At 41.4% G+C, this 103,347-nt stretch overlaps 1 protein-coding gene across 3 annotated transcripts; it reads right to left on the bottom strand.

The window, feature by feature from the left end:
* Positions 1-20,708: 20,708 nt before the first annotated feature.
* Positions 20,709-78,073, bottom strand: LOC139406941 (C-1-tetrahydrofolate synthase, cytoplasmic-like). 3 transcript variants are annotated; one of them, XM_071150120.1, is made up of 29 exons: positions 77,932-78,073; positions 76,452-77,583; positions 75,664-75,803; positions 74,969-75,053; positions 72,295-72,354; positions 72,144-72,197; positions 69,709-69,845; positions 66,943-67,043; positions 66,462-66,598; positions 59,839-59,950; positions 59,401-59,528; positions 57,130-57,227; positions 56,563-56,736; positions 56,197-56,333; positions 55,702-55,748; positions 55,507-55,614; positions 42,113-42,187; positions 41,680-41,766; positions 39,718-39,852; positions 39,420-39,488; positions 36,703-36,814; positions 35,612-35,751; positions 33,542-33,583; positions 32,637-32,737; positions 32,000-32,177; positions 29,602-29,709; positions 26,204-26,356; positions 22,033-22,121; positions 20,709-21,528 (listed from the first exon to the last, which is right to left on the bottom strand). In XM_071150120.1, the coding sequence occupies exons 3-28, from the start codon at positions 75,762-75,764 to the stop codon at positions 22,050-22,052; spliced, it is 2,751 nt and encodes a 916-aa protein (XP_071006221.1). In that variant the 5' UTR covers positions 75,765-75,803; positions 76,452-77,583; positions 77,932-78,073; the 3' UTR covers positions 20,709-21,528; positions 22,033-22,049. The 3 variants fall into 3 exon arrangements, with proteins under 3 accessions (XP_071006221.1, XP_071006223.1, XP_071006222.1); XM_071150122.1 differs by lacking the exon at positions 29,602-29,709 and having other exon boundaries at positions 20,709-21,158; positions 77,932-78,066; XM_071150121.1 differs by lacking the exon at positions 29,602-29,709 and having other exon boundaries at positions 20,799-21,158; positions 76,452-78,073.
* Between the last annotated feature and the right edge of the window lie 25,274 nt (positions 78,074-103,347).

Here is a 103,347-nt window from a genome sequence, read left to right as displayed (position 1 = left end):
TTTGCCAAGAAGCCTGTCCACGTGGGAGCCACATTTAAGCTCGTTCCCGTCTTCTCCTTCAACGGATTGGAGCATTGAGGTCAGGGATTGGACAGCCAGGGAGAATTCTTGGAAGGCAGCATGGTCTCCCATTTCAATTGGAGACGTGTTCAGGATGTTGTTTAGTTCATTCTGGACTAGCTGACGTGGCTCACCATATCTCTCCTTCAGGGCCTGGAGAGCTGCAGTGTATGGTGTTGCGGAGTGCATAAAGGATTGGGCCAGCCTGTATGCACTGGGAAACCGCAAATGATCCATTAGTACTTGGTATTTGTAGCGTTCTGACAGATGACTGTGAATACCCAGTAGGCTCTCCAATGCCATTTCCAAAAGGACAAATTCACTCTCCTTTCCGTTTTCAAAGTATGGCAGTTTAGGTCTGGGAATTCCATAGGCTGAGGCTACTAGAAGTTGCATAATGTTGGCTCCCTCTTCTGGTTGCGTGAAGGATAAACCCGGGACTTCTGATGAGCCCACTGTGTCTTCATTGGGCCGGTCCCCTACGGTCCCAGACCCTCCATTTGTGGCAGCCGGAATTGGGCGAGAGCCCTCCGACCTGTTGTTTGAGGACTGGCCTGGCCCTGAACGAAAGGAACGATTTGCCTTGGTTGGTAATTGGCGGAAAGGCGAAGGAGTGATGCTTTGTCCAGATGGAGGAATGCTAACTTGTGTCACTGGCATAGAGATGGTTGGCGGAGCGGCCTGTCTCCCGTGCTCCGTGTTGGCTGTTGACCCCGGAGCCTCCGGGGACTGTGTGCCATGCTGTACCAGAGGGGCAGATTGGGAAAGAAAGGCAGACAGTTCAGGTCCATGTGGAGGTGTGGTCAGGTCAACTCCCTGTTCGTTCCTCTCCAGGAAGGATGAGACCATCCGTGCCTCCTCCAATTCCCTTCTGGCTTGACGATGCCTTCGCTGCTGTGCCAGGTCCTTGGCAATGAATTCCCGTTCCTGTAGAGCTCTACGGGCCTGCACATCCAATTGGTGACATCGTTCATCAGCCTGTCGTTCCTCCTCAATCTGACGCTCAATTTCTTCCAAAGCTAATAGTTTCATCCTCCCTTGTAGGACAGCGGTCTGTGAATCGCTGAGGGCTAGTGAATGGCGGCTGCCATGGCCACTCCCAAAGGGGTATCCACTGGTCGAACTCCCACTCCGTCTAGAGTGCTTCGATGATTTCCCATTAGTTAAGGAGTGAGTGGAGCCTGCCTCAGGAAGCTGGTCGACCTGTGCGGTGGGAGTTACCTCCTCCATAGGTTCTTCATGTAGACCACTTTCCTGCTCCAAAGCAGTTTCCAGTCCTTGGCTCAGAGGGGATGGTTGATGGCTGAAACATATAGTTGATCCATCAACACTTTGAGCTCTGGTGGGCTTGCCCTTTGATGTCGGAAACTTGACCACATAATCCGAAAGATAACCAGGTGCTTGCCTGGTTCTTCTGGTGCTGCTGGTGATTGAGGATGAAGCCTTTGTTACTTTAGGCTTAGCTCCTGGATATTTCCTTTGTTCCAAGACCTTTCCCTCAGCTGCTCTCTCCTCCTCTCTTCTTCCTTCCAGTGGAGACAATTCTTCCCTCTCCGCCTCCATTTCCTTTTCACCTGTCTTTGGTTCAGTCATCATCCTGCTCGAAGGACCATTGAAAGATTAGTGGAATCTGTGTGAGTAGCTGGACAGGTAGGATGACTGACAGTGAAGGTGAACAGGTGGTCACGTGTCAGGTGACAGAGGAATGGATGAGACTGAGGCAGGAATTCCTTTAACCATAAAGTGGTATATTTACTGAGTAGTGTGGATTCATGGACGCACAGAACTTCTGGATCAGATGGAGTTAAGGAAGAGAAAGCAGCGAGATCAGGCGATGGCAATTTCCTCCTTTTATGGAGTTGAGATCTGTCGGACATTTCCACCTGACCTAATTAGAGCGCCCCTGGTCCAGCTGAGTAAATGGCAATGAATTAAAGGAGTATTCCACCAACTCCATGGGCCTTTTCTACAGGTACACTTCAACTATGACAGACAAAATGAGAAAACAAAATCCAGAAAATCACATTGTAGGATTTTTAATGAATTTATTTTCAAATGATGGTGGAAAATAAGTATTTGGTCAACAACAAAAGTTTATCTCAATACTTTGTTATATACCCTTTGTTGGCAATGACAGAGGTCAAACATTTTCTGTAAGTCTTCACAAGGTTTTCACACACTGTTGCTGGTATTTTGGCCCATTGTTTTGAGGCTGTTGCTGGGCAACACAGACTTTCAATTCCCTCCAAAGATTTTCTATGGGGTTGAGATCTGGAGACTGGCTAGGCCACTCCAGGACCTTGAAATACTTCTTACGAAGCCACTCCTTCGTTGCCCGGGCGGTGTGTTTGGGATCATTGTCATGCTGAAAGACCCAGCCACGTTTCATCTTCAATGCCCTTGCTGATGGTAGGCTTTGTTACTTTGGTCCCAGCTCTCTGCAGGTCATTCACTAGGTCCCCCCGTGTGGTTCTGGGATTTTTGCTCACCGTTCTTGTGATCATTTTGACCCCACGGGGTGAGATCTTGCATGGAGCCCCAGATCGAGGGAGATTATCAGTGGTCTTGTATGTCTTCCATTTCCTAATAATTGCTCCCACAGTTGATTTCTTCAAACCAAGCTGCTTACCTATTGCAGATTCAGTCTTCCCAGCCTGGTGCAGGTCTACAATTTTGTTTCTGGTGTCCTTTGACACCTCTTTGGTCTTGGCCATAGTGGAGTTTGGAGTGTGACTGTTTGAGGTTGTGGACAGGTGTCTTTTATACTGATAACAAGTTCAAACAGGTGCCATTAATACAGGTAATGAGTGGAGGACAGAGGAGCCTCTTAAAGAAGAAGTTACAGGTCTGTGATAGCCAGAAATCTTCTTGTTTGTAGGTGACCAAATACTTATTTTCCACCATAATTTGCAAATAAATTAATTAAAATCCTACAATGTGATTATCTGGATTTTTTTCTCTCTCATTTTGTCTGTCATAGTTGAAGTGTACCTCTGATGAAAATTACAGGTGGTTGGTGGCTGACTAAATACCTTTTTGCCCCACTGTATCTACCAGCACTTTATATACATTTAATAATACTGAAGCTGTTTTTATTGAACACAAACAACAATGGTGTGTAGATACTTTGTAGAAAAGACATGTATGCAATTCTTATATAAACATAAAGGAGCAGACATACAAAAACACCCAGAGTTTTAGGTACAAAATAAACAATACAAAACAGACATACAGAACAAGGACAGGTAAATAGAAAGAAGGCAGATGTCATCGCCCATATCCATCCCGCCATCAACCCCCCCTCCCCCCAAATTCTTTCTAAGTGTAGAGTGTTTGCCAAATCGCTGAGCCATAACTTCCTTCTGTTGCAAAAACAAGATTCATTTTTTTTTGCTGAAATGAGACTGTAAGAGATGAGTTGTTTTAGGGGTTAATCTGTTTAGCGTTTCTGACACTTACAGGATGATCAGAAGTGGGTCTGGGTCAATTGAAGTCTTCAGAAGATCCTAAAAATTCCACACCAATAACCATACAAGTTAGAGCATAAGGCAAAGCAGTGGAGTAATGTACCCTGCACATTATGACATTTATCATATGTAAACAGACATTATGTTAACAGTTTTAGAAACGTCAGAGTGTTTTTTATCCAATGCTACCAATCATATGCATATCCTAGCTTCTGGGCCTCAGTAACAGGCAGTTTACTTTGGGCACGTCGTTCATCCGAACTTCCGAACAGTCTTAAGAGCCTTAAGAGGCTTATAGATAGGACCACTCAACTTGGTCAAAGGCCTTTTCGTTGTCAAGGGATAGTGTAACAAGAAAGTTCACTTTGGGTAACCTCTGAAAAAACATAATGTTAAAGAGGTGCCTTAGATTGAAGAATGAGTTTCTGTTAGGGATAAAGCCGGTCTGGTCTGAATGGACCAATTTGCCCACCATTTTGCCTGTTATCCAGAGTTTTTGCTAAAATCTTTTGGTCTGTATTAAGGAGAGATATTGGTCTGTATGACCCTACCTCTTCCTGATCATTACCCTTCTTATGTATAACTGTAATTAACCCCTAATCCAAAGTACGTTGGGAGAGCTCCATCCTCATTGGCCTGAACCAACAGTTTGTGCAGGTAGGGAGAGAGAATGTTGCTGAGTGTTTTATAGAATTCACCAGGGAATTCATCAGGCCCAGTGTTTTGCCACTCTTTAGAGATTGAATTGATATATTTCCTTATTCAGGAAGTTAGAATCTTCCTGGTTCAGGGCAGGGAGATTACAGTCCTCCAAAACGTTTTGCAACGTTTTAGAAGTTGTCTGGCAAGTAATTTGTGCGGTTTATCACCAAACTCAAAATATTTTTGCTTGGTATAGAGAAAAGATTTAGCAATTTTAGCTGAGAGAATCCGATTATATTCCAATTTAAAGTGGTTCTTTTTTTAATGTTTGATTTATGTCTGTGTTGTCATTGATATCAAAGAAAAATGTAATTTGGTCTTTAAGATGTTCACAGAATGTTGGTTCTGTGAGGAGCTGAGGATTCAACTTCCAGACCCTCTCGTTTTATACGATGTCACCCAACCTCAGGGAAAAGGTGAGTGGACTGTGGTCCGAGATTATAATATCATGATATCTCACATTACAGGTAAAAGGGAGTAATTGAGCATCAACCAAAAAGTAGTCAATTTCAGTATAAACATTGTGAACATGAGAGTAAAAGGAGTATTCTTTACCCGTAGGGTTAGAGATCCTCCATATATCAATTAAGTTAGAATTGTTTATGTAGGTAGACAATAATTCACTTGAATAGGAGGTATGCCAGGTAGAGGATCTATCCAAATATTGGTCTAGCACACAGTGGGGTTATCAATGTTAGGCCCATAGATATTAAGAGGTACAGAAGTATAATGGATCTCTCCTATTACGATAACATAGCAACCCTCTTTATAGTGACCCACAGAATCTGACCGACCACTCCCCCAAAGCAAGCACCCTTACTCCCCACCCTGTCCCCCAATGCTCGCCAACATTTACCCTCCCTCTCAACCAACCTTCAACAAGCATATACAAATAGGAAAACATTATTACAAATAAAAAACACACTGTTTGGCCGATGCCAGAAATGCTGGCATCGGCGCGACCTCGACGAGAGGTAAAACAAAAATAAAATCCCAAATACATGTTCACCTCTCACTATCCTAGAACTTCTACTAACATATTAACTGAGGAGGCTCCTGCAAATTAAGTGCACATTTAGCATCTAATAAACCAAAACAGAATAAATTGCAAAATAAACATATGACTCATTCAAGCACCTTCCTGGATTGACCCATGAGATAAGGAAGATATAACAGCTCAAGTTTATATTGCTGAGGAATGCAGGTCTAAACATAAACCATCAGCAACTGATATAGACAGTAGTACATTTACATATTGTGGGTTGGGAGATTGGAACAAGGATCTTGCTAAATTAAACGTACCCCCCAATCCCCCCCAAAAATGTGTAATTTTGGGGGGGAAATATAACCAAATATATACGAATAAATATAAATATTCATACCAAAAATTACAATTAAAATATACACATACATAATTGTAAAATGATAAGAAAAAAAAATAAAGTACAAATAATAATTATATGTACACACACACACAGCAAGAATGAAAGTGAAATGAAAGCTCAGATCGCCCTCCAGTGGCTGGATCAGCATCTTACATGTCCGCGTGGAACAATAAAACTTCATTCGGCAGCCATTGCTGAAATAGTTTAAGATTTCTCCCGCTATTGCACAGAATGGATTCAAGTCCATGAGCAGACCCTAACAAGCAATGACAAGGCACTCCCACCCGTACTGGGGACTGATGTATATTCCCGGATGAACTTCTCTGCGTCCAAAACCGAGTAGAGACAAATCTTCTCACCGGGAGGGGTAATTCTGAGTCTGGCAGGGAAGAGCAAGGCTGGGCGAAGATGGAGTTTGTAGAGTTTGGTCATGACATCCCTGTAGCCGGGATGCTGCTTTGCCACATTGGGCGCGTAATCATCATAGACATGGAAAGGATGTCCTTCCATGTCTACAGGGGGACAAGAGGGTGATGTGCACGGTCCAGCTTCGGTTCTGAAGCCAAAACTTCCAATCCCATTGTATCCCTCAGTAGCTTAGCAAAGAAGTTGGTGGGCTCGATTTTGTCGTCCAGTTCAGCAATAGTAGTCCTGAAATCCTCAGCTATAGCAACATGTAGTTCTCCCAGAGCCAGGGTAAGTTCTGAAAGTGTCACATTATTACCTGTGCCTTCCGCCATTGGCTGTCTCGTTGTTTGGTGAGGAGGAGGCCTCCGATGAGGATTTATTGTCCTTTAGTCGCCTATTATTTGACATGTTGGCATAAAAAGCTACACTATTTTATTAAAAAGAAATTTATGGTGTAAAAAGTGCTGGAAAGTAGGTTAAGTTAGATTGTTTCATAAAAAGTTGAGGGTGCCTTTTTCAAACACAGCCGTTCACTCCAACATGCTAGCTCCGCCCCATGAATGAATTCGCACCCAATACATTATCTTTTTGGAATCTAAAAAGCCTGTCAACACCCTTCACTCCTGTGATGTGATCACAAGGCCCCCGTCCGACGTCTCAAATCCAGTATGGCAAGAACAGAGAATGCCGGGGCCTCCTCGATGTCCAGAGGGGGCGGAGGAACCACCCGCACCTCAGACTCCTGGAATGGGCCAGCCACCACCGGCCTGAGCAAAGACACATGGAACGAGGGGTTAATGCAGTAATCGGGGGGAAACTGTATCCTATAACATACCTCGTTCACTCTCCTCAGGACTTTAAATGGCCCCACAAACCGCGGACCCAGCTTCCGACAAGGCAGGCAAAGGGGCAGGTTTCGGGTCGAGAGCCAGATCCGGTCCCCCGCGGTGACGGTCTGCGCCAATTTTCTGGCGCAGCATGGTGTGCTAAAGGTGGACATGGGCGGCGTCCCATGTCTCCTCCACGCGCCTGAACCAGTCATCCAGGAGCCTCGGTCTGACTCTGATGCCAAGGAGCCAGAACCGGCCGATACCCCAAAACACACTGGAAGGGAGAGAGGTTAGTTGAGGAGTGGCGGAGCGAGTTCTGGGCCATCTCTGCCCAGGGCACGAATGCTGCCCACTCTCTCGGCCGGTCCTGGCAATAAAACCTCAGAAATCTACCCACTTCCTGGTTTACTCTCTCCACCTGCCCGTTACTCTCGGGGTGAAAACCTGGGGTAAGGCTGACAGAGACCCCCAGACATTCCATGAACGCCCTCCAGACCCTCGACATGAACTGGAGTCCCAGATATGACACTATGTCCTCAGGCACCCCGTAGTGCCGGAAGACGTGAGTGAACAGGGCCTCCGCAGTCTGTAGGGCCGTAGGGAGACCAGGCAAAGGGAGGAGACGATGGGACCGACAGGTGCGACCACGGCCGTTGTGGAACGGGTAAGGGTTGTAGCTTACCTCAAGGCAGGTGCCTAGGAGCCTTACACTGGGCGCACACCGAGCAGGAGAAAACATAAACCCTCACATCCTTAGCCAAAATGGGCCACCAGTACTCCCCAAAGACAGCGCACCGTCCGGCCGATCCCAGGATGACCAGAGGATTTTGATTTGATTTTGATTTTATTTTTTAAATGCTGCACTGAAATCTAAAAATACTACATTCACAAACCTGCCATTATCTCTTTTAGTCCCCATTTGGACTAATCTTCCAAGAGTCCTTACATTAAAATACAATTTATAATACAAACACACTTTCACATATAACACACTGTTACAAACATACATAATAGACTAGCATAATGACCCAATAAATACTCAATCTAAAAAATATTTTTTTTAAATAAAGTAAAAAATATTGATTCTTCATCTACTATTTAAACTTATATATTGAAAGGTTTCTAGTTTGCTCAGTTAATTTATTCAATTTCTTTATTGCTCTAAATCGAAATGTTCTTTTGCCCATTTCTTTTTTCTGTCTGGATAACGCATAGATGGTGGACAATCTATTCCTAGTATTTACGGAATGTCTGTCTCTTACCAACTGAATACCATTGCGAATAGAACTTGGCCGTTTTAAATGATGTGTATTATAAAATAAGATTTGCATGTTTTTTTTCAATTATCTTGTCGATTGATGACCAACCAAGAACACTGTGCATGACTGCAACAGAAGAACCATATCTCCGCCTTAAAACAATCTTTGTTGCTTTATTCTGTGCATTCTGCAGCCTCCTAACTTCACTAGATGATGCATTTCCCCAGACCATTGAACAATAGTTCACTTGACTCTCAACCAATGCCTGTGTGGATTTTCCCTGGTAAATATTTAGCTATCCTTCTGATTATGCATGCTGTTTTAATATTTTTTTTTACATAGATTAGTTATTTGAGACGACCATGATAAGCAGTTGTCTAGCTGCACTCCCAGTAGTTTGGTTTCTGCCACTTCTTCAATTTGTACTCCTCCCATACTTAATTGTATCCCATGCTGTTTTGGCCTTTTCCTAGTTGAACAGACCAACATAACTTTGGTTTTCTTGGTGTTTAAAGCAAGTTTGTTTTGGCAAATCCATTTCCTGATAATCTCCAAATCTCCTTGCAAAGCTTGCTGTAGCTGTTGAACCGATTGTCTTGCTGCATAAATTGTAGTATCATCTGCAAATATAGTAGCTTGAGTTTCAACCAAGGCAAAGGGAAGGTCGTTGGTGTATATTAAGTAGAGAAGTGGCCCAAGGCAGCTGCCCTGCGGTATTCCACAGTTTAACCTTTAGCGTCGAGCAAACCCGTATCCGGGAGCGTAATCATAGCCTCAAGCTCATTACCATAACGCAACGTTAACTATTCATGAAAATCGCAAATGAAATGAAAGAAATATATTCACTCACAAGCTTAGCCTTTTGTTAACAACACTGTCATCTCAGATTTTCAAAAAATGATTTTCAACCATAGCTACACAAGCATTTGATAGCCTAGCATAGCATTAAGCCTAGCATTCAGCCTAGCATTCAGCAGGCAACATTTTCACAAAAACAAGAAAAGCATTCAAATAAAATAATTTATCTTTGTAGAACTTCGGAGGTTTTCAATGAGGAGACTCTCAGTTAGATAGCAAATGATTATTTGTGTAGGAGAAATCGCTCCGTTTTTTTCATCACGTTTGGCTAAGAAAAAAATCTGAAAATGCAGTCTCTACAATGCCAAACTTTTTACCAAATTAACTCCATAATATCGACAGAAACATGGCAAACGTTGTTTAGAATCAACCCTCAAGGTGTTTTTCACATATCTATTCGATGATAAATCATTCGTGGCAGTTGTGTTTCTCCTCGGAAGCAAATGGAAAAATACACGAAGCTGGAGATTACGCAATAATTGCGACGGAGGACACCAAGCGACCACCTGGTATATGTAGTGTAAAATGGTCAATCTTCCAATGATATGCCTACAAATACGTCACAATGCTGTCGACACTATGGGGAAACGGCAGAAAGTCTAAGCTCATTCGTGACCCATTCACAGCCATATAAGAACTCATTGGAACACAGCGCCTTCAAAATCTGGGGCACTTCCTGTTTGAAATTTCATCTTTGTTTCGCCTGTAGCATCAGTTCTGTGGCACTCACAGACAATATCTTTGCAGTTTTGGAAACGTCAGAGTGTTTTCTTTCCAAAGCTGTCAATTATATGCATAGTCGAGCATCTTTTCGTGACAAAATATCGCGCTTAAAACGGGAACGTTTTTTTATCCAATAATGAAATACCGCCCCCAGAGTTCCAAGAAGCACATTAGGGGAAGAAAATGAACCATTGATATAGGTGGACTGTTTCCTGTCAGTTAGATATGACTGTATCCAATTCAATGCTACCTCCTTAAAACCATAATGTATTAATTTTGTCAAAATAATTTAATGATCCACTAAATCAAATGCTGCACTGAAATCTAAAAATAGTACACCTACAAACCTGCCATTATCCATAGCATTGAGCCACTGGTCAGTCATGTCAACCAATGCAGTTGGTAACGTGTGGGCCCAATAGATCAGCCAGTCGCGGACAGCAGTTGGAACGTACAGACGCACGGCCGGGGGAGCGGGCTCTGCACGTGACGCCCGCTCAATGTCCTTGTCCAGATCCCACACTACCGGCACCACCAAGCAAGAGGCGGGGAGTATGGGAGTGGGATCCATGGGCCCGCTCCTCTGTGTCATACAGCCCGGACAATGCGTCTGCCTTAATAAAGTTTTAATTAAGGATTCTATTTATAAGGTTCTATGCATGTGGCCGCTTTTTCTAAATTCTACACGCTTGGGGATTCACAAGATTGTCAACATCAGAAAAATGTCACTAAAAACTGATTGTGAATGTGTTCTAACGGCTTCTTAGTTTAGAGAATGACTGCATATTGGACTAATTCATTAGGTATATTGATTGGCAATTATAAAAGGCTAAATTATTACATTTAAGGATGTTGATACATGAGTAAATTAGTACAGGTGGGATTAGCCACATGAAAAAAATACTACAGTTTATGATATATAGAATATTAATATAGAATTCTGTAGTAAACTGTAGAATACTATACTGCACACTGTAGTATTCCTCAATCATATGTAGTACTTATTATAGAAGTTTGTGGTATACTGTAATATACTATAGTAAATACTACAGTATACTACAGAGCGCAAAACCACTACAGTAAATACAAAATTATATACTACAGTATTTAATTAGCATATATCCTGCCCATTCCCCTCCCCCATATAAAAAGTTGTGCCTCCCATAAGTGAGAAACCTACATGTCAAGTATAGATTATATATTGTGTTCCCTACAGCTTATGGAAAAGAGCAGAGGCCCTGAGCCCATCTGCTCAGATTTCAGTCCCACCTATCTATTGATTATGGAAAATGAGCTATTTTAATATATGCCATTAAGTTTTCAACCAGGAGAATGGTTCCACTTCTATGTCAAATATAATAACACAGTAGTAAATATTACAGTAATGTCTGCATAAACACTACAGTAAATATTATAGTTTACTACAGTCTGCAAAAACACTACAGTAAATACTACATTATAAACTGGGTGGTTTGAGCCCAGAATGCTGATTGACTGAAAGCCGTGGTATATCAGACCGTATACTACAGGTATGACAAAACATTTATTTTTACTGTTCTAATTAAGTTGGTAATCAATTTATAATAGCAACATGGCACCTTGGGGGTTTGCGTCGTGCATAAGAACAGCCCTTAGCCATGGTATTTTGGCCATATACTGTACCACACCCCCTCATGCCTTAATGTTTAACTATACTACAGTCACCAAATATACTACATTAATTACTACAGTATACTACAGTCCACAAGCACAGTAATTATTTTTACTACAGTATTTATTACGGTATACTAAAGTCATGTCCATAACACAGTAAACACTGCAACATCACTGTACAGTGAATACTACAGTAAGGTTTGTAAAAACACTACAGTGAATACTATAGTATTTATACCACAGTGTACTATAGTATTTTGTCATGTGGGTACTGTCACTAAAGTGACCATTTTATCATCATGCAGTTTCAGCTCTTGACTCAGTTAATTTACGTAGTGTACAGACTTTATATGTTGTAGGTTGAATTGAATACAATAGTCCTGTGTGGCTCGGTTGGAAAGAACGTGTGGCCTGCAATATCAAGGTCAAGTCCCACAGGGATCACATAAGCGTCATTGTACATATGCAAAACATTTATGCACTCACTGTGTGGACATATGGAGCCTCATTTGGCATTTTCAAAAACTATTATCAGAGGATAAAGAGCCCATGAAATATGTCTTAATTGTATATCCTAAAAAGACAGCATATAACTACAGTACAAAAAGACAACAACCAAGATAGATTTTATTCACTCCTTCAATTATGCATTCACATTTCTGTAATACTTTTGTGGCCAAATGACATTTCCAAATGAAAAGTCAGTAATGAAAGCCTGCAGGAATAAGAAAAGGCCTAAAGCGCTGTGGTGATATCAAAGTATTAAAATATCAACATCACATTGGCAAAAGTGCTGTTCTTCTTAAAAGTCTTAATATGATCATATTAAACAGCATATGATTGGTCCTGTGGTATCTCAAATTGTGCCAACAAAACAGCATATGAGACTTTACGCAAGTAGGTGCGTGCACAGACACACACACTTCCCTTTCAGTCCATGTGGCTAGCTAGCTAGGTTCTTCACAATTCCCTTTCACACTAAGTGCTGATGGACAGGCTGGCTAATTCTCCACAGCAGCAGTAGCACTACCTGGGGTCTATTCCTGGAGATGCTACCTATGTCTGTGTCCCAAATGGAACCCTACTCCCTTTATAGTGCACAACTTCTGGCCAGAGACCATTTAGAGTTAGATAAACTTGGAATTTTGGGCAAGGACATATACAGGATACTACCCTCCACAAGATAACCTTCACTCCAAATCAAATCTCCAAACCTACAACCTGATTTTGGACAAAATAACCTGGGAAGATGCCTACTGCCTGTCACGGATCCCTCCGGAACTTTCCTTACGCACACCTGGCCCCTATTCCAATTGATTAGTAATTGTATAAGTGTGCCCTTTGTTCACCATTGTCCTGTCGATTATTGTTACAATGTCCATTGGTTTGTGTGAGTACCTGTGCTGTGTGTTTTGGCTTTCCTGCCATTGTGGATTGCTCAGATGATTACTGGTCTGTCCATCGCCGCTGCAACTTCTGCAGTTGCAACCTGGGCCGTCCGATGTTGCCACAAGGTGTCCGTCTAATGATGCAACTTCGCAGTTACAACCCGGGCCGCCCGATGTCGCCGCAAGGTGTCCGTCCAACGATGCAACGGTGAAACAAATCAGGGTGTGTCTGTACATTACTTTACTACTTATATTTTTGACAACTTTTACTTTAACTTCACTACATTCCTAACGAAAATAATGTACTTTTTACTCATTACATTCCCTGATAACCAAAAGTGCTATTGACATTTTGAATGCTTAGCAGGACAGGGATATTATCTAATTCACACACTTATCAACAGAACATCCCTGGTCTTCCCTACAGCCTCTGATCTGGCAGACTCACTAAACACAAATGCTTAGTTTGTAAATGGTGTCTGAGTGTTGAAGTGGGCCCCTGGCTTTCCATAAATACATTTTAAAAACTAGAAAATCGTATGGTTTGCTTAATATAAGGAATTTTGAATCATTTATACTTGTACTTTTAATTTGGTTACTTAAGTATATTTTCCAGATTACATTTACTTTTGATACTTAGTATCAAGTAGTATTTGACTGGGTAACTAACTTTTACATAAGACATTTTCTATTAAGTTATCTTTACTTTATGACAATTGGGTACTTTTTCCACCACTGCTCATCAGACCAAAGGACATATTTCCACCGGTCTAATGTCCATTGCTTGTGTTTCTTCGCACAAACAAGTCTCTTCTTTAGTAGTGGATTCACGCAGTCTCCTCTGAACAGTTGATATGGAGACGTGTCTGTTACTTGAACTCCGTGAAGCATTTATTTGGGCTGCAATTTCTGAAAATGGTAACTCCAATGAACTTACAGTGGCTTGCAAAAGTATTCACCCCCTTGGCATTTGTCCTATTTTTTTGTCTTACAACCTGGAATTAAAATGGATTTTTGGGGTATCATTGATTTTCGTTTGTATCATTTGAAGACGCAAACAAGAAATAAGACAAAAAAATTGAAAACTTGAGCGTGCATAACTGTTCCCCCCCCCAAAGTCAATACTTTGTAGAGCCACCTTTAGCAGCAATTACAGCTGCAAGTCTCTTGGGGTATGTCTCTATAAGCTTGGATTTTTTCCCATTCTTCAAGGCAAAACTGCCTTCAAGTTGGGTGGCTTCCGCTGGTGTACAGCAATCTTTAGTCATACCACAGATGCTCAATTTAATTGAGGTCTGGGCTTTGACTAGGCCCTTCCAAGACCTGTAAATGTTTCCCCTTAAACCACTCGAGAGTTGCTTTAGCAGTATACTTAGGGTTATTGTCCTGCTGGAAGGTGAACCTCCGTCTCAGTCTCAAATCTCTGGAAGACTGAAACAGGTTTCGCTCAAGAATTTCCCTGTATTTAGCGCCATCCATAATTCTGACTAGTTTCCCAGTTCCTGCCGATGAAAATCCCCACAGCATGATACTGCCAGCATCATGCTTCATTGTGGGGATGTTGGTCTCGGGGTGATGCGAGATGTTGGGTTTGCGCCTGACATAGCACTTTCCTTGATGGCCAAAAAGCAATTTTTTTTGTGTCTCATCTGACCAGAGTACCTTCTTCCATATATTTGGGGAGTCTCCCACATGCCTTCTGGTGAAGACCAAACGTGTTTGCTCATTTTTTTCTTTAAGCAATGGCTTTTGTATGGCCACTCTTCCATAAAGCTCTGCTTTTTGGAGTGTATGTTTTAACCTCTCTTGGGTAGGGGGCAGTATTTTGAATTTTGGATGAATGAGGTGCCCAATATAAACTGCCTGTTACTCAGGTCCAGAAGCTAGGATATGCATATGCATGGTAGTATTGGATGGAAAACACTCTAAAGTTTCCAAAACTGTTGAAATAATGTCTGAGTAAAACAGAACTGTAATGGCAGGTGAAAACCTGAGGAAAATACATACAGGAAGTGGGATCCTTTTGATGTGGGTTCTTTTCTATTGAATGCCTATACAGTATGTAATAGGATATAACTCAGATTCAGTTCCTATGGCTTCCACTAGATGTCAACAGTCTTTAGACATTGTTTCAGGCTTGTATTCTGAAATATGATGAAGAATGAGACCATTTTCTAAGTGGACTGTAGAATGAACCAGAGCTGTTTTGCCGGCATGACCGATTGCGCGCCGTTCATTGTTTTTCCTTTCTATTGAAGACGCTGTTGTCCGGTTGAAATATTATAAATTATTTAGACAATAGACAACCTGAGGATTGATTATAAACATCGTTTGACATGTTTCAACAAACTTTACCTGTACTATTAGGATGTATTTGTCTGCATGTCGTGACCGCCTTTGAGCCAGTGGGTTACTGAACAAAAGGCTCCAACAAAATTGAGTTTTGGGGACATAAAGAGGGACTTTATCGAACAAAACAAACACATATTGTATAACAGGGACTCTTGTGAGTGCAACCAGATGAAGATCATCAAAGGTAAGTGATTAATTGTATCGCTATTTCTGACTTTTTTAAATTCCTTTACTTGGATGCAAAATGTTTGTTTGATTTGTAAGCGGGGCGCTGTCCTCAGATAATCGTTTGGTATCCTTTCGCTGTAAAGCCTTTTTGAAATCTGACACAGCGGCTGGAATAACAGGAAGTTAATCTTTAAGCGATGTATAAGACATATTTTTATGAACGTTAAATTGGACTATTTCTGTATTTTGAATTTGGCGCTCTGCAATTTCACCAGATGTTGGCCAGGTGGGACACTAGCACTAGCATAAGAAGTTAAAGCTGTCCTATGGACAGATACTCCAATCTTCGATGTGGAGCATTGCAGCACTTTGTTGCCTCTTTGATTAATGCCCACCTTGCCTGGTGCATGAGTTTTGGTGGGAGGCCCTCTCTTGGCAGGTTTGTTGTGGTGCCACTTCTCCACTACTTTGTCTCTGACCCGTTTGGAGAGCTCCCTGATCTTCATGGTGCCGCTTGCTTGGTGGTGCCCCTTGCTTAGTGGTGTTGCAGACTCTGGGGCCTTTCAGAACAGGTGTATATATTCTGAGATCATGTGACACTTAAATAAAGTCCACCTGTGTGCAATCTAACTAATTATGTTACATCTGAAGGTAATTGGTTGCACCAGATCTTATTTAGGTGCTTAATAGCAAAGGGGGTGAATACACATGCAAACACCACTTGTCCGTTTTTTATTTTATATAATGTTTTGATTATTTTTTTGCCATTTCACTTAACTAATTTGGACTATTTTGTGTATTTCCATTACATGAAATCCAAATAAAAATCTATTTAATTTACAGGTTGTAATGCAAAAAATAAAGTGAAGACAAATTTGACCCCAATAACTACCAATAACGTCAACAGCAACCTTGGGAAAATCCTCGGCATTATCATTAACAGCACACTCGTACATTTCTTCAGTGAAAACAATGTACGGATAAAATGTCAAATTGGCTTTTTAGCAAATTACCGTACGACAGACCACATATTCATGCTTTGTTGATATCAACAAAGTTTATGACTCAATTTGGCATGAGAGTCTGCTATACAAATTGATAGAAAGTGGTGTTTGGAGAAAAACATACGACATTATAAAATCCATGTACACAAACAACATGTGTGCGGTTAAAATTGGCAAAAACTCACACACGTTTCTTTCCACAGTGCCGTGGGTTGAGACAGGGATGCAGCTTAAGCCCCACCCTCTTCAACATATATATCAACGAATTGGCGAGGGCACTAGAACAGTCTGCAGCACCCGGCCTCACCCTACTAGAATCTGAAGTCAAATGTCTACTGTTTGGTGATGATCTGGTGCTTCTGTCCACAACCAAGGAGGGCCAACAGCAGCACCTGGATATTCTGCACAGATTCTGTCAGACATGGGCCCTGACAGTAAATCTCAGTAAGATAAAATAACGGTGTCCCAAAAAAGGTCCAGTTGCCAGGACCACAAATACAAATTAAATCTAGAACTGTTGGCATAGAGCACACAAAAAACTATACATACCTCAGCCTAAACATTAGCGCCACAGGTATCTTCCAAAGGTGTGATCTACCTGAGAGACAAGAAGGGCCTTCCATGCCATCAAAAGGAACATCAATTTCGACATACCAATTAGGATCTGGCTAAAAATACTTGAATCAGTTATAGAACCCATTGCCCTTTATGGTTGAGAGGACTGGGGTCCACTCACCAACCAATAATTCACAAACTGGGAAAAACATTAAATACAAACTCTTCATGCAGAATTAAGCAAAAAACATCCTCTGTGTACAACGTAAAACACAGAATAATACACGGTGAGCAGAATTAGGCCGATACCCGCCAATGATCAAAATCCAGAAGAGAGCCGTTAACTTAGGGCTAGGCCCCTTTTTTCTCAATTTCCGCCTGAATGATGAGCCCAAAGTAAACTGCCTGTAACTCAGGCCCTGAAGCCAGGATATGCATCTAATTGATAACATTGGAAAGAAAACACATTATTTTAACATTTCAATGTAGGAGAATATAACACAATTGATATGGTAGGAGAAAATCCAAAGAAAAAAAACGTTTTTTTTTTGTTGAGAGAGACCATCCTCTTAGAAATGCAAGAGAAAGGTCATATTGTAAATTAGCTCCCTTTATGCAATTCCTATGGCTTCCATATGGTGTTAGCAGTCTATTTTCAAGGTTTCATGCTTGAAACTTCAAAGACGAATAAGACATAACAGTTTTAGTAGAAGGACACAGTCTTGGAAATCCGTGTTTGCAAGCGCCATGAAGAAAATACGCAAAGTAAATTTCCTAACTATTTTCCAAAATAAATATTATAGTTTTATTACATTTTAAGGTATCTGAGGAGTAAATAGAAATGTATTTTGACTTGTTGAAACAAAGTTTAGGGGTAGTTTTTCGGATTCCTTTCTCTGCAAGTTGAACGAGTGGATTACTCAAATCGATGGCGCCAACTAAACTGACTTTTTGGGATATAAAGAAGGATTTTATCTAACAAAACGACAGTACATGTTATAGCTGGGACCCTTTGGATGACAAATCAGAGTAAGATTTTCAAACTAATTCAATATTTAATCTTTATATGTAAATGTATGAAACCTGTGTCGGTGGAAAAATATTTTGATGTGGGGCGCCATCCTCAAACAATGTTTTCGCTGTAATAGCTACTGTAAATCGAACAGTGCAGTTGGATTAAGAAGCATTTAAGCTTTCAGCCGATATAAGACACATATGTACCTAAATGTTAAAATCCATAATATTTATTAGAATTCATTTGAATTATGCGCCCTCCAGTCCCCGATCCTTAAGGAGTTTTACATTCTACAACCACCTAAAAGGAAGCAATTCCCAACCCTTCAATAACAAAGCCATCACCTCCAGAGAGATTAACCTGGAGAAGAGACCCTTATTAAGCAAGCTGGTCCTGGGGTTCTGTCCACAAACACAAACAGACTCCTATGGTGGGAGAATCAGAATTAGTTTGGTAACGTAATAATTAAGATGTCTTATCTGCTTAAAACTTCTTACGGATCATTGGGATGCTAGCGTCCCACTTTGACAACATCCTGTGAAATTGTAGAGCGCCAAATTCAAATGACAGAAATCGTAATATTAAACATTCATGAAAATACAAGTGTCATACATCATTTAAAAACTTCTAGTTAATCCAGCCACTTTGTCAGATTTCAAAAAGGCTTTACGGTGAAAGCACACCATGCGATTATCTGAGGACAGCGCCCCTGCACACAAAAGCATTACATACATTTTCCAACCAAGCAGAGGCGTCACGAAAGTCAGAAATAGCAATAAAATAAATCCCCTACCTTTGAAGATCTTCCTCTGTTTGCAATCCCAAGGGTCCCAGCTACATTACAAATGGTCATTTTGTTTGATAAAGTCCTTCTTTAAACCTCAAAAAGTCAGTTTGGTTGGTGCGTTTGGCTCAGTAATCCACTGGTTTCCCTCGTTCAAAATGCATACAAATGAATCCCGCAAGTTACCAATAAACTTCTTCCAAACATATCAAACAACATTCCTAATCCATCCTCAGGTACCCTAATATATAAATAAACGATACAATTGAAGACAGAGAATACCGGAGACCATTACCAGAGATAAATAACAAAGTGCACGCCCTCACCGGAACACACAAAACACTACAGCCAAAATGGGAGCCACATAGAAAAACTACAAATTCAAGCTAATTTTTCAAAAAACAAACCTGAAACTCTTTCCAAAGACGGTTGACATCTAGTGGAAGCCCTAGGAACTGCAATCTGGGAGGTCTTCCTTTTATATTCACATTCCCAGCCATTGTAATCAGTGGTGAGCTGAAAAAAACAATCTGTATGGATTGTCCTCAGTTTTTTGCCTGCCATATCAGTTCTGTTATACTCACAGACATTATTTTAACAGTTTTTAAACTTTACAGTGTTTTCTATCCAATACTAGCATGCATATGCAAATCCTAGCTTCTGGGTCTGAGTAACAGGTAGTTTAAATTGGGCACCTCATTCATTAAAATTCAAAATACTGCTCCCTAGCACGAAGAAGTTAACATGCTTATATGATTAAAACTGTTGAACTCTTGTTGTTAGATTATATCCCTTCAGACTCTGGTGTTGGCAGTCACACTTACTCCCCATATGGGCCTCAGTCACCTGGGGCCCAGAGAGGGGAGAAGTCAGGCTTGTCTTTCACATGTCCCTGGTGCTATGCAGAATATCAGAAAAAGAAGAGAACAGGAGGGAACATTGTCTTCAATGTTGTCTTCAATGTTGTGATTGTGTCTTTACCTATTTTAAACCATGTGACGAGATGGCGTGATTTATCGGAAACCATTTACTATTCTCCACAATGTCTGTGCGCCAGTCACTCCCTCTATTGGCCTTAGGGGAGATAAGGTCTGAGACAAGATGTGTGGGGTAGTGTTTGGAACCATTCTATGTCATCTCTGATGTTGCACCTATCCTTGGATAGTGATTGACCTAGAGGCTCACTCTCCTCAGTGAGCTTGTCTAGGCGCGTGGTTAAGGAGGGGATTTACTTGAGAAGGGGGTTTCTGGAGTTGACAAATTACTTATGCCATAGAATGTTTTGGGGGACAAATTTTGTACAATAAGGACAGTCTTCATAGCAGATGCTGGCTCGGTGATATTCCTTTCTCATTTATCAAGTCTCACCTTGTGACCCATTCCACAGGTCTGTTGTTTGTCATGTAGACTAAAGGGGTGTATCTTAGCTATGAAATATATTTGTATCCTTTGTCTCGGGGCTCTCAACAAGGTTGTTTTGTCGACCAGCCATACAGAGCTCTCACTAATAAAGATTCAGTTTAAATATAACTCTGATTTGTGTGATAAGTTTTTCTCTCCTCATTTGATAATACAGAAATTAACCCCCATACCCCAAAGAGCCCCAGAACAGCAACACAATTAGACCCATCCAAATCATGAGAAAACAAAAATATAATTATTTGACACATTGGAAAGAATTAACAAAAAAACAGAGCAAACTAGAATACTTTTTGGCCCTAGACAGAGAGCACGCTGTGGCAAAATACCTGACCATTGTGACTGACCCAAACGGAAAGCTTTGACTATGTATAGATTCAGTTAGCATAGCCTTGCTATTGAGAAAGGCAGCTGTAGGCAGACCTGGCTCTCAAGAGAAGACAGGCTGTGTGCCCACAAAATAAGGTGGCTACTGAGCTGCACTTCCTAACATCCTGCCAAATGCATGACCAAATTAGAGACACATATTTCCCTCAGATTACACAGATCCACAAAGAATTAGAAAACAAATCCAATTTTGATAATCTATTGGGTGAAATATCACAGTGTGCCATCACAGCAGCAAGATCTGTGACCTGTTGCCACAAGAAAAGGTCAACCAGTTAAGAACAAACACCATTGTAAAACAACCTATGTTTATTTACTTTCCCTTTTGTACTTTGACTATTTGCACATCATTACAACACATGATATGACATTTGACATGTCTTTATTCTTTTGGAACTTCTGTGAGTGTAATGTTTACTGTTCATTTGTGTTAAATTCACTTTTGTTTATTATCTACTTCACTTGCTTCGGCAATGTTAACATATGGTTCCCATGCCAATAAAGCCCTTAAGTTGAATTGGATTAAGGGAAAGAGAAACGTCCAATGAACATGGTCCATTAGGGAGTGGACAGCAGGAGAACAGGTGTGAGATGAAGCATATTGCCTTGAACATTGGTTTGGTTCTATTGTAGTTCTCAATGGTTTGATCACTGGGTTTCCTGTTGCACTGTGGTTGACTGTTGCTGACAGTTGGAGGGGACAGGGGTATTCACTCCTCTTGAGATTAATGATGTCCAACTCTTTTAGAAAAGCACAACGAAAGAAAAGGATTAAGGAGGGTGGGAGAATGACAGATGACAAAGAGGAGATGGAGGAGAGAGAGAAAAGAGAGGCTAAAGAGACAGGCAAGAGAGGAAGGGATGGGAGAGAAACGCAGGGGAGGGAGAGAAGTGAAGTGGAAAAAAGGAATGGGGGTACACTCTTAGAAAAAAAGGTGTTTTCTAGAACCTAAAAGGGTTATTTGGCTGTCACCATAGGATAACCTTTGGAATCATTATTTTTAGTTGCAGGTTAAACCCCTTTCGGTTCATGGATCCCGAAGGTTGTACATAGAACAAAACATGGTTATCCTATGGGGATAGCAAGATAATCCTTTTGGAACCCTTTTTCCTAAGAGTGTAGAGTGGGGAAGAGAGACAGAGGGTAGAGAGAGAAAAATAGTGTGGGTGAGAGAAAGAGTGGAAGAGGGAGAGAGAGAGAGAATGAGTTACACACTGACAATACAGGTGCAGCAGGGAACCAACACAGTCATTTTCAAAGCCTTACACAGACCTTGTCTACGGCCCAAATGTCACCATATTCCCTGTTTAGTGCACTACTTTTGATCATAGGGCCCTGGTCAAACGTAGTGTACTAAATAAGGAATTGGGTGCCATTTGGGATATAAGCATATTTTACCATTGGCTTTCAAACTGAATTGGATTCCAGACGAGAAACATTACTATTCAAATGAGAAACGAGATCAAATTACTCACAAGAGCAGAGGCACAACACAACCTCTTTCATGATTGTAAGTGAATTCATGTTTTTGATTCCATTTAATTATAAATCGATTATGTCAAACAAAGTAAAGGTGGTGATTTAGTCATTCAGCCCGTTGCCCTGTGAACTCACCTGAGAGGAGGCAGGGACTATTTGCTCTCAGTGCTGAAGTCGTTGTCATGGAAACAGGAGAAGGCTGGAGATTGGGGTGCTACACTTGTCTAGTATAGGGCAGATAGAGGAAGATAAGAAATGTGTAAGAACAATAATACAGTATCTGGAGAGCAGCAGGTTGCAATATGCTACCTTTTTTTGTTACTACACTCAATAACAAAAAAAAGGTGCTAGTTATTACCAAAAAATGGTACTTCATTTTTTCCCTGCAGGGAAAATTCTGCCATTTTGAGTTCCATTTAGAATCATCATAAACAACCCTCTGGTTCCAGGTAGAACCAATGGCAGGTTCTACAGTTATACCCATAGGATACTTCAGATGTGCTAATGGCACACACACACTGTTAGGTACTCACATGGTACTTACTGGTCAGTACCTTTAAGGGTAGTGACCAGTACTGACCAGCCCCCCAAAATAATTTTTTACATTTTTTAAACCTTGTACATGTGGGCTACATAGATGAGGTAGTCATATTGCACACAGAGTCCATGCAACTTATTATGTGACTTTTAAGCACATTTTTACTCCTGAACTTATTTAGACTTGCCATAACAAAGGGGTTGAATACTTATTGACTCAAGACATTTCAGCTTTTCATTTTGTATTAATTTGTAAAAATGTCAAAAAACATAATTCTACTTTGACAAATCTAATTGTATTCTATTTTAAATTCAGGCCGTAACAACAGAATGTGGAAAAAGTCAAGGGGCATGAATACTTTCTGAAGGCACTGTATGTAAAAACACAAAATCACAAAAATCACCTAAATCTAAGTGTTAAATACATGTTATTCATGGGGTGCCTTTGATACAACTATGAAACAGAAAGCATGTGTTGTCACAGCGTAACAGATTTTATTATTACGACAAAATAAAACAAAATACCCCAACCATCGCAGTCAGAAAGACGCATGGTCAAATGATGAAAACATCAGTAGCCTAAACATCATTATAAGTGCCAAGTGTGCTTGATAAATAGTGAAAATCAGCACAAAAACAATAATGGCATTATAATGAATATATATAGTTAATTGTCAGCCCGCAGTGGCATCAGTTGGAGGTTGTCCATATCACATAAATAATGAATGATGGTGAGTGCGTTGCTGAAGTTGTTTTTTGCTTGAGATGTAGGGTCTGCTCTTTTTTGCTTGAGATGTAGGGTCTGCTCGCTCAGTTAATCGGCCCATAGCATTGTCACCAGCTTGTTCTACCCAAACAGTGCCGTCCCTTCCTCTCTCCTCTCTCACTGTTTCATTTGGTGGTGGTGTAGACACCTGTCATGCTTACTCCCTCTCCCCCTCTCCAGCGCAAGATGTTGCCAGGCTACTAACCACCGGCCCTGGCAACCATTACAACACACACCTGCATCCCATCATTACGCACACCTGGAATTCATCATCATCAGCCTCAGTCATCAGGTAGTATTGGTTTGTTTTGATTCACGGTCTCATGTTTTGTTCATCTGCATTTATCATTGTAAAACTCACCTTCTGTACTTGCTTCCTGAATCCCGGCATATACGTGACAGCACCTGTTTAGTGCGCACCATCCTGGCTTTTTTGCTATTAGGCCTCAGAGATGTATGTTCAGGCTGAGGCTCAGAATCAGAAGAACAATCAGAGATGTCATGATTCATTTCTTCCCCACCATCTGAGTTGTTTTCGTTAAATTTTGTATCAATGCTAATGCAGCATGTGCATCCATTCGCCTTGGTATTCTTGCCATTATAAATTACGCACGGTTTCACTGTGTACTCCAAGTAGGCTAGAGTAGACTGACAAGTCTGCTTGGATTCGGTGGCACTCCTTGGGATAGAGAAGTGACAGCAGTTTCCTTCTGTACACGTCCATATTCAGAACCCCGGTGCAACCTAGCAAATATCTTTAAAAATATCCTCTGAGTAATTTTGGGCAACAGTGTCTTGGCTTCGTCAGCACCACAACGCTGTTCAGACAGCTCACCCGCATAGATGAAACTCAATCTCAATTAATTTGTCTACTCAGTTGAATTGTGTGTGTGTGTGTGTATGTGTGTGTGTGTGTGTGCGTGCGTGCATGCGTGCGCACGTACAGTTGAAGTCGGAAGTTTACATACACTTAGGTTGGAGTCATTAAAACTTGTTTTTCAACCACTCCACACATTTCTTGCCAAAATTATAGTTTTGGCAAGTCGGTTAGGAGATCTACTTTCTGAATGACAAAAGTAATTTTTCCAACAATTTTACTTAGAATTCACTGAAGGTACCATGTTCATCTGTACAAACAATAGTACTCAAGTATAAACACTATGGGACCACACAGCCATCAGACCGCTCAGGAAGGAGACGTGTTCTGTCTCCTAGAGATGAACGTACTTTGGTGTGAAAAGTGCAAATCAATCCCAGAACAACAGCAAAGAACCTTGTGAAAATTCTGGAGGAAATAGGTACAAAAGTACCTATATCCACAGTAAAACGAGTCCTATATCCACATAACCTGAAAGGCCGATCCGCAAGGAAGAAGCCACTGCTCCAAAACCACCATAAAACAGCCAGACTACGGTTTGCAACTGCACATGGGGACAAAGATTGTACTTTTTGGAGAAATATCCTCTGGTCTGTTGAAACAAAAATAGAACTGTTTGTCCATAATGACCATCATTATGTTTGGAGGAAAAAGGGGGAGGATTGCAAGCCGAAGAACACCCTCCCAACCGTGAAGCACGGGGGTGGCAGCATCATGTTGTGGGGTTGCTTTGCTGCAGGAGGGACTGGTGCACTTCACAAAATAGATGGCTTCATGAGGGAGGAAATTATGTGGATATATTGAAGCAACATCTCAAGACAACAGTCAGGAAGTCTCAAAAGGGTATTCCAAATGAACATTGACCTCAAGCAGTCTTCCAAAGTTGTGGCAAAACGGCATAAGGACAACAAAGTCAAGGTATTGGAGTGGCCATCACAAAGCCCTGACCTCAATCCTATAGAAGATTTGTGGGCAGAACTGAAAAAGCGTGTGCGAGCAAGGAGGCCTACAAACCTGACTCAGTTACACCAGCTCTGTCAGGAGGAATGGACCAAAATTCACCCAACTTATTGTGGAGAGCTTGTGGAAGGCTACACAAAACATTTGACCCTAGTTAAATCATTTTAAAGGCAATGCTACCAAATACGAATTGTGTATATAATCTTCTGACCCACTGGGAATTCGATGAAAGAAATAAAAGCTGAAATAATTCTCTCTACTATTATTCTGACATTTCACATTCTTAAAATAAAGTGGTAATCATAACTGACCTAAGACAGAATTTTGACACAATTTTTTTAAATGAAAATTTCAGGAATTGCGAAAAACTGAGTTTAAATGTATTTGGCTAAGGTATTTGTAATCTTCCGACATCAACTGTGCGTGTGCGTTTATGTTGAAGGAGGGGTTTTCTGAGTCCTTGTGAAATACTTGAATATGTCTTCTGATTTTATTGACATGTGACTTCATCCAAAGAAAAGTGACTGTCTAGTGACCTGTGCTTCATTGGGTTTCTGTTTTGTATTTGTCTCTTGAGGGCTTTTTGCACTAAACCAAGGCAAGCCAAACCATGCATTACTGAGCTGGCCTGGTTACCCATCCAACATAGTTGCTAAAAAAGCACAATGTCAGCATGGTAGTGTGAAAATGTTATTAGATTCTTTCTTGCCTTTCAAATTGTGCTTGTAGCAAAATGTGCACATTTTGTGAAGAGGAGACAAAATAATCCTCAAAACAATCACCTGAGCATGCAACTGATCTTGGAGAAGAGGCTTTTGGTCAAAATTAGAGATATGTTATGTGGCAGGTGTCATCTATCTGTTAGTCAGAGATGGAATATGAGAGACGTGTGTGGTCTTAGTGAAAATCTCTGTGTGAATCTTATTTTTAGCTGAATGCTCGTCGATATTACAGGGGAGTTTCAAAAGTGTCTGCAGTGTCTGAATCTCTCTTGCAATGATTCTAAAAAGCTCAAGTCGTCACTCGTTTCAGCATTTCAGCTAACTGGCATTCCTCACTATACCCATGTGTCTCATGCCCATGTATTCCATGTCATGTTCCAGTTCCGCATTCATATGAGTAACACTGAGTAACTCATATGAATGAGTGACAGCCCCAGTACTCACCGTGCCAACCAAGGGGTAGAGAAAACCAGCACCCAAATTGGCATGGATGTCCCTGATAGGCAAGGTAAAGCCGGTGGGCACCCCTTTCCTCTCTGGGTCGTGGGACAGGGACAGGTGGGTCTTTGCCATGCATATGGGCAGGTTGCCCAAGCCCTGGGGGAGAGATGGAGAGACGATGTGGTTAAGTTTCATTCACCCTGGTATGAGTTTATATGCATCACATTGAGAAGCTTTCATTGGCGTACAATGGCCAGTCCAGTGAAGTGTTAGCTAGGAATTCACCATTTGTTGTAGATGGCATTCATACAGAATCACAGCCTTTTTTGTAGGGCAGTATATTTTTTGTTTATTTTACAGTACCAGTCAAAAGTTTGGACACAGCAACAAATGTTCTTTATTTTTACTCTTTTCTTCATTGTAGAATAACTACGAAATAACACATATGGAAACATGTAGTAACCCAAAAAGTGTTAAACAAATAGTAGCCACCCTTTGCCATGTCAGCTTTGCACACTCTTGGCATTCTCTCAACCAGCTTCATGAGGTAATCACCTGGAAAGCATTTCAATTAACAAGTGTACGTTAAAAGTTAATTTGTGGAATTCCTTTCCTTCTTAAATGCAATTGAGCAGATCAGTTGGGTTAGGGGTGGTATACAGAAGATAGCCCCATTTTGTAAAAGACCAAGATCAAGTGTCTTCAAGTGCAGTCACAAAAACCATCAAACGCTGTGATGAAACTGGCTCTCATGACGACCGTCACAGGAAAGGAAGACCCAGAGTTAACTCTGCTGCAGAGCATAAGTTCATTAGAGTTAACTACACCTCAGAATGCAGCCCAAATACAGTGGCAAGAAAAAGTATGTAAACCCTTTGGAATCACCTGGATTTCTAAGTCACAACAATAGACAAATTCAGTGTGCTTAAAATAAAACACAATTGATTGTATTTTTCCTGTTTATATTGAACACATAATTTAAACATTCACACTGTAGGTTGGAAAAAGCATGTGCACCCCTAGGCTAATGACTTCTCCAAAAGCTAATTGGAGTCAGGAGTCAACAAACCTGGAGTCGAATCAGTGAGACGAGATTGGAGATATTGGTTAGAGCTGCCCTGCCCCCAAAAAAACACAACATTTGAGCTTGCTATTCACAAGAAGCATTTCCTGATGTGAACCATGCCTCGAACAAAAATATATCTCAGAAGACCTAAGATTAAGAATTGTTGCCTTGCATAAAGCTGGAAAGGGCTACAAAAGTATCTCTAAAAGAAAGTCTGCGGTAAGACAGCATCTCTGTTTGTTGACAAGTCTACAATACATAAAACACTAAACAAGAATGTGTTCATGGGGGGACACCACGAAAGAAGCCACTGCTGTCCAAAAAAACATTGCTGCTCGTCTGAAGTTCGCAAAAGAGCGCCTGGATGTTCCACAGCGCTTCTGGCAAAATATTCTGTGGACAGATTAAACTAAAGTTGAGTTGTTTCAAGGAACACACAGCACTATGTGTGGAGAGAAAAAGGCACAGCACACCAACATCAAAACCTCATCACAATTGTAAAGTATGTTGGAGGGAGCATCATGGTTTGGGGCTGCTTTGCTTCCTCAGGGCCGGGACAGCTTGCTATCAACGGAAAAATGTATTCCCAAGTTTATCAAGACATTTTGCAGGAGAATGTCAGGCTATCTGTCCGCCAATTGAAGCTCAACAGAAGTTGGGTGATGCAATAGGACAATGACCCAAAACACAGAAGTAAATCAACAACAAAATAGCTTCAACAGAAGAAAATAGACCTTCTGGAGTGGCCCAGTCAGTCCTGACCTCAACCCGATTGAGATGCTGTGGCATGACCTCAAGAGAGCGGTTCACACCAGACATCCCAAGAATATTGCTGAACTGAAACAGTTTTGTAAAGAGGAATGACCCGAAATTCCTCCTGACTGTTGTGCAGGTCTGATCCGCAACTACAGAACACGTTTGGTTGAGGTTATTGTTGCCAAAGAAGGGTCAACCTATTATTAAATCCAAGGGTTCACATACTTTTTCCAACCTGCACTGTGAATGTTTACACGGTGTGTTCAATAAAGACATGAACAATTATAATTGTTGTTTGTTATTAGTTCAAGCAGACTGTGTGCGTCTATTATTTTGACTTAAATGAAGATCAGATCAAATTTTATGACCAATTTATGAAGAAATCCAGGTAAGTATAAAGGGTTCACATACTTTTTCTTCCCAGTGTAAATTATTCACAGAGTTCAAGTAACAGACAGCTCAACATAAACTGTTCAGAGAAGACTGCGTGAATCAGGCCTTCCCATGGTCGAATTTCCATAAAGAAACAACTACTAAAGGACACCAAAAAGAAGAAGAGACTTGCTTGGGCCAAGAAACACTAGCAACATTAGACCGGTGGAAATCTGTCCTTTGAGACCAAATTTGAGATTTTTGGTTCCAACTGCCGTGTCCTTGTGAGACACAGAGTAAGTGAACGGATGATCTCCGCATGTGTGGTTCCCACCGTGAAGCATGGAGGAGGAGGTGTGATGGCGTGGGGGTACTTTGCTGGTGACAACGTCACTGATTTAATTATAATTCAAGGCACATTTAATCAGCATGGCTACCACAGCATTCTGCAGCAATTCCCCAAAACACACCTCCAGGCTGTGCCATTTGAACAAGGAAAGTCATGGTGCTGCATCAAATGACCTGGCCTCCATGATCACCCAACCTCAACCCAATTAAGATTGTTTGGGATGAGTAGGACAGGAGAGGGAGTAGGCAACGAGTGCTCAGCATATGTGGGAACTTCTTCATGACTGTTGGAAAATCATTCCTCATGAAGCTGGTTGAGAGAATGCCAAGAGTGTGCAAAGCTGTCTTCAAGGAAAAGGGTGGCTATTTGAGGAATCTAAAATCAAAAATATATTTAGATTTGTTTAACACTGTTTTGGTTACTACATGATTCTATGTGTTATTTCATAGTTTGATATCTTCACTATTATTCTGCAATTTAAAAAAATAGTAAAAATAAAGAAAAACCCTTGAATGAATAGGTGTGTCCAAACTTTTGACTGGTACTGTTGTTATTTTTAGGAAGGAATAAAGCACAAATGGAAGTAAAGGTTATGATGAAAATAGTTGGTGAAAAGAATTCTGGATATTGAGTTTAATTTTCAGATTTTGTGGAATGAGTGTTTGTCTGGTTCAAGATATTGACGAAGTTTCCCCTTTCCACGGATCTAGGATAAGATTTCCTCAGACCAAGACCCTTAACCAATTGGGGTTTGCCTTACAATATCTGACCCTGGACCAGCGGTTAGAGGCAAATTCTTCCAACTCTGTTGAGCTGTCTAACATAAAGTTTGTCCTGTTGCATTGTGTGTGGACTCACTTGTTTTGAGAACAGCGCCACCTTCTGTTGGGCCTGAGGAAGGAGCTCCACATCATCTGCTCCATACATTGACTTTGCTATTACTCTGATTTTGTCGTCAATGGGAATCTGAAAAATATGCAGATTTTCTCAGTGAGTGTTGTCAACACATAGCTTGTAGCATGACGACACCAACAAGACACTGACTTCATTTGCAATGGGGTAACCAGCAGTACTGAACAATTAACACCTGAAGTAGAAAGTTTGTGACACATTCATTTTACAGTTTAAATTTAGTCAGTTCGAATACGTTTTTATCCAGAAAGACAGTTGTAGTTAATGCCAATGCTATGTTATTTTCAACAAGGTCATCGTGTTCATCAGGGCATGCAACAAAAACTGTTTTAAAACATGTTGGAATACAATGGCAAGAAAAAGTATGTGAACCCTTTGGAATTACCTGAATTTGTACATAAATTGGTCATAAAATGTTATCTGATCTTCATCTAAGTTTGAGTTCATTTTATTTTTACAGGGACAGTACACATTAATCAACGTTGCAGTAAAAGTGCCGGTTTTAGCAAGCCGGCTAATTTTCAACCGCAGGTCCCTGGGCAGGTTATAAGTCACGACAATAGACAAACACAATCTGCTTAAACTAATAACAGAAAAACAAACGTTTTCATGTCTTATTGAACACACCGTGTAAACATTCAGGGTGAAAAATCCAAGAATCCATTCTTGAAAATCCAAGAATGCGAACCCTTGGATTTACAGTTGGGATGAGGTTTTGATGTTGGTGTGCTGTGGAACCTCCGGGTGCCCTTTTGTGAACTTATCGTAGACTCATCAACAGAGATGTTAGCATGTTCCAGATATTTTTGTAAGTATTTAGCTGACACTAGGATTCTTCTTAACCTCATTGAGCATTCTGCACTGGGCTCTTGCAGTCATATTTGCAGGATGGCCACTCCTAGGGAGAGTAGCAACAGCGCTGAACTTTCTCCATTTATAGACAATTTGTCTTACCCTGTACTGATGAACATCAAGGCTTTTAGAAATACTTTTGTAACCCTTTCCAGCTTCATGCAGGTCAACAATTATTTATCTTATGTCTTCTGAGATCTCATTTGTTTGAGGCATGGTTCACACCAGGCAATGCTTCTTGTGAATAGCAAACTCACATTTTGTGAGTGTTTGTTATAGGGCAGGGCAGCTCTAACTCCTTCTAACTCCCTTATCTTACCTCATTTGCACTCACTGTACACAGACTTTTCTTTTGTTCTGCTGTATTATTGACTATGTTTTGTTTATTCCATGTGTAACTGTGTTGTTGTATGTGTCGAAATGTTATGCTTTACCTTGGCCAGGTTGCAGTTGCAAATGAGAACTTGTTCTCAACTAGCCTACCTGGTTAAATAAAAGGTGAAATATATCAAAAATAACCAGCATCTCCAATCATTGATTGTACTACAGGTTAGCTGACTCCAATTAGCTTTTGGGGTTGTAAGAACATGTTATATGAGATTGAATTTAAGAAATTTTGCCTAATAAAATTAGATACATTTTATGGTGTTTCTATTCCAAGAAAAATAAAAAATTAAAACCTCAGGAAAATATGGCACTGTGCAACGTGACTGTCGGGAGACTAGCTCCTGAGTGGCGCAGTGGTCTAAGGCACTGCAGCTCAGTGCAAGAGGCATCATCACTACAGTCCCTGGTTCGGATCCAGGCTGTATCAAATCTGACCATGATTGGGAGTCCCATAGTGCCTTAGGCCACTGTGCCACTCAGGAGCCATAACCAATATGACCAATATATATTGTCCTGCTAATAGCCCATCCTAGAAACGTTGTTTGTAGAATCCAGAAATTGTTTTTCTAATTTTGTCGGTCATAGTTGAAGTGTACCTATGATGAAAATTACAGGCCTCTCTCATGTTTTTAAGTGGGAGAACTTGCACAATTGGTGGCTGACTAAATACTTTTTTGCCCCACTGTACATAGCTGAATTTGTCCAATAGAAACTCTTTTGCAAGTGTTGGAATAATGATTACACCCTAGATCAGCTAGATGCAGGCAAGAGTGTGCCTCATAGGCTAGGTTGTAGAAACCTCATGATGAGTATAAGGAATATTCAAGTATAATGTGAAGCAGCCTAAACCTATCGATGTTACATTGAGCTGGGTGAATGGAAGATGAATGACAGTCATCCAATATGCTGTAATAGAAATGCTCATAAAAAAATATTAAAATATATATAATATTAACTGCCACCAACCGCCACTGCTTACCACCTTATTACTTTCACCAATCCAACCAACTCAGATCCACCATCAAATGCTAAAACTGACCCAAGATCAACATCTAGGGGCAACTTACCCCTCCCTACACCATAGCTGATAGTGGGAGCTTTTTACCTCCAGGTCATACAGGAAGTTCATCTGGTGTGGTGTCTCAGCTGCCCTCTGTACCGCCTGACCCAACGCCACCGCTCCGGCACCCCCTTCAGACCAGTGTGAGCATGGCACCGCCTCCAAGGCCCCCGCCAGTTTAGCCTGCTCACAGACTAGGCCCAACTCTGCATCAGTGTCGGTGCTGTTGTAATCAAAGGACAAATACACCAATGAGTCTTATGCAAGGCTGGGCAGTAAGAAATGTTTTGCCTGTGACAGCAGGAATGAAAGTGTGCAGCTTCTCTTGAGTTGTGGTAAATTCCATTTCAATTCCGCTGAGGACCATTGAACTCTGAACTGACTGAATTGAAATGGAAATAATCAGATCCCAATCTTGTAAATGACCCCAATGGAAATGACCTCAGGGCTTCTGGATCAGACGAGGAAATACAGTTCTATTGAAAAGGTCTGTAAAGAGACACCAGCTCTTGAATATGGTAAAGTCAACTTTTTAATTGGACTGAAAATCCACACCAGACCAATACCCTGAGACCATTCAAGACAGTGACACACACTGTGTGTGTTTAGTGCTGTTTTTAAAATCCGCTGACAGACACCCAAACATCAGTCTGGAATAGGAACACTGGAGACAATGGCCTACCTGAAGGTGTTGATGGCTACAACGACAGGTAAGCCAAAAGCCCGGGCATTCTCCAGCTGCCTCTTCAAGTGGTTGCAGCCATTTTCCAGTAACGTCAGGTTCTGCAAACAAAAATTTGAGAGACAGACCAACTAAAAGTGATTCTGACACAACTTCAATTGATGTGGGACTGTCCTAATATGGACATTGTACATTACGCTTTTTCCTCTTGATGGCTTGAAGCACATCTCAACCACAGGAAACAACGTCAACAGCAATAACAACAAAAAGTAATTGGACATCTCATTTCTATCTGTGTCTCCAATCCGACCACAACAACCTCTCTCCTCTACAATTCTCATTGAGGTTTAGCTCTGACAGAAAATCTCTAAACCTCCACTATATAAATAAGTTGAAATGTGTCAATGAAGGTTGTTTTAAAAATCTCCACAGAGTGAAAATAAATCCTGTATCATTTCGAAGGGGGACAGCCTGTGTCACGACTTCCACCGAAGTCTCCTCTCCTTATTCGGACGGTGTTTGGCAATCGGTGTCACCGGCTTTCTAGCCATTGCCGCTCCATTTTTCATACAGTATATCCATTTGTTTTGTCTTGTTTTCATACACACCTGGTTTTCATTTCACCAATCAATCTACTTGTATTTAACCCTCTGTTTCTCATCATGTTTTGTGTGTAATTGTTTTCATGTCAAGTGATGTTCTTTAGCGCTTTACTTTATTGTTCCGTTTTATGAGCGCGTTTGTTTTGTTGTGCTCCCGGGTTTGGAACTATAATAAAGTGACCTTTATTTAATCATACTCTGCTGCACCTGACTTCGCCTTCATACACATCTTGACAGCCTGATACATATTTCAGCAGCTTGTGAGTGAGTGTATGGCTGGCTGGGAAGCCATGGGGAAATTACCTCCGCTGAGTACTCCTTCGGCATGGCTGAACCTGCCATGACCTGTGGAAAAGAAGAGGAAAACCAACAAGGACATTACATTTAGTGTGCACGGCCACTTTTTTATTTTTTTATTTTACCTTTATTTAACCAGGCAAGTCAGTTAAGAACAAATTCTTATTTTCAATGACGGCCTGGGAACAGTGGGTTAACTGCCTGTTCAGGGGCAGAACGACAGATTTGTACCTTGTCAGCTCGGGGGTTTGAACTCGCAACCTTCCGGTTACTAGTCCAACGCTCTAACCACTAGGCTACCCTGCCGCCCCCACTACACTGTTAGATGTCTGTCTCTCCCACTCTCTTTTTTGCCTTTCTCCTCACTTTGATGTATTGGGTTGTTGGGTTGGGAAATGGTCTCGGTCGCTCTCTTTCTCACTCTCCTTCTTTCTGCTTCATTCTGGCACCCATAGAGATGTGCCATCAACGGTCCACTGTTTATTTTCTCTCTCTCACTGTATCGCTCTCTTTCGCGCTCTCTCTCTTTTTCTTTCAATCTCTCTCACACCCCTCAAGAAGCAGGCACCACAGAAGCAGGCACAACATAAAACAATTTCTTAATTGTTTAGATTATGAGAATAAACATTGACTTTCTTTATTCAGGGCACTACCCCTGTGTTTTGGACAATTAGCATGTCAAATTACATTGACTTACAACAACTCCTGTACGGCTTTACCTCCCCAGTGTAGGCACTCAATGGACTCTGAGCGTCTGTTCAATGAATAAATATCACATGTAAGAATAAATGTGTGACCAGGTGTTAAATTAACGAGAGATGTTACACGGTGTGTGCGCGTGTGTGTGTGTGTGTGTGTGTGGTGTTGATGCTAGAGACATCAGCCAGCCAGTGGTGCCCATTAGCACGTTAAATAATTAGACATCTCTGTGTCATTGCCCAAAATGGAGGCATGTGTGACCTGTGACAGAAGAGGCTTCATGAAGACTGTACGGGCTTGAAGTTTACATCGTACTCTTCGGCTGTCCCCGTAGTTTAACCTTTTTTGGTTCCATGTAGAACCCTCTGTGGAAAGGGTTAAACCCGGAACCAAAATGGTTCTACTTGGAACCAAAAAGGGTTCTTCAAAGGGTTATGATATGAGGACAGCCAAATAACCCTTTCAGGCTCTAGATAGCATGACGAGTGTATGTGTGGTACAGATTACTTTTCCAAAGTGCAAACTCCATTTTAAGTTTATTACAGTTTCCCAGTTCAATTCAATTATGTTATTTTTAATTGCCATGGCAGCTTCAGGTTAAGTGCACACTGTCATGAAAGTTCAAACCCATCGCATTTATCAACAGTCGATATCTGTGCGAGGTAGTTTGCCCTTAAACACAGATCTAGGATCCGATTATCTTTTCCCCGATCTTCATCTAAACCATAAGGGATTGAAAACATATCCAACCGTGTATCAGTGGATAGTGGCAATTTATGTCTAATCCTATAGTATGTTTGCGGTGAGAAATGATGATGGATGAGGTCGATCAGTCAATTAATAATTGATATCTAATGAATCCTCAGGGTTAGAAACTTTACATTAAAATGGCACCCTATTTCTTATATAGTTTATTACTTTTAACAGAGCCCAATGGGCCCTGGTCAGAAGTATAGCACTACATAGGGAATAGGGTGCTATTTTGGAGGCAACCATATCCAGGAGCCACTTGCCAGATGTTCTTAGATCTTCAAAGGGAGTGAATGAGAGGGGCCAGTGTTTAAAAAATAAAGTCTCATTTTTATGTTGTCCATGGTGTGCGTTCAGACCCTGGCTCTTTCTTAATTGTACAAGAAATATTTCCTCAACTCGCCTCCTATCCTTCATTGTGCTGATCTAAATGGACTGGCTACAGTAGGTGAGACTAATGATGAGCTTCTAGCATTTTGTTTTCACCTGTCAAGTCCTTTTAAATCAATGCAGATGAAGTGAAAGAAGACAGATTTTTAAGTAATTGAGATAGAGCACTTATCCAATTGACTGACTGGTATTTTCTACTCTCCTCCCTTACTAGCACTCCCCCTAGTGGTAGCTCACCGCAGGTCCACCCCCATGCATCTTCAGGGCAGGAACTGAAGCCACCATCACCACCACGTCAGGATGCAGGCCCGAAGAGCGACACTTGATGTCGAAGAACTTCTCCATGCCTAATTCAGCACCTCCTTCTGCCTCAGTGACTGGGGGAAGTTTTATTTGTGCGTGCGTGCGTGTGTGATGTTACATTGGTGGTGTAGGGTGAAGAGAGGTGAGACACAAACAACATAATCATTATATATTCATAAGTATATGTCCCATTTATGTAACATTACAAAAATGGATCATTTTATTGAACAGAAACAAAACCCTGGTCTAATATCCTTTCACTTGACTTTTTCTAACTGACTTTTCTAAACTTTCCCTCTATAATCCGATTGTATGACTTTGTGTCAATGCCAGCTTGTGACCATTCTGCAGCGCTGCCTCCCGTAAATGAGTCATTCCATTCCATGCAAGTTGTTTTTCAAAAGCTTTCTGCTATTAATTGTTGTTAAATGTTTCTCCTGTTGTCACTTATTTCACGGAATGTCCACCATTGAATGAAATAAAATGTGCTTTATTGTCCATTCAATTGACCTTCGACAGAAAATCACACAAAGTGCATACTAAAGTGCATACTAAAGTGCATGATACAGTTAGTGTGTCATATGTGATAAAGGCCCAATGCAGCCGTTTTTATCACACTAACATATCTGGGTAACAGTATCTTACTGTAATAGCTATTCATTAAAACTGTCAAAAATAAACAAAAATAGCTTAATAGCAACAAAACAAATTCTCAAACAATAATTTTGTTAGGACTGTATGGGAGTGAGGGGTCTCATTGGAGGGGCCTAATGGGAGGGATATGTATGCTGAAACTAGCTGTTATTGGAAGAGAGGCTTGATGTCACCAAGCAAGCCAAAACTCCACCCATTCAAAACCTGCTGATTAGAAGGTCCTGTGTAAATTGTATTTTCAACCATCAGGAAGTAAAACTTGTATTTACACTTTTACAGTGTTAGTTACATCATCTGTTTTACAATATGATACAAACACAGGAAAAACAATCATTTTGGCTGCACTAGGCTTTTAACAGCATTTTACTTACCCACAAACCCCTCTGGGCCCACCAGCTTTAAGGCGATCTGGTCAGCCAGGATGGACGAGTTGCCCTGTGCAATATCTGACAATGGACAGGTGTGAACAAACACAGGTGTCCCCTAGAGAGAGAGTGATAGAGAGAGAGAGAGAGAGAGAGAGAGAGCTGGGGGGTGGAGAAGGGGAAGAGAGTCAATAGTAAAAAACCTAAGACACAGAACCTAACCCTCAATCATTTAGCAACAACAACTTTTATTAAGAATTTATGAAGCAATTGTTATCTGGGCCTCATGGCTGTATTCTCTCCCTCTATCCTTTCCTCTGTCGCTCCCTCTATCCTCCCCCTTCCTTTGTCTGTGTCCTACGTGCTTGTCAATATAAACATATAGTTGCTTGGTGGATGTATACAGTACCAGTCAAACGTTGTGACACACCTACTCATTCAAGGGTTTCTTTATTTGTACTATTTTCTACATTGTAGAATAATAGTGAAGACATCACAACTGTGGAATAACACAGATGGAATTAAAAAGTGTTAAACAAATCAATATATATTTATATTTGGGATTTTTCAAAGTAGACACATTTTGCCTTGGTGACAGCTTTGCACACGCTTGGCATTCTCTCAACCAGCTTCACCTGGAATGCTTTTCCAACAATCTTGAAGGAGTTCCCACATATGCTGAGCACTTGTCGGCTGCTTTTCCTTCACTCTGCAGTCCAACTCATCCAACTCATCCCAAACCATCTCAATTGGGTTGACGTTGGGTATTGTGGTATTGTGGAGGCCAGATCATCTGATGCAACGCTCCATCACTCTCCTTCTTGGTCAAATAGCCCTTACACAGCCTGGAGGTATGTTGAGTCATTGTCCTGTTGAAAAAAAATGATAGTCCCACTAAGCCCAAACCAGATGAGATGGCGTATTGCTGTAGAATGCTGTGGTAACCATGCTGGTTAAGTGTGCCTTGAATTCTAAATAAATCACTGACAGTGTCACCAGCAGCCCCACACCATAACACCTCATCCTCCATGCTTCACAGTGGGAAATATACATGCGGAGATCATCCATTCACCTACTCTGCGTCTCACAAAGACACGGCGGTTGGACTCATCAGACCAAAGGACAGATTTCCACCGATCTAATGTACATTGTTCATGTTTCTTGGCCCAAGCAAGTCTCTTCTTATTGGTGTTCTTCAGTAGTGGTTTCTTTGCAGTAATTCAACCATGAGAAGGCCTGGTTCACGCAGTCTCCTCTGAACAGCTGATGTTGAGATGTGCCTGTTACTTGAACTCTGCAAAGCATTTATTTGGGCTGCAATTTCTGAGGCCGGTAACTCTAAAGACACGGCGGTTGGACTCATCAGACCAAAGGACAGATTTCCACCGATCTAATGTACATTGTTCATGTTTCTTGGCCCAAGCAAGTCTCTTCTTATTGGTGTTCTTCAGTAGTGGTTTCTTTGCAGTAATTCAACCATGAGAAGGCCTGGTTCACGCAGTCTCCTCTGAACAGCTGATGTTGAGATGTGCCTGTTACTTGAACTCTGCAAAGCATTTATTTGGGCTGCAATTTCTGAGGCCGGTAACTCTAATGAACTCATTAGAGTTAACTCTGCGTCTTCCTTTCCTGTGGCGGTCCTCATGAGAGCCAGTTTCATCATTGAGCTTGATGCTTTTTGCAACTGCACTTGAAGAAACTTTCAAAGTTCTTGAAATTTTCCACATTGACTGACCTTCATGTCTTAAAGTAATGATGGACTGTTGTTTCTCTTTGCATATTTGAGCTGTTCTTGCCATAATATGGACGTGGTCTTTTATCAAATAGGGTCATCTTCTATATATCACCCCTACCTTGTCACAACACAGCTGAATGGCTCAAATGCATTAAGAAGGAAAGACATTTCACAAATTAACTTTTAAAAAGGCACACCTGTTCATTGAAATGCATTCCAGATGACTATGAAGCAGGTTGAGAGAATGCCAGGAGTGTGCAAAGCTGTAATCAAGGCAAAGGGTGGCTACCTTAAATAATCTCAAATATAAAATATATTTTGATTTGTTTAACACTATTTCATAGTTTAGATGTCTTCACTATTATTGTACAATGTAGAAGATAATCCAAATAAAGAAAAACCCTGGAATGAGTATTTTATTAAATGTTTTACCTTTATTTAACCAGGCAAGTCAGGTAAGAACAAATTCTTATTTACAATGATGTCCTACACCATCCAAACCCGGATGGCGCTGGTCCAATTGCGCCATATGGGACTCCCAATCACGGCTGGTTGTGATAGAGCCTGGATTCAAACCAGGGTGTCTCTAGTGACTCCTCTAGCACTGAGATACAGTGCCTTAGACCGCTGCGCCACTCGGGAGCCCAAGTAGGGGGGCCCAAAGTAAAGCCAAAGCTCTGATGTCATCTATAGCATGTTACTGTATAGCCACTGCATTCCAATTTAGCCATTTATCATTGCCCAAATCTGTCATTTTGAACCTGTATATGGGTACGAGTGTAAAGTACTGTACTACGATACTCTTTAAAGAGGTAGGGATTCAGATGTTTTCAGAGGGACTCCACTGTCCTGACATTAAGGGAAAGCTTGTTCCACCATTGGGGTGCACACACACACACACACACACACACACACACAAACAAAAGGCTTAAGGGTCTAATACGAAATATTAATCTCCTAAAACGGTCTGGGTCTCTGGGTCTCTTACCTCCATGGTCTGCATTAGACTGGGCTTCACAGCATCTCTCATCAATGTGGCCAGCACTCCACTAATACCCTGTTGGATGAACACAGCAAGAGACTCTAATAACATGTTATTCACTCAGAAACAATAAGAATAGCACTCGCTCCTGTTGCACACCATGATTGGAAATGATATAGAACAAGCGCCATAAGTGGACACACGTTCGTCCGCAAATCAATATTTGCACACTTGCTAACGCATATCGTAAACTCTTTCTCTTCTTTTCAAATACACACACACACACACACACACACTCTCTGACCAGGTCCTCTGTTGTGACAGGCTTCCCCTTGCGGCTGTAGGCCACCACCATCCTGGCCAAGCGGCGCGTCATGTCTCCCAGACTGGTACTGAGGGCCAACACCGCCATCATCTCACTGGCCACATATCCACTCAGCTGTTTGGAAGGTGTTTGGAACGAGTTTATTAGATAGAACCTTACAAATATACCTATTGGCCTACTACCTGCAGAGAGGTAAGGTATTTGTATTTATTATGGATCCCCATTACCTGCCATGGCAGCAGCTACTCTTCCCGGGGTCCAGCCAAATGAAGGAATATATACAATTCTAAAAACAATACATTCATTACAGAATTCACACACAAGTGTGTGCCGTCAGGCCCATACTCCACTACCACATATCTATAACGCAAAATCCATGTGTACGTGTGTGTATAGTGAGCATGTTATCATGTGTGTGTATAGTGAGTATGTTATCAAGCATATGTTATCATGTGTCTGTGCCAATGTTTGTGTTTCTTCACAGTCCCCACTGTTCCATATAGTGTATTTTTATCTGCTATTTAATTCTGATTCTACTGCTTGCATCAGTTACCTGATGTGGAATAGAGTTCCATGTTGTCATGGCTCTATGTAGTAGTGTGCTCCTCCCATAGTCTGATCTGAACTTGGGGACTGTGAAGAGACCTCTGGTTGCATTTCTTGTGGGGTATGAATGGGTCTCCGAGCTGTATGCTAGTATTTTAAACAGAAAGCTCAGTACCTTCAGTTTGTCAACACCTCTTACAAAAACAAGTAATGAGGAAGTCAATCTCTCTTCCACTTTCCATCTGACCACACTACTGAACAGTAGTCTAGGTGCGACAAATCCAGGGCCTGTAGGACCTGCCTTGTTGATAGTGTTGTTAAGAAGGCAGAGCAGCGCTTTACTATGGACAGACTTCTCCCCATCTTAGCTACTGTTGTATCAATATGTTTTGACCATGACAGTTTACAATCCAGGTTTACTCCAAGCAGTTCACCTCATATTGCTCAATTTCCACAATCATTATGAGATGTAGTTGAGGTTTAGGATTTAGTGAATGATTTGTCCCAAATACATTGCTTTTAGTTTTAGAAATACTAAGAACTAACTTATTGCTTGCTAACCATTCCGAAACTAACTGCAGCTCTTTGTTAAGTGTTGCAGTCATTTCAGTCACTGTATTAGCTGATGTGTAAAGTGTTGAGTCATCCACATAGACACTCTGGCCTTACTCCAAGCCAGTGGCATGTCGTTAGTAAAGATTGAAAAAAGCAAAGGGCCTAAACAGTTACCCTGGGGAATTCCTGATTCTATCTGGATTATGTTTGAGAGGCTTCCATTAAAGTACACCCTCTGTGTTCTGTTAGACAAGTAACTCTTTATCCACATTATAGCAGGGGGTGTAAAGCCATCACACATATGTTTTTCATGCAGCAGACTATGCTTGATAATGTAAAAAGCTGCAATGAAGTCTAACAACAGCCTCAACAATAATTTCATCATCAATTTCTCTCAGCCAATCGTCAGTCATTTGTGTGCCGTGCTTGTTAAGTGCCTTGCTTGTTGAGTGTCCTTCCCTGTATGCGTGCCGAAATTCTGTTGTCAATTTGTTTACTGTGAAATAGTATTGTATCTGGTTAAACACATTTTTTTCTAGCTTATCTCCGAATCCATTGATCTTTAGTCAAGCATGCTTATTCACAGTTGTTTTAAGAGACATTCAGTATCTCTGTGTGTTACATTCAAAATGTCACGGTATACAGTCGCTGAAGGAAGAATACTTGTGAATGGATGTTTATGAGGGAATCATTAGTACTCCTCATGTAGCCTGGTCCCAGATCTGTTTGTGTGTTCTTGTCAACTCCTATCATCATTGTCACGCAAATTCTCAAACAATAGGAGTTGTCAAGACAATATAAACAGATCTGGGACCAGGCTCCACCTCATAAGTGACATACCGTCTTGGTCTCTGGATCAATGTCCAAACGGATAAATCGGTATATCTCCTCTGGTTTCAGGGTTTCTGGTTTCGCTAAACCCAGTCTCTACAAACACATCACAAGGCAAACAATCATCTGCAAGAATGAGAAAACCCCCCCCCCCAACAAAAAGAATGAGCCCTTTAAACATGTCCCCCCACGGCCCATTTGTCAGCTGCTATTCGTTTTAAACCCTACAATAAACCCTACATTTGATTTAAACTCTTTACATTAATTTCTACATTCACTATCCCTTCGTTGTTTTTTCGACAATGGTCTACACCTTGACATTTTCTGTAAGTATTTTTCTTCACAGAAATGGCCCCCTACACAAATTTGCTTTGAGATGTCTGCTTTAAAACAATACTTTGTAATAACCACATCAATAAAGAGAGGAAGATATTCCACTTGCCTTCAACCTATTGAGTTGGGACAGGGAGAACTTCCTGTGACCGTCCCTCAGTGGCACCAGCCAATCAAAGAGAGCCTGTACGGGCATGGTAAAATTAAATCGCACCCTGTTATGAATTACACACAACTTGATTAACAGCCATTCCTCCTCCAATATATTTTGGTTTTACAAATCTGCTACGCTCTCGAATCTACAGTGCCTTTAGTAAGTATTCACACCCCATGACTTTTTCCAAAATTTGTTTGGCAGCGTGAGTGAAGTAGGCTTTGTTGCAAAATAGGAAGCCGATTCTAGATTTAATTGGAGATGCTTATTAATATGAGTCTGGAAGGAGAGTTTACAGTCTAGCCAGACAAATAAAATAAAATAAAATTGGTTAGAAGATGTTAATGTGAGTGTAGCGAAATGCTTGTGCTTCTAGTTCCGACCATGCAGTAATATCTAACAAGTAATCTTACCTAACAATTTCACAACAACTACCTTTCACACAGAAGTGTGAAGGAATGAAGAAGAATATGTACATAAAAATATATGGATGAGCGATGGCCGAACAGCGTAAGCCGGATGCAGTAGATGGTATAGAGTACAGTATATACATAAGATGAGAAATGTAGGGTAAGTAAACATTATATAAAGTGGCATTGTTTAAAGTGGCTAGTGATACATTTACTACATCCAATTTTTTATTATTAAAGTGGCTAGAGATTTGAGTCAGTATGTTGGCAGCAGCCACTCAATGTTAGTGATGGCTGTTTAACAGTCTGATGGCCTTGAGATAAAAGCTGTTTTTCAGCCTCTCGGTCCCAGCTTTGATGCACCTGTACTGACCTCGCCTTCTGGATGATAGCGGGGAGAACAGGCAGTGGCTCGGGTGGTTGTTGTTCTTGATGATCTTTTTGGCCTTCCTGTGACATCGGGTGGTGTAGGTGTCCTGGAGGGCAGGTAATTTGCCCCCGGTGATGCGTTGTGCAGACTTCACTACCCTCTGGAGAGCCTTACGGTTATGGGCGGAGCAGTTGCCGTACCAGGCAGTGATACAGCCCGACAGGATGCTCGCGATTGTGCATCTGTAAAGGTTTGTGTGTTTTTGGTGACAAGACGAATTTCTTCAGCCTCCTGAGGTTGAAGAGAAGCTGCTGTGCCTAGGTATTTGTAGTTGTCCACATATTCTAAGTCAGAACCGTCCAGAGTAGTGATGCTAGTCGGGCAGGCAGCAATTGGTTGAAGAGCATGCATTTAGTTTTACTAGCATTTCAAAGCAGTTGGAGGCCACGGAAGGAGTATGGCATTGAAGCTTGTTTGGAGGTTTGTTAACACAGTGTCCAAAGAAGGGCCAGATGTATACAGAATGGTGTCGTCTGTGTAGAGGTGAATCAAGGAATCACACGCAGCAAGAGCAACATCTTTGATATAACGTGTAACGGCTTTCATATAGTGAAGGAGAGTCGGACCAAACTGCAGCGTGTCGATTGCGATCCATGTTTATTTAAACAAACGTAAACACAACTAAACACGAACACTACAAAACAATAAACGAAACGAAAACAGCCTATACTTGTGTCAACTAACATCAAACAAGGACATCAAGACACTCAGGACAATCACCCACAACAAACTCAAAGAATATGGCTGCCTAAATATGGTTCCCAATCAGAGACAACGATAAACACCTGCCTCTGATTGAGAACCACTCCAGACAGCCATAGACTTTGCTAGATAACCCCACTAGCTACAATCCCAATACATACACACCAGAACCCCAGGACAAAACACACCACAATACAAAAAACCCGATGCCACACCCTGGCCTGACCCAATACATGAAGAAAAACACAAAATACTTAGACCAGGGCGTGACAGAATCCCCCCCCCCCTAAGGTGCGGACTCCCGAACGCACCTCAAAACAATAGGGAGGGTCCGGGTGGGCGTCTGTCCATGGTGGCGGCTCTGGCGCGGGACGTGGAACCCACTCAGTCAATGTCTTAGTCCCCTCTCCTCGCGTCCCTGGATAGTCCACCCTCGCCGCCGACCATGGCCTAGTAGTCCTCACCCAGAAACCCACTGGACTGAGGAGCAGATCGGGACTGAAGGACAGCTCGGGACTGAGGCAGCTCGGGACTGAGGGGAAGCTCGGGAGTGAGAGAAAGCTCGGGAGTGAGAGAAAGCTCGGGAGTGAGAGAAAGCTCGGGAGTGAGAGAAAGCTCGGGAGTGAGAGAAAGCTCGGGAGTGAGAGAAAGCTCAGGAGTGAGAGAAAGCTCAGGCAGGTAGGTAGATCTACCAGATCCTGGCTGGCTGGTGGTTTTAGCAGATCCTGGCTGACTGGTAGATCCTGGCTGACTGGCGGATCTGGCGGATCCTGGCCGACTGGCGGATCCTGGCCGACTGGCGGATCCTGGACGACTTGCAGATCCGGACCGACTGGCAGTTCTGGCATATCCCGGCTGACTGGCGGATCTGGAAAAGTCTGGTTGACTGTCAGATCCGGAAGAGCCTGGTTGACTGGCGGATCCGGAAGAGCCTGGTTGACTGGCAGATCCGGAAGAGCCTGGTTGACTGGCAGATCCGGACCGACTGGCAGTTCTGGCATATCCCGGCTGACTGGCGGATCCGGAAAAGTCTGGTTGACTGGCAGATCCGGAAGAGCCTGGTTGACTGGCAGATCCGGAAGAGCCTGGTTGACTGGCAGATCCGGAAGAGCCTGGTTGACTGGCAGATCCGGAAGAGTCTGGCCGACTTGCAGATCCGGAAGAGCCTGGTTGACTGGCAGATCCGGAAGAGTCTGGCCGACTTGCAGATCCGGAAGAGTCTGGCTGACCCTGAAGAGTCTGGCTGACCCGGAAGAGTCTGGCTGACTGGCAGATCTGGAAGAGTCTGGCTGACTGGCGGATCTGGAAGAGTCTGGCTGACTGGCGGATCTGGAAGAGTCTGGCTGACTGGCGGATCTGGAAGAGTCTGGCTGACTGGCAGATCTGGAAGAGTCTGGCTGACTGGCGGATCTGGAAGAGTCTGGCTGACTGGCGGATCTGGAAGAGTCTGGCTGACTGGCAGATCTGGAAGAGTCTGGCTGACTGGCGGATCCTGGCAGACTGAAAGATCTGGCTGCTCCATACTGTCTGGCGGCTCTGGCTGCTCCATGCTGACTGGCGGCTCTGGCTGCTCCATGTAGGCTGACAGCTCTGGCGGCTTCTTACAGACTGGCAGCTCTGGCGGCTCCGTGCAGAATGGCAGCTCCTTGCAGACTGGCAGCTCCTTGCAGACTGGCAGCTCGGGCTGCTTCATGCAGACTGACATCTCAGGCTGCTCCATGCAGACTGACATCTCTGGCTGCTCCATGCAGACTGACAGCTCTGGCTGCTCCATGCAGACTGACAGCTCTGGCTGCTCCATGCAGACTGACAGCTCTGGCTGCTCCATGCAGACTGACATCTCTGGCTGCTCCATGCAGACTGACAGCTCTGGCTGCTCCATGCAGACTGACAGCTCTGGCTGCTCCATGCAGACTGACAGCTCTGGCTGCTTCATGCAGACTGACAGCTCTGGCTGCTCCATGCAGACTGACAGCTCTGGCTGCTCCATGCAGGCTGGCAGCTCTGGCTTCTCCATGCAGGCTGGCAGCTCTGGCTTCTCCATGCAGGCTGGCAGCTCTGGCTTCTCCATGCAGGCTGGCAGCTCTGGCTTCTCCATGCAGGCTGGCAGCTCTGGCTTCTCCATGCAGGCTGGCAGCTCTGGCTTCTCCATGCAGGCTGGCAGCTCTGGCTGCTCCATGCAGGCTGGCAGCTCTGGCTGCTCCATGCAGGCTGGCAGCTCTGGCTGCGCTGAACAGGCGGGAGACTCCGGCAGCGCAGGAGAGGAGAAAGGCTCTGGCTGCGCTAAACAAGCGGGAGACTCCGGCAGCGCAGGAGACGAGAAGGGCTCTGGCTGCGCTAAACAGGCGGGAGACTTCAGCAGCGCAGGAGAGGAGAAAAGCTCTGGCTGCGCTAAACAGGCGGGAGGCTCCGGCAGCGCTGTAGAGGAGTAAGGGAATACCCCCCTGAATTGGACAAAAATGAATGGCAAGATATTGGCATTGGACAAACCATATACACGATGTCCAATACCACCCAAAGTGGCGTTGATTCGTGCTAAGTATATGGCAAATGCCATATGGCAATTGCCAATTGTAACACTTCAAAAATCCAACAGGGGGCGAGTGCGCTCCACCTGGGTTTTTCATATTGGAAATGCAACCCAAGTCAACATCCAAATGCAAAATTTTGAAAAAAGGAATTTTTTTTCAAAAACTTTTCACCCCTTAAAAAAGTGCTTTCTGGGCCTTTTTTCGAAATTCTTTCGATTTTTTTGTCAATTACACATGTGTAAGAACTGTATGAATATACTTCTGTCCAATTTTGTTATCATATTTTTATTTTTTTAATTACATGCGCATAAGGCATATGTTTTGTCCATTTGCAATATGATTTCATAGGAAGTCAAAAGTCAAAAGTCAAAAATGTCAAAATTTGGTAAAAAACTTCACACATCCTTAAAAAAGTGCTTTCTGGACCGTTTTTCAAAATTCTTTCGAATTTTGTGTCAATTACACACGTATAAGAACTGTATCAACATACTTTATTCGTATTTTATTATCATAATTTTTTTTTTTTTTTTTTTACTTGTGCATAAGGCATATGTTTTGTCCATTTGGAATATGATTTAATAGGATGTCAAAAGTCGAAAATTTGATTTTTTTCAAAACTTTAAAAACTAAAAAAAGTGCTTTCTGGACCGTTTTTCAAAATTGTTTCGATTTTAAGACAATTAATCATGTGTAAGAAGTGTATGAATATACTTTTGTAAAATGTTATTATCATATTTTTATTTTTTTACTTGTGCATAAGGAATATGATTTGTCCATTTGCAATATGATGTCATAGGAAGTCAAAAGTCAAAGTCAAAAGTAACGATTTTCCTCCGTGCAACTGGTGATCTGAAATGTGCAACTGGTGATCTGAAATGTGCAACTGGTAACCCCAAAAACATTATTTATTATTTTTTTTGTTTATGTGTCCTTACTTTTTCAAAGTCACTGTGCATTTGCAATATGTTTTAATGGGCAGGTACCATCACGAATTTGTCATGCTATAAAAATCCTGCAGGAATGTGAAATTGACTGGCCCGATGAACTCGGGATGGCTTTGCAGTGATTCTGGTTCATCTCAATCGCTCGTTAGGGTTGATTTCAGAATGTCGCTTTTGGTGATGTTTTTTCACTATAGAATCATATTGCAAATGCACGTGCAACTGGTCACCCAAAAATAAAACATTTTTGATTTCATTATGTCCATTTGTTTATGTTTCCTTACTTTTTCAAAGTCACTGTGCATTTGCAATATGTTTTAATGGGCAGGTACCATCACGAATTGGTCATGCTATAAAAATCCTGCAGGAATGTGAAATTGACTGGCCCGATGAACTCGGGATGGCTTTGCAGTGATTCTGGGTCATCTCAATCGCTCGTTTGGGTTGATTTCAGAATGTCGCTTTTGGTGATGTTTTTTCACTATAGAATCATATTGCAAATGCACGTGCAACTGGTCACCCAAAAATAAAAAAAATGTTGATTTCATTATGTCCATTTGTTTATGTTTCCTTACTTTTTCAAAGTCACTGTGCATTTGCAATATGTTTCAATGGGCAGGTACCATCACGAATTTGTCATGCTATAAAAATCCTGCAGGAATGTGAAATTGACTGGCCCGATGAACTCGGGATGGCTTTGCAGTGATTCTGGTTCATCTCAATCGCTCGTTAGGGTAGATTTCAGAATGTTGCTTTTGGTGATGGTACCTCCCTGTTTAAACATATTGCAAATGTACAAGAGTCAAGTGGACAAGAGTCCATCAGTCAATTAGATATCATTCTGACACCAAACTGATACAAACTGACACCAAACCCACTTTTTCCAACTCGTTTAGTAGCCAACTATTACATACTTCAGAGCTGGCCCAAAATTCACAACGCCTTCGGTTCAAACCATAAAAAAAACATAAAACACGTAGTTACGTTCTAGCTGCGGGTCCATTTCTTATGTTATGTGTTGGCCTAGCTGAGGCGACCCCGAATCCCAAGTTTCGGCTCGATAGGTCATTTGGTGTCCGAGAAAAACCCTAATTGGTGCTGAAAATCCACTATTTTCCATGACTTGCTACGGGGTCCTTGAACGAGCTATCGGACAGAAACGTTGGGGTCCGTCTCTATGGGCCGAGCCGGTTTCAATGCACCTAGCCTTGCATCTCTGAGACTTTTCTAAACATCGTCATTTTCGTGATGGTCAAAATGAATTGAAGGTATTGCAAATGTACGAGGCTGTTTCTCGGTCCGAGAACCGTCTAGAGCCACGTAACTCACCACGCACCATCGACCGGAGGTCTAGAACAGGTTTCTAAAGTTTCGGAACTCTAGGTCTGACGGTTCTTTTTTAGCTCCAACAAAGCTAACTATTGCAGCCACTGTCTGTCTCTACGCACCCCAATACGTCCCTCCTTCCAAGTTGTGTTTTAGTGTGATTTTTTTTTCCTTTGAATTTTTTGGGGAAAAATGACTGATTTACAGTTCATGGGGGTTGCCTAATCACATATATGAAGTTTTGGACAGATCTGACTTTTTTAACCCTTCGAAACAGCCCCTGAGACACCAATTATGGCACTTCCGGTTGGCACAGGAAGCTATACATCAACACATATCCTCATTGGGGTATGCTGTTACAGAATCCTGAGTTTTAAGTCCTTACGTTAAGAACTGACTGATTTACACAGGGTTGAATGCACTATGTCTATCAAACTGCAGGCAGGGTATGGGTAAACACTTTTAGGGTGATTTTAACCACTTCCGGTTGCTCCAGGAAGCTTAGAATCAACACAGGTAGACCTCATAGTGGCCTGATGGACTGGTACCGAAGACAGGTTCATACGGCATTCATAACCCATATAGACTTCAGGTTGAAATTAGGGGTGCAGGCAATGTATTCCTATGGGGAGAGATGACACTGTAATCTGTGAGATCAAAAAACACTGTTTTACTGTTAACCTGTTGCGACGACCAAACCCGGATCCGGGATTCTATTTATAGACCTAAGCTCATTACCATAACGCAACGTTAACTATTCATGAAAATCGCAAATGAAATGAAATAAATATGCTATCTCTCAAGCTTAGCCTTTTGTTAACAACACTGTCATCTCAGATTTTCAAAATATGCTTTTCAACCATAGGAAAACAATCATTTGTGTAACAGTAGCTAGCTAGCGTAGCATTTAGCAGGCAACTATCACAAAAACAAGTAAAGCCTTCAAATAAAATAACTTACCTTTGAAGAACTTCTGATGTTTTCAATGAGGAGACTCTCAGTTAGATAGCAGATGCTCAGTTTTTCCAAAAAGATTCTTTGTGTATTAGAAATAGCTCAGTTTTGTACAGCACATTTGGCTACCAAAAAAAAAAAAAAAAAACGAAAATTCAGCCCTCAAAACGCGAACTTTTTTCCAAATTAACTCCATAATATCGACTGAAACATGGCAAACGTGGTTTAGAATCAATCCTCAAGGTGTTTTTCCACATATCTCTTCAATGATATATCCTTTCTGGAAGCCTGGTTTCTCCTTGCTCTCAAATGGAAAAATAATTGCACCTGGCTTTACGCTCCAATTTCGACGCAGGGACACCAGGCGGACACTTGGAAAATGTAGTCTCTTATGGTCAATCTTCCAATGATATGCCTACAAATACGTCACAATTCTGCTAACGCCTTGGGAGAACGACAGAAAGTGTAGGCTCATTCCTTGCGCAATCACAGCCATATAAGGAGACAATGGAAAACAGAGCTTCAGAAATCTGCTCATTTCCTGGTTGACGCATCATCTTGGTTTCGCCTGTAGAATGAGTTCTGGGGCACTTACAGACAATATCTTTGCAGATTCTGAAACTTCAGAGTGTTTTCTTTCAAAAACTGTCAAGAATATGCATAGTCGAGCATCTTTTCGTGACAAAATATCGCGCTTAAAACGGGAACGTTTTTTATCCAAAAATGAAATAGCGCCCCTAGAGATCAAAGAGGTTAAGGGTTAATGCAACGCGGTCAAGGTTAGGCTTGCACGGATCGGGAGGACCTTAGGAACATTCCTGTGGTGGAATTTTTCTTCTCACCCTAATGGTTCTCTCACTCTCTCCCAAAATCAAATGACGTTGTGGGGCAGGCTTCATTTTGGGCCTACTATTCTAATGGTCGCTGCGCCTAGACCGAGCGAGCTACGGTCAAGCGGGATATCTCGTTGACCTCGGCACGGCCTAGGGATTATGGTAATGCCATTTCCTGCTCTCTGTGTCTTTAAGCACCGCACTTTATCACTCCATCCTTCCTGTGTGTGTGTGAGGGAGCTTTTCTTTGACATCTGTTGGGAGAAATGACTGATTTACAGTTCAGAAGGGTTACCTAGTCACACATAAGACATTTTGGAGAGATCAGACTTTTTTAACCCCTCGAAACAGCCCCTGAGACACCAATTATGGCACTTCCGGTTGGCACAGGAAGCTATAGGTCAACACATATCTTGATTGACATAGCCACTTACAGAATCCTGAGTTTTAAGTCTTTACGTTAAGAATTGACTGATCTACACAGGGTTGAATGCACTATGTCTATCAAACTGCAGGCAGTGTATGGGTATACACTTTTAGGGTGATTTTAACCACTTCCGGTTGCTCCAGGAAGCTTAGATTCGACACAGGTAGACCTCATAGTGGCCTGATGGACTGTCATAGAAGACAGGTTCATAAGGCATTCGTAACCCACATAGGCTTCAGGTTGAATTTAGAGGTGCAGGCAATGTATTCCTATGTTGAGAGAAGTCAAAGCAAGCTGTTTCAAGTAAACACCTTCTTTTTACTGTGAAGGGTTGATGACACACGGTCAAGGTTAGGCTTGCACGGATCGGGAGGACCTCAGGAACGTACCTGAGGTCGAATTGTGCTTCTCACCCTAACGGTTCTCTCACTGCCACCCAAAATCAAATGACATTGTGGGGCAGGCTTCATTTTGGGCCTTCTTTTTTTCAAGTTTGCTGCACTCAGAACGAGCTACGGTCAAGAGGGGCGTCTCGTTGAACTCGGCACAGTCTGGAGACTATGGTGATGCCATTTTTTGTGTTGATTTCAGAATGCCATTTTGGTGATGGTCCCTCTCCGTTTAAACATATTGCAAATGCACAAAAGTCAACTAGCAAGTCAGTGTCCATCAGTCAATTAGATGTCATTATGACACCAAACCCACTTTTTCCTACTCATTTAGAAGCCAACTATCACATATGTCAGAGCAGTCCCATAATTCATAGCGCCTTTAGTTTAAAACATAATAAAAAGGTAAAACACATAGTTACGTTCTAGCTGCGGGTCCAGTTCGGACATTATGTGAAGGCCTATGTGAGGCGACCCCGAATCCCGAGTTTCGGCTCGATAGGTCATTTGGTGTCCGAGAAAAACCCTAATTGGTGCTGAAAATCCACTTTTTTCCATGCCTTGCTACGGGGTCCTTGAACGAGCTATCGGACAGAAACGTTGGGGTCCGTCTCTATGGGCCGAGCCGGTTTCAATGCACCTAGCCTTGCGTCTCTGAGACTTTTCTAAACGTCGTCATTTTCGTAATGGTCAAAATGAATTGAAGGTATTGCAAATGTACGAGGCTGTTTCTCGGTCCGAGAACCGTCTAGAGCCACGTAACTCACCACGCACCATCGACCGGAGGTCTAGAACAGGTTTCTAAAGTTTCGGAACTCTAGGTCTGACGGTTCTTTTTTAGCTCCAACAAAGCTAACTATTGCAGCCACTGTCTGTCTCTACGCACCCCAATACGTCCCTCCATCCAAGTTGTGTTTTAGTGTGATTTTTTTTTCCTTTGATTTTTTTGGGGAAAAATGACTGATTTACAGTTCATGGGGGTTGCCTAATCACACATATGACATTTTGGAGAGATCAGACTTTTTTAACCCTTCGAAACAGCCCCTGAGACACCAATTATGGCACTTCCGGTTGGCACAGGAAGCTATACGTCACCACATATCCTCATTGGGGTATGCTTTTACATAATCCTGAGTTTTAAGTCTTTACGTTAAGAACTGAGTTATTTACGGAGGGTTTAGTATGTGTGTGTTATTTCAGAAAATCATAGAAAATCACAGAATTCTCGCAGAGCTCCGCAGCACACTTTAAAAAGATTCTTATGAACACCCTGCAACTGGATCTGTAACCGTTGAAAAAAAAAAGCCTATTTGTGAACATCGCCAAGTTGTCATTGTTCCGTTTCTCTTAAATGACGATAGATAAATGGCTGGTTATTTTTTTTATTGACACCGGAGGCTCCTTGACTTTGACCTGAAGTGGAAAAATAATTTCTCTATTTCCATTTTGAACCTTTAATCCCAGAAAAATGGCCATAACTCAAAAACCGTCGAGGCCTAGACGCCATCTTGTTCGGGGCCAACTGCCCATTATGCCAAACCTACGCTCACCAAGTTTCGGCTTCGAAATATTTTCCGTTTTCGAGATAAGGCCCCGTCGTGATTCGTGATGTTTTGCCAAATTGCCATATGATTCCGTATGCCCTCTTGTGGGAATTTCCGGGATAGCGGAAAAACGGTCAAAAACTTGTTTATTTTATAAAACGGAAACCGAATGTCCGACAAAGTTCATTTTTATGACTTCCCGGTAGGTCCGGCCCTACCGCACGGCCCGACGCCGACCGCAAATTTTACAAACGATTTCGGACGTCTAGTAAGGGACCGTACATTTGCAATATGGACTTTTCACTAATCATACACGAAATGCCGAAATGTTCCCTTAATGTATGAAAGGCTCTGGCTGCGCTAAACAGGCGAGGCGCACTGAAGGCCTAGTGCGTGGTGCTGGAACTGGTGGTACTGGATCGAGGACACCCACAGGAAGCCTGGTGCGGGGAGCTGCTTCCGGAGGACTGGAGTGTGGAGGTGGCACAGGATGGGCTAGACCGTGAAGGCGTACTGGAGATCTTGAGAGCAGTGTTGGCACAGGACGTGCAAGGCTAGGGATGTGCACAGGAGGCCTGGTGGGTGAGGCTGGCACCGACTTCACCAGCCGACTAACACGCACCTCAGGACGAGTATGGAGCGCTAACCCAGGTGCCATCAAATCCCCAACACGTTCCGTCGGGCGAATTCCATGCAAAAAGCACCAACACAGCAACTCCCTCATTTCTCTCTCCTCCAATTTCCCCATTAACTCCTTCACAGTCTCTGTTTCGCTCACCTCCAACACCGGCTCTGGTTCTGGTCTCCTCCTTGGCTCCTCACGATAAACAGGGAGAGTTGGCTCAGGTCTGACTCTGATTGAGAACCACTCCAGACAGCCATAGACTTTGCTAGATAACCCCACTAGCTACAATCCCAATACATACACACCAGAACCCCAGGACAAAACACACCACAATACAAAAAACCCGATGCCACACCCTGGCCTGACCCAATACATGAAGAAAAACACAAAATACTTAGACCAGGGCGTGACATAATGTCAAAGTGGATTTTAGTTTTTTGAATTTGTACAAATGAATAATTCATTAAAACTGAAATGACTTGAGTCAATAAGTATTTAACTCCTTTGTTATGGCATGCCTAAAGAAGTACAGGAGTACAAATTTGCTTAACAAGTCACATAATAAGATGTATGGACTCACTCTGTGTGCAATATTAGTGGTAACATGATTTTTGAAATACTACTCATCTCTGTACCACAAAAACCAGGGAGGTGTTCCAAAGCTTTGCAAAAAAGGGCACCTGTTGATAGATGGGTGAAAATAAAAAAAGCAGACTGAATGTCTTAAGTATGGTGACGTTATCAATTACACTTTGGATGGTGTATCAATACAATTCCTAACTCAGTTGCCAAAGACGAAGGAAACCACTCAGGGATTTCACCATGAGGCCAATGGTGACTTTAAAACAGTTACAGAGTTGAATGGCTGTGAGAGGAGTAATCTGAGGATGGATCAACAACATTATAGTTATTCTACAATACTAACCTAAAGGACAGAGTGAAAATAAGGAAGCCTGTACAGAATAACAGTCTTTCAAAATATGCATCCTGTTAGCAATAAGGCACTAAAGTAATGCTGCAAAAAAAAATTTGCAAAGAAATTGAAAGAATGCCAAGAGTGTGCAAAGCTGTCATCAAGGAAATGTCACACCCTGACCATAGAGAGCCCTTGGTTCTCTATGGTGTAGTAGGTCAAGATGTGACTAGTGGATGTTCTAGTTCAATATCTCTATGTTGGGGTTTTGTATGGTTCCCAATTAGAGGCAGCTGATTTCGTTGCCTCTAATTGGTGATCATATTTAGGTAGCAATTCTTCCCACCTGTGTTTGTGGGATATTATTTGTGTTTGTGCTTGTAGCACCACTGAGGTTACGTTTCGTTGCTTGTTTATTGTTTTGTTTGAAAGTTTCACTCAAATAAAGATGTGGAACTCAACACAAGCTGCGCCTTGGTCTCGTCCTTATTACGAATGTGACAGGAAAAGGGTGGCTACTTTGAAGAATCTCAAATATAAAATATATTTTGATTTGTTTAATACTTTTTTGGTTACCACATGATTCCATATGTGTTATTTCATAGTTTTGATGTCTTCAATATTTTTTTCTACAATGTTGAAAAGAGTAAAAAATAAAGCAAAACCCTGGAATGAGTAGGTGTTTGAAAACTTCTGACTGGTACTGTAAATTGGCTTACAAACGGCTATCTGGCAATGATCAACAACCAATTTGACAGAGCTTGAAGAATTTTGAGAAGAATAATGGGCAAATATTGTACAATCCAGGTATGCAAAGCTCTTAGAGACTTACCCCAAAACACTCACAGCTGTTATAGCTGCAAAAGGAGATTCTAACATGTATTGACTCAGGGGGTTGAATACTTATCTAATCAAGATGTATTTTTCATTAAATTGTTTTAATTTGTATATTTTTTTTCCCACTTTCACAAGACATATTGTGTGTGGATCATTGACAAAAAAGTTATAATTAAATACATTTTAATCCCACGTTGTAACTTAACAAAAGGTGTAAAAAGTTAAGAGGTGTGAATACTTTTTGAAGACAATTTTATAATAAAGTAAAACATTCCATAATGTATCCCTTTTGTTTTTTAGTGTGAGTAATGTAAAGAGGCTTTTACATACAGTTTTAAATAATGCAGTTTTGCAAGTTTTGGCTTGGAAGTAACAGAAAGCACACATACCACATACTTTCCTAGTAAACAAAGTAAAGAACAATTTAAATAGGTTTTGAAATAGAGAGACCAAATAATATTGGGACTAATATGATGTTTTTTATTACCTTATCTGACTGTGTTGACTCGCATAACACACGTGCATTGATAGTGTCCACCACCAGGCTACTGGCTGCCATGACAGCTTGTGTGTCACTGGTGAGGTGGAGACTGACCTGGAATCAGTGAGGTAGAACAGATTAAAAAGACTGCACTCAAATGTGAACATTGATGTATCTAAAGGAGGAGTAGAAAGTGCTTACCTCTTCCATAGGAATGACTTGGCAATAACCACCTCCAACAGCACCACCTACATAGAAGTTATATTCAAAGTACCGTTTTATAATTGTTTAAACATGTGTGTATAACTATCTTTACAAATAATGGAGTAATTATTAATAAATCATTTAACAAACAATTTACAAATCCATAAATAAAGCTTTATGAAAAGGGGTATACAGAGTACACTTTGAGTGCCGAAACTTAACTTAAGAAACACGTGGTCACGTTAAGTTTTGCATAAATAATGTGCTTTTTATATGTGGAAGACTTGTGCATGTGTATGAGACTACACAACAACAACCGAGTATGCTTTCTTGTGATTATTTTGATTCGTCAGTTAAAGGCTTGTGATTTGTCAGATAAATTAGTTGGATTAATATCTTATTTTAAACAAATTAACAACTGGGTAATCCAGTGGCAAAATAATTTCAAAGACAGAAAAACCAAGCAGTATGTTTTGTAAAAAAAAAACTCACCTTTGACCCCAAAGTTTGAGCCCCGGCTGGGTTGGCGCACACAGGCAAAACTGTTGACATGAAGGTGTGCCCCTAGGGCCTGTGCCAACCCCAGGGTGGTGGTTGTCGTTCCCTCACCCAGTGGTGTGGGTGTGATCCTGCAAGGAGGAAGTCAAAGGACTTGTCACAGATACGATGCTGTGCCATTTGCCATAAAACATTTGCCATTTCCGGGCACAGAGGCCAGGGCATATCCCATACAGGCTCATAATGAACTTTCCGTGCCAATGTTAATTGGTACACATACTGCATATCGGTATGTGATGTGACCTAGAGTATTGCATACTGTCCCATTGGGCCCAGTCTTTCAAGTTTTACTACCCTTACCCTGTGACCACCAAATATTTCCCATTAGGCTGTGTCTTGAGGCGGTTCAAGGCCTCCAGACGAACTTTGGCTCGGGTCGTCCCGTAGGGCTCCACCTCCTCTGAGAAGAGGCCAACCTCCCGGGCCAGACGGCCAATTGACTTTGGCGTGAAGGAGTGTGCGATCACGGCGTCCCTGAAAAAGGTCACACTAGCTACAGCATGTAGAGAGCTTCTTTGATCTCATAAATGACATCATATTGATGTAGGCCTACAGTGATGCCAATTCTCCCCATTCTCTTTACTAATGTGGTTGTGTCCTTATGGCCACTACTGTTAGGACATGACCCTTACTTATTGTCTAATTGATAATGTAGGAGCAATATTAAAATATAACTGTATTGGCTGTATTGGCTGGCTGACTGACTGACTAAATGGCTGACTGATCGATTGATTTATCATTTAATTTACTGATTATCGCGGGGTCACCTATATGAAACATAAATCCATTTGAGATAAGCGTAAAAGGCACAACTGTGGCAAGTCCTCTAAATTGTGTGAAGATGTAGCAAGAATATCAAGTCTATACCTGGGTTGAGGTTTCTGTGGCTTTAGCTTAGCGTAGGAAATGTTCCACTTTCCTGGCTGGTACGTCTTGAGAAAGCGCTTTGCACTCTGGACAGTGTTCTAGAAATGACAAAGAAAGAAAACACGAGATTAAATAGTTAACAGTTGTTGTTTTTATTTAACCGGGATAGCCCCCATTTTTTCAATTTTCGCCTAAATGACATACCCAAATCGAACTGCCTGTAGCTCAGGACCTGAAGCAAGGATATGCATATTCTTGGTACCATTTGAAAGGAAACACTTTGAAGTGAATTGAATGTGAATTGAATGTAGGAGAATATAACACAATATATCTGGTTGAAGAAAATACAAAGAAAATAAACAACCAGTATTTTTTTACCACCATCTTTGAAATGCAATAGATAGCCATCACGCTGTTAAAGCCATCACTCTGGTTGTAATAGTGTCCACAAGATGGCAGCAGTGTATGTGCAACGTTTCAGATGGATAACTTCAAGTATGACTGAACGTCGAGACTTTTAGTGTGAAGTCACCAGGTACATTTGGGCAAATCGCAAAGGAGACATTCACATTCATATTCCATTTTTATGCAAGAATATCGTCAAATCTGTATACTTGGACTTCGATTTAGCTTTCCAAGTATTAGTAGCCGTATAATAAGTTCCACATTTGCAAAACAACTATATAACTCTGAATATCTTTATAATTTTTGTCCCAATTGATAAGGCATGCTGTCGTACAAGGTTGGAAACTTCATTTTATGATATATACATGGTTTCCCATATACATGATACCCCCATAAAGCCCAGCTCATTGGCTATCTAGCTAGCTTTGTTTGACCCCGATTGGTGCTTATTTGACAAAGATACAGTCATTCAAGTGGTGACCGCCCGCGTCATTGGCGTGCCATGAAGACGTCGCTCTCTGACCAAATATGGTGTCCTATAGGATATACGACACCCCTAATGAAATAGTGAAGTCTTGTTAGCTTCTACGATCTCTGAGGAATAGATTCAAAAGTGATTTGACTTGCTGAAACAACGTTTAGGGTGAGATTTTCACAGATTCCTTTCTTTGCAAAATGAACAAGTGGAAATACAAAATTGATCGTGCATGCTATATGGACCTTTTTAGGATATGAAAAAGGATTTGATCTAACAAAAGAACACTTCATGTTATCTCTGGGACACTTTGGATGATAAATCAGAGCAAGATTTCAGAATGTAATTACACATTTCAGCTATCAAACCTATCACGATGAAAAAGCTGTTTTGTTGTTAGGCGCTCTCCTCAAACAACAGCATGGCATTTTTTCACAGTAATAGCTACTGTAAATTGGACAGTGCAGTTATATTAACAAGAATGTAAACTTTCAGCCGATATAAGACACTTACATTTACCGACATTTGTTGTTTATCTAAAATCTGTGATCTTGACATAACACACTGCATGATTTACAACTGTCCCGTTGACAGGTCGCCGATCTTTAAGATTAAGAAAAAAAAATCCCCAAAAGATAAACATCCTCATTTAAAACTACACAGAGAGAAAAGGGCATTTTTTTTTGTAACTATAGGTGAACATTGAACATTATAGCGTTGCGATCCTGACACAACCATTACAACTAAATGAGAAAATTAGAAAAAAAATACTCCCTCAAAAAGCAATGGAGAAAGACAGCGATGTGTTCTAAATGGCACCTTATTCAGTATTTTGAGCACTACTTTTGACCAGGTCCCATAGGGATCTTTTCAAAAGTAGTGTCTCATATAGGGAATAGGGTGCCATTTGGGATGTTGCCAGTAAGTGCATAACTAGGGCCTACATTTGAATTACATTAACCAATAATAGATTTACTTCTGTGTTGTTGCCAACATGACAAAAAAGAATATCTACAAGCAGCCATGGCAGGGTCAAAGCCAAGATATTTATGGGGTAAGGCCTATAAAATAGACTGGCAAGAACATTTACGAACTAGAAAAAGTCCTATCTATTATTTTGTATTGATTTAGTATCATTATCTTAGAGAGGAAACTAAAAACAATTTAATCAGAAAGGTTCATTGTCCCCCTTAGCTCAAAATGAGTGTCTGTGCATTATAATATAGCCATGATTTGTTTCAGATAAATTATTTTAAAACAAAACTTATATCTACACAAATGCAAAAAGCCAAAATAAGTCTGTTTGACGTTCAGGTGGGAAAGTAAATTGAATGCACTTTTTAGCCCGAAAAACACCCAAAAGTAATATAATTGAATTTATGACAGCCTACCTCCATGAGCATAGCAACGGTCATTGGTCCCACTCCCCCGGGCACAGGGGTAATAAACCCAGCCTTCTCCTTGGCAGAGGGGTAATGCACATCCCCCACCACTCGCAACCCGTTGGCTTTGCTGTCATCTGTGGGGGTCCAATGGTCAGGGTCAAAGTTCAAAGGCTGAAGTTGAGGGTCACTGAGAACCCAAGCAGTAGCCTGGCTACTGGACTTTCTACATTCAAGATCATCACATTGTTGCATTAATGACAAGTTGACTAGAGCAGAAACAGACTAGCACCAGACAAGGAGGAATTTAAAAGGAGACATCTGCTTCCTTCTGAAAGTGTTCTCCTCCTCTCCTGTTCTTCATCACCAATGATCGGTATGGACACTGGATGCTATTCAAGTCTGTAGCTCTTGGGTTGTGATTGAGAAAACGGTTGTTATACATACCTGGGATGTGGTTGATGCCACAGTCGATAACCACAGCACCCTCCTTCAACCACTCGCCTTTCACCATCTCCGCCTTGCCTGCACCCACCACCAATATGTCTGCCCTTCCCACCTGGAAAAGGGTTCAAATGTCATACATTCACGTAGATGTGAACCTTTTAGCTCTCAGTCTTATTGTTATAGGTTCCATATTTACATCTTATAAAATATGTTTTAACCAGGGGTGGGAACCGAAATTATTTCCCAACCGTTTTGCTCTGAACAGAACCATTATTATTTTTGTTCCGTTCCACAGTTCAGACCAGCAGTTCCACATTTAGCTCGATATTAAATCACATCACCAATCAGTGTAGATAAAGCAGCATCTATAGTTGTTTGCATTGGGCAGACAAGTTTGGGGCAAGAGATGCGACTGTAATTGTGGGGAGAGAGGGCCTCAAACATGAATCCTTAAAGACATGGGTGGGGATAAGGCTTTAGAGTATGTGAACAATCCTGAATGGGTGTAGACAAAGACGAGCTCTCTAGTAGGTGTACCAAAACATTTAAGGGCCATTTAATAAAGATTGGGGTTACAAGTTTATCAACTTTCAATGCAGAATAACTTTCCCATTGTTCTTAAACTGCAGTGTATGATATACCATCTTGTAATACTATCCAATGTAAAAAAATAAGACAATCGAGGCGGTTGGTCACATAAACAGTACATTCGGGAAAGTATTCAGACCACTTGAATTTTTCCACAATTTGTTATGTTACAGCCTTATTCTAAAATGGATTCTTGTTTTTTTCCCTCATCAATCTACACACTATATCCCATAATGACAAAGCAAAAACAGGTTTTTAAAAATGTTGGCTAATTTATAAAAAATGTAAACTGAAATATCACATTTACAAAAGTATTCAGCACCTTTGGCAGCAATTACAGCCTTGAGCCTTCTTGGGTATGACGCCTCAAGCTTGACACACCTATATTTGGGGAGTTTCTCAGATTCTTCTCTGCAGATCCTCTCAAGCTCTGTCAGGTTGGATGGGGAGTGTAACATTACCCAGTTCCTGTGTTGTTGTGGGTTTGGATGTATGTGTATGTATTTCAAGAAATGGCTTCCTGGATTCCCCTAAGCCACTGATTGGTCGGCCCCCATTGCTAATTGCAGCTGACCCCGCCCTCTCGTCAGGGGATACAGCTGTCTGCAATCACAGACTCCTTCTCCAGCTGTATAAAAGTCAGTGTTCCTTTGCTCCAAGGGAGAGCTTCTGGGTATGCACTGTACTTGAGAGAGAAAAAAAAAATATATACATATATATATATATATATATATATATATATATATATTTATATTTATATTTGATGCCCTGTGTTGCGCAAACAGTTTTTGTCACAAGGACTGTGTTTTGATTATTGAAATTGTTCATGTTACGTTAGTATTATTCTGTTTTTGTTCCCAGGGGGGAAGGGGAAGGCACCTTGGGAGTGCTTAGGAAAGAGGCCTGCAGCCATACATATACCCGTAGTATGTACTGTCTATGCACACTAGGTAAGACCTGGGCAGACCACCCCCTGTAATTTGGATAGTGAGCCAGGTGGTGCTAGTTAGGTAAGTTGTGGGTAGGTAGGAGAGGGGGCTCTTTAACTTTCGTTGCTTTGCACCAGTCCAGCCCCTTTTCCCCAAAGTACAGTGTGTAAAGGAATAAATTCCCTGTTAAAGGTAACATTCTCTGCCTCTGTCATTCTTACCCGCACCTACAGTCACATACCTCTTTCACTCCAAGGGGAGTTGAGTGTAGCAGGGTGTTGCGTTCCCCCCTCCAAGAGGCGTGCGTAACAGGGAGCATTGCTGCACAGCTATTTTCAAATCTCTCCTGGGATGTTCGATCGGGCTCTGGCTGGGCCACTCAAGGACATTCAGAGACTTATCTCGAAGCCACTCCTGCGTTGTCTCGGCTGTGTGTTTAGGGTCGTTGCCCTGTTGCAAGGTGAACCTTCACCCTAGTCTGAGGTCCTGAGCGCTCTGGAGCAGGTTTTCATCAAGGATCTCTCTGTACTTCGCTCAGTTCATTTTTCCCTTGATCCTGACTACAATGGTTGCTCAATGAAAAGTGTTGTGATTATACTGCTGGACTTAGAGGTAATTTGTGGTTTAGTACAGTACCCTGCATCACTGCTTCATTTCTCCAGACCAGCGCAAGGGGGAGTTAGAGCACCGATTTTATGATTTTGGGTCCCAATATATAAGCCAAGTAGATATAAGCCAAGTAGAAACTGATAATTGTGCACTACTTCAAAATTGAATGATGAGGACGAAGAAGGTGATTGAATTTAGAACAATAGTGTAAGAATTGCTATTCCTCTGTCCTGCACGCGCACACCCTGTTTGTTTCTACTCGTCAGTATTACTTACTAAAACTGTTGTTACACTAAGGTTTTTATTCTAAGAGAAACATTTTTTTTTGATTATATTCCATGATATTCTTAAGATATATGTGTTGACTGAATATAAGTGATGTCTGCTAAATAATCAAGTTGATGGCACAGTCATATAGCCTCGGCACCTACATCAAGCTGAGTGACTCAGTCATATAGCCTCGGCACCTACATAAAGCTGAGTGACTCAGTCATATAGCCTCTGCACCTACATAAAGCTGAGTGACTCAGTCATATAGCCTCTGCACCTACATGAAGCTGAGTGACTCAGTCATTTAGCCTCGGCACCTACATAAAGCTTAGTGACTCAGTCATATAGCCTCGGCGCCTACATAAAGCTTAGTGACTCAGTCATATAGCCTCGGCACCTACATAAAGCTTAGTGACTCAGTCATATAGCCTCGGCGCCTACATAAAGCTTAGTGACTCAGTCATATAGCCTCGGCACCTACATAAAGCTTAGTGACTCAGTCATATAGCCTCGGCACCTACATAAAGCTGAGTGACTCAGTCATATAGCCTCGGCACCTACATAAAGCTGAGTGACTCAGTCATATAGCCTCTGCACCTACATAAAGCTGAGTGACTCAGTCATATAGCCTCTGCACCTACATAAAGCTGAGACCTCAGTCATATAGCCTCTGCACCTACATCAAGCTGAGTGACTCAGTCATATAGCCTCTGCACCTACATAAAGCTGAGTGACTCAGTCATATAGCCTCGGCACCTACATAAAGCTGAGTGACTCAGTCATATAGCCTCGGCACCTACATAAAGCTGAGTGACTCAGTCATATAGCCTCGGCACCTACATAAAGCTGAGTGACTCAGTCATATAGCCTCGGCACCTACATAAAGCTGAGTGACTCAGTCATATAGCCTCGGCACCTACATAAAGCTGAGTGACTCAGTCATATAGCCTCGGCACCTACATAAAGCTGAGACCTCAGTCATATAGCCTCGGCACCTACATAAAGCTGAGTGACTCAGTCATATAGCCCCGGCACCTACATAAAGCTGAGTGACTCACTCATTCATGGCTTTGGATCAAAGTAAATAAGTACCAACATTCTAACTGTTAGTCTTTAATAAAGAAACGTTCTGGTTGTCCTGACCGGGACACCATGTACAGTATTATAATAGCCCATTATGGGCTATTAGCAGGACAATATACACTTACCAACACCTTTCTGTAGTTTGATACTTTGTGCTTCAAATCCTATAAATCCAAGGCAATTGATCAGCGTTAAAAACTTTGTGGATGGGGCCTCCCGAGTGTCGCAGCTGTATGAGACACTGCATCTCAGTGCAAACTGCGTTGCTACAGATGCTAGTTCGATGCCGGATGCGAATGGGAGACCCATGAGGCCTTTTGTTGGATTTTCTCCCTCTAAAAACAGAAATAAATCATTCTAAATAACAAACTGGCTTTATTTACAAATTGGTAAGAATGTCTCACCCCATGTTCAAGAATGGCCTTTTTCTCGCTCACTCAAAGTTATTTGAAAATGAAATAATTTCCAAAATATAGTTTTTTTAAACAAATTGATTATTATTAATTAATTTAGAATGATATAAAATCCCCTTAGATATGTTCACAGATCAGATTTGCCCTAATGAAAAATGCCCCTTAGATATTAATTTAGAATACTCCAATCCTCTAAATGTAATTATTGTTGGAGAGTCACGTCATTGAAAAAAAATATTTTCGATATACTGGTGGCCTACCATTGGCGACATGAGTCTCACTAGTGTTGAGTAATGTGGTGTAGGTCTTATTTATTTAAAGAGCATATTGAAGTTAGAAGGAACACGATTTGAAGCAATAGTCTACAACTATTTTAGCACCGTTTCGCGCTGCTCTGAGACAAGGTCTTGATAAATCAAGAGATTTTTACTTTCACTATCTCCATTGGGGCATTGGTTAGACTACAATTAGGGTGTGGAAATGTTATTCTCGTTGTACAGTAGCCTACTCCCGACTGTCCCTTTGTACTGTCTCAGAGCTCTATGGACAATTCCTTTGAACTCATGGCTTGGTTTTTGCTCTGACATGCACTGTCAACTGTGGGACCTTATATAGACAGGTGTGTGCCTTTCCAAATCATGTCCAATCAACTGAATTTACCACAGTTGGACTCCAAGTTGTAGAAACATCTCAGTGATGATCAATAGAAACAGAATGCACCTGAGCTCTTATGTAAATAAGGTATTTCTGTTATTAATTTGAATACATTTGCTATTTCTAAATACCTGTTTTTGCTTTGTCATTATAGGGTATTGTGTGTAGATTGATGAGGGAAAATTATAATTTAATCAATTTTAGAATAAGGCTGTAATGTAAAAAGAAATACGGGTCTGAATACATATGTATATATATACACACTACCGTTCAAAAGTTTTGGGTCACTTAAAAATGTCCTTGTTTTTGAAAGAAAAGCAAATTGATCAGAAATACAGTGTAGACATTGTTAATGTTGTAAATGACGATTGTAGCTGGAAATGGCTGATTTTTAATGGAATATCTACATAAGCGTACAGAGGCCCATTATCAGCAACCATCACTCCTGTGTTCCAATGGCACGTTCTGTTAGATAATCCAAGTTTATCATTTTGAAAGGCTAATTGGTCATTAGAAAACCCTTTTGCAATTATGTTAGCACAGCTGAAAACTGTTGTTTTGATGAAAGAAGCAATAAAACTGGCCTTCTTTTGACTAGTTGAGTATCTGGAGCATCCGTAATTGTGGGTTCGATTACAGGCTCAAAATGGATAGAAACAAAGGACCTTCTTCTGAAACTCGTCAGTCTATTCTTGTTCTGAGAAATGAAGGCTATTCCATGTGAGAAATTGACAAGAAACGGAAGATCTCGAACAACGCTGTGTACTTCTCCCTTCACATAACAGCACAAACTGGCTCTAACCAGAATAGAAATAGGAGTGGGAGGCCCCGATGCACAACTGAGCAAGAGGACAAGTACATTAGAGTGTCTAGCTTGAGAAACAGACACCTCACAAGTCCTCAGCTGGCAGCTTCATTAAATACTACCCGCAAAACACCAGTCTCGACGTCAACAGTCAAGAGGCAACTCCAGGATGCTGGCCTTGTAGGCAGAGTTGCAAAGAAAAAGCCATATCTCAGACTGGCCAATAAAAATAAAAGATTAAGATGGGCAAAAGAACACAGACACTGGACAGAGGAACTCTGTCTAGAAGGCCAGCATCCCGGAGTCGCCTCTTCACTGTTGACGTTGAGACTCTGTACGCCTATGTAGATATTCCATAAAAAATCAGCCGTTTCCAGCTACAATAGTCATTTACAACATTAACAATGTCTACACTGTATTTCTGATCAATTTGATGTTATTTTAATGGTCAAAAACAAGGTAATTTATATGTGAACGATTGTGTACATACTGAACAAAAATATAAACACAAGTGTTGGTTCCATGTTTCATGAGCTGAAGTAAAATATTCCATAAATGTTCCATATGCACAAAAACATATTTCTCTGGTGCTGAGGAGTATTTCTGTCTGTAGCCCTTTTGAGTGGAAAAACTCATTCCTGTTGGCTGGGCCTGGCTCCCAAGTGGGTGGGCCTATGCCCTCCCAGGCCCACCAATGGCTGCGTCCATTGCCCAGTCTTGAAATCCATAAATTAGGGCCTAATTAATTTATTTAAATTGACTGGTTTCCTTCTATGAACTGTGACTCAGTAAAATCTTTGAAATTGTTGCACGTTGCTTTTATATTTTTGTTCGGTATATACAGTATATATATTTTTACACACATTACATCTAAATAAAGGTGCTTAGCCAAATAGAACATAACTGAGCGCATTTGTGGAGTTAGCTGATGAACGCAACTTTTTTTATGACAATTTTGAATCTATTAAAAAATAAGTGCACTAAATGGTGCTCAGGGATTCAAAAGGAGGTGACGATTACAAGAGGGGACCATTTCATGCTTCAACAGATGCAGTAAAAAAATCAGTGAGAGGAAGGACGTGAACTTTCAACCAAGTGATTATAGGACGCAGTTGGAAGATTGTTCAAGAAGGGTATGGGATGCTAGCCTGAGTCCAGATATGTTTGTGCTGTTCTGCCGTCTCTTTATTTCTATCACTGTCACACCAAATGACAGCAATGCAGTTGGCAAGACAGCACACACAGATCTGGGGTCAGGTTAGATGGTGTTACTTGTGCAGCCAGGTCAGTTGTTTTGGAATGACAGGTTGTCACGGTGGCATGGCTCCATAGAAGCAGGTCGTGCATGGGCGCTCCCACAATCTTGCTACGGCCAATCACCACAGCGTTCTTCCCTGCCACTGACGTGCCTATACGTGCAGACACAATTGGGGACCATTACACATTGCTCCATTTCATTCTCACACATACACATACTTGGCAATTTTCAAGTAATGATTTTTTAAATTATTACGTGCATTTTTATTTTATAATGTTATACAATGTAAATATTGTCAGGTCCGGTCATACAGTATGATACATGTATCAGTAAAGCACAAACCCAATTAAGACCCTGACAAGCATCCTAAACAAGGAAAACTGCCTTTAAGTATCCAGTTTCGTGCTTATGTGCGTTTCAAGGGAAGTGTTTGTGTATCGTTCGGCTACTATACAATAATCTCCATGACAACAATAAGAGGTGTGTGACCCTCACCTGTCTGACTAATGAGCTTCATGCAGCCTTTAGGAGTACAGGGGATGAAACAGTCCCCCAGGTCCCCCCGAGAGAGCTTCCCCGCGTTGATACTGGTCAGCCTGAGAACACACACACACACATACAAATCTATAGCATCACATTTCACATGCAATGGATGCTAAGGAATAGGTAGCATCTCTCTCTCTCTCTTGATCCCCCACCCCACACTCTCGCTCTCTCTATCTCTCTATAAAACACACACACACAATCAAACAAACAATGCCGACTGTGCCAGACACACACACTTCCATAAACTGAGAGCTTCCGGAAATGTTCTAAACTTCCAATCGGCGGAAGGTATTTTGGGGACATGGATTGATATTGGGGCCTCCTCTGACTTGTGTCATAGTTTATACGACCTGCAGAACAAATCACTACTGCCCTAAGATGTGGACAAGGAATCAATTGTACTCATCACTTGCATAAATTGGACCAGCTCGTCTAAATTGGACCAGCTCGTCTAAATTGGACCAGCTCGTCTAAATTGGACCAGCTCGTCTAAATTGGACCGGCTTGTCTAAATTGGACCAGCTCGTCTAAATTGGACCAGCTCGTCTAAATTGGACCAGCTCGTCTAAATTGGACCGGCTTGTCTAAATTGGACCAGCTTAATTTCCAAGCTCTCCCACAGTGTGAGAAATGACTTGTACAAGTCTGCCTAAACACTATCCAAACCCCTTCAAAGAGTCCAACAAATCTTACTGATGCGCTAGCTCGATCACGTACCCTCAATATATTTGCTCTAGTTCCACACCAGTGCTTGAATCAAACGGCTGTGTACACACTAAAAAAAGATACTACACTATTTGCCCTTAGGAGGTCTGCGTCCTGAATGGCACCAAATTCCCTTTATAGTGCAATTACTTTGACCAGATGCCCAAATGGCCATGACCATAGAAGTTGGCAAGACAGCACAAATCATGGTGGCTGAAACCAGACCAAAGGGAGTCAGATGGAACTGGAAGAGACCGGAGCCTCAGGGAGTGGTTGTGGTGTGTGTGAAAGTGTTTGTTTTTTTATGTGTTTGGGAGTTGTTTTGGGGGGGTGGGGGGGGGGGGGGGTCGTAGTGGTGGTGGTGTTTGTGTGTTGGGTGGGGAAACGCTTATTATTATTTTATAAAAATAAAAAAAATTAACCTTTATTTAACTAGGCAAGTCAGTTAAGAACACATTCTTATTTACAATGACAGCATAGGAGCAGTGGGTTTACTGCATTGTTCAGGGGCAGAACGACAGATTTTTACCTTGTCAGCATTACGACCAATAAACATATATTTTATATGTTTACGATATTTACAGCTGACAGACTTATCTTTTGCTCAGAAACTGAAGAACAATTAAACTAAATAGTGACTGATTTCAGCAGGTCATGTTACTCTCAAGACAGGTCAACAGCGTCCATTGTGCTAATAGGCTGCTGGATTGCAAGTGCAGTATGACTCTCTTTTGCTCAAACTAGGTTTGTCCCTCAAATATAAATAACTATACACTGTGTTAATATCGAAGTATTTCTTAAGTGTAAAAAAGTAAACGATTGGTTACTTAAAAACCCTGGTGACAAACAGCTCCTCACTGCCACTATGAGCTTATTGTGAAAGGTGTGACCGTGTAAGCTAATAGTAACAATAGTAACAGAAGTAACAGTAGGCCTACTACTCACAGTACAAACAATAATAATAGTATGTTTCGATGTTAATATCAATAGTAGCATACAGGGGTTGGAACCGGTTCAGGGAACAGAACTGAAAACTGGAAAAGAAAGGCATCAACAAACAGGACCAGAACCCGGTACGAAAGTGATCTATAATGTTCTGGAACATAACTGTTATTTTAAAAGCATGTGAACCGGTTAATAAAGTCTTTTATCCAGGCATTTTTTTCTAGTCCCACAAAAAAATGCAACAAAGCACCAATGCAAAGCCCTCCCTTTTTGTCAATCAGAAACTTATTCCATCGTCTGCCTGCCAGCTGAAAATCTTGCTAATATGTGTGCGTGTAGGCTACCTACCCATCCCCCCCGAAAGATAGCAGTAGCCTACTGATGTTACAAACGTGATACAGAGAAGAATGGATGTACCTTTCCAGTGCTAGTTAGGGATACTATAGTTATCACATGTCACATTAGATCAATTATCTACAAAAAGGTAAGAAGGGTTTTTAATTTTGGTGCCGCTCTGCACACACACGCTTGTTAGCTAGCTAGCTTCTCTGGTCCAACATTAAGCCAACTTTGAAGTTAAAATACATTCAAAGTTCCTCCATAAAAGCCATAGGTATAATTCTGTGGGCCTAATTCAGATAATGCATGTCATCACAAGATGCCCAGTGCTTCAAGCAAAGCCTTCTCGTCCACCCTCTCGCTCTTTCCCCACCTGCAAAATCTCAGCTGCATCTTGTGCCTGACACTTGTCTTTCCATCATGCGTGTAAACAACTCACTGAGCTATAGCTTGTCTGCTCCATAGCACACTGCATGGTTGGTGAAGTAATTTAAAGTTGAGCTAAATGTAAAGAAAAGAGAAGGATTTCAGAGGTTTAAAAAGGACAGAAAGGAACTACATGAACCGGTACTTTTTGGGGAGTTCGAACTTGTTCAGAACTTTATTTTGCTGGTCGAAACGGGAAAAAAATAATAATGGTTTTGTTCAGAACAAAACAACTGGAGAATGATTTAAGTTCCAACCCCTGGTAGCACATGCAGGCTCCCTGTGAGAGTTGTCACTTACCCATCCACATCCTTTTCTGGGGCCACGGCATTAGTCACCTTCTCTGTGTCCATGGGGTTGATAGAGTCCAGTGGCAGCTGGACAATGAGGCCGTGGACCTCTAGGTTCTCATTGACCTCTACAATTCTACGGAGGACCTGTACAGGCCAAGGTTTTAGAGTGGTGGTAAGGGATTGGTGAAGAAGTGCTAGTACAGAATAACAACATAGCCCTATTATTAAAATAATATCAAACTTGTTTAAAAGTTCATATCTGAGGAGTAATCACAATATCAAACTTGCTTGATTTTTTATATTTCAAATGCTTTTCAAGGCCTGTATTTTTTTTGCTTAGGTAGAGGATTCAATGCCCCTCTTACGCAAATGTGCCAAATGTTGTATCCATATCTATGTTATATTTTAGATGCTCCTTGTTCAGGCCCTTCCCACTGGTCACAAACATCAATTCAACGTCTATTCCACATTGGTTCAATGTATCTTCATTGAAATTATGTAGAAACAACATTGATTCAACCAGTGTGTTCCAAGTAGGTTGAAATACACACACTACTCTGGCCGTATAGGGGCATGTACAATACCAGTCAAACGGCACACCTACTCATTCAAGGGTTTTTCTTTATTTTGACTATTTTCTACAACTTACAACAATTTTCTAGTAACCAAAAAAGTGTTAAACAAATCAAAATGTAGTTTATATTTGAGATTTTTCAAAGGAGCCACCCTTTGCCTTGATAACAGCTTTGTACACTCTTGGCATTCTCTCAACCAGCTTCAACTGGAATGCTTTTCCAAGAGTCTTGAAGGAGTTCCCACATATGCTGAGCACCTTTCCTGCTTTTCCTTCACTCTGCTTTCCAACTAATCCCAAACCATCTCAAATGGGTTGAGGTCGGGGATTGTGGAGGCCAGGTCACCTGATGCAGCACTCCATCACTCTCCTTCTTGGTCAACTAGCCCTTACACAGCCTGGAGGTGTGTTGGGTCATTGTCCTGTTGAAAAACAAATGATAGTCCCACTAACGGCAAGCCAGATGGGATAGCGTATCGCTGCAGAATGCTGTGGTAGCCATGCTGGTTAAGTGTGCCTTGAGTTCTAAATAAATCACTGACAGTGTCACCAGAAAAGCACCCCCACACCATCATTATGCTTCACGGTGGGAACCACACATGCAGAGATTATCTGTTCACCTACTCAAAGAAACAACGGTTGGACCCAAAGATCTCACATTTGGACTCATCAGACCAAAGGACAGATTTCTAATGTCCACTGCTCATGTTTCTTGGCCCAAGCAAGTCTCTTCTTATTATCGGTGTCCTTTAGTAGTGGTTTCTTTGCAGTTATTTGACCATGAAGGCCTGATTCACTTATTTGGGCTGAAATTTCTGATGCTGGTAACTCTGATGAACTTATCCTCATGAGAGCCAGTTTCGTCATAGCGCTTGATGGTTTTTGCATCTGCACTTCAAGAAACTTTCAAAGTTCTTGAAATTTTCCGCATTGAATGACCTTCATGTCTTAAAGCAATGATGTACTGTCATTTATCCTTGCTTAATTGAGCTGTTCTTCCCATAATATGGACATGGTATTTTACCAAACAGGGCTATCTTCTGTATACCACCCATACTTCGTCACAACTGATTAGCCAAACGCATTAAGAAGGAAATAAATTCCACAAATTAACTTTTAATAGGGCTCACCTGTTATTTGAAATGCATTCCATGTGACTACCTCATGAACTGGTTGTGATAATGCCAATAGTGTGCAAAGCTGTTGTCACACCAGCCTTCGCTTTGGCTCCCCCTCCTGTCCAACTCAGGCATTCGGTGTCGCCGGCCTTCTAGCTGCTGGCAAACCTACTGCTGGAAAACGCCTTTCACTCATCAACCCTGGACTTGACTCGTCATCATTACACACACCTGGTTCCAATCCCCACTCTATCACTGTATACATACTCCCTCTGCCATTTGTCTTTGTCAGTCATTGCAAATGTTACTTGTTTTCCTGAGAGGAATCGCTCCTACTATTTCCTGAATGCTTTATATTTTGCACTTTGGGTTCACCCTGTGCCTTTTTGTTTCTGAAGATGTATTTTTTCACAACAGCATTTAAGTTTCTTCCCGCTTTGATCTATGTTGTTAAAATAAACTCAGTAGTACTAAACCTGCGACTGCCTCCTGCCTACTCCTCTCTACTACCACAGTGACAGCTGTCATCATGGCTACTTTGAAGAATCTCAAATATAAAATATATGTAGATTTTTTTTAACGCTTTTTTGGTTACTACATGATTCCATATGTGTTATTTCATAGTTGTGATGTCTTCACTATTATTCTACAATATAGAAACTAGTAAAAATATAGAAAAACTCTGGAATTAGTAGGTGTGTCCAAACTTGCATCAAAACATAACATGGATGTAGTGGCTGTTCTTCTTACCTCATCCTCTGTTGCAGTCTTTGGCAGTCTGACATGGCTGGCATTGATTCCAATCTATAGAAATGGTGGCAGTGATTAGCATTCTCATTGCAAGTATACATCAAATAGCTAGCATGTGTTACTATCGACGCTCTGCTGCCACAGTGCTTACCTCAGCTGCAGCTTTTAGCTTCATGCTAATGTAGAGGTTAGAATCGTCTCTGTCACCCACCTGAAACACACACACAGTCCTGTATAACTAACCTTGTGCGGACACACAATTCAGTCCTATTCAAAATCCGTAACACTAATTCTAACCTTAACCCTTAAACCCCTAGAAATACTATTTGACCTTGTGGGGACAAAAATGTCCCCAGTTTGTCAAATTTTGGTTTGCTTAAAACCTGTTGCGACTCTAGGGGCAGTATTTTCATTTTTGGAAAAATAACGTTCCCGTTTTAAACAGGATATTTTGCCAGGACAAGATGCTAGAATATGCATATAATTGACAGCTTTGGATAGAAAACACTATAACGTTTCCAAAACTGTAAAGATATTGTCTGTGAGTATAACAGAACTGATGTTGCAGGCGAAAGCCTGAGAAAAATCCAATCCGGAAGTGCCCCATATTTTGAAAACGCTGCGTTCCAATGAGTCCCTATTGAGCTGTGAATGTGCTATCAACCAGCTTACGCTTTCTACGTATTCCCCAGGGTGTCTACAGCATTGTGACATAGTTTTACGCATTTATGTTGAATAATAGCCGTAGGTGGCTACGTTGCGTAAGTGGTCACCTGACGGCTCCCAGGGTGACTCTCGCGTAATATACAGAGGTAACCATTACTCCAATCGGTCCTACTGAAAAACGAATTGTCCCGATGGATATATTATCGAATAGATATTTGAAAAACACCTTGAGGATTGATTATAAACAACGTTTGCCATGTTTCTGTCGATATTATGGAGCTAATTTGGAATATTATTTGCCGTTTTCGTGACTACAATTTCCGGGCAATTTCTCAGCCAAACGTGAAGAACAAACGGAGATATTTTGCCTACAAAAATAAACTTTTGGGAAAAATGAACTTTGGCTATCTACCTGGGAGTCTCATGAGTGAAAACATCTGAAGTTCATCAAAGGTAAACGATTTAATTTGATTGCTTTTCTGATTTGTGAAAGGTTGCCTGCTGCTAGCAAGGCATAATGCTATGCTAGGCTATCGATAAACTTACACAAATGCTTGTCTAGCTTTGGCTGTAAAGCATATTTTGAAAATCTGAGATGACAGGGTGATTAACAAAAGGCTAAGCTGTGTCTCAATATATTTCATTTGTGATTTTCATGAATAGGAATATTTTCTAGGGATATTTATGTCCGTTGCGTTATGCTAATTAGTGTCAGGCGATGATTATGCTCCCACATGCGGGATGGGGAGTCAGTAGAGGTTAAAATAAGTATAGTTAAACACATCTAGAGATGCACACACCAAATAGGATTTTAATAACAAAACAATACTAGAATATACTGTATGTATGTTGTTTTATCAAGTTACACAGCTTCAAATGCTAAACATGGAGCTCGAATGCTCTCCAGTTACACATCAAAAACAAATAAAGAGCATGTACCATGTTCCCAAGTCTGTATATCAGCTATCCTACCACAGAGTAAGCTGAGCAAAAACTGATGAATAAGTGTAGAGATTAAATGAATTACTAAATGTACAACTAAATGCAAATGATTCATTGTAGTTGATAAAACAGAAGTTATACAAAAGAAATAGAAAACAGCAATCTACTTGTGGTGTTGGGATACATGTTACTCAACAAAACAATGTTTACAATTTGAAACAAAAAAAAGAACACTGAAAACATTTCATTATTCACTGAGTGCACAAAACATTAGGAACACCTGCTCTTTCCATGACAGACTGAGCAGATGAATCCAAGTGAAAGCCATGATCCCTTACTGATGTTTCCTGTGAAATCCAGAAGGGGTTGAAGTGGAGGAGACAGGTTAAAGAAGGATGGTTAAGCCTTGAGACAACTGAGACATGGATTGTTTATGGGCAAGACAAGATATTGAAGTGCCTTTGAACAGGGTATGGTAGTAGGTGCCAGGCACACCGGTTTGAGTGAGTCAAGAAGTGCAACGCTGCTGCATTTTTTATACTCAACAGTTTCTCATGTATATCAAGAATGGTCCACCACCCAAAGGACAACCAGCCAACTTGACATAACCGTGGGAAGCATTGGAGTCAACATGGGCCAGCATCCCTATGGAACGCTTTCGACTCCTTGTAGAGTCCATGCCCTGATGGATTGAGGCTGTTCTGAGGGCAAACGTGGGTGCAACTCAATGTTAGGAATGTATTCCTAATGTTTTGTACACTCACTGTATATTCTGTTGTTTTGAATGAATTGGGCCTCTGAATATTTTAGCAAGGTTATTTAAGACTTAGAAGGGTTACAGAGAGGAAACCTCCCAGTTAGAAAACAAATCAACAGTAAAGTAGCCTATAAGGCGAGCAAAACAATCAACACATTTACCGAAAGCTCATCTGAAGAAGTGTGGAATTAGAAGAGAAGAAAAATAATTAAGTAAAGAAAAACAGCTCAAAAGAACACACTCTGGTAATGAAATAAGGAAACATACACAAAAGGGCCTTTCACACTACTGTGCAGAGTTGAGCCAAACTGAAGCAAGCTGTACTGAGCCGGCCTCATTATTAAGCCTCCACCACAGTTGCTGGAATTGTGCTGGAAAGGACAAAGTGAAGAGAAAATATCCAAGCAAGCACGACACAGTTTGGGTTGGCAGGATAATGGGAAAAGGGTAAAAGACACACCTGCAACACTACCAGACCTGGCCGGAAGCCAGGGAACTGGCCCCTCATCTTGTCCAAGTCCTCTTTCAACCTTTCTCTCACCAGCCTGTGTTGAACAAGAACAACCACATTGTAACATTAGTTACACTTTCTATGAAGCTGATATAATGCATTATAAACACACTCGTAGAACGAACAACCACATTGAAACATTGGTAACATTTTCAATGAATCCCATGCCCATAATACCTTATAAACACACTCATTGTCTCTACCTTCTTGCCCTTTGTGCTGTTGTCTGTGCCCATTAATGTTTGTACCATGTTTTGTGCTGCTACCATGTTGTGTTGCTATCATGCTGTGTTGTCATGTGTTGCTGCCTTGCTATGTTGTTGTCTTAGGTCTCTCTTTATGTAGTGTTGTCTCTCTTGTCGTGATGTGTGTTTTGTCCTATATTTATATATATATTAAAAAAAATAAATAAATCTCAGTCCCCGTCCCCACAGGAGGCCTTTTGTCTTTTAGTCGACCATCATTGTAAATAGGAATTTGTTCTTAACTGACTTGCCTAGTTAAATAAAGGTAAAATAAATAAATAAGAAAGAAAGAACAGACACAATATAACATTCAGCACTCCCCCGTATCAAACTCCATGACCTCCATGAGGCACCTTCACTCCAACATGCTGTGATATCACCGAGTCATAGGCTACTCACTGAGACGTCTTGTTGCCCGAGACAATTGTCGCCAGGTTGCGCCTACCTCCTCTGCATCCTGCGGACCCTAGACGGAGGGTGAGAGCGGCGAAGGAAAGCATGGCTGACAACTGGAGAAAGATGGATGGATGGCTGGATGGCTGGATGGATGGATGGATGGAGAAATGAAGATAAATAATAATGGATAGATGGTAATGGGCTTTTAAGAGGCCCAGAGAACAGAAAAAGGAACTGCATCCACTACAACTACAGTGCAGCATATATCCCATTATGAACAATTGAAAACATCAAAAGTGCCATTTACAACTATAATAATAATAAATTACATTTGGAGAGAGCTTTTCATTTACCGATGTAAATCACAAAGCTCTTATAGTGCAAGCCAGAAAACTGCAAACCCTTACAGCAAGCCAGAAAACTGCAAACCCATACAACAAGCCAGAAAACTGCAAACCCATACAGCAAGCCAGAAAACTGCAAACCCATACAACAAGCCAGAAACCTGCAAACCCATACAACAAGCCAGAAAACTACAAACCCAAACAACAAGCCAGAAAACTGCAAACCCATACAACAAGCCAGAAAACTGCAAACCCATGCAACAGCTGGCTCCAAAGTTACTACTATTGACTACAACCATGACTACTTGCAGAAGTTGTTAACATGCAATGTTGCAATATCTTATAATAATGTAATAACAGATTACAACTATATTATTATACAATAATTGTATTATTATTTTTGTTATTAGAAATATTTGAAAAGTAAGAGACATAAAAATGACTTACCAGAGTTAATGCAATGTCCAGAAGTGGATCTAGTCTCTTGAGGACCAGGTCAGCCACCAAGTGATCCACACTCCAACATAGTGGTCTAGGCAACTCCTCTTATCAGTGTGTGTGTGTGTGTGTGTAGCGCCCACTCTTTCTCACTCTCTGTCTCTCGTTCTCTCTCTCAGTGCAACTGGGGAGGCTTCCAGCAGTATCTTATCACAGTCTATGGACTTTTCCGTGGCATTCCTGCCTACTCCTGATTGAACGTGAACTAGGTACATACATTTCTCACTGCCAAGGCTATTGGGTTAGAGAGAGGGTAAAACATAGGGAAAGTTGCAACTGGTAGGCTCAAACCAAAAATCCAAGGGGAATGGAGTTTGGTTAAACAGAAACCCAGAGGTTGGGAAGTGTATTGGGCCATCCCACTACTGGGTCTACTCCCAGCCAATCAGAATCCATTCTGACAAGACAGTCTGAAATGTTTTTGGCAACCAAGCTTGTTTTTTCCCCCCTTTACTACCAAAAGTCGCTACTGTTCCACAGAGTTAAAGCAATTATTTATATCCAAGGAAGATTAACTTAGGTTGCTTTCTCTTCAGGAATGAGCCTGCCCTCTGCTTTCTCTGTTATTTCTCTTTCAGCCATAACTTTCTTTCTCTTCCCCTCCTTCTTCTGCATGTCAAAGACAACAAAACAACCTCCCGCGAGAACTCAGCTTTGGACAGCGTAAGAGCAAAGGCCTGGGACATGTTCATTGGGCACCAAACAGGAAAAAAACTGACTGGAACAGGGAGGGACTACTGCGGCTTGTCCAGTAAATAACACTTCATTTCATGTTCCATTGCAAAGCATTTTAAAACGTTTTCCATTTTATGCACTAACGAACGCAAGCTCTGCTAACCCTATTCTTTCCGTGTGTGTACATTGCAATAAATGAAGCAGTCTGATTTAGGTTTGTCCAGTTTCACAACATGGCATAACCAAAGCCTCAGTGTTGACCACAGTGGGTGTTAATCTCCACTACTACAACCAACACATTCAATAACCAGACCAGACCAGACTTACTGGAGTGAGTACAAAGGTCCTCTTGAGTTACTGAGAAACGGTTGCTGAAAAACAGCACGATTTTCCAACGGCAATAAATCTGGAGAAACAAAACTTATCAACAGTTTGCATTTGGGTAGATGAAACCATGACTTGAAAAATAAAAAGCTCCATTAGGCATTGCCTTAGTGCACATGTGTACTTTTCACTAAACCTATTTGACTCCATTTTTTTGCATCTCTTTGACGAACTCAGTCAGAGGAACCGAACAAAACACACTTACAAAATGGAGCCATGATGTGAATTGAGCATTGAAGCCAGAATACTTTAATTACATATTGTTTATAAATGTGTTATCAATTATTATAATGGACATTCATTTCCATGCTTATAAATTTTCACAAACAACAATGACCGCTAATCTTCAAAAGAGACACAATTAGCCTACCTGTAAATAGTGGGTTCAATCTGCTTCTTACATATTTATATCACTTCATTGCCTCTGGTTTTGCTTGGTTGGTTTAAATGCCTTTTTTCTCATGTCATCTCCCACTCCTCCAGCTGTTTGATAGAGACAGTAGCCCTCTTTTAAGAACCATAGCGCCCTCCAGTGTTTACTTACTGAATTACAGTGGTTTTGAAAACAGTACCACCACACATGTGGACACCCTTGGTCGATTGCAAAAAAAACAGGCATAATTTAACATTGGTTGTCTCTTGTTTTCTACAAAATGTTACTAACGGGAGATTACATCCACCTGTTAAAACACACTTGATTGAAACCAATAGATCTCTTGATGTTTCCATGTCAAGTGATATGATACTAGACAGCTGCGTCTATGTTCTGTGCTCCCGCCTCCAATGAAAAACCAAACTATCAGGAGTATGGGAAAAAAATGTAAACTTCTATTGTACTTTTCATAATACAAATTGTAAAGCGCTTCATTAGCAAACAAACCAACAATAATGCAGCTAGATAAACTAGCTTGTCAAAGCAACCAAATTCATATAGAAATGTGTGTTATAGATCTGTCGTTATCATTGAAAGCAAGTCTAAGAAGTGTTAGATCTGTACTATGTGCTCTATTTCTATGCTTTCCGTTCTTAGATTTTTTTTTTGTTGCATCTTTTATTTTCGGTTTTGTACACCAGCTTCAAACACCTGAAAATACAATATTTGTGATTATGGAAAATATATTTCACAGAGGTTTAGATGGTACAGTGATTCTCTGCTTGCTTGTTTTGTCACAATATGAAATTAAGGGAACTATTAGAATTTTCTGCACAGTGCATATTTAAGTGAAAGCATTTTTTTTAAAGAATACGAAATACAGCTCTCTCTTTCTCCTCCATTTTTGAAGAGTCAACTACTCACCACATTTTATGCACTGCAGTGCTAGCTAGCTGTAGCTTAGGCTTTCAGTACGAGATTAATTATCTGATCCTTTGATTGGTAGGACAACATTCATACAGTCAATTCATGCAGCAAGAGCTGTGATAGGTTGGATGACGTCCTCCAGAAGTTCTCATAATTACTGTGGAAGGTGGTGAGAACCATGAGCCTCCTAGGTTTTGTATTGAAGTCAATGTACCCAGAGGAGGACGGAAACTAGCTGTCTTCCATCAACACTATGGTGCAACCCCAGAGAGTACTTTTGAGGCTACAGTAGACATTCATTGCAAAACAGTGTGCTTTAATCAATTACTTGGTGACGTGAATATATTTAGTATATTTTAAATAAAAAGTATAACTTTTTAAATGTGGTGTGGGCACGCGTACGATGGTGACAGGTGTGCGCCATAACGAGCAGCCTGGTGACCTAGGACGTGCAGCTCCAACCGCATGACGCCGTCAGGTGTTCATAACGATGGTGACAGGTGTGCGCCATAACAAACAGCCTGGTGACCTAAAGGCCGGAGAGGGAGCACGCGTGACACACAATCTTGTAATTATTCTACCCATACTGCCATAGGAGTTCACCCTTTTCATTTAATTATGTTAATCTATTATCTATTTATTAATATATATTAACTCATCTATTAATGCAAGGTGATGTTTATAAATTTATACTTTAGATTAAAGATCATAAACTAGTCACAACAATGATAGCGTTTGTTGACTTATTAATGAATTGCTGTTACTGTAAATGGTTAGCTCACTGCTATATCCTAGATACCTAATTAACTATTGGCAAACTGAGCATTTTAGACTATATCATTTCTGAGGTGTCATTTCAGAATGAGTGGAGCTGTAGCTCTGCTGGTGTTGCTCTTCTGTCTGTTGAGGGCATGGGCTCAGGAAAGGAGGAGAGTGGAGGGGTCACAGAATGACATCACAAATGACTGGCCAGGTCACCACACACACTCCTGCAGTAGACTCCTCTCCCTGCCCCCTTCTCCTGCCTACCACTTGCTCACTCACACATAACATTTAGGGAAGATCTAGGCCTGTATTCACAAAGTGTCTCAGAGTAGCATTGCAGATATAGGATTACTAATCAGGTCCCCCTTGTCAATGTAATCAGCAGATGCAGATGCTATCTCAGTACTGTTCAGCACTCAGGACCAGTCCCCTGGTTGAGTTATCATTATAGGAAAAAGTTCCATTCACAAATTATCTTTATATTGAATTGTTGTGTCCATGTTTGACATTTTAATATAGGGAACATCATTGAAAGTAACTGATATATCCTATTGTACAAAATGTGCAAGACATTTAATTTATTTTTCATGCTCTCACCTATGCAGAACTTTTCAGAATGGCAATCAGATACGTGCTTTGATTGATAGAAACAATGATTTTAGGGGTTCTTATCAATAATTTCCGAAAAAGGCCTATTTTATTCATTTCAATTGTATATAATATTATGTTAAATTCTAGATGGCTGTAATGAGCAGCAATTAACCCTTGACACTATTTGAACCCTGTTGGTATCTTGTGTCAGACTTTTGTATCACTACGCTTATGTTATGGTTATTTAGCATTTTACCCATGCACCCACTAGCCGTCAAATCCTTGCTTCCTCTGTCCTTGTTTCCTTCATTCCTCACTGCTCTTTCAAAGCGCATTGGATGAGGAGGAGGACTAAGGGGATGAACCTTCAATCCTCTCTCCCATTGTGGTTTCAGAGGGAGGCAAGGCATTAAGGAAACAAGGACAGAGGAAGCAAGGATTTGACGGCTAGTAACATTTTCAGACAGTGCATGAGTGAGTGAGTGAGTTGCCATGATACCCAGGCCTTGTCATGACACAACCGCTAGGCTAGCCCCTACTCTCTAGACACTTGTGGAGATATGAGAGGATGTGTGGTAATAGCTCCACTTTGCCCTCTGATAGACTTGCTGGAATTTTGTCCATATTGCTAACACCTGTCCAATCCTTTCATACCCCCACAAGAGTCTAGGGGCTGGAAAGGACACCAGAACCCTGTGTGGACCATTAGCACCAGTGTTAATTTTGGCAACAATAACTATGACAAAAAACATGAGTCAATAACCTACTTTTCCCGACAAAATCGAATCTAATTTTATATTATTTTTATTTATTTATTTATTTATTTTATTTAACCAGGTAGGCCAGTTGAGAACAAGTTCTCATTTTCAACTGCGACCTGGCCAAGCTAAAGCAAAGCAGTGCGACAAAAACAACAACACAGAGTTTACACATGGGATAAACAAATGTACAATCAATAACACAATTGAGCTGATCTGCCTGGCTCTCCAACACACACATCTACTAGGTGGTCACTTCCGTCACTCGTCTCTCCTTTGAATTGATGTGCAGCCAGGACACTTCAATTGTGACTTACGTCAATTAGAAACAATAATGTCTTCGATCATCTTTGCTTTCAGAAACTCTATTTTGCCATGTGCACTGTCTTGCGAGTGCAGTTGCTTTTTCCCAATTGGAAATAGTAATGCAATTTGCTGAATATTAGGAGCACAGTAAACATTCCAGCATTGTTAGAAAGCTCATAATCTCCACTTTTTAAAGCCAGACTCAGTAAATCCCAAATAAAATAAGGAATTTTCGCATTTATTTTTTATCACTCAAGTAAAGAGATATTTTGTCTTAAATTGAACTATTCAATGCTTTGACGGCACATCACTTGAAATACCGGAGCTTTTAAGTTCAAGATTGTTTACATTTTGCAGCTGATGTCTCAGCCAGGGGAAGTGATGACGTAGGCCAAGATGTAATCTCGCCCACGAGCTGAGTGATGTTTACAACTCAACTCTCACCCTGCCGCAGTACCGATTAGCCTTACAGTTAATCCCATCCAATTATCTTATGTAATTAGCCATCATCCATTATATTGTACACTTTGTTCTGTTCTGGAAAATAGCTAGAATCTGCCAACCTGTTCTGCATGTTCCGTAGTGTTTTGTTGTGTTTTTCCTGTTGGCTAGACTAGGCAGCTAGCTGGCTAAATTAGCTAGCTAGATAGCATGCTAACAGTTAACTCGGCACATTGTAATCAAAAATGCTTTTTTTCATTAAACCTATAAGCAAAATGTTTTGAGTATATTTGTGTTAGCTAATTAAATATGTTTTCTTTCCACAACAGAAAAATCCAAAGTGATCGTGATTCTTGAATGATTGTTTTAACGAGAATCTTCTTAAATGATTGCTTTCAGAAGTATCTGCTACCTGAACATGGCACACATAGGTCTACACAGAGAGGGAGAGCCAGGGGCAGAGGTCCAAGGTACCGTAGAGGATTGCTGAGGGCCAGTGTAGAGACAGGGAATCATGTAGATAACAGAGCGCATGTGGAGAGCAGGGAGGGAACAGGGGGAGAGGTAGAAGGGGCAGAGGCAGAATCAGGGAAATATCCCTGGCAGACAGTTGATCAAGATAGACTTGCACAGGTGGAGCTTTGTTAGCCACAATACACCATCTCTGATTAGTCTAAACCAAATCTAGACCAGGTTGTCAACTCTGGTACATGTGTCAGCCAGGAAATATAGCTATTACTTTTTTTAACTTATTCACTTTAGGTGTATCTTGAACAGCGGTTGGAGAGATACCGGCATGGTGCATGATGATGATGCTGGAGAGGACACCAGGAGCACTTTTTGATGTGATCCATCTCATTCAGGCCAACCAGTGAAGTGGAGAATGTGTGCGGGGAGGCCCTTTTTGGTGCACCTGTGGCAGGTGTCATGAAATGCAAACTGACATTGAGATGAAGTGCTGTGGTGGGGGGCCAGTGCATTGCCGCACATATACAGTGGTTCGTCCTTTAAAAGTTGCTGTGTACTGCAGCACAGCTTGCGTGGTGCCGCAGAATTCTATGGCACGTTATTTATCCATTCGTAGTTAGTTAGTGCTAGTTTGACCACCAGCGGGCATCTTTAACAATCATTTGATAGCCTTCAATAGTGGCTGTATGTCACGTTCTGACCTTTATTTTCCTTTGTTTTGTCTTTATTTAGTATGGTCAGGGCGTGAGTTGGGGTGGGCAGTCTATGTTTTGTGTTTCTATGTTTGGTTTCTGTTTCGGCCTAGTATGGTTCTCAATCAGAGGCTGTTGTCGTTATCTGTCTCTGATAGAGAATCATACTTAGGTAGCCTGGGTTTCACTGTTGGTTTGTGGGTGTTTGTTTCCTGTGTCAGTGTTTGTGCCACATGGGACTGTTTCGGTATGGTTATTTCATGTATTAGTTTATTGTTTTTGTATTTCATAGTGTTCAGTCTTTTCTTATTAAAATTCGACATGGACACTTACCACACTGTGTATTGGTCAGAACCTTGCTACACCGCTTCAGACAAAGAGGTGGAAATCTGCCGTTACACTGTACTAGAGAATTTAAAACCTTTTTTTGTAAGAACATATTATATGGGACCGATTCTAAGAAATGTTGCTTAATTCATTTGATAAAAATGATGGTGTTTCTATTCCAAGAAAAACGGAAAACCCTTTGGGTTTCTGCTAGGATGGAACGGAAAATATGGCACTGTACAGCGTGACGGTTAGGAGTAGGCTACAGTGCTGGGCTATTTAGCTAAAGAATTCCCATGTAGTACGGGCACGAGGAGACCGGGGTTCAATTCTGCCGATGTGGAGGAAGGAGTAGGCTGTCTTTGTAAATAAGAATTTGTTCTTAACTGACTTGCCTAATTAATAAAGGTTACACTAAAAGCATAACATTTCTACACCATCATTTTAGTCGAACCAATACCCAAACAAATAAAAATAAAATACAATAAAAATCTCATTGATTTATCAAGACCAGTCCCAATGCTTGTCTCAGAGCAGTGCAAAACGGTGCTGAAATAGTTAAAAATAATTATAGAAATAGTTCAAATTATAACTTCTATATGCTCTTTAAATAAATAAGATCTACACCACTTTAAACAGCACATTACTCAACACTAGTGAGACTCATGTCGCCTACCGTAGGGTTACAGTATATCTAAAAAATATGTTGTGACTCTCCACCAATAAATACATATAGAGGATTGGAGGATTGAAGGATTCTAAATTGAAACCAGGCACGGGTATCTGTAGCAACTTATTTTGCATTGCGATGCAGTGACGTTAGACAGATGAGCCACTGGGTAGGCCCCATCCACAAAATGCAGAAAGGTGTTGGTAAAGGTATATTGTCCTTCTAATAGCCTATAATGGGATATTATAATACTGTACATGGTGTCCAGGTCAGGATAACCAAAACATGTATTTATTAAAAACTATCAGAAAGAATGTTGGTACCTTCTTATTTTGATCCAAAGCCATGAATGAGTGAGTCACTCAGCTTTATGTAGGTGCCGGCTATATGCCTGTGCCATCAACTTGATAATATACAACGATATTTTGGAGGTTATTTCATTTTCAAAAAAACAAAAGTGAGCGATTGTAATCTGAATAAAGGCCAAAATTCTATTTGCATAATAAAGCCAAAACATGTTTTTAGAGGGAGAGAAACGCTGGGCCAATTGTGCGACTCCCAAACACGGTAGGATGTGATACATAATAATAATACTTAACTTAGAAATACATTTGATAATATAATTTTCCCCCAACCCTCCTAGGCAAGTCTATTGTCCAGCTAGAACAGTGGGAACGTTTCGCTAGTCAGCGCCATTATTAGTGCAATGCCCCTTAGTGTTGATTTGTGTTTACCCAGTGTGACGGGGTGGGGGTCCCCTCCGTTCCCCATGGGCTAAGTCTGTCCTCTGTGCGTGGCTCTGCAGCCCGTGCCTTGAACCTTGTACGCTTTCAGTGGATACAGCTGGAGAACTGCAAGGCACTCAGGAGCCATGACCAATATGACCAATATATACTGTCCTGCTAATAACAGGGTTAATAGCATATCTGTGAGAATATCCAAGGGGCTTTTATATCATTCTAAATTAGTCATCTCATGTGTCTTCCAGTTGAGGACAGTGCAGGTATTGAACCAGCATTGGTTGCAACACAGCTTGCACTGCTTTGCAGTGTCTTAGACCGTTGCACCACTCAGGTGCTGAACAAGATGTCCGGTTGGGACTGGGCTACAATACTACAGTAAGAGCAAAATAACAAAATGAAATAATAAAAACCTTAGTGTAACAACAGTTTTAGTAAGTAATACTGCAGTCGTGCACAATTATAATTTTATATTTAGGTTTATGTCGCCCTTCATTGTCAAATAGGGACACAGTAGGATCCAAAAGCATAATCAGTGCTCTAACTCCCCCTTGTGCTGGTCTGGAACAATGAAGTGGTGAAGCAGGGTACCGTACTAAACCACAAATTACCTCTATGTACCACAGCATAATCACTGCTCTGGTCTGGAACAATGAAGTGGTGATGCAGGGTACCGTACTAAACCACAAATTACCTCTATGTACCGCAGCATAATCACTGCTCTGGTCTGGAACAATGAAGTGGTGATGCAGGGTACCGTACTAAACCACAAAGGACCTTTATATACCGCAGCATAATCGCAAAACATTTTGTGGAGTAACCACTGTACACTTACTGCGTGGAGCCTGGAAACCTGAGGAACATAAGGGTCTATAGGAATGATCTGTTTGTCCTGGATGAGAGCGAGGAACCGCTTCGGTTGGGCCACAGAATTGTTACTCCAAATTGCTGCATGTAGTGCATCAGAGACACTTTCCCTGATCCTCATGGCCAGTATAAAGGATTCACTCCTGGCAGACTGACCTAGAGAATTCTGTTCACATGTTTTGAACTGGTTTTTTTTTTGTATGTGTTTGCTAAACCTAACACACTGTTTAAGAAAAACAACTGATGTTACAGTCAAAGGATGACTATAGTGTAAGTGAAAAATAATGTATATTTGTGATGTTCCACAAATAGTTCAGAAATTGTATATGAAACAACATTTTTGAATAAATAATCTTCATGACTGACAAAGTATTCATAAGGTCTATAACACAGACCAGCAAAGAAAGAGTAATTAGTATTACAATATCAAGATATAAGCAGATATAGGCAGTAAAATGTGCTGCTGCACTGAACAGGTTCATGCAGGTTCAGACCGGAGATGTACAAAATAGTCTGCATGCGCAGAACAGGTGAGTGCCCAGAACGGCAGGGAAACAGTAAACCCTATTAGGAACACAGGTTTGTAAACGGGTCAGAGTTAGGCAGGTACAGAACGGCAGGCAGGCTCGCGGTCAGCGCAGGCATGGTCAGAACCAGGGAACAGAACTTGAGAAAGCAGGGAGACGGGAAAACCCGCTGGTAAAGCCTCACAAGACAAGACGAACTGGCAACAGACAAACAGAGAACACAGGTATAAATACACTGTGGATAATGAGGAAGATGGGCGACACCTGGAGGGGGTGGAGACAAGCACAAAGACAGGTGAAATAGATCAGAGTTTGACAAACACTCGCATCTTGTTGCCAGCTTTGTTCCTCAGAACAGGCCTCTCTCGATGTTGATTGTAGTTCAGTGCTGCCAGGAGAGTCCTGGCCTCATATACAGTTTAAGTTGGGAATTTACATACACTTAGGTTGGAGTCATTGAAACTCATTTTTCAACCATTCCACAAATGTGTTGTTAACAAACTACAGCAAGTCGTTTAGGACATCTACTTTTTGCATGACAAGTCATTTTTGCAACAATTGTTTACAGACAGATTATTTCACTTATAATTCACTGTATCATAATTCCAGTGGGTCAGAAGTTTACATACACTAAGTTGACTGTGCCTTTAACAGCTTTGAAAAATCGAGAAAATGATGTCATGGCTTTAGAAGCTTCTGATAGGCTAATGGACATAATTTGAATAAATTGGAGGTGTGTCTTTGCTTGACATCATTGGTAAATCAAAATAATCCAGCCAAGACCACAGAATTTTTTTTTTACAACTCCACAAGTCTGGTTCATCCTTAGGAGGAATTCCCAAACACCTGAAGGTACCATGTTCATCTGTACAAACAATAGTACGCAAGATTAAACGCCATGGGACCACGCAGCCGTCATACCACTCAGGAAGGAGACACATTCTGTCTCTTAGAGATGAACGTACTTTGGTGCGAAAAGTGCAAATCAATCCCAGAACAACAGCAAAGGACCTTGTGAAGATGCTAGAGCGAAACAGGTACAAATGTATCTATATCCACAGTAAAATAACTCCTATATCAACATAACCTGAAAGGCCACTCAGCAAGGAAGAAGCCAGTGCTCCAAAACCACCATAAAAAAGCCAGTCTACAGTTTGCAACTGCAGTTTGCAACTGGGACAAAGATGTACTTTGTGGAGAAATGTCCTCTGGTCTGAGGAAACAAAAATAGAACTGTTTGGCCATAATGACCATCGTTATGTTTGGAGGAAAAAGGGGGAGGATTGCAAGCCGAAGAACACCATCCCAACCGTGAAGCACGGGTTGTCAGCATCATGTTTTGGGGGTGCTTTGCTGCAGGAGGGACTGGTGCACTTCACAAAATAGATGACATCATGAGGATTGAAAATTATATGGATATATTGAAGCAGCATCTCAAGACATCAGTCAGAAAGTTAAAGCTTGGTCGCAAATGGGACTTCCAAATGGACAATTACCCCAAGCATACTTTCAAAGTTGTGGCAAAATGGCTTAAGGACAACAAAGTCAAGGTATTGGAGAGGCCATCACAAAGCCCTGACCTCAATCTCATAAAAGATGTTGGCAGAACTGAAAAAGCGTGTGTGCGAGCAAGTAGGCCTACAAACCTGACTCAGTTACACCAGTTCTGTCAGGGAATGTGATGAAAGAAATAAAAGCTGAAATAAATCATTATCTCTACTATTATTCTGACATTTCACATTCTTAAAATAAAGTGGTGATCCGAACTGACCTAAGACAGTGAATTTTTACTAGCATTAAAAGTCAGTAATTGTGAAAAACTGAATTTAAATGTATTTGGATAAGGTGTACGTAAACTTCCGACTTCAACCGAATGTGTGATGTGAAGGCAAACGTCTTACTGGCATACATCAGAATGTGACTCTGGAATGCCTCCAGCTCATCAGTTGACCTGTGAAAAGCATCACAATTAGCCTTATGTGTGTTGTCTCATCAAGCATATAAAATATATATACGATTTTAGAGTAGGTAAAAGCCAGGTATTTGGGAATATCTTTAAGCCACCACAATTTCAGTCAGTCTTGTGGGCTGTTGAACCTCTCTCCATCCATGATCTTGTGACAGACTCAGCCAAACTGTCATGGTGACAGCTGCCGAAAACCCATTTGTTTGTATTTGTATTTATTATTATTTGTATTTGTATTTATTTATTAAAAACATGGCTACTCCAGCCTGGCTACTCCAACCTCGGCCAACAGCTCCGCCCCCCCCCCCCCCCCCCCCCCCCCCCCCCCCCCCGCAGCTACTCGCCCAAGCCTCTCCAGGTTCTCCTTTACCCAAATCCAGATAGCAGATGTTCTGAAAGAGCTGCAAAACCTGGACCCGTACAAATCAGCTGGGCTTGACGATCTGGACCCTCTATTTCTGAAACTATCGGCCGCCATTGTCGCAACCCCTATTACCAGCCTGTTCAACCTCTCTTTCATATCGTCTGAGATCCCCAAGGATTGGAAAGCTGCCGCAGTCATCCCCCTCTTCAAAGGGGGAGACACCCTGGACCCAAACTGTTACAGACCTATATCCATCCTGCCCTGCCTATCTAAGGTCTTCGAAAGCCAAGTCAACAAACAGGTCACTGACCATCTCGAATCCCACCGTACCTTCTCCGCTGTGCAATCTGGTTTCCGAGCCGGTCACGGGTGCACCTCAGCCACGCTCAAGGTACTAAACGATATCATAACCGCCATCGATAAAAGACAGTACTGTGCAGCCGTCTTCATCGACCTTGCCAAGGCTTTCGACTCTGTCAATCACCATATTCTTATTGGCAGACTCAGTAGCCTCGTTTTTTCTGATGACTGCCTTGCCTGGTTCACCAACTACTTTGCAGACAGAGTTCAGTGTGTCAAATCAGAGGGCATGCTGTCCGGTCCTCTGGCAGTCTCTATGGGGGTGCCACAGGGTTCAATTCTCGGGCCGACTCTTTTCTCTGTATATATCAATGATGTTGCTCTTGCTGCGGGCGATTCCCTGATCCACCTCTATGCAGACGACACCATTCTATATACTTCCGGCCCGTCCTTGGACACTGTTCTATCTAACCTACAAATGAGCTTCAATGCCATACAACACTCCTTCCGTGGTCTCCAACTGCTCCTAAATGCTAGTAAAACCAAATGCATGCTTTTCAACTGTTCGCTGCCTGCACCCGCACACCTGACTAGCATCACCACCCTGGATGGTTCCGACCTTGAATATGTGGACATCTATAAGTACCTAGGTATCTGGCTAGACTGTAAACTCTCCTTCCAGACTCATATCAAACATCTCTAATCGAAAATCAAATCTAGAGTCGGCTTTCTATTCCGCAACAAAGCCTCCTTCACTCACGCCGCCAAACTTACCCTAGTAAAACTGACTATCCTACCGATCCTCGACTTCGGCGATGTTATCTACAAAATTGCTTCCAACACTCTACTCAGCAAACTGGATGCAGTTTATCACAGTGCCATCCGTTTTGTCACTAAAGCACCTTATACCACCCACCACTGCGACCTGTATGCTCTAGTCGGCTGGCCCTCGCTACATATTCGTCGCCAGACCCACTGGCTCCAGGTCATCTACAAGTCCATGCTAGGTAAAGCTCCGCCTTATCTCAGTTCACTGGTCACGATGGCAACACCCACCCGTAGCACGCGCTCCAGCAGGTGTATCTCACTGATCATCCCTAAAGCCAACACCTCATTTGGCCGCCTTTCGTTCCAGTTCTCTGCTGCCTGTGACTGGAACGAATTGCAAAAATCGCTGAAGTTGGAGACTTTTATCTCCCTCACCAACTTCAAACATCTGCTATCTGAGCAGCTAACCGATCGCTGCAGCTGTACATAGTCTATCGGTAAATAGCCCACCCATTTTTACCTACCTCATCCCCATACTGTTTTTATTTATTTACTTTTCTGCTCTTTTGCACACCAATATCTCTACCTGTACATGACCATCTGATCATTTATCACTCCAGTGTTAATCTGCAAAATTGTAATTATTTGCCTACCTCCTCATGCCTTTTGCACACAATGTATGTAGACTCTCTTTTTTTTCTACTGTGTTATTGTCTTGGCCAGGTCGCAGTTGCAAATGAGAACTTATTCTCAACTAGCCTACCTGGTTAAATAAAGGTGAAATAAAAAAATAATTAAAAAAATAAATAAATTACATTCATTGTGTGTGCCCTCGGACACTACCACATATCTACAAGGCAAAATCCATGTGTACATCTGCGTATGTTATCAAGTCTGTGTATAGTGCGTATGTTATCATGTGTGTATAGTGCGTATGTTACCATGTGTGTGTTATCATGCGTTTGTGCCTATGTTTGTTGCTTCACAGTACCCGCTGTTCCATAAGGTGTATTTTTACCTGATTTTTAAATCTGATTCTACTGCTTGCATCAGTTACGTGATATGGTAGAAAGTTCCATGTAGTCATGGCTCTATGTAGTACTGTGTGCCTCCCATAGTCTGTTCTGGACTTGGACTGTGAAGAGACCTCTGGTGGCATGTCTTGTGGGGTATGAATTGGTGTCCGAGCTGTGTGCTAGTATTTTAAACAGACAGCTCATTACCTCCAGCATGTCAACACCTGTTACAAAAACAAGTAATGAGGAATTCAATCGCTCTTCCACTTTGAGCCATGAGAGATTGACATGCATATTATTAATGTCAGCTCTTCTTGTACTTTTTAGGGCCAGCCGTGCTGCCCTGTTCTGAGCCAACTGAAATTTTCCCAAATCCCTCTTTTGTGGCATCTGACCACACGACTGAACAGTAGTCCAGGTGAGACAAAACCAGGACCTGTAGCACCTGCCTTGTTGATAGTGTTGTTAATCTAGTGACACTCCATCCCGGATCCGGGAGCGTAACCATCGACTGACACTAATTAGCATAACGCAACGGACATAAATATTACTAGAAAATATTCTTATTCATGAAAATCACAAGTGAAATATATTGAGACACAACTTAGCCTTTTGTTAATCACCCTGTCATCTCAGATATTCAAAATATGCTTTACAGCCAAAGCAAGACAAGCATTTGTGTAAGTTTATCGATAACCTAGCATAGCATTATGTCCAGCTAGCAGCAGGTAACTTGGTCACGAAAATCAGAAAAGCATTCAAATTAAATCGTTTACCTTTGATGAGCTTCGGATGTTTTCACTCACGAGACTCCCAGTTAGATAGCCAATGTTCCCTTTTTCAAAAAATATTATTTTTGTAGGCGAAATAGCTCCGTTTATTCTTCATGTTTGGCTGAGAAATCGACCGACAATTTCGGTCACGACAACGCCGAAAAATATTCCAAATTAGCTCCATAATATCGACAGAAACATGGCAAACGTTGTTTATAATCAATCCTCAAGGTGTTCTTCAAATATCTATTTGATAATATGTCCAGCAGGACAATTGGTTTTTCAGTAGGACCGATTGGAAAAACCTCTGTATTTTACGCGAGAATCACTCTGAGAGCTATCAGGTGATCACTTACACAATGTAGCCGCTTACGGGTATTCTTCAACATTAAGGCGTAAAACTACGTCACAATGCTGTAAACACCTTGGGGAATACGTAGAAAAAGTAATCTGGTTGATAGCCTATTCACTGCTCAATAGGGACGCATTGGAACGCAGAGCTTTCAAAACATGAGGCACTTCCGGATTGGATTTTTCTCAGGCTTTCGCCTGCAATATCAGTTCTGTTATACTCACAGACAATATTTTTACAGTTTTGGAAACTTTAGAGTGTTTTCTATCCTAAGCTGTCAATTATATGCATATTCTAGCATCTTGTCCTGACAAAATATCCCGTTTACTTTGGGAACGTTATTTTTCCAAAAATGAAAATACTGCCCCCTAGTCACAAGAGGTTTTAAGAAGGCAGAGCAGCGCTTTACTATGGACAGATTTCTCCCCTTCTTAGCTACTGGCACAAATTGACTATCTTTTCGTAAATTAATGGAGGCGTTTTCACTCTGAGAGTCTCTCTTCTCTGGCACTAGAGTCCTGCATCAGGCAACAAAACTGTTGGAGTTAAGAAAGAACTTTGGTAAATACAACGGAGGAATTTACTTGACATGTGGACTGAGGATTTTTTTTTAAAAATAAGCTCTTACTGTAGTACTGTGGCCCACTTTGACCTGTCATGTTGTACAGCACCTGAGTGGCGCAACGGTCACTCAGATGCTGGTTAAATACCAGATGCTGGTTCAATACCTGTGCTGTCCTCAACTGGTAGACCCATGAGATGACTGCAGGTTTTTGGTTTCTTTCCCTCTAAAAACATAAATAAACAATTTTTAATAAACTGGCTTTATTTACAAATTAGTAAGAATATCTCACCCCATGTTCAAGATTGGCATTTTTCCAATTATTCAGAAAACAAAATCATCTCCAAAATATCGTTAGTTTTTAAACAAGCCACATGAAGTTGGTTGCAATTTCAGTTTAATCCATCAGAAAAGACAGAACAAATAAATCAACAAATATTGTGGTTAAAGTCAAATATGCTAATTGATTTGTTTTAAATAATTTAAACAAATAATTTTTTTAAGTATAATCTTTGTAAATTATATCATAAATAGGACTGGTGGGGTTATGTCACACATGCAGCTCTACCCAAAATTACAACCAACGAATTGCAGCATTACCAGATAAAGAGAAAAGGCAAGTGGAAGGGGGAAAAAGGAAGGAACTTGTCTGTCGGCCCTAGAGGCATTTTGATAACATGTTTTCAAACGCTTGTTTTTCACAAGGGCTATTAGCAGGACAATCGACACGATGTGGTCCCAAAAACACCTCTCTGACATAAGGTACACCACATCTCTTGGTGACGTCATTGAATGTCTCGCCAGCTTTGATCCATGCAGGAAGGACGCAAAGTCTTTGTCAGACGAATCATTGAGCCTGAACTACAGAACCGTACAAAACTTAATTACAGAAATATTGGATTGCTAATGAAGGCAACAAATTGTTGCTTACTGGAACACCCAAAGTCATCAAATTGTTATAATAGGATTTGAAGCAATAGCCAACCCGTGTGTGGTCAACTATTTCAGCACCGTTTCACTCTGCTCTGAGACGAGCATGAGGACTGGTCTTGATAAATCTATGAGATTTTGATTTTCACTGAATCTCTGTTTGGGTATTGGTTAGCCAACAATTAGGGTGTGAAATTGTTAGGATTATTTTGCTCTCCACTCGCAGTCACTAAGTAGCCTACTCCCGATCGGTCACGTTCTACAAGTACAGCACCATATTTTCCTGAGGGCTTCTTTTTCGTTTTTCTTGGAATAGAACCACCATAATATTAATCAAATGAAGCTACATTTCTTCAAATCAAACCCATATATTTTGTTCTTACAAAAAGGTTTTACATTCTCTAGTACAGCTAATGTTAAAAACAGTCAAATGCTTCTCAAAGATGCCCTCTGTTGGTCAAACGAGCACTAACTAGCATTAATAGCAACAATGGATGACACTTAAATACATTTTCATAGAATTCTGTGGCAGCCCACAAACTGTGCTGCAATATGACACATATTTTAAAGGAATAACCATTGTATGCAAAAACGAGATAAAGAGGCAGTTTTCACGTTGCCGATTGCTGTTTTAACGCAGAAAAGGAATTAATCACATGTAGACGGACCTCCAGGGGTATTTGGATGACATAAATTAGATTTTTTTTTTTTAAATAGGCTGCACCAACAGTATTTTTCCATAGTTTTCCATTCATACAAGGTGTCGGGTAATTTTCACTGTAGATTTGCCGTGGAAAACAAGGGAATACTTTATTTCAGTTGTACCAATGATTGTCAAATAGATAAATCCCCCCTATTCTACTAAAAAAGCAACATCAATATGTTCAGATGATAATACCCACCAGAGGGCGAAATATTCTTGAAACATGTTAGCAGCAATCAGGACTAAAAGATAACCCCGACATCCACTTTTCTACCAAGCTAACATATGGAATTGCTTTATGTTTAGAACCAAACAGAAGCAAACAGAGCAAAACGATAGTTTCTAATGGACAAATTCAGATAAGTACTTTCCTGTTTCGTTCCGTTTGCTTCAGTTAAATTTTTTATTTTGCAACAGAATCTTAATGAATATGCCCAAATGGACAGCCAGTACCAAATGCGGTCTTGTAACAACTGCACGGTGCGGATCCCAGCCTATGGAACAAAAGTTTGAGGGAGTTCCTCCCTCTTAAATTCCCCCGTGGTATTCTGTACCAGGCGGTCAAAAAACAGTTTATTGAAAAAGACCACAAGTCAAGCTTTTATTGCTCGTGCACTCTTGATAGACTTAAATAGCTGCAAAGTATCAAGATATCAAAGTGGAGTGGAGATGCTCAATCAGTTCAATCAGTAGCACACAATCTCAATTTCTCATTGTGTGTGTGTGTGTGTGTGTGTGTCTTTGTGGTTTTTGTGATGTGTCAAAAATGGGTCAAAATGGGTAAAAAATGACCCTAAGACAATCTTTGTACCCTGGTGGTGTTCAGCTTTCATGGAAATATGAACAAAGGCGATGTTTCACTTTTTCTAATGTTGGGGTCACTGTGGGAAAAGTCATCAAATTTCAAGTTGAAAAAATATTGTTTAGGGGGTTTTCTCTGCTGTTAAACATAGTGGAGGGTCATTTTAGACCCTTAAGACAACATAAGAGCTAGACAATAGGCCTATAGAAAATGCAGCATATGGCATTACAGTTCTCACAAGCAAAAAGCACTTATCGGTAGTGTTCAAAGTCATTGGAGGCTGCTGAGGGGAGAACGGCTCATAATAATGGTCAGACTGGAGCAAATGGAATGGCGTCAAATCATGTGTTTGATATATTTGATACCATTCCACTGATTCCGCTAAAGTCATTACCACGAGCCTGTTATCCCCAATTAATGAGCCCAATAAGTCCTCCAGGACAATGACATAATTAATCTGAGTAGGCTAATTAGTCATTTGTTTTTGGGTTATGATGAGGTAAAACAAGTTGGTTCATCTATATTTCCATATTTCCAAGTCCTGTTATTGAAGATCAAGGGGTATTACATTAATTGGAATGCCTGGAAATCTGACAGACTGTTTTTTTTTTTAAATGTAAAGATATAGCCTAAACATATTATTATCTGTAGCAGAAAGCAATGGTTAGAAGAAGCAGAAGGATATTTCAGAATGGTATTCTGCTCCATGCGGAATGGAGCAGAATACCACGGGGGAATTCACTTTAGATAATACCAATGATGATATAGTGGTAGCAATGCATGGTTATAACATTTAAAAGAAAGAAATGCCAACGGGGGCGGAACCACGTATTGTACATTTTTCATCCACATGTCCATAGATCTATGTTAATTCCCCTTTATTCAATATAGACATAGTGACACTTTTTTTGCTTCTTAAAAACCCTTTGTGGGCTTCCTGTTATTAACATGACAGAAAACAGGGTGGATACTGATTTGGGGACTCGGCAGTGGGGTTTTTCAAAATTGTATTTTTATGTTTTATTTTAGGGTTACACAAAGGTCTTATTAATTATTTTGTTTTTGTTATGCGCTACTCCGTCTGGGTTAAGATATTCTTTAATACTACTGTAACATAAACAGTTGCTTTAAAGCAGTCTCCTGGAATGTTCGGGTCAGTGGGCATGTAGTCAAGAGGATGAAAATTCTATAATTCTTAAAAAAGGAAAGGGTTTCAATTGCTAAGCTACAGGAGACCCATTTATCTTCAACAGAACATGCTAAGCTAAAGAGGGACTTGGTAGGCCAGGTGTAGTTTTCTTATTTTAGTTCCAACAAAAGAGGCCTTGTAAATAAATATCTCCCGTTTATATTTGTGCACAAAGACATAGACCATGAAGGAAGATTTGATTTGATTACAGGTAATATTCTGGGTCAACATATTACCATACTAAATGTACATAGCCCGAACACAGACTCCCCCCAAATGTATGTCTGACATGCTTTTATTATTTAACAGCACTATCAACAAGGCCTTACAGGCCCTGGTTTTGTCGCATCTGGACTACTATTCAGTTGTGTGGTCATGTGCCACAAAAAAGATGTACACAGAGAGCTAATATTAATAATATGCATGTCAATCTCTCCTGGCTGAAAGTGGAGGAGAGATCGACTTCATCACTACTTGAACCTGCTGGTCATCTATGAACATTTGAACATCTTCAAATGTTCTGTTATAATCTCCACCCGGCACAGCCAGAAGAGAACTGGCCACCCCTCATAGGCTGGTTCCTATCTAGGTTTCTTCCTAGTTTCTGGCCTTTCTAGGTAGTTTTTCCTAGCCACCGTGCTTCTACACCTGCATTGCTTGCTGTTTGGGGTTTTAGGCTGGGATTCTGTACAGCACTTTGTGACATCAGCTGATGTAAGAAGGGCTTTATAAATCCATTTGATTGATTGTTTTTATGAGAGGTATTGACATGTTGAACGCACCGAGAGGTCTGTTTGAACTGCTGGCACACAGCTGGACACACATGCATAACCCACAAGACATGCCACCAGAGGTCTCTTCACAGTCCCCAAGTCCAGAACAGACTATGGGAGGCTCACAATACTACATAGAGCCATGACTACATGGAACTCTATTCCACATCAGGTAACTGATGCAGCAGTAGAATTAGATTTTAAAAACCTGAAAAAAATGTACCTTATGGAACAGCGGGGACTATGAAGCAACACAAAGATAGGCACAGACACATGCAGACACACACACGATAACATGCCTTGACAGCAGCTAATGGGGATCCATAATAAATACAAATACAAATGTCACGTTGTAATAGCCTGCATTTCACACCTCCCATGTAGATGATGCTTAGTAGCAGAACTTGCAGCGCTTGGCCCGTTTCCCGTCAAACATTCCTTTGTTCATTGAGCAGCGTTCCAGAGATACTGTATGACGCGATGGTCTCTGCCCTAACAATGGGAGTCGTTGTCCCAAAGGCTTATCGGTCTGCTTATTATGGACAGATTTTGACAAGAGTAAACCCTCTCCCTTCGGCTCTTCCTTCTCTGGCGTTTGTTGCGTGAGCTAGGCAATGGAGACCGAAATTCGCGGCCATTTCTCCAACGCAGGCGGTGACTCTACTTCTGTCGGCGGAGGCATTCTTTTTTTTTCCCGCCAGGATACTTTTTTTGGGCTATGAGTGCACCAGCAGAGTTCGCGCATTGGTTGTTGCATCACCTCGCCTAAACAGAGGGAAACTCCCATTCCATTGTGTTCGTACACTGTCCAATGTTCGTTGTAATAGGCCCAGTGCATTTAAAAAAGTTACAAACAAAAATGTATTTCCATTGTTGTCCTATAATCTTGTGTATAAAAATATATGCACAAGATTATGACTTTAAATAAAACACAATCTCATCAATATGGAGAAAACAGCCAAATAAATCAAATAGATGACCAAGTAGCATCATTCATGCTATTGTACACTCTCCTAGCATGTTCTTTATTAACCCCTGTAGGTCTACGCCCTTAGATCGTGATACCTACTACGCTAACATTTGGAGTTGTTTTAAGATGGTCATAAAATTGATAATTTTGACATCTAATTTGGAATTTTACAACTCCGGTTGGTATGCAAAAAATATATAAACACATTATTTGATGAAACATTGAATTTGGCCTTTACTGCTGTAGCCCATATACAAGCATTGAATAACACATTTGTTAAAAAATGTATCATTAGTAATCTGAGAGATATAAGAAAACTCACGTAATTCGTGGCACATTTTACCCCCTCCCACTTTTTGCAATTTTTACAGTCCTACCGGCATCCGACGATTCCCATGAAGCGTGTGTGCATCATAGAGAGAGTCTCCTCTTTCGATATTGGTACTTAATTAGTTTGTAGTTCCAATGGTTTGGTCTGTCTAGTTGATATTCTTCAAAATCAGGATGTCCACGACAGAGAGCAAAACCTGAAACCAAATGGGGAGGGTAGAGGGGGTGAATAGTGTCAGTGGCGGCTCCAGTGCGGGTCGTAGCCCCCGCCCCGACAACGGTTCCGGCCATGGAGCTGGGTTGGACACCGTGCCTGGACTGGGCACCGGAAGACTCCGGCCATGGAGCTGGGTTGGACGCCGTGCCTGAACTGGGCACCGGCACAGATGAAGGCTTCGGCCATGGAGCTGGGTTGGCCGCCGTGCCTGGACTGGGCATCGGTGCAGAAGAAGGCTCCGGCCTTGGAGCGGGACTGGACGCCTTGCTTGGACTGGACATCGGCGCAGAAGAAGGCTCCAGCCTTGGAGCGGGACTGGACACCGTGCCTGGACATCGGCGCAGAGGAAGGCTCCAGCCTTGGAGCGGGACTGGACACCGTGCCTGGACTGGGCATCGGCGCAGAGGAAGGCTCCGGCCTTGGAGTGGGACTGGACACCGTGCCTGGACTGGGCACCGGCGCAGAGGAAGGCTCCTGCCCTGGAGCGGGACTGGACACCGTGCCTGGACATCGGCGCAGAGGAAGGCTCCTGCCCTGTAGGGGGACTGGACACAGGACGTACCGGACTGTGGAGGCGCACTGGAGGCCTGGTGTGTCGAGCCGGCACAGGTGGCACCGGACTGGTGACATGCACTTCAGGGCGAGTGTGGGGAGCTGGCACAGGATGTACCAGACTGGGGAGGCGCACTGAAGGCCAGATGCATGGAGCCAGCCCAGACTTCACCAGACTGCTGACAGGCTCTGTGGCCGCGGTCCCTGGCGTCGTCGCTGTCCTTCCACCCTCCATGGTGTCTCCTTCCAAGGAAGGGTCTCACTACCTCCCAAAATGTCTTCCCAGGTCCAAAACTCCTTTACCTCCGTCACACGCTGCTTGGTCCTTGCTTGGTGGGATATTCTGTCACATTCGTTATGAGAGATGGACCAAGGCGCAGTGTGTTCTGAGATCCGCATAATTTATTTTGGTGAACTTTAAACAAAAACAATAAACAAGCAACGAAACGAAACATAAGTGGTGCAACTAGCACACACACAAACAATATCCCACAAACACAGGTGGGAAAATGGCTACCTAAATATGATCCCCAATTAGAGGCAAAAAATAAATACAATGACTAGAGTCACGCTCTGACCGAAACACCATAGAGAACCGAGGGCTCTCTATGGTCAGGGCATAACACTTTATATCGTCGGAAAAGAGGGGAATGAGTTGCAGCCACTACAGGAAACGAAAGGTCTCTAGCATAAACACACAGGCAGCTATTCAATAATCAAAATGAAGTCACCATATGAAGCACGGGTGCATCAATCGACTGCATTCTGCTCATTGAACATTTCTTAATGTTTACTATGGAATCCCTAGCATAGGGATGGATTATTTGGACTGTCTTATTGTCAAAAAGGCAGAGTTACATAGACCTACCTAAATAACCAATGATGTTTCAGCCATTGAATAGATATTAACGATTGCTTCAATAGAGAAATAAATGACTCCTAGTGGGACACAACCAATGCAGTACTGTAGGTTTTTGTACACACACTACAGTAATGGGAACAGGAGAGTCATATGATTCCAAATAAAGCCAAATAAATGTTGATGTGCATCAATATAAAAAATGATGAAGTTACATTTCAAATAGATAAATTCAGTCTGGTATTGTTTCTCTAGCAACAGACGATTGTTGTCAAAGTTTGTTATTCAAAAGGAGCCCACTAGGTGGAATCCAAATATCAGAAATAGTCCTCAGATGTAACCACAAAAAGGTGTAAACATGTCAACAAACACACAAAACAGAGACTTGACTGTGATAAATAATTCTAAGCATAACATAAATGACAGTTACATTTTTTACAGATCTTTTGATTTAATTCAAGATCTAAATAGTCCCATATACCCTCGAGGTAAAAACCTAGAGCAAACACCCATGGCTGCCATTAATACTTCCAAAAGTAGATTCCTCACCCCTGTGGCTTTTCTGGAATGCTGATAGGCCATCCAATAGCAGGGTTTGATGATATTCTTATGGCAACGGTCTAAACCAAGCATATCAACATTAGCTATATACTGTAGGCTAGGTTGTTAAGTTACTCCAATGTAAGGCATTCTAAGATCTAGGGAAATTGCAACATGAACGCCTCAATTGGATGTAAATGGTGTTGCAACATGTATTGTAACATGGTAAAACAATAACCATGTGTGCTGTGTGTGAACTGTACACCAAGAGTTGCAATTTACAGTACTATAGAGTTTTATACTTGTATATGGAGTATGTGCAATACTGGAAAGCTATGTCCTCCAAAACCATGGTAAGTACTGTAAGTAGCCTTACATGCATGCAAGGGCTATGGCTTGTGAACAGCACATAGGAGCAGGAGTCTACTGTATCTCCTGTTTCTGTAGCGTAACCTAACATTGCAGGCATAAAATAAACGCTTGAAACTAGATCTCCTATGGAAAACAATTGTCAGGGGAATTCTTTAATTTTTTTAAACAATTTTTATTTAACCTTCATTTATCTGGGCAAGTCAGTTTAGAACAAATTCTTATTTACAATGACGACCTACACTGGCCAAAACCGGACGATGCTGGGCCAATTGTGCGCTGCCCTATGGGACTCCAAATCACGGACGGTTGTGATACAGCCTGGAATCGAACTAGGGCGTATGTAGTGACACGTCAAGCAATGAGATGCAGTGCCTTAGACTGCTGCGTCATCCAGGAGCCACAAAGAACCCCCAGGTTCTCTTCTTCACTGTTCAACCAATACAGTAAATGTGGAGGAGTTAAGAGGGTTGTACAACTGAATACATTCAACTCTGAATCAGAGAGGTTAACGTCCAAAAGCAGAAGTCACGTCACATTCTCTCTTTCCATTTCCCCTAAAAACCGTACCATCTGGTTGTTGGGGGCTCGGCAGAAGCTCCTGTAGTGTGAGGCAGCTTAAAGCAACGGTGCACCCATTTTGAATGTTATATTGTTTTTGTGCATCTCTATGCTCTATCGATTCCCTGGGTCATTTCATGTGTTCATGTGTATCTGAGTTATTGGAATTCAAGCAGGCAGAAGGCCGGTATGACGGAGCACCGTGATAAAGTCCCTCTCGCTACACTAGAAGTTAATTGGACTACCACTTTTAGATCAAAAACTTCTATCATACATGTCAGATTTCAATACGGTCTGATGTCATAACTCAGGATGATGTATTCTCTCCAATGTTTTAGCAATATTCCTACCTGGAGAAATGTGTCATTTAACAGAGGGTCAAGCACATTTTTACTATTTGTCTGCCTCTTTAGTCCTGGGTGCGTTGCATGGTGTCGTTGCCAGAGTTTCCTATCTCCTCAAAAGTATATATTCCGTTGTGAATGTTAGACTCCACTCTGTGAGGTAGGTTGAAAATGGTGAGAATGTAGACCTCTAAATGTATAGTGCAGTTTGTTTAGCTGATTTTACAGCTAACTAGCTACGTTGCATGCTGATATTGTATTTGGTATTACTGTGTGTAGCTACAGTTGCTAGCTAGCCAGCCAGCCCATAGAGAGAACATTGCATTGTGGATTTTGTAGTCAACTTTAGCTGCAGCAGATTTCCACAACAATGTTTCATGTTGCTACCAACACCAAAATGAAACCTTAACTAACACAATTTTGTTTGTGAACTAACACTATAAATGAAAGGAAACAGTGGTTTTGGGTGGATTTTTCCTTTAATGTACAAGTACACCCCCTGGACAGAAGACTAGTCTGTCACAGGACCCCCAATCTATCTACTTAATGCTGAGACGCATCAGGTACCATTTTTACAGTTTTTGGACTAGAAGGATCAAACCCCCAAATTCCCAATCTCAGAGAGTACACTCTATCCACAAGGCCACTGAGTTGATATGCAGACCTATTTTCTGTAATCAGTATGTTGATGATTCCACCCAGTACCACATCTCTGAAACACAAACATGGATGATTCTTATTCCCACTACCCCCAAGAATGTCTGTAAGTGAATCAACATCATTAGTATAACCTGGTTTGTGTTCATCAGGACACACCGTAGCAAAACATTGCAATGAAAAATGAAAACGGGTGATTCTTATTGGACAAATTCAGATAGTACCTCCCTGTTTAACTCATTTTTTTTAGTGTTTTATTAATGTTAGTGCATACTGAACACAACCGTGTATGTTAAAAAATATCTTCTTAGAAACATGAGGAAGTCTTAGTTAATGGGAACATCTTATTTGTGCTTTGCTGTCCTGTCAGGGCGGTTTGTTGAAAAGGAATTTGAGGTGCGGTCTGCGGCTTCCTTGCACTGTTGCCGCCGAGTAGCACTTGAAAGCTATACTTGATTCACACTATAGGGCCGAAACCAAGCCAAGCTAAGTCAAGTCAAGCTGACCTGCACTGGGCTGTCCTACATGTAGTTGCTGGAAAGGACAATGTGAAAAGAAAATGTTAGAGCCAGCAGAGTATGGTTCAGATCAGACCTATTGTGTTAACGAGGCAATTGTTAGGACTACAGTGCCACAGATATGACATCTGGAAAGAAAAAGAAGGTACACATACAATCTCTATACATTTATACATCCCAACCATGAAGCACAGGGGTGGCAGCATTATGGTGTGGGGGTGCTTTACTGCAGGAGGGACTGGTGCACTTCACAAAATAGATGGCATCATGAGATGGAAAGTTATGTGGATATATTGAAGCAACATCTCAAGTCATCAGTTAAAGTTAAAGCTTGGCTAATGGGTCTTCCAAATGGACAATGACCCGAAGCATACTTCCAAAGTTGTGGAAAAATTGTTTTGTTTCTTATGGGCAGGTGGAACGGTAGCGTCCCACCTGGCCAACATCCGGTGAAATTTCAGAGTGTGAAATTCAAACTACAGTATTATAAATATTTAACTTTCATGAAAACAAAAGTGTAATACATCAAAATAAAGCTTAACTTCCAGCCGCTGCATCAGATTTCAAAAAGGCTTTACGGCGAAAGCAAACCATGCAATTATCTGAGGACAGCGCCCCGCGTACAAACACATGAAAAACATATTTCAACCAGGCAGGTGTGACACGAAAGTCAGAAATAGCGATTTAAAAAATGCCTTACATTTGACGATCTTCTTCTGTTGGCACTACAAAAGGTCCCAGTTACATCACAAATGTTCCTTTTGTTCGATAAAGTCCTTCTTTATATCCATTAAAACTCAGTTTAACTGGCACGCTTCAGTCAATAATCCATCCAGTTTCCCTCCATCAAAATGCATACAAAATGAATACCAAAAGTTCCGAATACATTTTTCCAAACAAGTCAAACAACATTTATAAT

This window comes from Oncorhynchus clarkii, chromosome 4 (genome assembly GCF_045791955.1).
Source record: "Oncorhynchus clarkii lewisi isolate Uvic-CL-2024 chromosome 4, UVic_Ocla_1.0, whole genome shotgun sequence".
NCBI lineage: Eukaryota > Metazoa > Chordata > Actinopteri > Salmoniformes > Salmonidae > Oncorhynchus > Oncorhynchus clarkii.
Note: the sequence above shows the minus strand (reverse complement) of the source record. Positions and strands in the feature narration are given on the sequence as shown.

Bases quoted from the DNA above. Each gene is read 5' to 3' on its own strand.
- LOC139406941 (XM_071150120.1), bottom strand. From the start codon at position 75,764: ATGCTTTCCTTCGCCGCTCTCACCCTCCGTCTAGGGTCCGCAGGATGC. The intron at 59,951-66,461 runs GTAACACCATCT...ACCCTTTTCCAG, and splicing joins CAACTGACCTGGCTGCACAA to GTGGGAAGGGCAGACATATT. The intron at 56,334-56,562 runs GTAAGGGTAGTA...TCCTCCTTGCAG, and splicing joins AAATATTTGGTGGTCACAGG to GATCACACCCACACCACTGG.